The sequence below is a fragment of the Panicum virgatum genome, chromosome 9K (genome assembly GCF_016808335.1).
Source record: "Panicum virgatum strain AP13 chromosome 9K, P.virgatum_v5, whole genome shotgun sequence".
Taxonomy (NCBI): domain Eukaryota; kingdom Viridiplantae; phylum Streptophyta; class Magnoliopsida; order Poales; family Poaceae; genus Panicum; species Panicum virgatum.
Genome location: NC_053144.1, coordinates 18061397 through 18196461, shown reverse-complemented (window position 1 = coordinate 18196461; position 135065 = coordinate 18061397). Strand labels below are relative to the sequence as shown.

Sequence of the window (135065 nt, the reverse complement as noted above, 5' to 3'; positions counted from 1 at the left end):
GCTTGGCAGGTTGCGTCCGCGGGCCGAACAGAAACGCGCGCCCGGGGGCCCCGCTGCGGCGTGCGGATTCTCTCTGGCCTGGCGGATGATGAGACGACCGACGGGCGCGGCGTGTTTCGGTTGACCCGGCGGGTGGCTGTGGCTGGCAACATCTAGTAGTACACCACACTATCATGTACTCCTATTCATTTGGGATTAAAACATCCGGTAAAATTATCATAACTAGACGAACCATTTCAAGATACGCTTCACCATGACCATGAGCCAAATTTAGGATATCAAAGCCATACGTTCCACTTCTCCACGTATTTATTTATTTATGATATTTTGTTTCTTATTTACATTTGAAGAAAAATAATTAAAGCACGCCTTCCACATTGCAAATTTGGTCAAAATCGTCTCTCGGAATTCTCGTTTACCACGGGCGCACCAAAAACATTCTGTTCCCAAAATTGCCAACTAACCCTGACAAGTCGTACAACTGCCTCCCGCAGACAATCCCACCCGGAGACCAGCATCGGGAGCGCGGAGATCTACCGGGCAGTCGGCTGCGCGCGGCCGACCTCGCGGTCACCGCCCCGTGCTCCCACCACTGCCAAATGGACCCAGCGCCCCCGTGGCCCGCCCGTCATGCTGCCACACCCACCGGCAGGGCCTCCCCCCACATCGCCGCCGCTCGGCCCCGCCCCCGCCACGTCACCGCCGGAATAATTAATTTCCGCCCTTTTCCGACCTCGTTCTCTTTCCCAAGCGGCCTTCCGTTTGCTATCTCCTCTTCTTCTCCCCCCCCCCCCTTCTCACTGGTCAACGGCCGGGTGGCAGGCGGCGCCCGTTGGGGGTGGGTCTAGCTCCGTCGATCGCCCCGGAGGAACGCGGCGCGGTGCTGCCTCCGGCGCGCGGGTTTTTCCATGGGGAGGAACGGGAGCGTGAAGCGCTCGGGGTCCACTGGCGGCTCGGGGGCCGCCGCCGCGGGGCCGCCGACGTTCACCGTGAACCCAGGCGACTACCGGCTGATGGAGGAGGTTGGGTACGGCGCGCACGCCGTCGTGTACCGCGCGATCTTCCTGCCCAGGGACGAGGTCGTGGCGGTCAAGTGCCTGGATCTCGATCAGCTGAATAACAACATCGTGAGCACCTGCGACACCCCCCCTTCCCCCTCCTGCAATTCGTCGGGTTTTCGGTTGCGGTCTGGTTGCGGGTGCCATCTGCTGTTTGATCTGGCTGGCGAGAGATCCCTTCGTCGATTTGAGTGGATTTCTTTTTTTAATCCATTTGTTAGCTCTTGGCAATTGCGGTGGAATTGTGATCCGTGTAACGCCCTACCAGATCAATTCGGACCTTGCTTTGACATCATGCTGATAGCAACTTCCTATTTACTGCTTGGTCGGCTACTAGTCGTTGGTTAGTCTGAGTCTCAGCTGAGAAGACCGATTGAGTCATGCATGTACCTGCATTTTAGCTTTTTTAGCGCATTTATTGTTTTACGTGGTATATTTGTGGGTGCTCCTGTTGAGACGGCTAATTAAAATATTTTTGTCTGGACTCTTTTACTTAGCGCGAATATGGGCTTCTGGTGTCTTGGGAGTTGGGAGTCTGAGAAGACGCAGGCCAAAGAGCCATACGAGTTTGGACGTCCTAGACAGACCATAGAGAACTTACGATCTCTCATTTTTTTTGAATTCAGAGTCTCCTTTCCCTAGAAGTTCTTGGCCATTTGTTTTGCTATTCTTCTTCTTTTTTTTTGAGTGGTTGGCTCCATTCTACTAGATTGTTTCTCTAGTTTCTGGTATGTATACATTTTGCACGAGAAGATCATTTCCTGCAATGCGCATTGGAGTACTAGAGTCGGTAAATTTAAGGCAGTAGAGCTAGAGTGCTAGACGGTGATTCTGTTTTCTGTTGACTGTTTACAATTTATTGATGTGATGAACTGATGATATTAAACTAACATGAGCTCATTGTTGATGATGGGTCCTTAATTACTACTACCTCCATTCCAAATTATAGATTGTTTTGGCTTTTCTAGATACATAGTTTTTGCTTTTTTGCTATGCACCTAGATATATGCTATGTTTAGCTTTACAGAAAAAATATCTATCTAGATTTGCCAAAACGACCTACAATTTGAAACGAAGGGATTAGTTGGATGTGTGTTTTTAGTCTAGGACTAGGATTTTTAGTTTTCTTCCATCCAAACCTTCTCAATAGACGGCTGATAATAAAATTTATTTGAAAAAAATTAGTAAAGTATCTCTCAGAAAACACCTTTTCAAGCCATTTTCTTCTATTTTTAGCTATTGGTTCACTAGAAAATTAGATGGACATGTTTCTTTTATTAATACAACCATGCTTTCTTCCCAACATTCCATTGACTAGTGTCCCATGTCTTGGCCTATTGCCTGCACCAATGGGAGCCAGCCACTTAATGGTCTCTGTAGGAAGGATAGAATTGGTGTGATGGATTGATTGTATTAGCCTGAGCCTTGGGGCTGAATATATAGGGGTACATGACTTGGAGGGCAAGAAGCCTCTCCTACAGATCTGGTAGGATACGGATACAATCCTAATCTACCTAATATAGAGATATCCCTAATATACTCTAACATCCCCCCGCAGTCACAGCGGGAGCGTCGCAGACGGTGAGACTGGAGAGAAGTCGATAAACTGACATCCCCCCGCAGTCACAACGGTCAGTGCGCCGCAGATGCTGTGGCTGGAGTGGAAAACCACAAGGTTGCTCAAGCAGATGATAGCCCTTTGTGCCGATGTCGAGGTAGCCGAGCTGAGGACGAGTAGCCATGGTCGATGATGCCGTGCGTAGGGTAGCCGTGGTCGACGTAGCTATGTCGAGGTTGCCGAAGACAAGGGAGCCGCACATGAAACCGCGGGCGCACGAGGAGGCGCCATGGTGGTGGCGTAATGGAGAAGACGCCGGAGACGAAGATGGCGACGCGTCGAGGCAGTCGTAGAGGGAGTGATGCCGAAGTCGATGCAGTCAGGCCATCGGGCGACACATTCCAGAGTTTGCCAGGCTCGGGAACGCATCGGGGACGATGGGCACGCAGCGGTGTTGCCAATACCGGACGTGCAAGGGAGGATGCACAACCAGACGCCGTCGCCGGGGGGACCAGCAGAGAAGGCCTCCATGGCGGTCGCAGGCGCAGAAGAAGGCGAGGTAGAAGATGCCAACGCCTGCTGTTGCTGGAGTAGACGAAGTAGTCGGGGACGAGATGACGATGCTGGCGACGTGGTTGTGCTAGACGAAGCGATGAGGGGAATGATCCGGTTGACGCGGCGGCGGTGCTCGAAGGAGATGGCGAAGAACCCGTACAGCTTGACGAAGACCATGCGCGGGACGCGCAGCGATAAGTCAACGATGAGGTCGTGGACGTAGTCGGCGGCGGTGAGGATGCAACGGCGAAGGAGACCACGGGTGGCGCCGCGGCTGCCCGAAGAGGCGAAGCAGCGGCAGCCCTCCATACTCGGGGAAGAGGCGCGCAGTACGAGGACGGACGTCACGGGAGCCGTGTGGATCACACACATCGGCTGATCAGACCGAGTAGCGTGAGGCGAGACGACGGTGGGCGAAGTCGGTGAAGGCGTCCCGATCGGTGAAGGCGACGACGAGCCGGCGAAGGTCGACATGCGAACGAAGCGGCAAGGAGGGCAGTGCAGATGGGCGTCCCCTAGGGCACCATCCATGTCACCATGTCGCATGTCGAAGACGAAGAAGAGGCCGGTGAAGTCGACGCCGATGTCGAAGTAGAGGCGCGAGGTCGACGGGCGGTGGGCGACTCAATCTCGATCAGTGATCGAGTAAAAATCAGAGAAACTAACCAAAAACGAACCAGCAGCAACTTCTTGTGTAGAATCTCCGGGTGCACAAAGCCGAGACCCACCCAACCCCCTTATCTCTTTCTTGTTTGCCCCCACCACGGTCAACAGGCACAACCAGCATGGTGCGCCATGGTGCGAGACAGCGAGAGACAAAAGCAAGAGCCAAAGGGGTCGGGTGGCCGCTGGCGGTGTGGAAGGCGGGGTGGGGCGGTTCCGTCGGGGGCGGAGGTGGTTCCGCCGGGTCATCCTGGCGCCAGGCGGTGCTGGAGACCGGCAGATCGGAGCCCGTTGGCGGATCCGGCCAGGGGAGGAAGCGGTAGAAGGGGAGGCGCGGCCAGCCGCAGCCGCCACGGCCGCCGACGGACGAAGGCCCGATGGGCGGAGCTGCGTCGACGGTTGTGGAGGATGCCGCCGGATCCAGCGGAGTCCGCCAGGCGAGGACAAACACGGGGCCGAGCTGCCGGCGGCGGATCCTGCCTGGATAGGAGCAAGAGGAGGGAGGCCAAGGCCAGCTCGCGGACGGCGACACCCGGGTGAGTTCTTCACGATCTGCTGCTGCTCGACGACGACTGCCGCAGATCAGATCGATCTGCCGCGACACCTAGAAGACCGGCAGATCCTCGATCTGTCGTGGAGGGGGTGGAGGGCGCGCCCCCCCCGGCGGAGATCGACATCTCGCCGGGGGGGCGCTAGGGGACCGTCGCGGGGGCTTGCTGGTGGCGAGCCAGGGACGGCCGGGGGCGCCTGGAGGACGAGGGTGCCGGGGAGCAGCGGAAAACTAGGGTTTGAGGCCTAGGGTTAGAACCCAAACTCGTGATACCATGTAGGAAGGATAGAATTGGTGTGATGGATTGATTGTATTAGCCTGAGCCTTGGGGCTGAATATATAGGGGTACATGACTTGGAGGGCAAGAAGCCTCTCCTACAGATCTGGTAGGATACGGATACAATCCTAATCTACCTAATATAGAGATATCCCTAATATACTCTAACAGTCTCATTTGAGTAGGAATTTGTCGTAGTTTATACAGTTCATATTTTTTATGTTATCCTCTTTTCTGGCTCATGTTGGTATTCATCTCTGGCAAGTTGCGGGTAGCTCTGAAGTGGCATATAAAACTTTCTCCAATCCACTGTAAAGGGGAAGCCTAATCAGCAGCGCTACTAGCTTTTGGAATGCCAAAGTTGTGAAAGCTGGTCTAAGGCTAAACGATAGTAAATTGTCTTCATCACTTGGTGTCGAAGTCTTATTGGCTGTTATTTCTCTTTTTATTGTGAAAGGAATAAATGGATTTAATTCTTACCGCTGTGTTATTTGTAGGATGAAATACAAAGGGAGGCTCAAATAATGAGCTTGATCGATCATCCTAATGTCATCAGGGCTTACTGCTCATTTGTTGTGGAGCACAGCCTTTGGGTGATAATGCCATTCATGACAGAGGGTTCATGTTTACACTTAATGAAGATTTCATACCAGGATGGTTTCGATGAGCCAGTCATCGGTTCCATCCTAAAGGAAACTCTTAAGGCTCTGGAATACCTTCACAGGCAAGGTCAAATACATCGTGATGTCAAGGTTAGCTTCAGCTGAATATTTTTGTTTAATGGCAGGTGTTTGATGCATTTACTCATTGTTTCCATCTGGCACTGTGCAGGCTGGTAATATCCTTATTGACAGTGCTGGTATAGTGAAGCTTGGAGACTTTGGTGTTTCTGCTTGCATGTTTGATAGAGGTGATAGGCAAAGATCTAGGAATACATTTGTAGGGACACCATGCTGGTAACTGCTTTTAACCAAATTTTTATAAAAATATCTTGTATAGGTTTGTCATGTTTGATATGTTTTTTGGGTTCAACTTTTCTGTCTAGGATGGCTCCAGAAGTGCTCCAGCCTGGCACTGGATATAATTTCAAGTATGTTAACCTGTGTATATATTTTTAATTTATTCTCCTCAACTCATGCCTGGATGGATCATAGAGACCCTACCTCTTTTTTACATTGATGCCAAAAGATCACCATGTATTCCTCATGAATTGCTTAATAGCTGCTCTTCCTCTTGGATTGTTTCTTCTCATATTTTGTATAGAAGAAATCAAATGTTGCTGCTGTGCCAGGCTTTTGTAATTTTGTATGTTAACAAGTCAATATGAATTCACATCCAGTCTCATCTTTGTACAGAGCTGATATATGGTCATTTGGAATCACTGCGCTTGAACTTGCGCATGGCCATGCTCCATTTTCGAAATACCCCCCTATGAAGGTAATGCTTCTGCCTGCCCAGAACATTTTAGTTCTGCTGGTTTGTTGTTGCGTTAATAAATGTTTCAAATACCCTGTGGCATGTTGCAAATTGCAATGTCTTCCACGTGGTCGTAATGTTAGAAATAACCTCTTAGCCCTGTATGACCCAGCTCAATCTTTTCATTTGTGGGATAATTGTGGTAGATGATCCCATGAGATTTAGTCATAGCTGTACTATTAGTTTGGGCTAACCTAGCAACATTGTCAGTCCTATATATTAAATGTGTAATTTGATTGCAGGTTCTTCTCATGACTCTCCAGAATGCACCACCTGGTCTTGACTATGAACGTGATAAAAAATTCTCGAAGGTAGTACAGATCCTTTCAGCTTATTATCAGATATGGGCCAGTTCTATGGTTAACTACCATAGATTGTGTTCTAGTTTTACCTTTCTAAGTAGGTATTTTCAGTTGTGTTCAGTCATTTAAAGAGATGGTTGCCATGTGCTTGGTCAAAGATCAAACAAAGAGGCCAACAGCTGAAAAGTTGCTAAAGCATTCATTTTTTAAAAATGCAAAGCCTCCAGAATTGACCATCAGGAGTATCTTATCTGATTTACCTCCTCTCTGGGACCGTGTAAAGGCTCTCCAGGTATGCTGCCTTACTTTTCATGTTCTTATCATGAAACACCTTCTTCTGGGAAATGTAGCTGAAGTTTGTGTACTTCCAGCTTAAAGATGCAGCACAATTGGCCTTGAAGAAAATGCCTTCTTCTGAACAGGAGGCCCTCTCCCTGGTTTGTGATACGCAATTAACTCGTTATTATATTTGTTCTTTACTCTTATTCATGTTGTAAGATTCATTTCTTTCCCCTAATCACTGTGATGCTTTAAACAGGCCCCATTAGACATTAGAGTTACAACTTGAAAGTTCCACTTTATAAATTTTTATCATAATACAATTATACTTAATAAATAAAGGATTCATCAATTCTACTTTGATAATATAACCTGTGATATCATATCTTGCCTACAAATGTGTAGTGCTGAATAATTGGCCCTACATTATGTTCCATAAATAGTCGTGACTGACATATGTTTGTAGCATTTTTTTTTGCTGTACAATTTAGGTAAATGCTGCAATTAGTTTTATAGGCTGCTTATCATAAAATTGCATGGATTCATACAGAGTGAATACCAACGAGGTGTTAGTGCATGGAATTTTGATATCGAGGATCTCAAGGCTCAAGCATCATTGGTAAACCGAACTCTTCTTATCCAGTTCAAATATCCTTTCTATTCAGCCTTCCATCCATTTGAAATTATCATTAATCTGTCTGAACTCCCAGATTTGTGATGATGAGCCACCTGAAATAAGAGAAGATGAGGACACTGCAAGAAACACTGAAGTTGAAAAGGTCTAGCAGATTTTTATTATTATTGTCTAGGGAAGTTATTTGATAATTATCTTAAGAAATGTTAATATTACTTTCAAGAAAAAAATTCGCAGAATGTTGCAGAGTTTGCATGTGTTCATCTTTGCATTAGACAGGATTTCATATGTAACTGTCACCTGTTGTTCATTCGACAGGATTTATCTTCCAGGAACCATTTGGGGAAGTCATTTGCAAACGATTGCAACTCCAGGTCAAGTCAATCTTTTTTAGCATCTTGTAGTGAATTATAGCTCTGAAGTCCCGCTTGAATTCCATGGAACTAAGTAGGATGCTAGAGACAGGGATGAATCAGTATTATCAATCCTTCTTATTATACTGTTTTAAAGTATAATGTTGTTACTGAACTGTGATCTTTTGTTATATTTCAGGGAGCAAACTTTTGCAACCATTGTAAATTCGCATGGAAACAGACCTATTACAAAAGAAGTCTTTGATTTTGATTTCGATTTTAGTGACGCCAACCCTAAAAGGAGGGCTGATGGATTTGAAAACAACAGAAGAGAGAATGACTCATTGCCCTCAACATCAAAGAGAGATCCAGAGTCAAATCATTGGACAAGTGATGTTGGGCAGCGACAACAGACTTCTGGTGGGAACAATAGCTCAGTAGCTGATGAAAGGGGCCCTGGTTTTGAGAGGTGCATTATCTATTCATTGCTTCTTAATTCTTACTTCCTCTGATCACAAGTATCAATGTGTATAAAATTTTAGATTTTGTGGTCAAAGTTAAGAAATATTAGCTTAGGACGAAGTTAGATGAACTTATATTTTTTATCTATGATTTGGTGTTCTCTGAGCTTTTTGTTCTCTAAGAGCCCACTTAATTTTTTAGTTTTATTCTAGGGTTTTTTGTCTACAGCACACCACCAAAACGTGATTTTGTGGGCAGCAAATCCCACTCTTCAATTTAGTCTGGAGCACACCACCAAAACACAAATTTGTATGCAGCACATCCTTTCTATTAAAAAATACATTTTTTTAACCGGATAGGAGAGAGGGAACGGTAAAAAGACTAAAGTGCCCTTGCTGCGGGTCCCACATGTCATCTCCCTCTCCATCCTCCCTCCCTCCCCTTCCGCCTCGTCATGGCGGCCTCCCGCGGCCGCCCCTTCCGTGTCCGCTGCACCGGGCGGAGGCGTGGCGCCGTGGCCGCAAGCCGCGAGCTCCTCTGCTCCGGCGAGGCACAGCGCTGGTGGTGCTCGAGGCCCGCGCCCCCTCGCCGCGAGGCGGAGCGGCCGCGACAGCGCGCACGCAAGGCGGAGACGGAGCGGCAGCGGCGACCTTGAGCTCGGAGTCCTCGGATCCGCAGGTGGCGCCAAGGCGGAGCAGCGCGGGGGCGAGGGTGCCGGCGGTGGCGCGAGCCCTCCTTCCTCCTCCCTCACCAGATCCAGGCGCCGGCGAGCCCTCCTCCCTCTCTCCCTCGCGCCGCCAGTCCCCTGCTCCCTCCGCCGTCTCCCCCTCCCCGAGGCTTTTCTGGAGCGGCAAGGGGCCTCCTCCCTCCCCCATTGCCAGCCACCGCGCCACGCCCCCGCCCGGTGCCCACGACGACCGCGCCGGCCGTCGCGCGTGCGTCCGCGTGGAGCACGCGACAGGCCGCCCGTCGCGCGGAGCCGGCGACCGCACTGCCGTCCGTGCCCACCCAGCTCCATCCGCCTGCACTCGCTCGTCGCGCGGAGCCCAGGAAGCCCAGCAAGACAGTGGCCTCCATGTGCGCAGTGGCGGCGGTGGTGGCGAGCACGAGCCAGACGACGACGGCGAGCAGCGTGTGGCCATGGCATAGCGCGGGGCAGGGCAGGGTACGGGCTAGCGGCGGCCGCGCAGAAGGGGAGGGAGGGAGGATGGAGAGGGAGATGACACGTGGGACCCGCAGCAAGGGCATTTTAGTCTTTTTACCGTTCCCTCTCACCTATCCAGTTAAAAAATGTATTTTTTAATAGAAAGGACGTGCTGCATACAAATTTGTGTTTTCGTGGTGTGCTCCGGACTAAATTGAAGAGTGGGATGTGCTGCCCACAAAATCACATTTTGGTGGTGTGTTGTAGACAAAAAACCCTTTATTCTACTGCACATAATTCTGGTGACCAAATGTTTATATCTAGGGGTGAGAGCTAGATATTGATTTTAGCGAGTCTATTTATATCTAATTTGTCATTATTTTGTTATTATAATGTGCGTTCTATTCTACGTAAATTTGTGTATTTCTTTGTAAATTCAAGCCTATTTTTATAAATGTGCAGAAGATAAAGTAGAAATCCCAATTAAGTTGTTTAGGTCCTCAATAATTATGGCCTCCTTCCAATGTTATACAGTCGTCTAGTCGAACCTAGTCGTCATGGCACCGATAAGGCGACTAGTCACGACTAGTCGTCGATCAGGTCGATTAGTCGACCCTAGTCGGTCCTAGTCGTCGCTATAGTCGTCCTATATATCCCATGACATATATGTACATGTATATGTACTTATATACTATATAGCAAGCAGGAACACCACAATGATAGTCAGTTTGGTGACACTTACTTGTGAGATTTGATGTTTGAACTGTCCAGAACTCCATATTCTTGTCCCACACAGTACAGGCTAATGGCTAATGGCTAATGGCTAATGGTGCAAGTTATATAGTTAACCTAACCCTAATGGCTAATGGCTAATGGTGCAAGTTATATAGTTAACCTAACCCTAATGGCTAATGGGCCTAATTGAGCCCAGTACAGGCGGCGGGCTGGACCGCTGGAGTGCTGGACATCTTTTGGTTTTGGCCTGATCGTCCAAGTAGCTAGTCGGACGACTAATCGCGATTAGGCGACGATTAGTCGGACGATCAGACATCTGATCGACAAAAGCTAGTCGTTTCACTTATCGAAGCCAGCGAAGCGATAAGGTCGACTAATCGCGATTAGTCGGACGACTGTATAACATGGCTCCTTCCTTTTCCGAGTTAGTTGTTTTTTCTGGATTTAGGACTTCCAGAAAAAAGTGCTTGTTACCATAGCACAAGTGCTTGTTATGCCTCTTGAAGAATTGTAGCATTTTTATTTATGAGGGCTAAAGCATTGGACATGTTTTTTAGAGTGTTGTCATTTTGTTATGCCTGATGCTTAGGTTAATTATTATTATTGTTTGATATCAGGGATGCTGCTGTTCAAATGATATCTGATAAACAAAGAAGTGATATGAGGAAAACAGCAAGCCTTAGTGGTCCACTTTCATTGCCAACTCGTGCTTCTGCAAATAGTCTGTCGGCTCCTATTCGATCTTCAGGAGGTATGACGGTCCATCTGATTATCACGGCACATGTTCATTGTTTTCACTTGTGTACAAAGAAAACATGCACTGGCAGTATGACACTGCTTGTAGGTTGGCGTTTGAACATTGGTTTTTCTTATGCTCATTGTAGTTTCTGTAGAATCACCTGTAGACAAGTCCAAACGAAATGTTGTGGAGATTAAAGGCCGCTTTTCGGTGACATCTGAGAACGTTGATCTTGCAAAGGTAAGTGAATTGGGTGGATACTGGATACAATATTTTAACATGGCTCAATTGAGTTGTATTTCATCGAGAAAATTTGATAAATCTCTACTTTCCAGGTTCAGGACGTTCCAGTCAGCAGTCTCTCCCGCAAGTCCCCAGAGGTGAGGTCATTTTTATTTTGGAATATAGTTACAATTTCGAAATGTCATTCACAAATTCATGGTTATTTTTTTGTTTTTCAGGGTTTACTGCTAAGAAAATCTGCTAGTACTAGTGATTGTTTGGTCAATGCTAAGCCAATGGTATAACCTTTTCTCCCTGTGACCCTGTGATTGATTTTTCTAATTCCTCTGAAATTGCAGTAAAATATTTTCATTTTAGTGGAGAAATGAAAACTACATACATCCAGTTTAGCATATTTTTATACTTTGGAAATCGGATAAAAGCCCTAGAATCACACGTATGAATGGCATTAAATCTTGTACTTGTTGATTATCGCCCTTCTGACACTTCTGTAGGCCGATTGTAAATTTGTTTATTGCCAATTTTGGTACATCATATATGTTGATCGATACTTAAAAGCTCTAGCATTGTTGAGTTCGTTCACTATGCATTAACCATTGTTTTTCTTGCCACTGTCGGTAATTGTTAGCTCCTTATATCAATGAACAATTTCCTAAACCTTCAGAACGCGGGCATTATTGTATGAGGTTTATTGTTATTTCTGTCATTCTATGGGATATTTGTGAACAGAGCAATGTTGGTCATGATGATTGAGTAAAGATACCTGTTTTGTGGAGGGTGACTTCATTTTTTTTAAGAAAAATACAATGCTTTGATGTTTCAGTGTAATAGTTCAGTGTCATCGTCTATATTGATTCCTCACCTGAATAACCTTGGGCAACAGACCATGTTTCAGCAGGTATGAAGGAAGCTTTGATGCCATCGTGCGTTCCTGTTTAAGAATGCACAACACAAAGTTATTTGATAAGATTTTAGCTAACAATTATATATCTTTACATTAGGATCTGATTATGAACCTATTAAGTAGCTTGCAACAAAATGAGAAAGCTGATGGTAAGTGTCATTTCTTTTGTGTCTATTGAAGTTCAATTTATTTCTTTGATCGTGAGTTAAAAACTCTGCTTCAGGATCAGAGCCTGGAATATCTTCTCAAGTCCGAAATATGGAGAGTGATAAAGTGGTAAGCATCAACCTAGTTTATGATTTCAAGCATTGCAAATGAGGTTCCAGTCATAGTGGTTCTTTCAATATTTTGTTAGATATCACCAAAAAATGTCATTTCATTTTTTTTTTTGCAGGCTGAGACAGCTAACTCTGAGAAGGAACGGTCATTACTTGTCAAAATTTCGGAACTACAGTCTAGGTAAGCCAATTTCTGCAAAAGTGATATTACAAAAAAGTTGCATTGTTAAACATAACAGAAACAGTTATAGCAAATTTACAACTCCATATCACAGATTATTAGTTCGTATGGCGCCATTTATGTTCTGTTTTGGCAACCATGGTTTAGCAGCTGAACTTACGGATGCACTTTCACTATCAAACTGAATCGGGTATTTTAGTACATTTTACAAATGCTCACTGTTAATGTTTGTGTTATTTTGCACATTCATACTGCTAACAAGGACCAATTTTGTTTATTCCTACAGTTTTTTTAAGGATGTTTATTTTTTTCTCCATACAGGATGATAATGTTGACTGACGAACTAATTGCCACTAAGCTAAAACATGCACAGGTTAGTATCATTGTCTGGAACTTGTGCTATCATACATGATAAAAATAATCATGATCCTGGCATTTGGATTCTGATTTCTTTTTTGCCCCACTCCATTTTCAGTTGCAGCAAGAGCTAAATGCATTGTACTGCCGAGAAGAAATTGAAGACGTCAGGGATGAGGACAATGAAGAAACATAACATCAGGAGGATCCATGTTGTGCGAATTAGCTGCCCTGGCTTGTTATGTCGAGGCTAAGGGAGTCTTAACAGGAGAAGGAACTTCGTGCCAACAGCGCTTCTGAGTCGCAAATATATGCCTGATCCGGAGACTAGCTCTTACATTACAGCTGCGGCACTTATGGAATTCTTTTCTTTGAAAGTTGTCTGTGCCCTACTGCCCTTGGCCTGCTGCCATCAGTGTGTATATCCATCTTTCTTTCAATTACCTTTAGTTTCCGTTGGTTCAACGGGTTTTTGGTGGTCCCGAGATTGCGATTGCGGCATTGTTGATTCTGCTATACATATCATTGGAGTAGCTGTGATTATGTAGTTCGTAGGTTGGTGGTTGGTTCTCAATGCAGAATAGCGGAGGACTGCATAATAAAATGTATTTTATGTAGCAATAGCTTGTATATTTCTGATTGGTGCATTCGTTGATATTTTCATGCATATTTGCAAACCTCGGAACAGAGTTGTTTGCATATCTAATAATAAAGTACACATTTACTCCGTCGCGCTCACTTATTACGTGCCGCGGCTCTTACAAATCGATTTAGCGGCAGTATTTTTCCAAAACCGGATAGCCTGAATTTCAATAGTGAATTGATGACATTACGTTAAAATGTTACGATATCCATTCAGCACAAAGGACTTCCTCCTGGACCTGCTATTATGGCAACAGTTAACCCCCTAGCACCATGCTGTGTTTCAGCACGTACGCATGCCGATTGCTGCGCGTTGGTACTTGCCCGGACAGAGCCCCAGACTCTTGGTTTGGTTACCGAGTGAAAGAGCACAGATGTTTTCTGACGGTTAACACAGGGAAAACATACAGCAGAAAATTTTGCAATTACAACAACAATCACTGCCTGACAGGGAGAGCAGACTGGCAATGGTACACTACTGTTAGCATCCTACAACAGCTGATCTAGTATTTGGTCTGGTCATCTTCCATGTTTGAGCTGCTACCACCTTCACCAGCCTTGTTGGCGGTGTCACGGCTCTGGCTGCGCATCTTCTCCGAATACTTGGCAAAGGCAGCGGTAAGGGCCGACCTCACATCGGGACCTTTCTTCTTGGATGCCTCTGGTTTCTCTGCTGTGTTTTCTGATCTATCATTCGTCGATGAAGGTTGACCTGATGCTTTCTCTCTGTCAGGAGTATCAGGGACTACAAGGTTTGGGCGGGTGGAAACCCGTTTGAACGGCTCATGGAAAGTATCGTAAAGTCGTTTTACCTACAACAGTTGAACAAATTATATGCACATTAATTAAAGGAAATGGGGTCCGTCATGCTATCAAGCAGAGCAGCAAAGCACTCCAACTAGTGTGTTTGAGTTCCTGTCAAAGGCATACCAAATGTGCACATCGCACAGCAACATTGACAATGAAAGGTAGAAAAGGTAAGTGAATGCAGTACCTTCCGCTCACCAATTCCTGGGCAACGAGCCAGCTCTTCCATAGAAGCATTCATAACTTGTGAGAGTGACTGAAAAAGTGGAAATAAGTTAAGTATAAACACATATTTTCTGCATACTTAGTTGCTACATTACTGCCATATGAAAGTGCAAAAAACATAATACATTGTCAAACAACTATACTGTATATGAAGTGCCAAAGATTCCAGGTCAAAGTGATCCTTTGTCCAACTTACCCCAAAAGATGAACCAAGTGTGACAACATCTGTTTTATTAACATGCCGAATGGATGTAAGTGCATGTGTCAACTGCAAAACAATATCCAAAAAAACGTTTATAAATAATCCATGACAGTTGAAGATCTAATGGTTAATAATATTGCACTACCATCAGACCAAATGGGCAGTAGAGAGAAAGCTTCTATATTGAAACCACTTGCAATGCTAGAAACATGCTATTGAAAATAAACAGCACTAAGGAAGCTGAGGGGGAGGGGCAAGGTGCTTAGGAATCATACATACCCGTGATAGATAGTCATTATCCATGTGCTCACGGATATTGTCAGCTGGCTTGTTTTCGTACACTTTGATAGTCTCCAAGTACCGACCACATTCCTCCAGGCTACGAGAGAACAGTTTGCTCAGACAACTTACTCTTTCGTCTTTACAAGCATATTGTTGCATCATTGATTCATCACGCAATGTTCCAGTACATCACCAGTACATCAATATGTTGTTCTAAAAACTCCCCGATTTGTGTGATGGAGGCCGTTAAATTCATTCTTACATAAATGAAAATAAATGTGTGCAACTGTTTCAAATTTCAATATTGAGATGCTAAATACCACAATACATAAGATGCTAAATTTTCTTGAACAGAACTGTACTTCACTGGCAATACCACAATACATAAGATCCAGTACGAGGTGATCCATCGCAGAACTAAATTCACATTCCGTAGAACTGATACAAAAACACATGATATAGCACAGAGAATATGAACAAGAATATTACTTAATCCAAGCACATTAGGAAGCCACAGAATAATACCTCCAACCGCACAGGAGGGTGCAGTCATGAAGCAATGCTGTTCTTGTAATTTCATGCAGAGGCTTGACTACATCTTCCTATGAATAGTGAGATTGCTAAATTTCTTAAGTTAAGATGTTTTAAAATGCACATCCTATGACAAAGCAAATATATAAGTCAAGAAACTGAGACTTACAACATCAATATGGCACAAGATGACACGCAGCCTGAAATTATTTTGCAGTTCTCTTATCCGATAATACAAGTAATCTAGATGTAGAAGATGGTACCTGATACTGCATCCACATAACAGAAACTGACCAGTAAAAAACACAGAATGACATTAAGGACAACTCTGTAGCACCATCATGTCCTGATAAGCAACACTGAAAATTGCTAAGATACAGTATAGCACAAAGGAATAAAACTGGAGAATTATTCCTACAACAAAGGAATCATCTCACAGTTGTGGGCTTCAGGCAGGAAGAAAAAATGTCTCATGGTAGATGCACAATGAACTAAGCTATATAGTCCAGTTCAGAGTTTCCAAAGTTGAACTGAAGACACAACGAGATGCAGAGAATGAGAAGAACCTCAAGTACAACGCACATGACGATTGACCGAGCACATAGTCCGGCACGACATCGGCAAACGCCCACCTAGCATTCCTGATGTGCTTCAGCAGAGGGTTCCCTCTCTGTGGAACAAGAATGAACAAAGACTCGAAATTTGCCATAGAAGAGGGGTAGGAAGGGGGGGGGGAGATCGAAGTGCCATGGTGCCAGTAATCGCGTCCCAGTACCTGCCTATGACTGACGAGAATTGTGCTCTTGCTCTGGGTCTGGGCTACCGGCGCGGATGAGCTAGCCTGAGGCGGCCTGCGCCAGGAAACCGAACTCATCAGAGTCGAGGCCGGCGTCGCAGGGTTTGAGAACAAGAAAAAGGGGAGGTCAGTACACATACCTCGGGGTGGAGGTGGGCTGGGGAGGCGGCGGGGGAGGCGAGTAGAACTCGGAGGACTTGAGGAAGGAGAACGCCTGCGAGAACGACCCCGACGATGAAGAGGAGGATGGAGCAGCGGGGGCGCCGGTGCTGCTTAGAGGAGGGTTGTAGGAGGGCGGCGTCGAGGAGGAGGAGGATGCGCCAGTGCCGAAGACCTCCTGGTAGGACGGGATCTTGATGAGGTTCTTGCCGGGCTGCCGCTCCGGCGGCCCCTGCTGCCCTCCTCCCCCGTCCATGGCGGCGCGGGAGTCCGAGAGGCGTGTCCGTTCGAGGACAGGGAGTCGCGACCCACGAGCCTGACGACCCTGTCACCGCTCCTGCACCGCACCTGACGAGCGAGTAGCAGGGAGAAGTTCTGCTCTCCTTTGCTCTTTCATGTTTCGGCCAAATCCATGGGCTCTTTCTGGCCTCTAAAGCCCATGGGCTAGATTCATGTACTGTTGTTTGTCGTTTTCTAAAATAAACGAGGTTGTCTATTTGACCCATTGATTTTTTTTGTGAAAGAGCATGTAGCCTAATGGTTATAGAAGCCTCAGTAGCACTCAGGTCTTGAGTTCGACTCCCCGTATAAATGAATATTTTAGAATTTAACGGCATTGTACTTTTAGTGGGAGGCAGGGTTTGTTCTTCAGCTGCATTGCCAGCCACTCACTTGTAGGCACTTTTCACATACACATGCTATGTAAATACTACCCAGTAGCAAATCATACCTGTTCAATCACTCATTTTGCCTGTTTAAATAGCAAAAAAAATAATGAAACGGAATTAAATAGCAAATATGAATAAACAGGTAAGTGTAAACGACGCGGACAAATCCTACAGCTGTAAGAGTCGTATAGCGTCGCGGCAGCTAGCACTAGCGAACAACTCTAGAAGTGAGTAGGGGTACAATCATATAACTATGGTTTTTTTTGTCTACAGCACATCACCAAAACATGATTTTGTAGGCAGCACATCCCACTCTTCAATTTAGTCTGGAGCACACCACCAAAACACAAATTTGTATGCAGCACATTCTTTTTATTAAAAAATACATTTTTTAACCGGATAGGAGAGAGGGAACGGTAAAAAGACTAAAGTGCCCTTGCTGAGGGTCCCACATGTCATCTCCCTCTCCATCCTCCCTCTCTCCCCTTCCGCCTCGTCATGGCGGCCTCCCGCGGCCGCCCCTTCCGTGTCCGCGGCACCAGGCGGAGGCGTGGCGCCGTGGCCGCAAGCCGCGAGCTCCTCTGCTCCGGCGAGGCACAGTGCTGGTGGTGCTCGAGGCCCGCGCCCCTCGCCGCGAGGCGGAGCGGCCGCGGCAGCGCGCACGCAAGGCCGCCGCGCGGCGCGAACACGTGGCCGCCGCGGGACGGCACGAGGCCGGCCGCGCCGAGACGGAGCGGCAGCGGCGACCTCGAGCTCGGAGTCCTCGGATCCGGATTTCCCAGCTGATTGGTTGCAGCGAAGAGAGTGATATTCTTTCTTTAGAAAGAAGATTTCCCAGCTTTATTTCCGACGAAATAAAGCATAAGTTTTGTACAATATTTTATATGAAATTAGGGTGGACCCGCTTCAAATCTTACAGATTTTCTAGAAAGATTCGATAAAAGAAACGCATCATTTACTACAACACCACAGCTTCAGAAACCTAATATGCTCCGGCGGTCCCAGGGGCCGACCACCGTCGCTGGCCCGGACTCCCTTGCTATAATTACAATAACAAGCTAGTGCTAGCACATCGCAACAGAAGTTCTTTTGTGCATTGGCCACCGCTAGAGAGAAGCAAACCAAATATTCGGCGCGTGTGTATTCAAACCAACACTAGAGACCAAACAATTAAAAGAGGAGTTCGGATATCTAGCCGTTCAAATTCGATCGGTTGTGGTTGTTATCTTCTTCTAAATGAGTTGTTAATAGAATTGTCTTAGGTTCCGTTCGTTTGATTTTTTTTACTCTAAGTTTAACCACTGGTCTCATTCAAAAAAATACAAATATTGTCAAATTTAAGTCATTCTTAAAGATCGTGTATTGATAAAGCAACTCACAACAAAAAAATAATATTTTGTACAAATTTTTGAATAAGATAAGTGGTCAAATTTAAAATAAAAAAGTATATAATTTTTGAAACGGAAGGAGTATTGTGTAAAGGTCGCTTGTTGCGCGGAGTCATGTACTTCAGCTTCAGCGGTTGCAGTTGTTTAACAATCAACATTTCCACCACCTTCTCTCGCGGGCCGCGAGCCCCCGCTGCCAGAGAGCACGCCGCACGCGTGCATGAAGACATGGGTGGCAATGGCACGATGGGCGCGTGGGCCTGGGCCAACAACCGGGGCCGGAGCACGACGCAGCGGCGGAGCAGAGGCGTCGTCATCCATCGCCGGCTGCCACACAGGTTTGCAGAGCTCGCACTGTGTCGAACAGTTTTCCAATCAATGGCCCGCGCTTTCAAGCCGCGGTGCAGGAGGTTTCAGGGAGGGGACCCGACCTCGAACTAGTAGGCTTCAGCTAGCTACCTCTCGGGTCGGGTCGGTCGTGCAGAGCTAGTCAAAAGCCGTGCGACGTGCATGGTGTACTGACGCTGCGATGCACGGCGCCACGGCTGGTCCATCCATCGGATCGGCATCGGCTGCTGCCCCCATTCAAATCTTTACTGACCGGCCCACCACTGTAGCTTGGCACTAGCGGCGTACGCAGTCTGAGCGATCAGTGCTGAAACCCCAGAAAGTCTAGGAGGGGACGACGGGACGGGACAGAGCGTGACGACAAGCGTGAGATCCCAAGAGGAAATGGTACGAGACGGCGAGATGATGCGACATGGACGCAAAAGGAAGTGGCCAAAAAATAAAAGGAAGAACATGGAGTGAGCTGTGCAGATAGATGGCCTCTGATTTTGTTTGCTTCTTGTTTTTTTATAAATAAATAAAGGTTAATTGGATTGGTATCATTACAACTTTCATAAATTGTAAATATACTACTACAATTCACCATATTGGAGATATACCATTAGGATACCTCTTTTCCCTCCTGAGGCTTACCCGCAGGGTACAACTCCTTGTATTTTTTCCGTATGGACGTGTATACCCCTCCATCACAATTCATCTGCCCTGTCCCGTCGCCCCCCCTGCGCGAGTCGCGACCCCCCGCCCTCGCCGCCCCCCTGCCCTACCTGAAGCCGAGGCGAACTGATTCCAGGTGCAAGCGCTTGTTGCTCTAGAACAGGAGCAGGAGCTCTCTTAGCCTGGCGACCTCCGACGACGACGAGACCTCCGCGCCCGAGATGTCGACCTTGCAGTAGGCGAGGTTGGGAACGCCACCGCCGTCGACACGGTGCGCAGCCATTCAAGATCGGCGTCCTTCGTTGCTCGAGATCGATCTCTCCGCCGCCGTCTGGTATGAGGCTCGTCGGAGGAAGAAGACTGCGAGCATCTACTGTCGGAATCGGAAGGTCGTCCTTCCTTGCTCGAGATCGATCTCCGCCGCCGTCGGGTATGAGGCTCGTCGGAGGAAGAAGACGGCGAGTGCCTGCAGTCGGAATCGGAAGATCGTCCTTCGTTGCTTGAGATCGATCTCCACCGCTATCGGGTATGAGGCTTTTCGCCCATGCCCGTGTCGGAGGATGCCTTCCGACGTCGGCGACTCGTGTCAGGTGGAGGGCTCTCCGCGGCCTCCAGTGCGGGCACCGGCGCGATCTCCAGGGGGCGGCGGGGCGGAAACCAGGGGGCGGGGGTCGCGACTCACGCAGGGGGGCGACGGGATAGAGCAGATGGATTTTGATGGAGGAGTATACACGTCCATACAGGAAAAATACAAGGAGCTGTACCCTGTGGGTGGGCCTCAGGAGGGGAAAGAGGTATCCTAGTGAATTGTAGTAGTATATTTTCAACTTGTGAAAATTGTAATGATATCAATCCAATATGGTGAATTGTAGTAGTATATTTTCAACTTGTGAAAATTGTAATGATATCAATCCAATATGGTGAATTGTAGTAGTATATTTTCAACTTGTGAAAATTGTAATGATATCAATCCAATCTAATAGAGGGGTAGAAGCTTTGCACGCTGAGTAGCGTATATATTGGAGTCATTCGTGCATCGCCTGTTATTTAGGCTGAGCAACGGTCACATGCTTGCTAGTGCATGCTAGCTTCTGTATTATTTTTTTGTTCGCCCTCTCTTGAAACCTTTCCTCTCTCGCTCGCTTCTTCTCCCTCCCATTGTATGATATAATTTCTGACAATTTTTTTTGCACATTGGTTGGACTCACGTGTTGGGTTCGAGGGAGATGGGATAAATAGTAGGTCCATAAAAAGGGAACGTATCAGGTGCAAACCAACCTCTCCATGCAAACTATAGAAACTTCAATGTGAGTCATTGGGTCAACATCCAAGGGGTATGGGGATTGGGTAATTTTACAATCTGGACCCGCTTTTGGATTGGGTAATCATACTTTTGCAAATCCCTCCTCCCACCTCTCTGCGCCCCTCCCCTTGGATGTTGATCTGATGGCCCATATTGAAGTTTACATAGTTTGAACGGAGAGGTCGGTTTGCACTTGATATGTTCCCCCATAAAAAATGCATATTTGAGAACATTTCTGTCAAAAAGTAATTTCTACTCACCCACCACGCATGCGCCTCAGCCAAGCTAGTCCACACCGTCGTCACCCCCGCGCCACTGTGTTATGCCACGACTGTTGGCGCCTGCGCTCGCGCTCCGCCACTGTTGACGCTTCCTCTTCCATTGCCGTAGTCCGTAGAGCAGTTGGGCACAACTTGTCATGCCTCGCCTCTCGCTGTCTCGCACGCACTCTTCGTCTCCCGCCTCCTAGACCTTTAAACTTCAACCACTTAACTATTTTAGCTCTGTTCCTGTTACAATAGATATGTATCGATCTAATAAGTTATAAGATAGCAGTAGCATCTATCATAGTACATATTTTTTGAAATTGAACTTAAATTTTAAATAATTAATATATATCACACTGCATTTTTATATTAAAAGTTAATTATGTGCGTGTCGCACGTGCATCCATGCTAATTAACCCAATAAATAATGCGTTATGATTTCTGGTGGTTGCAGACACAAGAACACTCGTTATCCAGACATATGGCGAGCGAGTGACGGTAACGCGAGCGACTCGATGGAGGATGGGCACACGTGCGCGCGCGGCAGGGTTCGGCCGGCGCGAGGGCGCCGAGAGGCGGAGAGGGTTTGGGTTTCCCCAGCGAGCGAGCTAGCTCGTGCCGACACGGCACGTGTGCGCGACGACGTACCACTCCGATCACTCCTACCTGTCACGTACGCACACCGGGCGGGTGATCAACAACACAAGTACACAACTACGCGAGCGCGTCCATGTCCAGGAGCCCCTCCATACCCGAGTCGCTGTCTAGCAGCTGCTAGCTGAGCTCTCGCTGCTCATCAAGGCCGCCGTGCTGTATGGCTCTGGCTCGGCCGTCGGCGGCCTGCGAATTGCCATTTGCTGCCCGTACCGCGGCCATGCGTGCCCGGACCTTGTCATGTCAGCTGTCACGAGTCGCGACCAGCGACGCCATGCTTCCACGCTGGCAAAGCATGGCACGTCGATCGCTCACCCACGGATCCAACTCGATGCTCGTCTCAAAGGTAGGCGAGAGCGAGGCGCAGCCCGGCGGGGATCCTCGGCCGTGCCGTGCCGTCCCGTCGGAGTTGGGACGTTGGCGGCACCGCGGCAGCTGCTGGCCTGCTGGGTGGTGTGCGGCCGGCCGGGAAGTCGTCGGGGTCCGTGACGCACCTGTCGCATCACGCCAGGCCTGGGCGTATCCCTGCGGCACAATCATTAGCTTCACATCATGACAGGACCCGGGCTGGCTGCCGCCGGTGGCGGTGGAGGTGGATGGCAGATGTCCGCAGGGCACAGCCGCACAGGCACAGGCAGGCCCTGAAGAAAGCTGCCACCCGATGACGGCAGCCAGCAGCAGGAGGAAAAGCCTCGCACAGTGCTGTACTGAACGCGAATGATGGCCCCCGATAGTTACTCCTCTTGACAGTGTGTCCGCTGTCGTGTAATGGAGAGCCTCCGCGCTTGGCCGCTCGCGTTTCTTGTTCTCCGGGAGTAGTAGCTGAGATCGTGGGTGGTTAATGAAGGATCGTGTCTTATTCAAGAAAAAAATGAAGGACTGTGTAAAATGTTCAGATTTGCAGGTGTCCTTCTACGAATTCACCTGCTGCTGCCTGTCTACAATTTGTTTGAATTCGCATCATTCACCCAGAGTTGCAGTGGCTTTGAATTCGCATCATTCAATCAGGGAACACGATCATGACGGTGTGCTAACCTAAAACCCTGCTTGAGCGAGAGTCAGAGACCCAATCACGCTGTCGGGCTGCTAGCTAACCCAGGCCACCACCGGGTGGCCCATCCCGTCCTGCAAACACAACCACAAGCACAAGCACACGCACAAACACGGGATCCGAGCTTCGCGCGGAGCCACCCTTGTCTTGTCCGCACGTCATGGCAACGGATTCCCCAAAAGCCTAGCATTGGGCTCTCTTTAATCTCCTTTTGCTCTGAGGCCGTGTTTGGTTGCAAAAACCAAAATTTCAAAAAAAAAAAATATTCCGGCACCTGCATGGAGATTTAAATCTAGACGAAATAAAAAACGCATTGCGACTGCTGTCTGTAAATGGTGAGACGAATCTAATGAACCTAATTAGGTTGTAATTAGATGCTAAATTGCTACATTAATGCTACAGTAAATAACCTCTAATGACGGATTAATTAGGCTCATTAGATTCGTCTCGTGATTTACAGACGAGTTCTGTAATTATTTTTGTGATTAGTCTATATTTAATATTTTTTTGTGATTAGTCTATATTTAATATTTTAAATGTAGAAAGGTGTCTTTTCAAAAAATTTATGGGAGGCAACCAAACGGGCCTGAAAAAAACACAGACATATTCGTACATACTACACACAACATTACTACACACCAGATGGACGTAGGCCTTGTTTAGATGCGTAAACTTTTGGGTGTAAAGTACTATATCACTTTTGTTTGTATTTAGTAATTATTATCCTGTCATGGATTAATTATGCATTAATTATGCTCAAAAGATTCGTCTCATAAATTATAGACAAACTATATAATTAGTTATTTTGTTTAGCTACATTTAATACTTTATACATGCATTGAAACATTCGATGTGATAGAAAATCTTGTAAAGTTTTGAAATTTTGATGGCAACTAAACAGAGCCGTAGCCAAAATTGAAAATTCCTTGCGTTTTACGGCACAGACATGCGGGCCGACCTGTCTGATGTGCGGGAGTAAGGTGTGGCGTGGGCGCGTGGCATTTATCTTTCTTCACATCTCCAGATAACGCAGCACACGTTGGAATCCATAGGTCAACTGGGGTGTCGGGCCTATCGCATACCGCAATTCTTTTGAGCCACGCAGATGACATGGCACAACAACCCCTTTTCTCTCTGATGTCTCTCTGAGTACTACGTCCTAGATTTTGTTTTTTTTCCAAGAAAAAAGTTAGATTTATTGCTCGACGCTGCCTGAGCACCGTGCGCCATTACGCGGCCGCACCGATGGAGGACGACGCGCGCGCACCCATCCTGTGTTCGGCCGCGCCACCTCCGCCAACCCCCGTCCAGTTCATCTCCATCCGCGGCAGGCTGGAACAACGAGAGGACACCTGTGCGTGCCGTGCGGCGTCGGCGGCCGCTGCTGGTCATTGTCCTTCCTAATTCGCACACACCTTGGAGCTAGCTGTGCTCTGCTGTGCCGCCGCGCACAATCCTGTGAACGGAATAAATGAAAAAAAAATAGTATCCCTCCAAACGGCATATATATTTATATATAAATAAAACAACAACCAATACGTGCAACAATATAATTATATGTATATGTACTAGAAACCGCAAAGCTAGAGGCACACAAGTACAGTCAGTGCCCAGCACAATCATCGAGCCCGAGCGCTCGCGGACGGCGGGAGCGCGTGTACGCTTCCCCATCATTAGCTCGCACAACCACGCCCCTAATCATCGCTAGCCCCTAGTCGTGCACTCTTGTTTTCCCCCCTTTCGGTCACAATTCTTTTTAGTCTAATTTGGAGGCAAGGGAATCTAAATCCAGGGAAGGAAAACCTCCTATCGAGAACTAATTTTTTATTCAAATAACATCTCCATAGATTGTTCACCCTAGAAAAAGTTAGGAATACCAAAGAAATTTGAGTTTTCAAACGAGCCCTTAAGGTCAAAGGAGAGAGGGTATCCCCTACCTCAGGCTTCATCAGAAGGCATTATTTAGACAAAAAAATGGAAAGGAGCTTCATGGAGGGCGTTTGGTAATAGAGGCAGAAATGGCTCCGGATCTTAAGCAATGTTTTGGAGAAAACACTTCCCGTACCAGTAACCCGTGGCAGCTCGCTCTTGGCGCGGCAGACGCCAACTCCAGAGTCTCGCATCATCTCTGCAAGCTGTCGTCATCATCTCTCCAAATCACTCACATTGTTTAGAACAGGGTATTCTGCTGCTACCTGCTACTACTATAGTAGTAGTTTAACGCTAACCGGAGTCTAAACAAACGCGGACGGACACCTGAAAGCGGCGTGATGGCGAGGCCGCAACCGCAGCCAGCCCGAGACTAATGAAATCGCGGTGGACGACGATAGGTTGGGTGCGGTGCTCGACCCCGGTTCTTTTCCCTCCTTCTGTACCCAATCATGAGAGACCCGATCAGGGAATTTGGAATTAGCGACCGAGCCAGTGTAGCCCACTGCCAGCGGCGGCACACCGCACGGCCGGCGTCGATCTTCCCAAGGCCGCCGCCGGCCGGCGAGGGGAGGGGGCTGGGACGGACTAGACCGCCGCCGGCGGTGGCGGCGGTCCAGGTTTAGCACTCTTGTTTCTTTAGAAGTTCTGGTTATCAAAAGAGAGCAAAATTGTGTAGCACAGGAGTTAGCGCAACAGGCGTAGAGCATCTGGTTTCTTTATATTGCAATCCTCTTCAGAAGTAATCAAATGAAGCTCTCTTGTTTCGAAAAAGAAAGGTTTAGCACTCGACGCGGGCAAGCAAAATGACACAATGACAGGGATTGTTTTTTTAGAATCATACAGTACAACGAAGACGCCCACAACACGCACGTACACTCACACCCTATGAATATACGTACGCAAACCCTACCCCTATGACCACCTCCGAAGGACTGAGCACCGACAGATCTGAAGATTGTTGTTGGTAGCACGCGAAACGTCCAAACTGGAATGGTGGGTTTGGACGTTCCACATCAACGACCGAGGAGCAGGGCAGAGTCCGTTGTTTTGCAGTGCACGTGTCGTGCTCCGGGACCGTGAGCCCAATCACTCAACCAGATTGCAGTTGGCACCTGCTGGGTCTACCGGGTGTACAGTACCATATTTCTTTTTCAAATTTAAACTAGGGCCGTGTTTAGTTGCCTCCCGTAAAGTTTTTGAAAAAAAATCTTTCTACATTTGAAGTACTAATGAGCCTAATTAATTTATCTGTTTACTGTAGCAATTTAGCGTCTAATTACAACTTAATTAGGTTCATTAAATTCGTTTCGCGATTTACAAGCAGCAGTCGTAATGCGTTTTTTATTTCGTCTAGATTTAAGTCTCCATGCATGTGCCGATTTTTTTTTTTGAAATTTTGGAACTAAACACGGCGTAGATCATCGACCTTTATGTAGCGAAAGACTGCCGTCAATCCGACAAGAGTACCCTCATGGTTGTTGGTTTTGTTGGTGAGAATTTGCTGCTCGTGGCGGTCAGGCAGCTGTACCGTACTGAATTGGAGGCCAGAATGCCAATGGACCTCTCAATTCAGATGTCACATGTGCAGTCAGGTTTGAACATAGTGGCAATCGTCTGTACTCTGTAATAGGCAATGGAACTTGTTTGCTTGAGATGAACACTTCCCTTGCTTCTCCGTTCCAATGTTATTTTGAAACGTTTTTTTGGTCCAAGTGAAGAAATTGCCCATCCTACCATAGTAAGTACAGTGTACAGCCCCAAATTTCAGATATGAAGAAAGTCCTACTAGCTAGCACTACCAGATTACAATGTACAACGCACAAGGCCCCCCAAATTTCGGATAAACAGAAAGGATGTACTTAGAATCCATGATCATCAAAAGTAAAAAAGAAAATAGAGAGCAAATTCAAATTGCTCCCAACAGATAAATACTAATTAACAACTAATCACCGGTCCGGTCCTTGTCAGAGCTGGCCTCGCTGCCGCCCCGTCCGTTCGGCGATGCCGCGCTGTCGTCCACCGGCACGACGCCGGCGTCCTTCCGACTCCTGTACTTGATCAGGCCGTAGAGCTTCTTGAACTCCCTGATGGGCGCGTCCTTGGCGAACCCGCCCCCGCCACGGGGCGACGACTGGCCCGCCGCGCTGGCCTCCGACGCCTCCGCGCTGGCGTAGTCGAGGTGCCCGGACCACCTCGAGGAGAGCTTGGGCGGGCGCGCCGCGGCGCCGGCCCGCGGCGGCTGCGGCTGCTGGGGCGGGGGCGGCGGCGCCACTTGCTGCAGGGCGTTGATGACGGTGCGGAGCGCGCGGCTCGGGGACCCGCGGTTGGCGATCATGATCTCGCCGAGCTCGGCGGGGCTGAGGCGGGCGCCGGCGTGGAAGCCTTCCTCCACCTGCGGGTACAGCTTGTGGTCCTTGAGCCCCAGGTAGTTGCTGGCCAGCGCCTTGAAGGCCTCGAAGTCGCACATGGTGAAGTGGATGTGCACGTCCAGGCGCCCCGGCCGCAGCACGGCCGGGTCCACGCCGTCCTTGCCGCCGCTCATGGTGAACACCATGACGCGCTCCTCGCCGCAGCAGGAGGAGAGCCCGTCCATGAAGCTGAGCACCCGCGCCGTCCTGGCCGCCGCCGTCTCCCCGTCGCCGCCGCGGAGGTACCGGTCGAGGTCCTCGACGAGGATGAGCGACCGCGGGGCGGTGTCCAGGAGCAGTGCGCGGAGGTCGTCGCATCCGCCGCGGGACAGGTCGATGTCATAGACGTCGTAGCCGAGGAACCTCGCCATCGCAGCGGCGAAGGTGGACTTGCCGGTGCCGGGCGCGCCGTAGAGCAGGTAGCTCCGGCGCCAGACGCGGCCGAGCCGGTGGTAGTAGGCGCGGCCCTTGAGGAAGCCCTCGAGGTCGGCGCGGACGCGGGCCTTGAGCTCGGGGTCCATGGCCACGGTGTCGAGCGTGGCCGGGTGGGTGAAGGGCGCGGACGCCCACCGCGGCGCGCCCCCGGCGCCGGCGTTGGCGTACAGCCGCAGCTCCCTGCGCCGCGCCTCCATCTCGTCGGCGACGGACTCGACGTGCTGCAGGTAGGGCCGCAGCACGCGGGTGCGGTCGTGGCGGCGCACGCGCAGGACGAGGCGGCCGGCGCCGGCGTTGGTCCAGGCGAGGCGCGCGCCGAGGAAGGCGTCCCGCGCGGCGTGGCCCGGGCCCAGCTGCAGCGCGAAGTCGTTGCTCTTGGCCGCCGACGACAGCACGCAGGCGGCGTCGGCGTCCTCGAGCGACGGCAGCGACGCCACGTACGCCGCCGCCTTCCGGAAGAGCGGGTTCTCCGCGCCGTCCGCGCCGACGCGCGGCACCTCGTAGTACTGGTACGCCTGCGCCCACTCGTCGGCCCACCGCCACGCCCGCCGCAGCGCGTGCGCCGCCGACTTGTACGACAGCACCAGCCGCAGCGCCGCCACCGCCAGGGCGCCGTAGGCCAGCGCCCCGATCACCCCTGCCCAGACGCCGCCGCCGCCGTCCAGCGCCATCGCGGCGCGCCCCGGCTCCCAATCACTAATCCCCCTCGAAGAAGCCGCCGCCGTTGGCGGTTGCTGCCGCCTGCTTTTGATCCGGTCGCGTCGGTTGGTCCGTTGCGGACGGAGAGCAGAGGAGGCGAGACGCGGCTCGAAAGGGTGGGGGAGGAGATCGGATTGTTGGAGGGGTGGGGTTTTAAGGGAGAGCGCCCCTGCCCGAGCCGGCGTCTCTCGAGATGGGGAATTCGCTGCGGTCGGGTGGGATCGGGTGCGGGTGCGGGTGCGGGTGCGGCGTGGCGTGCGCGGGTCAAAGAAGGCGGGTCGTAGACCGCACGGCTCCGGACGCAGCAGGCGGGCGCGGGGCGTAGCCGCGGCGGATTGTTTGCTTGGTTCGCGCGCGGTCTCGGCCGGTATCGCTACCGCCCTAGCGCCACGCCTCTTCCGAGTCGTTTGGACCCGTCGCTCCGGCCGGCGCGGCGTCGCTCGCGTCCAGGCCCAGGAGACGGCGACGTGGTTGGGGGCGCCCGGCGGTGGGCGTGGAGCAACGAGCAGCCGACGCCGAACCGGTCGCACGAGCGGTTGGCGAGTTCCCGTGCCGCCCCGCTACGTGCCGGCGCGGAGAGCTCCGAGCGCCTCCCCGTCGATTTCCTCCAGGACGGCGTTTGCGTGCTGGATGGAGATCGCTGGAGATGGAGAGCTCTTCGAACCTATCCGGTCACCGGCGGTATATGTAGGAGTATATCCTTCGTGCTGCTGCTCGGGGCTCCGGCGGCGCTCCGGACAGACTCAGGCGGACGTGCCGTGCGGGCTACTGGGCTAAGTGTTGAGCTGCTGCTGCTCCAGTGGGGGGAAACCGGAAAAGGCACCGCGTGGCGTGCAGCCGAATCCGGCCGAGCGTTAATTGGAGATCCCCCGGATTAAGAGCTAGGGATACCCCCAAATGACCAAATCAGAGAGTCCGGAGCGGTGACCGGCGCTCCGGCGATCCGATGCGATACGATTCGAATCCGACCGGATGGACAAGTTGGAGACCTGCCCTAACAGTCGTTTTTGGAAAGGCGTCTATGGAGCCGGATGAATGCTGCCGATTCGGACGCGTACCGCACCGTATGCGTGACCTGTCGTGTCAGCCTGTTTCGCACCGTCGCCGCGCGGATCGAATCGACGCGCGTCCAAAAAAATGAGACCACAATGTGATTACTTTCTTGTTTTGGCCAAGTCCACGGCATTGCTTTTATAGGCCAGCGGAACAAGAACCGATTTTCCTATCCGAACTGTTCTACAGCTCGGACTCGGAACAGCACTTCCCTAGTTGTAATCTCCGATGACAACACTAGTGTCATCCACGTCCCTCTTCATCTCTTGCGACCCCGAAGAGTTAAACCTGGCGATCATACGTCACTCACGTCTCTGACTTTCTTCCGCGCAATGTTTAGCGTAAACCGTGACAGAAATGGTCACGATACACTTTTAATTCCCCGCACGTCTCTGTTATGCGTCCTGCAAATGGATCGTTACCGCGTCCTGCAGTGTGCTAGGGCGTGGACCCGACACAAACAAATCGTTAACGTCAACGGCGTAGGCCCTGTTTGGGACCGTGTACGTGGGCCGCCAGAGAATCGGGATTCTCTCCGTGATTTCCGATTACGGATTCTTAGTTCAAAAGGCTGCCGCATGCTGAAGCCGCGATGGAGGTAAGCGCGACGAACGCAGACCGTTTGGCGGGATTTTCTTGCTTCTGGCGTTCTGACGGCTGAGAATCCGTTTATAAGCGGAAACAAATAGGGCCGTAGTAGGCTGGAGCCTGGGGAGACTGCGAACACTGGGCATCGAAGCAGACGTCAACCTCCGGTCTGCAGGCCCTGTTTAGATCCGACCCGTAAACTCCGTAAACTCAAAAAAAACATCACATCGAATGTTTCGACACATGTATTAATTAGCGTCATTAGATTCGTCTCGCGATTTACAAATCATCTGTGCAAAAAGTTTTATAAATAGACTTCATTTAGTACTTCAAATTAATAAGATTACTTTGAAATTTTTTTTGCAGCGGAACTAAACACGGGCTTAGTTTATTTGTGACGACCCCGTCGTCTGTCTTGTCACTGTGCCTCATTGTCGCCCCCATATGCGCAAACAGCTTGGCTAATTAAGGAGCTGTCTGCGGGGGCCAAAGTAAGCCGGTAGTACTCGTGGAAGATTAATTATGTCAACGTGCTGGCAGCAAGATGTCGAGTTTGAAGAAAAAATGGCAGCAGACCACCACATACTAATTACTCCATTGTAGGAACAATTTTTTTTCACGCGCGCGCTCTTTTTTTTTGACCCTTTTTTCGCACAATTATTATTTACAATTTAGTGCATGTTTATTGCAAAATAGAGACAGCCGTCGAAACACGGAAAGCAAAGCCTTCTTTGAACTCGAGTACTTCCTCGCCCACGGCCGACATTCCAACCGCTCGTTCGATTAGACCGGTGCAACAGTCCCGGTGCGTCGCCTGTACAAATATCAAAGGAAACGCATGGCGTACAAGTGACTTTTCTAGTCACGATAAGCGTTTTCCTTTAGTATTTTGTTTTAAAAAAAAATCTACCCGTGCCCCCACCCGGACCCAGGATCTGCAGACTGCAGCTGAGCTCCGGTAACCCAGCACAGCAGCACCACCCGTATCCGCCGAACTCCGAACCCTCCCCCACCACACCGAAACAAGCGTGGTCACGATGCGTGGCCGCCGCCACCTCGACGCGCCGAACAAAGCCGCCAAGCAACGTGCTTCTCCCCGAGCAACCGCGCGCGGCGGCCTGGTGCGAGTTTTTTTTCCCCCTTCTCGGAGGAGACCACGGCGCGTCGCGCTTTCAAGGCGGTCGCGCCTAACTGGTGTTTGGTGCGAGCCGTGGCTGCCTGCCGCGCTCTGGGCGTGTCGATTGCTGCCCGGAGGTCTTCCTGGCTTTTACTCCGTAACTCGCAGCACGACATGGAGCAGCGCAGCGTTGTCCGCTTGCTGCTACGCATCGCCATCAGATCACAGCGCTGCGCGTTGGTCAAGGCGGGACGAGGGGGAGATTATCCATTGTCCTCGTGCGGCTATCTGATGGGCGTCCGGTCCCGGACTCCGGAGAAGTGGGCACGCATCTTCGCCTCGCCGGCCGGCCGGCCGAAGGTGGCGTGGCGTCCTGGTCGCTGGGTTGGTGTGGTGGGTGACACGAGCGCGGCGCGCGGCCGGCGGGGGGTGGGTGGGGGGGGGGGGGGGGGGGGTGGACGGCGCGGCGCGGGCGAAGCAGGGCCCGAAACGTGGGGCGCCCCGAAGAGCCGAACAGAGCCGGGCTGACCCCGCGTCGCGTCCGCGTCCGCGCCCCGCGCCCAGGCGAAGCCTCGCCGCGGCGGCTGCCACGCGCGTCCGGGGGCCGGGCTGCCCGGTCGCTCTCGCCCCCGATGCGCCGGCCCCGCGGGCGAGAGGGACCCGGCGGGGGGTGGACGGCCGAATCGTCGCGGGGCATGTTCGGCTGTTCGTTCGTTCCGTTGTACCACTGCTAGGTGCTAGCTCAGCGACCGAACACCCGGCCGGCACCGTGTCGAAGAACGAACGCTCGGTGATCTTCTTCAGCTCGTAAGGGCTATTCGTGGATGGTTCTAATTGGTCAAAGCAAACGTATGCATAAGAAGCATGCCGCGTGCCTATCGGTCAACACGAACGCATGCCGAGTTTCTCCAACATGCCGCGGCGACAAAAACGGACACCAACCAACTAAAGTTTATTCGAACATTCTTGACTTGTAAGTGCGAAACAAGTTGTTGAACCTTTTTTTTTAAAAAAAAAAGAAATCTTGGCCTTGCTTGCGTAGCCTTGTGAGTCAGTACGCCTCGTGAGTTAGGAGGAGTTGTCGATCTGATAACCTAATTGATGAGCCTCCCGTTTCTTAGGCCAACGGTCCATGTGCAAGAATGCCGCGGAGGGCAGATTTTCTTCCTTCTCTCCTACTCCGGTGTGGTTTGCATCCTCCGAGCAAACTCTTGCTGGGTCTTACAATAAGCTCGCGTCGCCGTCCGATAGCGAAGGCGTGTGAGATATGCTTGCGAGGGCGTCGCATCGCGTCTAACCTGCACCGAGACGTGCGGTCTCTCGCGGAATCGGAATATGATCTGCGCTCGCCGAAGATCCGGCGGCCGCGGCGTCGACGTCGAGGTTTTCAGTACGAAAACGATGAGCAGCTGCCGAGACCTATCGCCACGGCGGCGACGGGCAGTGCCTGAGATTGGACAGGGTAATAAGAATATTCTGGCGTTTTGATTCTGAGATGCACCAGCGATACGATGTGGCGTCCATCATCTATCGTTTACACCAGTAGAAAGAAAGAAAAAAAAAGTGGGTGCGTGACCTAATAAATAAGATGCTTACTTACCGAAAGCCCAACTTGGTGTGGAATATATGCTACCGCTTTATTAGAACACGGGCTTTTCTCTGATGTTGTGCGTGCCATTCTTTTCCTGTTTGCCACCTTGTCGGCTGCAAAAGATTATGCCGTTTCTGCTCTAATACAGCGGCTAATTATATTATCAAAAACCGGTGTTTCTTAACGAGGGAGAGGTTCTGCACCTTCATTTCGTTGCCATATACGGAACACTCCGGTCTGAAAGCGACCCCCCGTGTCTTCGGTTCATGCGAATTCTGCACACTTCATCTGCAGAAAAAGCAACGCTACCACAGTACCATCTACTAGCACCGATCGATTCCATCCGCGCAACGCCGCAACCGTACGCAGGACCACACGTCTGGCCTTTTCTCCCGGCCCGCGGGTGTCTCCAGCAGCACGCAGCGAGCTTTGCAGCTGGAATTGCATTTGGGGCAGGCAGGAAAGCTAGCGTCGGCTGAGCCCGTGCTTTCCCTATAACCCAAGATCTTCGCTCACAGAATGGTGTATATTAATTAATAGCTTCAATCAACACACTTGGCAGGCCGAGCGAGAGCCAAAATGGCCGTCCACTGACGAGCTTTACTTCGGAAAGGTCGAATCGATCGCGTACCCGTGGGCTTGCCCAAGAACAAATTCGCGTTGGCGAACCTAGAAGCCGTCCTATTGAGCCACGCCCACGCACAAAGAAGAAAAGGGCGACAGAAACTGCCCAGGGTCGACGATCTGCTAATAGGAATCATCGACGTCTAATCTGGGAAGCACTCGTTAACGATGAGAGCGTGCTGATGTTTCTGCGGTAATTTTCCTCCAGAAGCAGAGGTTTGGATGAACCCTTAGGTGCTAAGAAATCGGCAGATTTGTTCGTCGAACAGGGGAAGAGAGACCGCTGAAGAAAATGCTGGCCGTGGTGAGCTGGGGGCTGAAGAAATTGTTGGCCATGGAGACTGATTGACTCATACTACAAGTGGTACAAGTCCTCAATTACTTAAGTACATAGCTGGGGAATTAAGCTTCGTAATGAAGAATCGGAATCAGTGGCCGGGCACGGACGAAAAATGTGACCACCCGTAGCGTAGAGAATAATAGGCAAAAATGCTGAGCCACGTGTACCAGGCTTTTTTAAAATAATCATCAACAGAGGCTCGTGGAAGCGCCAGGGGCTGATACCTGATACTGATAGACGCCAGGGGCCACGAGCCCAGTGCAGTAGTATATTCTGAAGAAGCCTTTCACCAGAAGAAGCCTTGTCCGAGGGCGGCTTCAGGCGATCAAGTGATACCAAAGGCATCAGAGAGAAATCCTCGCAGCTAGGAACAAGATCATAACGTCACTGGCAGGCAGACAAACGGTTGGAAAGCTCCATCAAAAGGCAGGCAAGGATAAGCATCCCAAAGCCACAACAAACAGTAGAAAAAGGCTAATTAATCGCATGTGTGTGCTGACTGCTGATTCTTGGATCAGTCCAGGATAAAGCTAGCCGCGTCACGCGTGAGGCCTAACTGCACAATCGCCGCCGCGACGCTGAACAATCTGACGTGACGCTGATGCGCCACGCAACAAAAGGGGGGCGTACTGGCTTGTAAAGCGAGCTCTCCGTGTTGGCGTTGGCCAATCTCACCTTGGCCATGTTTGGATGGTGGGGTAAAGGAGTAAAAGGGGTAAATTTGCTTTCTATTTACCCTTAAAAATCCAAACATATAGGGCAAATGTGCCCCTTTACCCATTTGTCCTCTCTTTATCTCTTTACCCCTTAGAGGGTGTCAAATTAGGGTAAAATTGGGTACATGAGAGGCATTGATTGCTATTTTCAACTACTTTTATCCTCATTTTACCCCTAAATCCAAACATCACATGGGGTAAATTAGTTAGAGGCAAATGTAAGGTGTAAAACATTTATCTTTGGGTAAATCTTTACCCCTAAAATCCAAACAGAGCCCTTGTTTACCTCCTAGTGTTTATCCAGACGCGCGCGCGCCCCCGAATGGCCGGGAGTGGCCGGGAGTGGGTGCGAGAGGGGAGTGGCCGGCCTCTCGACGCGCAAGGGCTAATAAAGCTTGATCTGGGGCAATCTCTGCTCACCTACCGTGATGAAGTCCCCAAGGAGGAAAACTCCAAGAGAGAGTCTTGTGCTGCGTTTCTTTTTGTGTGGCTGCTAGGTTAGTCCAAAAGGCAGAGTTCGTGTGTTCTCACTCTGCTGCCCCTGCACTTTATTTCATTCTCTTTTGTCTCATGAGTGGAACTTTGTTGTCACTGCTGATGGGGAGCATTTGACCTCAATGTTTGCCGGTGGAAACCATTTTTTGGCTTCTGGATAGCAGCCCAGAGCCCAAACTCACAGGCCATGTTAATAATGCATCCGGACCGAAGAAATGAGGCCCAAATGTGTGGCCTGCAGCAGCAGCATATGAGCATTTCTTTTTCTGATGGGCTGAGGCCCAATGGAGAGGACAAACTGTTTCTTCTGCAATGCACTGAAGTGTCTGAACAGTACGTTTTCTTTTTCAGTTTAAATTATAAGTATATTTAAACACCAATTAGAAGTACTAAACATATATTTATTATAAAATTAATTTCATAATTCACGAAGTAATCACGAGACTAATCTATTAAATCTAATTAGTCCATAATTTGATCACTAATTGCTACAGTAATCATCCGCTAATCATGTATTAATTATACTTAATAGATTCTTTTAGAGCCCTAATTGCAACTTATGCAATTAGTTTTACATTGAGTTGGCATCCGAACATTCGAATTGATATCCAAATATTCGATGTGACAGCTATTTAAAAGCCAAACGGGCCTAAATAAAAATAGTAAACAATATTGTATTCTAGATGTTCTAGCAGAAAAAACAGTGAATAGTATGAGAAAGCGACAAGTAAGCATCACTAGAAAGGATGAAATTGCATCAAGGCCGTGTTCAGTTCCAAAGTTCCAAATTCCAAATTTTTTTCCGGCACTTGCATGGAGACTTAAATCTAGACGAAATAAAAAACGCATTGCGACTGCTGTCTGTAAATGGCGAGACGAATCTAATGAACCTAATTAGACTGTAATTAGATGCTAAATTGCTACAGTAATGCTACAGTAAATAACCTCTAATGACGGGCTAATTAGGCTCATTAGATTCGTCTCGCGATTTACAGGCGAGTACTGTAATTATTTTTGTGATTAGTCTATGTTTAGTACTTCAAATATAGAAAGATGGCTTTTCAAAAATTTTACAGGCTGCAACCAAACACGGCCCAATACTCACTAGTTGTCCCCGTAGGACGACCGTACACTGCAATTTATGCAATGGCACGGCGCAACTGCTCATGACACAGAGGGTCCAATAAACGCACATGTGCTCAAAGCCGATTGAAGCCACTTGAGTTGAGGTCACGTTTAGTTCCAAAAAAAATTCATACAGTATCGGTCACATCAATTTTTTGGACAAATGTATGAAGTATTAAATGTAGTTGAAAAAAATAACTAATTACACAGTCTAATTGATTCTTACGAGATAAATAGTTTAAACCTAATTAGTCCATGATTAGACATTAATTGTTAAATAACAACGAAATGTGCTACAATACTAAAACCCAAACAATTTCGCGAACTAAACACAGCCTGAGTCACTTGATCCTTATAGAGTTCTATCACTCACAAATTTGTATTGAGGTGGTTCTTCCATGACTCTCACGAGGTTCAAACAAATTAATATTGGCGATTGCATTGATGTCATCCATTCTAAACGAATTACGTGATATAAAGAAAAAGAAGGTAATTAGCTAGAATACAAATGGGCGTTGTGAAATGGTTTTGAAGCCTGAGTGCTTTCTTCTTTTTTGCAATTTATAACCAAAATATTGTTTTGGTTAATCACATTATTCTTTCCTTATCATCCATCTCAATGATAAAAAATCAAATAAAAATATTATAAAAACATTGGAACAGATAAAACACTAAAATAAGTAGACATTATAAAATCAGCAATAACAAAATCGACTTCAAGTTCCAAATCAGTTGGTAGCTGACAGTCAGCTGAGTCACAGGGATGAACGCCGGACGAAGAGTTAGTTCCCGGCAGACTGATTACAGACAATGTTCTGGTCGCTTATGAGTGCATACATTATCTGAAAAGAAAAAAAAGAAAATCTGGGCTTGTGCTGTGAAGCTTGATATGGCAAAAGCTTATGACAGAGTTGAATGTGCCTATTTTCGGAATATTCTCCATACACTAGGTTTTGACCAGAGCTTTGTGCAGCTTATTATGCAATGTGTGGAGACAGTATCTTTTCGTGTGAGAGTTAATGGGAACTTTTCGGAAACCTTTTGGCCTTCTCGGGGTATTCGGCAGGGAGATCCTCTATCACTGTATCTCTTCCTGTTATGCGCTGAAGGACTTTCTTGTTTACTGAAGAGTTCAGGCCCTCAATTTCTGGCGAGAGGTGCGCGAGTGGGGATACATTCTCCATGGATCTCCCACCTTCTCTTTGCTGATGACTGCCTAATCTTTACGCAGGCTTCAGAGAGGGGTGGGCAGCGCTTGATGGAAATTCTTGATCAGTATCAAATGGGCTCTGGACAGTTGGTTAATATGTCCAAATCAGCAATTTTCTTTAGCAATAACTGTACGGAGATTGACAAAGAGGCTGTTAAGCAGTCCACAACGATACAAAAGGAAGCTCTCTCTGAGAAGTATTTGGGACTCCCTACTGCGGTGGGTAGAAGTACCAAGACAGCATTTGAAGCTATTCTGAGAAATTACGTGGTTTGATGGGAGGTTGGGGAGAGAAACAACTCAGTTGTGAAGCACGGGAAACTCTGATCAAATCTGTAGCCCAAGCTATTCCCACTTACTCTATGAGCTGTTTTGTTCTTGCTCCCTCGACATGCCAGAAAATTACTTCGGCTATCTCTAATTACTGGTGGAGTAGTGATGTTGATCAGAGGGGGATGCACTGGAGGAACTGGCCGGATATGTGTCTACCTAAGACCCAGGGAGGACTGGGCTTCCGGGACATAAAACTTTTCAATATTGCGATGCTAGGCAAGCAAGGCTGGAGGCTGATGACTGCACCTAATTCATTATGTGCTCGTGTGCTTAAGGGCAAATATTACCACGATGGCGACTTCTTGTCAGCAACCAGGAAAAAGAATGCTTCCCATACCTGGCGTGCAATTCTGACGGGAAGGAAAGTTCTACAGATGGGAATGATTAAGCGCATCGGTGACGGGTCTACTACCAACATCTGGCGTGATCAATGGTTACCAGGAGGTGTAACCCTAAAACCTCTATGCCACAAGGAAGGAGCAACGGCGGAACAAGTCAGTGAGCTGCTTAGTTCGGATGGTCACTCGTGGGATGAAACTGCTTTCGAGCAAAACCTGATTCCCTTGGATGCAGCAGCAGCACGTCAGATTCCGCTTGGACGTTTGACGGAGGACTTTTGGGCATGGTCAGGGGAGCGGCACGGTCTCTACTCAGTCAGATCAGGCTATCGGCTGCTGGCAATGGCCGAAGCTCAGAAAAGAGATTTTGACCGAGGAAGGGAATCCCACTCAAACAACTCTGATGATCCCCGATGGAAGAAACTGTGGAAATGTAAAGTTCCTCCAAAGGTGTGTGTGTTCTGGTGGCGCATCATGCATGATTATATTCCCAGCAGAGCTAACCTACATCGGAGACATATTGATCCGCTAAGCATTTGTGATACTTGTGGGGCTTGTGAAGAGACTACGTTTCATGCACTCACGGAGTGCACATATGCAAGGCAATTCTGGCTCAGGCTCCGTGAACTCACTGGTATAAAGCTTCCAAACTTGACACCGGACTCGTGGGCAGTGGAGTTGCTAGCTGATGGAACTTGTGGGCAGAAAGATCGAGCAATCATCTTATGTGGCATGTGGTCGATCTGGCGGTCTAGGAATGACCGTCGCCATGGAAAGATTCTGATTGACATGGGTGCTGCAATCAGTTGGGCTCTTGATGTGTGTTACCACCTGATCTCTGTGACGAAAGATTCTCGAACAACAAATTCTAACCAGCAGATTCAGCGTTGGAAGCGACCTCCGTGTAATACACTCAAGGGGAACGTCGATGGGGCATTTGCTGCAGATAATAATTCAGGGGCAATTGGAGCAGTGGCAAGGGATGATGCCGGGGTGTTTTTGATGGCCGTATCAAGGCGTCTTCCTGCTGTGGCGTCGGCTTTGGCAGCAGAAGCAGAAGCAGAAGCACTACGTACAGGTGCGCACATGATCCATACGGTGACAGGGACCGGTGATTATGGAGACTGACTCGCTAGAACTAGCTGGCCTGTGGAATAACAGGGAGACTCAGAGATCACAGTTTACGCCAATACTCCAGGACATACAAGAGCTGTCATCTTCTTTCTCTTTCTTTAATGTAATTCACGCTAGGCGCTCAGCAAACAAACTAACAAAGCAGCTCATCTCTGTGCTAGCTTTGCTGAGCATAGTGAGTTTGAAGTTTGAAGTTTGGGCAAGTGCCCCCCGAGCTTCCTCTTACAAGTTTTGCAAGATGATTGTAATCACCATGATGAATGAATGAAGAAGCTAATCCCCCCCCCCCAAAAAAAACTGGGAGCATGGTTCTTCCTCCTTATCCCCCCTCCCCCACACACACACACAAAAAAAAATCAGCCCGAGGGCGAGCCTACTGACTGTTTGGCACGCGCACCCCACCACAGGCCAGAGAGCGCACGCTCCCGTCGAAACGAAGCCGGAGAAACCCGTCGGTGCGCTGAATAAATAAATCCTAACTAATCGCCAACCCCCAAATCCCACCACCCTTTCCCCCTTCCCACCGCTGGCGATCTCTCCGCCCCGCACCGCCACGCCATGGAGGTGTTCTACTACCTCGTGTTCGGCGCGCTCGCCGCCGTCGTGGCGGCGCTGGAGCTCGGCAAGTCCGGCAAGGACCGCGTCGCCACCTCCCCGGCCTTCAACTCCTTCAAGAACAACTACATCCTCGTCTACTCCCTCATGATGTGTACGCCCCCATCCTGATTCCTCCCCCTCACCCCATTCCCCTAACCTCGAATCCCCCGTTGCCTCGCGGCGGCGCCTCCTCCCCCATCCAGATCTGGGCTGGGGGCGCAATGCCGGTTGGTTTGTTGGGTTACTGACGCTGTTGCTCCGCGGCGGACGGCGCAGCTGGGGACTGGCTGCAGGGGCCCTACGTGTACTACCTCTACAGCCAGTACGGCTTCGACAAGGGCGACATCGGCCGCCTCTTCATCGCCGGCTTCGGCTCCTCCATGCTCTTCGGCACCATCGTCGGATCCCTCGCAGATAAGCAGTGCGTGCAGCCCCCCCCCCCCCACCCACACACACACACACACACGCCTGATGGATGAACCGCGTCGATTTCGTTGTGTTCCGGTGGGTGCGGTGCTGGGGCTGATGGTTTTTGGGTGGACAGGGGGCGGAAGAGAGCGTGCGTCACCTACTGCATCACCTACATCCTGAGCTGCTTCACCAAGCACTCCCCCGAGTACAAGATCCTGATGGTTGGGCGCGTGCTCGGAGGCATTGCCACGTCGCTGCTCTTCTCGGCGTTCGAGTCGTGGCTCGTCGCGGAGCACAACAAGGTAACTGCGCAGATCCCTCTCTCCGCAGTGACACTAATGCATTGGAGATGGCCTGTGGTTTATTAGCTCCAATCCTAACGAACTCTTCTTTTGCCCTTTTGGTTCTGTCAGTATCTGTTGCTGCTAGTTGGTACATAGGTTGACTGAAGCTAAGAAAATACAAGGTATTAGGGAGGTTGACTGCTGGTACATGATAGCTTATTATAAAATGACTTTTGTGGTATAGAAAATTTAAGACACCTGGATTAAAATGTGGCTACAATGTAGTGAAGTGTAAGTGCATAACATAACACACTTACTGCATTAGGATCCTAGGCTTGTGCTGGCTCATCAGTGATTCACTATATTGCAGGCTTCCTGGCAGCACTCTATTATTTTCTTGTTTGATTTGAAGCCCTTGCTGGCAGATCTGGACTATCTCCCTTGGCTTGACCAGAACAGGCCAGCAATTAAAACTGTGGCTCAGTTCAATTAATTTTTCAGGATAGTGATTGTCCGGTTGTCACTGCTGATAATTAGTCCATTTCTATACGTATACATACAAGCTATATTACCCCGATTCCGACACGCGAGTCGGACACGATACGCGTCGGACACGGCGATTCGTCATTTTTGAAAAAACAGCGACACTGTGATACGTAAGATAAAATAAAATAAAAATAAAAATAATAAAATAGCAATCAACAGCACATAAAGCAAAGTAAAATATGGTTCTAACGTCCAAATTCGAATCTAAGCAAGCAGTCAACCACACGGCAATAGAACACAACAGCAGTACAGCACTACAACGTACATGAGTTCAATCAAAGTTATTATTACAAGCCAAGGTTCTGAATTAAATAAAAGACAGCAATAAGATAACTTCTTCCTCAGAGCTCAGGCTTCTTCAACTGCAATGTCTTCTCCCTCTTCTGCATTCCCATCTTGTACTTGCTCTTCAAAAGATATAGCCTCCATCTCTGGTTCATCAAGTGAGAGGCTAGCAACTTCTAAAAATCCCAACACCAGAAAAGGATTCGAAGCCATCACCTCCTACATCCCATATTCTATTTGCACCAGTTTTGTAGGACTCTGTCCTTCTCGACATCAACCTTAGATTGTTATGGACAAAAACCAAATCCTCAGCTCGCTCAGGTGCTAACTGATTCCTTTTCATGCTGTGGATAAAGTTGTAGGTGCTCCAATTCCTTTCACAGCATGAAGAAGAGGCAGGCTGATTGACAAATTTGATAGCCAAGTTCTGCAGCAAGGGAGTAGACTGACCATAGTTCACCCACCAATTCAAGGGATCAAGGATCCATCTATCATAGATCAAATCATAGTCATTGAATTCTCCTGTGCAAGTGGAAAATCTAGTATACTCTTCCTTGACTCTCTTCAGATCTTCAGCTGCAGGGAATGACTTCTTGAAGCAGCTCATTCTCATTTGTGATATCTCAGCATCTTTGTGTGGACGAACATGACCAACACCTCCATTGATCCACTGCTCACTGTAATACCTTGGATTGAGTGAATGTGCCAAGCAGTGAAGTGGAGTGTTGGCTTTAGCCCAACGGTTAACTAGTATGCTCTGAACAACATCGTAGAAAGTGGACTCTTCGCTTTCCTCCTTATCTTCATGCTGATATATGGTTTTTTTCACCTTCTCAATCATAGAATCCCACATCTCATAAATAAGATGGAGACATGGTGTGTCTGTGTCCGCTACTCGCAGCACTTCATAGATTGGTTCGGTGAAATCAACAATGTACTTCACTTTGCGCCACCAGACTGCACTGAGCACTTTCTCCCTCACAAATTCTGCTGTTCCACGTTCTGGACCATCCCCGTAGCTTTCCCACTTCTCACTAATCACCATCTGTTCAAGGGCCCTCTTGACCATACAAAACCTCTTTAGCTGCACCACAACTGAGGCAAATCTAGTATCTGCAATCGCAAGCAGCTTCAGCTTACTGAACTCATTGAACATAGACAACCTCATTCCATGATTCATGATGAAGTTCTTAATATGATTAGCATCCGCAGCCACTTCACTAATCCAATGACACTCCTGAAAGATAACTTCATCCTCTTCTGTCCGTGGTGTTTTAGGAGCACAAATACTCTTCAGAGCAAGATTGAGAGTGTGGACAACACAAGGAGTCCAGAATATATGATCATATTTCTGCTGAACAATCAATCCAGCACCTTTGCAATTGGATGCATTGTCAGTGATTACCTGGATAACATTTCTTGAGCCCACTTCTTCAATAACAGCAATCAGCTTCTCAGCAATGTATTCCTTTGACTTTATCTCTCCTTCAGCATTGACAGCTCTCAGAAACATAGGACCACCCTCTGAAATTGCAAGGAAGTTGATGAGAAGTCTTCTTCGTGCATCTGACCATCCATCTGAACAAATTGTCACACCCTTTTCAGACCATGTGCTCTTGGTCCTTTACAGTAAGGTCTCAATGTGAGCCCTTTCTTTCTGAAGAAGAGTGGTCCTCAATTTATTGTATCCAGGAGGAACATAGCCTGAAATGCTATGGTTTGCAGCAAAGGTGTATGATTCTTGATAGTGTGGGTTTCTTGTGACATTGAAAGACAAGCCTGCAGAATAAAACATTCTTGCAATTGTAGCATCTAACTGGTTGCGAAGGTCCAAAGCCCAAGCTTTTTCAAGTGCTGTCAAAGGCCCCTTGCGCTTTCTTTTCTCTTGTAGCCCAAGCCCGCTGGATGAACTGGCTGTATGTGGCAAAGACACCTTCTTTGGTTTTCTCCTTTCCAGTTCTGCAGCAGCTCTGTTCACTTCATCTTTCAGTTGAGCAAGTATAGGTACTGTCACCTCTTTACAGAGCCCAATCCCCTGATTACTGATTTTCAGCAAGTGTGCTTTGACTCTGGAGTAGCTACTAGTTGAAATTTGCGAGCAAAATTTGCAACGCCACTTGACATTTCCTCCCGTGGCATCACCCCTATCTAGAATCTCAACATGAGACCACAAAATAGTCTTGAGATCAACCTCGCTGCTTTCAGCTGCTTGAGAACTAGGGGTTGAACTTGAACCACCCGATGCCATTCCTAACTAGAAAAACGAACAAAAAGCATTCAAGATGTGCGCATGGCAATGGCAACTGAGAAGGATTGATGGATCGAATGGGATTCGGAAGAGAATGAGCTCACCTAGCACCGGCGGGCGGCGGCACGTCGATCTGAGGAGGAGAGGCAAGCAGGCAGCGACGGTCGACGGCCGATGGCCGGCGGCCTAAAGAGGCAGCGTGTCGATCTGGGGAGGCGCGGCGAGCTGGCGCCCGGCGGCGCCGGCGTCGATCTGGAGGAGCGACGGCGGCGCGCGGAACAGAGAGGAGGCGGCGGCTCGAGCTCTGGTTCTGGGGGCGTCGGGAAGTAGGGCACGACTAGGGTAAACGAATGAGGTGTGGCTTATTGGGCCGGGCTGTGTCGGGGACGCGTCGACGACGTGTCTAAAACGTGTCGGAAATTGAAAATATATTTTTTAATGTTTAATCCGCCTATACTCCTTCGATACGTGTCGGAGACGTATCGGTGTCGGACACGGTGTCCGACATCGACACGTGACTTCAGTGCCGTGTCCGTGTAACAGAGCATACAAGTATGGAAGTCCATTGTCTGTGCCTCAATGGAATGCATTGTTCTTTTTTGCTTATAATAACATTGCATTTTTTTTAACGATAAGTGAATGATAGCATTATTTTGTCAATACCCACAGAGATATCCCTTTTACTATTGCTGACAATCGGTAAATTTATGCTGTTACTGTACAGAAAGGATTTGATCCACAATGGTTGTCCATAACATTCTCCAAGGCCATCTTTCTTGGCAATGGTCTAGTCGCCATTGTTGCTGGGCTCTTTGCAAATTTTCTTGCTGATAACATGGGTTTTGGCCCTGTGGCTCCATTTGATGCTGCTGCTTGCTTCCTAGCAATAGGAATGGCAATTATCTTATCATCATGGGGTGAGAATTATGGAGATTCATCTGACAGCAAGGACTTGATGACCCAGTTCAAGGTTGCAGCTAAAGCCATTGCTTCAGGTAGTTTTAACCTTCCTAGCATAGAAAGTTGTTTAATAAATTTAGTGAACTTAATATTGACAATGGAAGGAACTCTCATGAAATTTCAGATGAAAAGATTGCATTGCTTGGAGCCATACAGTCCTTGTTTGAGGGTTCAATGTATACTTTTGTTTTCCTGTGGACTCCTGCTTTGAGCCCAAATGATGAAGAAATTCCTCATGGCTTCATATTTGCTACATTCATGCTCTCCTCGATGCTGGGTAGCTCAATTGCTTCTCGTCTATTAGCTCGGAAGATGAAGGTTGAAGGTTATATGCAAATCGTGTTTTCAGCATCAGCCTTTACTCTTTTCCTCCCTGTTGTGACGAATGTAAGTCTTTTGATCGCAATGTTCAGTTTCTTTCTTTCTCCCTCAAGAATTTGGATGTCAATGTTGCCTGTTTATGCTCTACAGTTCCTAGTACCTCCCTCCTCGGAGAAAGGTGGTAGCATTTCATTAGGAGGCTGTCTGCAGCTTCTCGGTTTCTGTACATTTGAGTCATGTGTTGGTATATGTTGGCCATCAATCATGAAGATGAGATCTCAATATATCCCTGAGGAGGCAAGAAGCACAATCATGAACTTTTTCCGTATACCACTCAACCTGTTTGTTTGTGTGGTACTATACAATGTAAGCAACAAACAAACCTCCTTAATTTCCGGATTCGTGTGTTTTGTTTACTAAACTTGGAGGAGCTCAAGGAAGTCATAAACTTGCTCAAACGGAACATGTGGATAAATAAAAGTTTACAAATTTCGTTCTGCAGGTAAATGCATTCCCAATCACTGTCATGTTTGGCATGTGCTCCATTTTCCTTTTCATGGCAGTAATCTTGCAGAGGCGGTTAATGGTTGTCTCTGATCTTCACAAGTCGACAAGTATGTTCACCTCGTTCTATGTTACTACAATAAAGGCCATTTTTTCCACCTCCGAATCAGATGCATGTCTTATTGATTTCTAACCATTGGATAAAATTTTCTAACCATTGGATAAAATTTCTTGCAGAAGCGGTAGAGATGAATGCAGAAGACGAGCCTCTGAACCCTTAGAAAACAGCATGACCACAGAAGCGAATTGAAGATCAACATGGCCCCAATCCTGGACTTCTTCCCACGAGGATGCTGAATAACATCAACATCAGAAGGCTGTAATGGAACTCGGTTTAATGTGTCTGTTAGGATTGGTGCTCGTGCAGTTTCCAGTTTTGTGAGGACAGGGAACATGATGTAGCTGGGTCTTGACTATTGAGCTATACACGGCAGAGTAGAGCTTGGCATAGTCACCCCTTTTTTTTGCTTCTTATGTTTGCTCATAGGTTCGATATTTGTATTCAAAATGCCAAATTATGATGGAGCATGCATCCTCTATTTAGGATGCAAACGCTGAGTAATATAAAAAGGCTGTCGGTAGGCGTTTGACTCCATCTTCTGTCATCTCAAATACTGTGGGTCTGTGGATCTGCGGTTATACTCACTTCCTGTTTTCTGCGGTTATACAGGAGATATGCCGATTGCCTGTTGAATTTTGCAATGTAGCAGAACATTTTCATTCAAGCTGTTGTCATTAAGCGCTGTAATTGGTACGGAGCTTCTGATCTTACTGTCCGATACATTGTCTTGAATTTGTTCCCTCTGACCAGTAATTTCTTTCTTGCTGATGGGTTTGATCAGCGATAATGGTATTGCATGGGGGAAAGAAATAGAAATAAAGGTGCAGAGTGGAGACATTCAGCCTGTACTTCGTACTTCCGTGTTTCTGAATCAAATTGGTTAAATGTTAACCAAATACTCTTTGAAAGAGACTACAGCAGCATATCAGATCTTGTCATCATTTAGTTCAGCTCACAAACTGTTGATCAGATCAAACAAATGTTTTTTCCTTCACATTCACCAAAACAATATATGCAAGTACTGATATCGAACCAGCATACTTTGTTTTGTTAACTTTCAAAGATAGATTACACTAGTGCAAACTCAAGATGTCGATCGTTTATCAATTGACCATTTCATTAAGATCCGGGGACAGAAGAACACACAGAACAGATTGAAGGACCTAGCAATTCATATTTAGCACACTCCAGCTCTTTCTCAACGAAAAGCACGACGGCAAACATTTCCTGAGACTCAAAACTCAAAAGGATCAGCTCTTATTGCTCAGCAACGCCAAGTACAATGCATGTTCTTTCATTGAGCATGGTGTTACATTGCAATGCAGATCAAAAGTTCCCATCCAGACTATGCTCTCAAGTGACTAGCACAGCATGGATTTATCATTCGGACGGAGAAGGTAAAGCACTTCAACGATGGAGTTGCTAGCCTGAAGATCATAACACGAACAAAAAAAAAAAGACTACTTCGAATTTTTTTTGGGACAGATTGTTTCATTGTTCCTACCACAGACGCGATCATATGACAGTAGGCACGTATCGCTTGGCGAGCTGCTTGCCCCCCGTGGCGGCCGCGGCGAGGATCCCACCGAGGGCGCCCGCGACGACGGCGGACCGCGGGCCGTTGGCGGCGCGGAAGAGCGCGCCGGTGCCGAGCCCGGCAGCGACGCTGTTGATCCAATCGTCGCGGTCGCGGGCCGCGACCATGGCGCTCTCAATCCCGGCGTACATGAGCCCGATGACGCCCAGCGTGTTGCCGACGCGGCGACCGGAGCTGCCGCAGGAGTTGAGCACGCGGTTGGCGCGGATCTTGGCGGTCTCCCCGGGCTCGGCGCCCCTGGCGGCGTCGCGCAGGCCCAGGGCGGCGCCGCCGACGGCGCCAGAGAGGTACCCGACCCCCGTGTAGAAGGTGAGGTTCTCGCCCCACGAGCGGCGCTGCACCCGTTCCTCCTCAATGAAGAGGAACTCTGGCGAGGTGGGGAGGTCGTAGAGGGTCCGGTAGCTGTAGGGCATGTTGAGGTCCTGGTACGGGTTGTACAGACGGCGGCCGGCCTCGGAGGATCCGGCGCGGTCGTCGGATCCTGACGGGAACATCCGCGGGTCGGCCATGGCGGCGGTAGGGTGAGGCGGCTAGGGTTTGGTGCGTGGTCGGCGGCGGGAGGCGGGAGGCGGGGGCCGGGAAACAAGGGGAAGGAAGAAAGGTACGGCAAGGGAGCTCGCTTTAGGAGGCAGCCGCCTTTTGCGAAGAGGACCCTCCAGGGAGCGGTATTTTATTGGCAGCATCAGGAACTTTCGGGGCGAGGGATTTTTCTGCTAAGATTTCTCGAATGATTCACCGAAAACAGAGGATCAAATCATGAAATCGGCAGACGGCATATCGACCGCTGATGCTGACAAACAGAAAAAAACCCTAATGTTGTTAATAATTCATTCCGCCTTTTTCATATAGACGAGACGTCGATACGGTTGTCTTGGTTGGGTACTAAGTAGACGTGTTAAAATATAGATAAATTATAAATTTTGGCACTTATTTAGTTGGAATCTAAAAAAATAACAAGTTAACCAAAGCGTTATCCAAATTTGCTAAAGTTTTGATTAAAAAAATAACATGCCTAGACTTTGACATATCTATATTTTAACATCCAACCGAGCAAACCTGTAATATAAGATTAAAAAATATAGAAATAGATAAATAATAATATAGTACCCGTATGCAATTCAAATGCTATTGGAACCTTAGACACAGGAAAATTATTAAACATGTATTTGAATTATTATAAGCATTTAGACTTCATTTTTTTTGCGAGGAAAAGTCATGTAGGCTTCACTTGATGCAAGTGTCATACTTAATTCTAAGTTTGAAGATGTTTGTAAGATTCTATTGTTGTATTTATTTTTTTTCCTTGGTGGACCACACTACCCGTCGCCCGAACACTTTCTTAGAGCAAGTTTAATAAGCTTGGCGATAAGCCAAGCTAACTCATCCACAGATCAATTCTAGAGACGGTTTATACAATAACTTAAGCTGTTCACGTACTCTATTTACTATACTGGACCCACTTGATTGGTGTTTTTTTGTGAGATAAATAGTGGAGGAGCTCGGCGATGGCAGCAGCCACAAACTATCTTCTCTCTTCCCCCTCTCTTTTCTATGTCAGCCTGCTGTGCTGAGCTGTCGGGCGATACGCCCTTTATTGGGCTTGCTCTTAGCAGGCCAGCAGTTCAGCGTGAAATGCATCATCTAGCAGATGAGAACAGCTTCGTCCACCGGCCTTGACATAGAGATCTCAGAAAAAAAAACTTCCTGGGATTGGAAGTTCCGCAGTTAATTTACGTCCTGGGATTCTTCTGCGAAATTATTCCCTCCCGGTCCCGGGCTCCCGAGTCCCGACCTGAGACGGGGGACCTCTGCCTACTCGCATCCACCGCACCGGGCACCGGCCGTGCCTTTCCTCCCGTTCTTTTTTTTTTAAAAAAATAAATTTCGTCCCGTTCTTTGCTTCGGGGCCCGGCAAGCGAACCAACCAACCCACTCAGCCTCCTGCTCCACTCGCACTCGGGGTCGATCGGCGCCTCCGCGTGCCATGGCGGGCGGCGGCAGGGGCGGCACGGGGTGGTCCTCGCTGCCGGCGGACCTGCTGCTCGCCGTCTTCGCGCTCCTCCCCTCCGATGCCGACCGCGTCCGCTTCCGCGCCGTCTGCGCAGCCTGGGCCGCCGCCGCCGCCGCCTGGCGCCCGCGCCCCTGGCTCGTGGGCTCGCGCACCGACCGCTCCGGCCGCGGCGGCGGCGCCGTCTCGTCCTTCTGGCTCTCCCCCGGCGCCGGTCTCCTCCGGCCCTTCGCCGCCGCCGTGCCCGCGGGGCTCGAGTACCTCTCCTCCTCCCGCGGGTACCTCGCGCTCTCCGACCCCAGCGTCAGCCCCAAGGCCGTCGTCCTCGTCAACCCCGTCACCGGCCGGCGCGTCCGCCTCCCGCCCATCGGCTTCTTCAGGAGGTGGCTCGACGTCACCACCGTCGTGCTGTCCGCCGACCCGGGCGCCGCGGCCGAGTGGGCGGCGGTCGCGGTCGGGTTCCCGACGACATCCCTCGCGTACTACAGCTCCGCCGCCGGGGCGTGGGCGCGGCTCGACTTCGCCGCGCCCGGCTACGCCGGCGTCGAGCACTACAACGGGCGGTTCTACGTGGCCTTCGGCTCCCGGATCTGCGCCCTCGAGGCCGACGGGGACGCGCCCGCGGTCATCCCGCTCGAGCGCGTCGACGATGGCGACGGCGCGGACGACGAGCCGGAGCTCCCCGGCGGCAGCGGGAGGCGCGTCTTGGAGACGCACCTGGTGGAGTGCGATGGCCAGCTGTTCCTCGTCTCGGTGCGCGACGACGACATGGGCGGCCTCGCCGTGGACGAAGGGGGCGGCAAGGACGCGCGCGCGGTCGAGGTGCACAGGGTGGAGTGGCTCTGGGACGGGCGGGTGCGGCTGGTGAGTGAGACGGACCTCGGCCCGAACGCGCTGTTCCTGGGCCGGAACCGCGCGTTCGCGCTCTCTGCGGCGGCGTTCCCCGCGTGCCGCGTCAACTGCGTCTACCTCGTCGACCGGCAGGGCCACCCGGACGGGGTCGTCAGGGTGCTGGACCTGGAGAACCAGTGGGCGCGCCGTGAGGAGGCCATCTGCCCCGACGACGCCACGGGAGGATCCGCTTCGCCGGCCGGGTGGGCGCGCCGTGGCTGGTTCTTTCCCGATTACTAGTCAGTCACTGTTGTTGAGTCATTATTAGGTTTTGTCCTGTGGTCATTTTGTCGCTATGCTCTCCAGAAAGATTTGTGGAGGATTGCTCTCTAACCTGTTCCTTTGCAATTACGACTTTATATTTAGTCATCTGTTTGATAGTTGATACCTTGCTTAATTTCTTAGAATATTCTATTTATAGGTCAGAATGGTTCTTGAGGAAAATATGTGGAATTTTACATGTTGGATCATATTGAAGTTAGGGAACCTTCAATCCAACAAGACATGGTTGGATCATACCTTGCTTAATTTCTTAGAATATCGTGGTGAACTTTTGAGGTCGGGGTACTCCCTCTTGTCTTTAAATATTCAAATACTGACATGGTCATCGTTGATAATAAAGTATTATTATTCAACGCATTAAAAGTATAGCAGATATGTTAGTATTCTAAAACTATCGTTGAAGAAAAATCTAACCATACTATTTAAAATCTGATTTAAAATATGTAGAAGATATTGATGGTTAAAACACATTTATACTGTATGGAGAAAGTCTAAACAAGAATACGCGAAGAGGAAGGCTGTTTGCACCGGAGAAGAATCCAACATGACCCCCGTATCAGTCAGTGCTGGGATCTTGGATTGGAGGTGGGCAGGTGGCTGGTGGCATGTGAAGTTATTGAAAAAATGGTTCGGTTGGGGTTAGAAATGCTTTGGTTGGAAGGTAGACGCATGAGTTCAATTGGGTAAACAGGTGAAAGCGGGTGATTTGGCTCTTTGGATTTACTACATTCGACATCTAGAACACAACATTGATTTGAACATTTATCATTCACAAATCACAATGGGTAGACTCTAGTTTTTTTTAACAGTCTAACAACACCCCATAACTTTTGAAAACCAAAGTATTTCACCAAAACGTAATATTTTTTCTAAAACTCGAGAAAGATTTTTTTTCATCCAATCACCCTAGGAATTGCAGAAGGCTCATGAATTCCAATTAAGCGGCACAGTTCATTATCTCGAATAAAAGAACATTCTTAAAGAGAAATGAGATGGAGATGGAGACGAAACTAGAGTAGCGCCATACAAACGGGAATGCCTATCTACGAGTGCCCTGCATCACCTGCGCCTGCGCGCCGGCGTCGTGTCCAACACCGGAGAACGGGGGCAGAACCAAGACAGTATGCGCCAGTTTCCGGCGAGTGGCAGCTTCCGGACAACCTTGTTGTATCGAGGGCGATCGGCCTTGATATCGATGGCGACCATCCCTTCCACCCTCCTCGTCAAGTCGGTGGCGAAGAAGTAGACGCAGCCAGGCCTGACGCTGGGGAAGCCGCTCGCCGGGAGCGCGAACGCGTGGCCCCGCGGCGCCACGAACAAGGCGTAGTCCCCGGTGCCCGCCACCATCGACGCCGCCACTGGCATGCCGCCGCCGCCGCCCGCGTCGAACACGACCCTGGTCACGCTCGCGAGGAACCAGACCCTGTCCCGGTAGACGCGGCCGCCCATGCAGTAGAAGGACAGCCTGATCTCGAGGCGCCGCCACACCTGCACGACCAGGAGGTCGCCGCCGCACTCCACAAGGCGCTCCTGCCACTCCCACTCCCCACCCGGCGGCAGCGGCAGCTGCACGGAGCTTACGACGAGCCTCCGCGCCTCGACGTCGCAGACGGCGATCCTGCCGGGATTCATGACGAGCACGTAGGCTCGCCCCCGGAAGAACTCGAGCCCCCGGTACAGCTGGATCTGCGGCCCACCCTGGCCGTCGTCGTCCGCGTCGAACCGAGCCCACTCGGCGTCGCCGGGGCGGCAGAAGGCGAGCACGTGGCCCATGACGGTGTAGTCGGCGTTCCTGAAGAAGGCGAACGCCATCCACCTGCCGGGCGCGGCGAGGGGATCGTCGGAGAGGAAGACGTCGAACAGCTGGTACCCGGCGTCGAAGGCGGGCAGCGGGACCTCGGCGCGGGAGACGGGGTCCCTGAGGAGGAGGCGCTTGCCTTCGACCACGGCGAGCCAGCCGCGCGACGCGCCCCTGATCGCGCAGGGCGGGGGCCATTCTCCCGCGACGGCGGCGTCGGCGTCCGCGCGGACGGGCCTGATGCGGCGGCGGCGACCCGCGGGACGCACGAGGGCGGCGTGGCCGTCGCCCGAGGGATGCAGGGCGAGCCACGGCCGGGGCACCGGCGCGCCGGCGCCCGCCGCGACGCGCCAGCCGCGGCACACGCGGCGGAAGCGGACGGCGTCGGCGTCGGCGTCGGCGTCGGCAGGGAGGCGGAGGAAGATGTCGCGGAGCAGCCCGCCCTCCAGGGACGCCCAGTCCCTGATCTCCCTCATGGATGCAATGCACACAACAATGGCACGCTGCCACGGTTGGTCAGTTGCATCTCTACTTGATGGATGGATGCGGGTGAACCGCTTGACGGCTTCAGTTTGTTACGCCATGCGCGTGCCTCCGGGCAGTGCGCGCCGCCCGTTTTGCAACAATGCCTGCTGAAGAAAAGAACCTCTTTTCTCCTGCACTGCACTAGAAAAAGTTCAGAGCATAGTGAACGAACGTCCCATGAAATTGGAGATCTCGACGTATTGACCGTCGGCCTTGTTTTGTTTGGGGTGAAAAAATTTTTGTGAATTTTTTTTTGCACTTTTGACTATTAATTTAGAGTATTAAATGAAGTCTAATTACAAAACCGCCTACATGACCCCTGGTAAATTCATGAGACCAATCTAATAAGATCTTTGACCGCACGATTAGAGGATGGTTACTGTAGTACAAATGTAGCAAATTATGGATTAATTACGGGTCTATCTATAGCTAACTCAAGTGATTTGAGGCAGTCCAACACTGAGGTGATTTGTTCCCTTGTTTCACTCGGAAGAGGTGGGAAAAAAACTGAGTGAAACAAAAGACTTTCTCACCTGAAATTTATAACCATCCGATCTGAAATTAACGACAACAAAAATATAAATAAAAAAGTAACATATATATAATAAGACAAAGAAAATAAAGAATGACAAACAAAAAATAAGAAAAATTCAAAAAACAAAATTATTCCTATGGACGACGGAAACTAAAAATTTCAGATGCCAAAATAAAAAAAATTCAAATAAAAAATATTCTGAAAATATTTCTACGGATGAAGAAACTCAAAAACTTTTGGAGGCATAGTGTAATCGCGTCAGATGTCAAAAACAAAAAAAATAAAAAATTGTGTAATCCACTTAGATGCTAAAAACATAAATACAAATTTAAAAAAATATTCTCAAAAATATTTCTATGGATTACAGAAATTTAAAATTTTCGGGGCAGTGTGTAATCCCCACAGATGCCAAAATCAAAATTAACATGGAGGATGAAATTACACCCAAAATGAAGATAAATGACAGTAGTATGAAGACTGTAATTTCTAATGAAGTGAACTGTCATTAAAACATAAAAAGACTGCAATGCTCATGAAAATACTATGTTACTATAAAAGCTATAGTTTCTTGCTCAGAAAGAAGCTGAAAATAGTAAAACACACTATGAAAGTACGAAGAATAGCAGATTGCAAATTCTGATCAAAGATTACAACAACCAAAAATACAAAAAGGACTTTAGATGCTAGAATAGTAAACAGAATACTAAATCCTCATAAGGTGCTGCTAAACTACACCCAAAATGAACATAAATGACAGTACTATGAAGGCTGTAATTTTTAGTAAAGTGTACTGTCACTACACTGTCAATATAAGAAAAATGGACAAAAATGACAAAATAATAAAATACAATGTTGGCTGAAACTAACTGTCCGTATGTTGTCTGTGGTTACCTAAACCAACCGGAATAGCCAATTAATAGTTTGCTCTGGCAGTACTTGGCTGAAACTAGTAATTTCTGGTAATCAATCAAAAATGCAAACTTGCAGACATGATAGAAGCTAACTAAAATGAGCAAGGATAAATGACCAATTCTCCACTGTTCGATTGATGCTAATTCCTGAATTCAGAAGTCTGACAGCCTCAAAACTACAAATCTCTCAAATCAAGCTCTAGTAATCCACGGTGAGCAAGAACAGATGCATACCCAGGCATCCGAGCAGTACTCACATTCTGATAGCATTCCGTACTAGCCTCAGCCTCACATCGGCCAGAACAGCCTAGTACTAACAGGAACGGGGAAAACGACGAGAAATTCCAGGCCGATTTTAACAAAAGCTACATCTGAGCAAGGGGAGGCCAACAAACATGAAAGGACGAGAAATTACAGGCGGGTGAAATCAACAGCTAAATCAAAGACGACCGCAGACAACAAAACAATGATTCGAAAGCTAAATTAACAGAGCAAACAAAAATCGCCTAATGAATAACAACAAAAACACCACTCAGATTACCAAAACTTAGACAAAACGAAGCTAAATTAACGGAGCAAACCAAGCACTACTAAAGAACGCAACAAAATACTGCGAACAAGAAATCAAATGGAAGCAAATCGAATCGAAATAGGGAAACCCTGAAATCGCCTCACCTGGCGGAGCGAGAAAGGGGACAGAGCTCGAAAGGAAGCAGACAGAACGAAATGGAAGCGATAAGAAGAAACGGCAACTCAATATCAGTGCGGCATCCAAAAAAATCCAAAAGTAAAGCTGGCAAAATGGACCCACAGGTCACAGGGATAAAATAAAAGAAACGATGGCCAAAACAAGGGAAGGCACAGATTTGACAAAAGGCGGATCGGACGATAGAGAAAACTGAGTGAGCGAAGGCTTCAAATCACCCAAGTGATACAAAGCTTTTCCTTTAATTACTGTCATTAAATTTGTCGCGAAAAGTTATACACATCTCTGAAAATTTTTTACAAATAGACTACATTTAATACTCCATGCATATAAGATTTTCTTTTCGCGAAATTTTTACTGTAGAAACCAAACATTGCAGAAGCATTAAAAAAATAGAAGAAAGTTAACAAGCCTGAAAAGCACCTACAGAGTACAGTCTTCATTGGATCATGTGATTCTTCAGACTTGTACAGTGTCAAACAAGCTGCTTTAAACTGGCCAATACGTTCCGTACTTGATGTTATGTAGTCGACCTTTTGTTTTTTATTAAAAGTTATCTCTTTGTTCTTGACTAAAATTTGTTTTGGAAAAGTAAACTAGATATCATTGATAGCATTTTGAAACCATTGCTATGTCATGAATATATCCATGCATTCTTTTTTCATGGCACTTAAAATATATCGCATTCTCTGCTTGAATACAAAATTATATAATTTTCAGCTTGTTCGATAATAAGAAATTATATATTTTTTCAGCTTGTTTGATTTTCATTACAAAGTTTGTATCCCCGTGGCATTAGCACGGGCAATATACTAGTTGTTTACAATAGGGTGACTTGCTGAATCAAAGTGGTGTGGCAATAGCATAAAGAGGCACAGCCTTGGTCAATGTCAGGCCAAACTTTTCAGCCATGTCAACCCCACTTCTTTCAACCTCGTCTGGAAGCCTCCATGTGAACTGATTCAACAGCGACGCAAGAACCAGATGCACCATCCTGATTGCCAGCGGCATTCCCGGGCAGATCCGACGGCCACCGCCGAACGGGATGAGATCGAAGTCCCCACCTCTGAGATCAACCGTCCTTCCCAGAAACCTGTCGGGCATGAACTTCTCAGGTTCAGGCCATGTCTCCTTGTCTCTGCCCATTGCCCATACGTTTACGAACACACGAGAGCCCTGAGGAATTGTGTACCCCATTATCTTTGTATCAGCCTGTGTGTGCCGTGGTAGCAACAGCGGAGCAGGAGGATGTAGCCTGAAAGTTTCCTTCACCACAGCTTGAAGATAGGGCAGCCGGCCAATATCAGATTCTTCGATGCTTCCTCTTGAGCCAATAACTGTTGCAAGTTCGTCGCAGGCTTTGGCCATCGAAGCTGGGCTTTGAAGCAACTCCGTCATTGCCCATTCCACTGTGCTAGAGCTTGTGTCACTCCCAGCAGCAAATAGATCCTAAAAAGAGTATACGGAAATCAGTATAAATTTATACACGCACATTACACACTAAACAAGAAGCTGCAGGGGATGTGAATAAATACATTTATGAGTAAGCAAAACTATCTGCAGGGGATGCATAATCGGAGGACACCATGTCATGACCACAACCCCATGTGCTTTTCTAGTTTCTACTAGAGGGAGTAAATGATAGCAGACTTGTACAATGGATATGGGGGATGGAGTGTGTGTTTGTTCAATGAGAGAAAAATACATGTTACTTTAACTGAAATTTAATTCTTAAAACAATGGTCTCTCTTTCAATTCTTGAGATAACATATGGTGGCCGTGTTCAGTTCCCAAAAATTTTTGAACAAAAACTTTTGGACACTTTTTTTAACACTAATTACAAGTATTAAACATAGACTGATTATAAAACTAATTACATGGATGGATATAAAATGGTGAGACGAATCTATTAAACCTAATTAATCCATCATTAGAGGTTGTTTACTGTAGCGCGACATTGTCTAATCATGACATAATTAGACTCATTAGATTCGTCTCGTGATTTTACTGGGGGTTATGGAACATTTTGTCATTAGTTCACGTTCACTATTTTTAATTAGTGTCAAAATATTCGATGTGACAGGTGAAAATTTTTGGGTGGGGACTAAACCGGGCCAGGTGTTAGGGACCAAGCACCAAAAAAACACAGGAAGAAAATGACAAACTGGTCAATTTGCACCAACTCATAACTACCCAATTGCTGGTCCACACTTCTCGTTGGTGATAATGATGTTTACGTCAAAGTAACCAATCTATATAGGTCCCGACTATATCTTTAAAAATTTACTCCCTCCGCCCCGAAAAAGATGTGAATCTCAAATTTCGAGGTTAGATTAGCAGACGTGTGAAATTACGCATGTACCCTTGCTCTCTACCTGAGAACCAGGACAGCAATCATTTCATCGAGACAGTTCTTCTGTGCATCTTGACAATTCTTGATGACAGAGTATACACAGTGCCCTATTCACATTAGCTACGTGGGCCAACAACAGCCGCACAATATACATGCGTGGATGGATCAGGGTGATCTGCCAATTTTTTTATAGCTCACAAAATGCTGATTTTGTACGGAGCAACTCAGATTTTCATTCATTTTGAGACAAGATTTAAACCGTAGAATCACATCTTTTTTGGACGGAGGGAGTAGCATTATCTAGAGAACTTACTATATATGGAAAGGTCGTAAGGAGAAGAAAAGACAGATTGTCTTGCCATCGATTGGCTACCAGAGGATCTGACCGACACACAATACTCTCCGGAAATTAAATTGAGATGGAATTCCTTTGTACTATCCTGCACTACTCTTTCGTGGAAATGAAGTCCTCAGTCCTCATCGCTTCCAGACACTTCCGGACAAAAATTCAGAAAAGTCCAGCCGACCAAACGTGCACACTCCCGCCCCATGCAATGAATATTGAATACTCCTATAGATGAATATGGAGAGAGATCTTTTGAGCTTACCGTGAACAGCGACCGTAGCGTGTCGCGATCCAGCCTCGCCGTGTTGTCGCCGTCCTCCGCGGCGTCGAGCAGCAGGTCGAGGAAGTCGTTCTTCTTGGGCTCGCCGGCCTCGCGGCCGCGCAGCCTCGCGTCGATCTCCTCGTCGAAGGTACGGTGCAGCCGCGCGAACAGCCGCGCCAGCCGCCGCCGCCAGCCCTGCAGGTCGGCCGCCGCGAGCGCCGGGAAGAAGTCCGAGGCGTTGGGGCTCCCCACGGCCTCCATGATGTCCGTCACCACCTCCTGGAACTCCCCGGAACGGCCGTCGTCGTCCAGGCTCGTCAGGTCGCGCGAGAAGATGGTGCGGGAGACGAGGTTCAGGCTCGTCGTGAACGCCACGCGGCCGACGTTGACGGCCTCCCCGCGCCGCGCCAGCCGGCCGACGTGGTCCACGAGCTCCCGCACCTTGTCGCGACGGAGGTGCTGGAGCGCGTCCAGCCGGTGCGGCGCGAACAGCTCGGTGCCCATGATCTTGCGGAGCGCGCGCCACCGCGGCGCGTTGGGCAGCCAGACGGAGGAGTTCCGGGCGTGGTCGCCGGCGGCGTCCGGCACGGACCTGTTGCTGAAGGCGGCGTCGTGCTGCTGCAGGAGCTCCCGGGCGGCGGCCGGGGAGGAGGCCACCACCGTGGTGACCGAGCCCAGGCGGAGGGACATGAGCGGGCCGTGGGCCTTGGCGAGGCTCGCGAGGGAGCGGTGCGGCTGGTTGCCGAGCAGGTGGAGGCTGCCGATGACAGGCAGCGGGCGGGGCCCCGGCGGCAGGCCGCGCCGCCGGCCGTTCCCGAGGAGGCCGAGGAGGTATACGGCGGCGAGGGGGAATAGCAGCCATGCCAGCCACGGGAGCAGCACGGGCGCCATTGCTAACGCGACGGTGGCGTACGTGACGAGCGAGCCAACGAGATGAAAATGGGCTGCGTGCCTGTGATCTTGAGATGTGCGTGATGAGGGCACCCGGCACCATCAACTATATATCTATATATAAAGGAACGGTGTGTGGCTTAATTACCAGCTGACCATTTGGTAGGAGAATTTGTTGGCAATTTGGCTGCGACGCTTGTTAGTTGTTTGACTCTCGAGTGTGTGTACACAGTGTAGGGAGAAACAAAGCAAGTGGTGATGTAGGAGTGGTCACCTTGGCCTTCGCCGATGCTAGCATGGAAAAAATGGGCAAAGCGCAGCTTGCTCTGAAAACAGACCTGCCGTACTACTGCCGACCGAAGGAGTAGTATATTTCTTTACGGCAGCTCCAGTGCTACGCCGATTTCTGCCGACCGAAGAAGTTGAACGAAACTTTGGTTCTTTACCTGCTGTGTACACATCGATCACCTTGGCCTTATATCGATTTGTGGGGCCTGTGTGGTGGTTAAAGAAATAAAAAGAATCAGCATTCTCTCTCCTCCTCTAAGCTGAGTAAGGGATTGCAACCCACTTATTATTTTTTTAGAAATACAGTACAGACGCATACGCTCACAAACACGAATACACACTCATTCTTATGAATACACGCACGCAACTCTACCCCTATGAGCAACTCCGACAAACTGAGCCGGCAAATCCTCGAGATTGACAAAGTTACCACAGGCGCTCCGCTGTTGACGGGAACGTCGCCTACCACTGAAAGCACAAACGCCATTAAATTCTAGAAAATTTGCTTCCACAGGGAGTCGAACCCAGAATCTCAGGTGCTACAGAGGCGGTTACAGTCGCTTTTGCAACCCGCTTATTTTTCTATTGCCCATGGTTCGACTTTTCTGCAGAGGTTGATTGTAAAGATATTTCCTCACCATTGACTGCTGCAGTGTACAAATCGAATGCTACTTCACTCTCTGTTCGATTTGGACAATGCCGGAGCTGCCCTTACAGACATGAAAGAAGGAAAAAATTGTAGCCGCACTGTCTAAATTAAACCGACTTAAGTGTACTAACCATTATCTTAATACTTAATCAAATTAATGTGCACTTAAAACGGTGTAATCTGACAGGCTGTCGGATAAATCCCGATTAAACTACTATACTCCGGGATCACAATTACACTAGTAGACCCGTACGAAGACGAGACAACGAAAGTTTTAAATAGGTTTCCAAATACAATACGGTAGATGCAAACGACGATAAAAGGTGAGCTCCACATCCTGCCCACCGATGTGATGCCAACCTGCCCGACCTTCACGGAGAAGACGGGACCCACTCGACAGTCCACCCAGGAGGAAGTGGTTGTCCAAACTAAGACGCACAGACCTTCTCGAAGTCAGCGGAGACACAACCTACTTACTTAAAGGGGTTACAACAACAACCCTGAGTATACTAATACTCAGCAAGTCTTACCCGACTAGTGGTATATACTTAGCCGACTCCTAGACATGCAAAGCTTTTTGGCTCTGGAGTTATTTTGCTGAACAGCTACTAATAGTGGATCCTTACTTTCAGTATTTTAGCTCAAGTTTATTATACAAATACTGACTAGGTTTGTCTAAACATCTAGAGCACGCATGGTTGATCACATTATCTTTTCAGAGTAACACAGTCATACCTCATATTCTCAACTTTCCATTTGCAATTCAATCATTTACTACGATGTGATAGAGAGATCAAGGTTCTCATATCCGCGAGTCACGGCGAATCGATTCGATTTAACCTTGCAAGGTGGACCTAACCAACACGACACATGTAAACCCCATCGGGCCACACGCATCAATTGTTTCCATCGTTACCACGACATCTGAATCGCACCTGCTAAAACCTAGGTGTTGGGCCCCTCACAGTGAACTCTCTGAGAACCCGAAGGCGGCATCCATCCAACACCCGCCAACTCCCACGCCCAGCGTAGCAGGTAGGGATTCAAAGTATCTTTGTAAAGCAGTACACAACTTACCGGTTTCGACTACCTCCTACTTTCGGCATGTGGTTAGTACTGTTCAATCCTCGATCAGTAGTGCCAACAATGGTACGGTCCTAAATCGACACAGGCGGAGGCTCACTTTCCTTACATTCCATATCCATAACCAAAATTCCTCTCCGCCCAGTCTCCATTTTTCCTTTTGTTTCTCAAGACATAAAGTCATGAGTAACAAGAACCTATAACTCGCGAGTGACAGGAATCACTCGACTTCTGCCGAATCCTGATTAAGCATTACAGTACTAACGACCTGTACACTAGTACAGTGACTGAGGAAACCTAGGGATCATGCATCTAAGGTTTCAATCAACTCTTAGAAACTTAAATGCATAATAAATATATAATAAATATTGAATACTAAAATTAAGGGTTATGCTCTGGGGCTTGCCTTGCAGGTCAGCAGGGTTAGTGATTTCTCCGGGAGCTTGATTAACGGCCTCTTCGGTCTGCTGCTCTCCTGCTGGTGGCTCCTAGACCATCTCAGCAATCAGCTCGTAGGCGACTTCGGTTCCAGCGTCTACGCGAATAAAATATGCAATGCATGAAACTCATGAAATGATGCACTACAATGCAGTACTCATAAATAGAAGCGTAGGCAAGACCAGTAAACAAGACTCTCAAAACTATGGCTCAAAGGAATGGTGTAGTGCTGAGATGGGATTTTGGCTCCAAATTCTCTTTAGCCTGAAGTGTCTCCAACAAGAAAGACTGGGGAGCATTTGAGCAAAACAAGCTCAATTCCAACTAGAAAAATGTAGTTCCAGGCTTTAACTGCTCTTAAACAGGAACCAGCAAAACCATCTAGCAAAAGTAACGAAACTCTCCATTTCATGGTTCTGTAAGATAGAGAATGAAATTACGACGCTAATGCAACTGGTTTTGCCTTTTTAGCATTTTTCTAGGATTTTCTACGAATTTTGGAAGATTTCAGCCATTTACTCAATAAAAGAAAAACCCTAAACCCTAAACTGGCTGACAGCTGGGCCCCACATGGCAGTGGAAGGCCCAGCCCAGCCCTCCTCTGTTTTGCGCCCGCACGCGCCATGGCCATGGCCGGCGGCGCGGCCAGGCACGGCGGCGGCGGTCCCGCCGGCGGCGGCCGACCAGCGGCGCGGCAAGGCCAAGCCGCGGCCAGGGCGGGCCTGCGGAGCCGCAACGCGCGCAGGGCGGGCAGGGCGCCCATAGGGCGGGCGGCGGCGCTTGGCATTCCGGTCGACGCGGCACAGGGCGGCGGAGGAGCGGGGCGCGGCCACGACCAGGGTGGCCGGGCGGTGGTGGGGTGCATGGCAGCGCTGCAGGGCCCCGCGTAGGGGCACTCTGCGACGCACTAGCGGCAGAGGCCGAGTGGCCATGGTGGCGCGACGGCACCCCGACGCCGGCGGTGGGAGATTCAAGCGGGGAAGAGGTCTGGGAGGAGGAGGAGAGTGCGGGGAAGCTCACCACGCGTTTGATTTGGGCGGAGGGAGACCGGAGAGGGAAGTTCGATGTGCGGGGCGGAGCTCGATGGGGATGGCAAGGGCGGCCGGCGGTCTGGAGGCCGATTCGGCTGCAGAGCTGCTCAATCGAGCTCGAGGAGGGGTGGTGGATCTTCGGGGCGAGGCTAGGGAGGTCTGGGCGCGAGGAATCGGTGCGGGACGGTGAGGTTCGACCGGAGGGACGTCGACGGCGAGCTCTGCTCAGCTTGGCTCCGCGCGAGCGCGAGGAAGGAGAAGGGGATGAGGAGGGACAGATGATGGGCGTCGCGAGTGGATAAGGACGCGTCCGCGCGGCGTGCGAGGATCGCCGACGGCCGACGCGTGGAGTCGTCGGCTGTTGGTCGCGGTATGGGCGCCGAGCACAGTGGAGCACAGGGAAGCACAATGTTTTATTTTGACCGTTTTTGACTCGCGTTTGACCATCCGAATCTCAAAATTTGATATAGGGACTTGAAATTTGGCCAAAATAAAAGTTGTAGAGGAAGAGAAGATCTACAACTTTTGGTTTGGGCGACACTTGATTTGGAGCTCAGATTAGCGAGAAAAACGCGGTCGAACACGGCTAAATCAATGTTTACTACACAAACTCGATTAACGCTATTGACGGTGATTAGCCTCAATTAGCGATTAAGCATGATATTAGTGTCAAGATTAACACCGGGGTGTTACAGCCCTTCCCCCTTAAAAGAATCTCGTCCCGAGATTCATGCACGATCGAATATATAAGGCAAGAAGATTCAGATGTGAAGTACCTGGATGAGCGCTTAAAAAGTCCGGATACTTGGAGCTCAGAAATTCCTCCTTCTCCCAAGTAGCTTCATCTTTGGAGTGATTACTCCATTGAACTTTGTAGAATTGGTTGGTTGTGCGATGAGTAACTCGATCCTTGCGATCAATAATCTTGATTGGTTGTTCAGGATAAGTGAGATCAGACTCGAGTTGAATTGAGTCGCTTTCAATAGCTTCAATCAGAACTCTAAGGCACTTTCGGAGTTGTGATACATGAAAGATGTCATGAATTGTAGAGAGATTTGCTGGAAGATCCAACCAGTAAGCCACAGGACCGCATCTTTCCACAATTGGATATGGACCAATGTAGCGGGGAGCTAGCTTTCCTTTTATTCCAAACCTTTGCACGCCTTTCCAAGGTGATACTTTTAAATAGACATGGTCACCGACTTCAAAGGCGAGTGGACTACTCCTTTTATCAGCATAGCTCTTCTGCCGAGACTGCGCGATCTTCAAGTTTGCTTGGATAAGACGGACTTGTTCTTCGGCTTCTTGAACCATGTCGGGTCCAAAGATAGTTTTTTCTCCGGCTTCAGACCAATTCAGAGGTGTTCGACATCGACGACCATATAGTGCTTCAAATGGTGCCATTTTAATGCTTTCTTGATAGCTATTGTTTTAAGAAAATTTAGCTAATGGCAAGCATTCATCCCATTTCTGCGGGTAAGCTAAGACACAGGCACGGAGCATATCTTCTACAATCTGATTTACTCTCTCCATTTGGCCATCTGTTTGAGGATGATATGCTGAACTGTGAATAAGATGGATCCCCAAACAAGCATGCAGTTGCTCCCAAAAGCGAGCAACGAACTGGGTCCCTCGATCTGATATGATGGTCTTTGGCACACCATGTAAACACAGTATGCGATCCATGTATAACTCGGCATACTTCTTTGTTCGATGGATAGTTTTAACTGGAAGAAAATGTGCTGATTTGGTATGGCGGTCTACAATGACCCAGATCGAATCATAGCCCTTATGAGTTCGAGGTAAACCGACTATGAAATCCATGCTGATATCTTCCCATTTCCATTCAGGTATACTTAAAGGCTGTAGAGTTCCAGCCGGCCTGAGATGACTAGCTTTGACTCTCCGGCATATGTCGCATTCTGACACATATTTGGCTATTTCCGTTTTCATCCGGGTCCACCAAAATTGTTGTTTCAGGTCTTGATACATTTTGTTGCTATCAGGATGGATGGATAGTCGTGAGGTATGAGCTTCATCAAGAATCTGCTTTCTGAGCTAAAAATCTTTAGGCACCACTAATCGGCTCTTGAACCATAGTACATTCTCACTATCTTGGTGGAAACAATTTACTTTCGGATCTCCTTCTGATATTCTTCTCTGAATTTCCTTTACTCCTTTATCTTTCTTTTGTGCTTCAATGATTAGATCACGAAGAGTAGGAGTGAGTTCTAGATGGGCCAATGTGCCATGTGGTACAATGCTCAAGTTCAACTTTTCCATTTCAAAGCAGAGAGACTCATTTAATGGTATAGCCGAAAGACAATGACAATGAGCCTTGCGACTTAGTGCATCCACAACTACATTTGCCTTGCCAGGATGATAATGTACTTCGAGCTCATAATCTTTAATCATCTCGAGCCATCGTCTTCGACACATGTTCAGATTAGCTTGAGTGAAAAGATATTTGAGGCTCTTGTGATCTGTATAGATATTGCAGAGTGTACCCAGAAGATAGTGTCGCCAGATCTTCAGAGCATGGACCACAACAGCTAATTCAAGATCATGAGTGGGGTAGTTCTCTTCATGACGCTTGAGTGATCGAGAAGCATAAGCAATCACTCGATTCTCCTGCATCAAGACACAGCCAAGTCCTGTGCCTGAGGCATCACAGTAGACATCGAAAGGTTTTATAGTATCAGATTGAGCCAAGATTGGTGCCGAAGTAAGGAGCATTTTCAATTTTTGGAACGCTTCCTCACATTGATTACTCCAATAGAATTTGACACCCTTTTTCAGAAGTTCAGTCATTGGTTTAGCTATTCTGGAGAATTCCGGAATAAACCGACGATAATAACCAGCTAAACCTAGGAAACTGCGGATTTGAGGAACTGAAGTTGGAGTTTCCCAATCCAGTACATCTTGTACCTTGCTGGGGTCGACAGAAATACCTTCAGCGGATATGACATGGCCTAGAAATGGAACTTCTTTCAGCCAAAAGTCACACTTGCTGAATTTGGCGTATAGCTGGTGCTCTTTGAGACGCTGAAGTACAATATGAAGGTGTTGAGCATGTTCTTCCTCATTCTTGGAGTAAATTAAAATATCATCAATGAATACCACGACGAACTTGTCTAACTCCGGTATGAATATCGAATTCATGAGATACATAAAGTATGCTGGGGCATTGGTTAATCCAAAGGACATAACCAAATATTCATAAAGACCATATCTAGTGGAGAAGGCTGTTTTTGGTATATCTACCTGTAACAGAACTGCCCAAATTAAACCGGCTTAAGTGCACTAACTATCATTTTAAGTATTAAATAAGTTACTGTGCACTTAAAATGGTGTAATCCGGACGTCTGTCGGTTTAAGGATCGAAAAACACTGGAAGTCTCGCACGAAGACGAGCACAGATGATTACAAGCAGATAAAAGTTCTCAAAGTTAATTTACAAAGCGGAGTTATACAAAAAAATTTACGTAAAATATCAGAGTTCAAAATGCAGCGGAAAAATAAATAGAAGTTGAGTTTAGAAAAACGACGATTACTACGATGACGTGAGGACGTCACATCGAGCCCACCGATGTGAATCCTGGTTAGCTCCAGCCAGCAGCAATTACCTGAAAACAGGGTGACAACAAACCCTGAGTATGCTAATACTCAGCAAGGCTTACCCGACTTTGGGTATACTTAGCCCATTAGCTAGACATGCAAAGCTTTTTGGCTCTGGAGTTTGTTTTGCTGAAAGGCTACTACTAATGAATCCTTACTTTCAATATTTTAGCTCAATTTAAGCTTATCAAGTACCAATTAGATTTGCCTGACATCTAGAGCAAGCATGGTTGATCACATCCCTCTTTACATAGTATCATCATCATTCCATTCTTATTCCAATTCTTTACTACGATGTGACAAAGAGATCAAGGCTCTCATAACCGCGAGTCACGGCGAATCGATCCAATTTAACCTTGCAAGGTGGACCTAACCAACACGGCACGTATATGCCCCGTCGGGCTATACACACCAACCCTTCACATATGCACACCGAATAGGCGAACTGCCCTGCGACCCGGGACTGCTAGCCCCACCGATACCAACGAAGGGTCAGCCATGAGTTTGTATACTAGCTCCACTGGTGAAGACAGTATCAAGTCCGCCTACCGGTGCACATATGGTACTGAGCTTACCGGTTTCGACTACCTCCTACTCCCGGCATGCGGTTAGTACTGTTCAATCCTCGATCAACACTGCCAACAACGGAACGGTCCTTAATCGACACAGGCGGAGGCTTACTTTCCATCCATTCCATATCCATAACCAATTCATCTCCGCCCGGTCTCCAGTTTTCCTTTCTTTTCTCAAAGATTCCTTCTTCAGTAACTTTCCATAAGTAACAAGACCTAAAACTCGCGAGTGACAGGAATCACTCGACTTCTACCGGGTCTCTAATTAGCAAAGCATTTCTAACGGTGCCTGTATACTAGTAGAGACTCATAGGTACTTAGGGAGAAACATGCATACTAGGGTTTCATTCAACTCCTAAAAACTTAATGCACAATACTTAAATAAATAACCTTGAATACTTGAAAATAAAGGTTATGCTCCGAGGCTTGCCTGGGATAACACTGAGTCAGTGTTAGCACTAACAAGGCCTTGGGCCCTTCTGACTTTGAGCCGGATCTTCGGTTGCTCCAGCGGGTTCTTTTCTCTTCAGGATGCGTCCAGCCAATACCGTCTTGGGGTTCGGTTCCGTCAGCTCGTGCTTCTCGTCCACGAGTTGTATATCTAGCGTACCTAAATGAGATGCACCAAGGTGGATATTTGAATGCATGGAAATACAGTAGACGCTACAGCAAAAAGAGCAAGCAGGGCAGGCACAAAGTCACGCTTGTATGGGCACGAACATGATGCAATGTGATACGATTAGGAATAAGGACATGACTGGCAATCATTTAGTGAGCAAGCACCGCATACACACTCAAAAGGCAAACTGGGTTGGTGCTACAACACGAGAGTTCATTCAAATATTTAGCCTGAAGTGTTTCCTACTAAAAAGCATTACTAGTTTGCTTAGAAAAGGTTAAGCAAGAATACAAAGCAAGAAAGAACAATTTATTTAACCCACAAGGCATAAAAGTAAAATTAAGTAAAAGCAACCCATGAACTAGTCCTCAAAAGGTTAACAAGACTTACATAGGACTAACACAAATTATTGGAATTAACAAGCAATCATGATTTTCCAGCATTTATTGATAACATGAGGTAATTAAATTTAACCCCAACATGACATACAAGTTAACTTAAATCAAACCATTGCAAGCACTCACCAAATAAGGATTAGCCAAACCTGTCTAGCTAACAAGAGTTAATATACTTCACTCAGAAATGACATAACTTGATGGATTGAACATGCAGAAAGTAATTAACTAGCAACACCTATAAAAGAAAAGAGCATAGCTAGGAACAAATTAAATGCAAGGACCTAACTTACAGATATAATCTAGCAACAAGAATTTATCGGAAAACATGATTTTGATAAAGCACGCCACATAAATTTCCAATATTTACTAACGATCGACAGTATTTATTTTAACCCTAGAAAAGGAATTAAACACTACAGATCCACATACATGCACATAGGCTAAGCACCTGAAACTTTTTTAGTGGACTACACATGCAAGGAGTAAACTACCATAAAATTTTCAGGATTTTTAGACAAACCCAACAACCGATACAAAATAATCTAACTTAAACACAAACCATAAATTTAGCAGGGGTAAAAGTGACATTTCACATGTATGAGTATTTTTCTTATGAAGATCTTGATTTTAGAAACCTAACAAAATTTAGTTTGCATTTTTCTGATTTTTCTATAATTTTTAATTGAATTTAGAAGTTCACAGCAACAATTGATAACAAAACTAAATATTGCAGATGGGTCCCTGGAACTTTTGCAATCAAGCAATCGGGTCCCTGGCCGGCCAAAACAGAGGAGGCGGCGCCGGCCGGTTTCCGGCGACGACGGTCGCCGCCGACAAGGGGAAAGGAGGGGAATAGCTCGGGGAGGTCGAGAAAGACGTTGTGGTGGGTCGAATCGGGTTAGGGACGGCCGGATGCGGCTTGCCCGCGGCGAGCAGGGGCGGACGGTGGCGGTTTACGCTGGCGGCGGTGCTCCGGTGAGCCGGGGAGGGGGCGGCCAGGCTTGTGAGCTTCACTGAGGGGTGGAGAAGGTGGCCGGGTGGTTGGCGCGGTCAAGGGAGAGGCGAGCAGGGAGTTCGACGCGGAGGCGGCCATGGCGGCGGCGGCCATGGTGTGTGGCGGCGGCGCAGTGGTTCCGGCCATCACAGGCCAAGCGGCGGCGCTGTGGAGCGGGGCGAGTACTAGCGCGGCCGGCCGGTATCAACGCGTGTGGAGTCTCGGCCCAGGACCATGCAGAGGTAGCCCATGGCGTGCGACGGCGGCGAGCGCAGCGGTATGGCTGGGAACGTGCGTGGAAACTCGATGAAGACACGAAACGAAGGAGAGCATGAGCTTCACTGAATCACATACCGTCGATTTGAGTGGTCGCTCGAAGAAAATGGGGACCGGAAGTAGGAGATCGACGGCGGGGCAAACCTCGGGCGGAGCGGTAATGGCGGCCGCGGTCTGGAGCTCGATTTCGGCCGGGTTCAGACGCGGCCGATCTCGGGGAAGGGTGGAGGAGGTCCAGGGCGAAGCTAGGGGGTTGGGGTGCACGGAATCGGGCTACGGCGGCAAGGGTTGGCCGGCACGGCGAGCAGCGGCGCACTGCACGGCTCGGCTTTGCTCGTCGTGAGCTCGGGGAAGCGAGGGAAGCAACTGGAATTGGCTATGGATGTCGAGGAGAGCGGCGAAGCTTCGAGGCGCGACGCTCATCGCGATTTCCGACGCGTGGCCACGGACGTCGAGAAGTCGACGACGGCTTCGACGCGGCGTGCTGAGCAGCGAACAGGGGAGGAGGTGAAGTGAGGGCGATTCTGTAAATAGCTCAAAGTTTCAATTTCCAGTTTGTAAATTCAATTTTTCTCCTTGTTCTTAGCCTCAAATGAAAAACTTTTGAATACGAAAGTTGTTCAAAATTTTGAGATCTTCAACTTTTGTTTCAGGCAGTTTTTCATTTGAACAATGGTTTCAAAGATAAAATTTAAAACTCGGGTGCATTTGAAAATGTCCTATTCAAAGCAAAAATTAAAGATTTTCTTTAAATTTCGTGCTGAAACTTGAATTTTGGCCAAAATAAAAGTTGTAGAGAAAAAGAAGGTCTACAACTTTCGTTTTGGGCGAAAATTGATTTGAGGCTCGGATCAAGAAGAAAAACGTAGACGAACACGGCTAAACAATGTTTAACGCGCGGACTCGGTTAACGCTAATGACGGTGATTAGCCTCGATTAGCGATTAAGCACAATGTTAGCGTCAAAATTAACACCGGGGTGTTACACTACCAGTCTAATTTTGATTTGATGATAGCCAGATCGGAGATCTATTTTTAAGAATACTTTAGCTCCGGCTAATTGATCAAAAAGAAGATCAATACGAGGGAGTTGATATTTATTCTTGATGGTGACCGCATTCAGGGGTCGATAATCCACACATAACCTCAACCCTTGGTTTTTCTTCTTTACAAACAGAGCTAGGCATCCCCAAGGTGAAGTACTCGGTCGAATGAAACTTTTATCTAGCAAATCTTGTAACTGGATTTTTAATTCAGCTAACTCACTCGGAGTCATTCTGTAGGGCCTTCGAGATATTGGTGCTGTACCAGGTTGTAATTCAATAACGAACTCAACATCTCGATTTGGAGGCATGCCTAGCAATTCCTCCGGAAACACATCGGAGTATTCACAAACCACAGAAATTTCTTTTAAAAGTTTCCCTTCCAAATGATAGACTATATTTTCTGGGATCTCGTAATGAGAAAGATGAATATTCATAGGACCATATATAGAAAAGTTTAACTGAATGATGTGAGAAGTGGTATCAATGATAGCACCGTGCTTGTTCATCCAACTCATTCCAAGTATGACATCTATCCCTTGACTTGGAAGGACAATAGGAGTGATCGGAAAAAATTTCCCACCTAAGTTAAGAGTCACATTCCGAACTACCCTGCCGGTATTTAACCGTGTGCCCGGTGTCTGAATAATGTAAGGTCTTTCTAGGTATGTTACTCGCAATTGATGTCGAGCCACACATGCTTCACTGATAAAGGTATGGGATGCTCCGGAATCAAATAACACAGTAGCAGGGCAGTGCTTAATGGAAAACATTCCAACCATCACTTGAGTACCCTCAGGAACATCCTCTAGTGTAGTGTAGTTCGCACGTCCGGTTTTAGCAGGTACGATCTTCTTCTTCTGATCTTGCTGACTGGAACCTTGACCCAATGCGGGAGTCTTGTAGTTACTTTGCCGAGGTGGCATAGGGCAGTCACGTGCGAAGTGCTCCAAATTACCACAGTTGTAACAGGGGTAGTTGTTGGGGCGTGTAACTTGTGGCACTAGAGGCCGCTGCCCCTGCTGCGGTGGTAGAAGACGTGGTGCCCATTGCGGCTGTTGTTGTGGTGGCCTAGCGACCCAACGACCTTGCTGCGGAGGGCAGCTTGGAGCCTGCTGAGTCTCAGTCTGAACCCACTTGTACCTCTGGGGTGCATGGCTGGAGGATCCCACAGGTGCCTTTCTTTTCTTGTCAGCCTTGTGTGCTAGCGTGGCATCTTGCTGAATGATGGCCTTATTAACTAGCTCAGTGAAATTGTCACAAGTAGTGAGAGCTAGCTTATCCTGAAACTTTGTATTGAGTCCCCTCCTGAAGCAATCTTGCTTCTTTTCATCAGTATCCACATGATAACCACCATATTGAGCTAACTGATTGAAAGTTTGGGCATATTGAAGAACAGTTTGACTTCCCTGCTTCAGTGCTAAGAATTCTGCCATTTTCCTCCTCATCAAGCTAGTAGGGATATGGTGGGCTTTAAAAGCTGCCACGAACTCATTCCAAGTAGGACACGTACTAGCGGGGAGTAGAGCCTTGTGATTAACCCACCATACCTTCGCTGGACCTCTCAGCTGTTGTGCTGCAAAGGCGGCCTTGTCCACTTCTGTGCAATTGAGGATACTGAACTTGTCCTCAATGGTGCGAATCCAGGCATCGGCTTCAAAGGGATAATCTGCCTTGTGGAACAGAGGTGGTTGGGTGGCTAGAAAACCGACATAGTCAGTTTCTGCTGGTGGTTCTTGTCGGCCTCTGTCAGCATTACTTTGCACCAGTCGTCTCAACAATTCGGTCTGCTCATTGCGGTCGACGATAAGAGCTGCAATAGCCTGAGCTAAGGTGGAAGGTGGCGGTGGTTGTGCTCCTTGACCCCCATTTCCACAGTTAGCAGCATTGTTATTGCCCATCTACAAAAGCATCATCCCTTGGTTAGCCATTTCGCTATCGGGACTAATCCATGCAATTAAAGAATGTGCATAATTAATATGAACACACAGCATGAATCGCTCCCTTCACGATATGGTTCACCAAGAGAACAAAATGGCTTGCTTCAGTTGAAACCGCATCTAATCGGATTGAACAGCAGGTTGGTAGTTCGACTGGCTACAACGTTGCAGTCTTAAGGTTGCACAACTATTAACTACGAAGCGGTCAAGATAATTTTTTTGATGAGGCGCAACCGCAAACAACAAGGTGATCAACCAACTCGAATATGCAAGATGCATGCACGTTCTATCGTTCTCACCCAAACAATTACCAATTATGGTATACGAAGACGACTAGTGGCACAATTACGTACTCTCCCTATATATATACTAGTCGTTCCTACGATCAAGGATTTCATAACGCGCTCAACGTGGTTAGTTTACCTGCAGCAGAACACAATAGACAGATATATAACCACTTCTAGACCATCGTGCCAGCACTCACGAACGGCCCCCATGTGTCCTACGCCACACGGGTAACGCATATGCAGTTTCCCACAAATTCACACGTACATTACCATCCACTACAGAGATGGCACCTAAACGTTCGACGCTGAATGGGCAGCGCTGCATACATTACTGAGGCAACATATTCACTTCCCGTACAAATCGCCTTACGGGACACACAAGGGTAAACGTGTCCCAAGGTACACAGTTATGACCAACTATATAACGAGTCTTCATCTCATAACATTGCCTTACGAGATGGCCGTGATCACAATCACACGGTAAGAAATCTGCACTCCATATCAGGCGGCAGATAGCGACAGACTCGTTTGAATTGAGTCATATCACCTCCTCGTATGCTCAACATACGGGACCCGCGCACGTATGAAACACGTGGGCTATTCTAAGGACTACCAAGAATGCTTACCTTGCTTACCTCAGCGTAGATGCGTCGTTACAGAATAACCATTGTGCACAAAAGTAAGGTTTAACGAGAAGTAAATGCTGAAAGTGCTAGAATAAAATAGATACTTAGTTGCCACCTAACTTATAACACATAATTAGGGCATACGAACTATCTATTCTATTCCTTAACGCATCTAGCATCAACTTTTCGAAAAGCCCGAAAATTTTGCAAAACTAGAGTTGCTTAACTTAATTAAGCACGCAAGTAATCACCCCCAGTGCAATTTAGCTCTGATGCCAGCTGTAGCAGCACCGTCTAAATTAAATCGGCTTAAGTGTACTAACCATCATCTTAATACTTAATCAAGTTACTGTGCACTTAAAACAGTGTAATCTGACAGGCTGTCGGGTAAATCCCGATTAAACTACTGTACTCCAGGATCACAATTGCACTAGTAGACCCGTACGAAGACGAGTACAGGTGATACAAGCATACAACAAAACCAAATTAATTTACAACACTGAGTTTTACTGATAAGTTTGATATATCAAATACAGTATTTTTAAATGTACAGCAGAAGTTTTAAACGGGTTTCCAAATACAATACGGTAGATGCAAACGACGATAAAAGGTGAGCTCCACATTCTGCCCACCGATGTGATGCCGACCTGCCCGACCTTCACGGAGAAGACGGGACCCACTCGACAGTCCACCCAGGAGGAAGTGGTTGTCCAAACTAGGACGCACAGACCTCCTTGAAGTCAGCGGAGACACAACCTGCTCAAAGGGGTTACAACAACAACCCTGAGTATACTAATACTCAGTAAGTCTTACCTGACTAGTGGTATATACTTAGCCGACTCCTAGACATGCAAAGCTTTTTGGCTCTGGAGTTATTTTGCTGAAAAGCTACTAATAGTGGATCCTTACTTTCAGTATTTTAGCTCAAGTTTATTATACAAATACTGACTAGGTTTGCCTAAACATCTAGAGCACGCATGGTTGATCACATTATCTTTTCAGAGTAACACAGTCATACCTCATATTCTCAACTTTCCATTTGCAATTCAATCATTTACTACGATGTGATAGAGAGATCAAGGTTCTCATATCCGCGAGTCATGGCGAATCGATTCGATTTAACCTTGCAAGGTGGACCTAACCAACACGACACATGTAAACCCCATCGGGCCACACGCATAAATTGTTTCCATCGTTACCACGACATCTGAATTGCGCCTGCTAAAACCCAGGTGTTGGGCCCCTCACGGTGAACTCTCTGAGAACCCGAAGGCGGCATCCATCCAACACCCGCCAACTCCCACGCCCAGCGTAGCAGGTAGGGATTCAAAGTATCGTTGTAAAGCGGTACAAAGCTTACCGGTTTCGACTACCTCCTACTTCTGGTATGTGCTTAGTACTGTTCAATCCTCGATCAGTAGTGCCAACAATGGTACGGTCCTCAATCGACACAAACGGAGGCTCACTTTCCTTACATTTCATATCCATAACCAAAATTCCTCTCCGCCCGGTCTCCATTTTTTCTTTCTTTTCTCAAGCCATAAAGCCATGAGTAACAAGAACCTATAACTCGCGAGTGACAAGAATCACTCGACTTCTACCGAATCCTGATTAAGCATTGCAGCACTAACGACCTGTACACTAGTAGAGTGACTAAGGAAACCTAGGGATCATGCATCTAAGGTTTCAATCAACTCCTAGAAACATAAATGCACAATAAATATATAATAAATATTGAATACTAAAATTAAGGGTTATGCTCCGGGGCTTACCTTGCAGGTCAGCAGGGTAAGTGATTTCTCCGGGAGCTTGATTAACGGCCTCTTCGGTCTGCTGCTCTCCTGCTGGTGACTCCTGGATCGTCTCGGCAATCAGCTCATAGGCGACTTCGGTTCCAGCGTCTACGAGAATAAAATATGCCATGCATGAAACTCATGAAATGATGCACTACAATGCAGTACTCATAAATAGAAGCGTAGGCAAGACCAGTAAACAGGACTCTCAAAACTATGGCTCAAAGGAATGGTGTAGTACTGAGATGGGATTTTGGCTCCAAATTCTCTTTAGCCTGAAGTGTCTCCAACAAGAAAGACTGGGGTGCATTTGAGCAAAACAAGCTCAATTCTAACTAGAAAAATGTAGTTCCAGGCTTTAACTGCTCTTAAACAGGAACCAGCAAAACCATCTAGCAAAAGTAACGAAACTCTCCATTTCATGGTTCTATCAGATAGAGCATCAAATTACGAAGCTAATGCAACTAGTTTTTCCTTTTTAGCATTTTTCTAGGATTTTCTACGAATTTTGGAAGATTTCAGCCATTTACTCAAAAAAAGAAAAACCCTAAACCCTAAACTGGCTGACAGCTGGGCCCCACATGGCAGTGGAAGGCCTAGCCTAGCCCTCCTCTGTTTTGCGCCTGCACACGCCATGGCCATGGCCGGCGGCGCGGAGAGGCAAAGCGGCGGCGCTCCCGCCGGCGGCGGCCGGCTAGCGGCGCGACAAGGCCAAGCCGCGGCCAGGGCGGGCCTGCGGAGCCGCTGCGCGCGCAGGGCGGCCATTGGCGCGCGCAGGGTGGGCAGGGCGCCCATAGGGCGGGCGGCGGCGCGCAAGTGCAGGGCGGCGACGCTTGGCATTCCGGCCAGCGTGGCACAGGGTGGCGGAGGAGTGGGGCGCGGCCGCGACCAGGGTGGCCGGGCGGCGGTGGGGCGCACGGCAGCGCTGCAGGGGCGCTCCGCGACGCGCAAGCGGCGGAGGCCGAGCGGCCACGGCGGCGCGACGGCACCCCGACGCCAGCGGTGGGGATTCAAGCGGGGAAGAGGTCTGGGCGGAGAAGGAGAGCGCGAGGAAGCTCACCACGCGTTCAATTTGGGCGGAGGGAGACCGGAGAGGGAAGTTCGACGTGTGGGGCGGAGCTCCATGGGGATGGCAATGGCGGCCGGCGGTCTGGAGGCCGATTCGGCCAGGGAGCGGCTCAATCGAGCTAGAGGAGGGGTGGTGGATCTTCGGGATGAGGCTAGGGAGGTCGGGGCGCAAGGAATCGGGGTGGGACGGCGAGGTTCGGCCGAAGGGACATCGACGGCGAGCTTTGCTCGGCTTGGCTCCTCGCGAGCGCGAGGAAGGAGAAGGGGATGAGGATGAACGGATGATGGGCGTCGCGAGCGGATAAGGACGCGTCTGCACGGCGTGCGAGGATCACCGACGGCCGACGCGTGGAGTCGCCGGCGGTCGGTCGCGGTATGGGCGCCGAGCACAATGGAGCACAGGGTTTGATTTTGACCGTTTTGACTCGCGTTTGACCATTTGAATCTCAAAATTTGATATAGGGACTTGAAATTTTGCCAAAATAAAAGTTGTAGAGGAAGAGAAGATCTACAACTTTTGTTTTGGGCGATAGTTGATTTGGAGCTCAGATTAGCGAGAAAAACGCGGTCGAACATGGCTAACTCAATATTTACCACGCAAACTCGATTAACGCTAATGACGGTGATTAGCCTCAATTAGCCATTAAGCACGATATTAGCGTCAAGATTAACACCAGGGTGTTACATCGGCTGACTATATGTCGTTGGGCTAGTTCTTGTAGTTCGAGGCGGGGAGGGGAAGGTTTGGTGCGTGTGGTCCGACGGGGCTTCTACGTGCCGTGTTGGTTAGGTCCACCTTATAAGGTTAAATCGAATCGATTCGCCGTCAGTCGCTCTCGGATATGAGCACCTTGATCGCAACACCGCATCGTAGTAATATGATATGGAACATGGATTATTCATTTATGATGTTAGTTATATTGAATTATAGTATATTTGCTCTACCAGGTGTGCTCTAATTGATTTAGGCAAATATTAGATTATAGTTAATCTATATAGAACCTGGAGCTAAAATATTGAAAATAAGGATCCACTTTTAGATACTTTTCCACAAAACAAACCACTAGCTAAATGCCTTACATGTCTAGATATGTGGGCTAAGTATACCCAATAGTCGGGTAAGTCTTGCTGAGTATTAGTTGCTCAGGTTTTTTTTACCCTATTTCAGGTATAGGAGCTATCTAGATTTCACATCGGTGGGCTCGATGTGATGTCTTGTCTTCACGTCTCGGTAGTTCTCGACTTATTTAGTTTGTTTTATCTATTATTTAATAAAAATGCTCTGCAAGTCAGATTCTCTTCCGCTGCTATTTTTTTGTAAATTTTAAATTTCAAACTGTTTTGTAAAAGTCTTAATATTATTTACTATTTTTGTAAGATTTTATCATGTTGGTACCGTCTGCGCTCGCCGCCGTGCGAGACTTCTGGTGTGTTTCGATTGGCCTGTAGGTTGGAAACAGCCTGTCAAGTTACATTTAATTAAGCTAATGCGCCTAATGCGTTTAAATGATGGCGATTACGCTTAATTAATCGTTTTAACTCGGTGGGTGTGTCACACATATGTACTCTGAAATAAAGCATACTGATTGCATGACCTTGAGTCGCAATGATGATGGTGTTTAGCAAGGTTGGGACAGTTTTGGCATGACATAGTTCATGAGAAGTTTGCGTCCGAAGCAAGCGAAAGAACCTGACTCAGGCCCTGTTTAGTTCCCTTCAAAATTTCAAAACTTTATAAGATTCACATCACATCGAATGTTTTAACGCATGCATGAAGTATTAAATGTAGCTAAATAAAATAACTAATTACACAGTTAGATTGTAATTTGCGAGACGAATCTTTTGAGCCTAGTTAACCCATGGCGGGACAATAATTATCAAATACAAACGAAAGTGCTACAGTGTTTTACACCCAAATCTTTACGCAACTAAACAAGGCCTCAGGAAGAGCTGGAGTTCTGCAATGAACTTTAGCATCTTGTTTTATTCGGCGAGAATTTAGTTTTAGTCCTTTTTTTGTTTTTCCCTTTTAATTCCACCATGTCAGTGTGCGTTGTGATTCCATTCAACATCCCTTAAGTAAACAACGCCCTGAACCATTTGCTAATGCTTTGTTTGAACTAGCAAGTACCTTCAACACAAATGGATATTTGCAGGGTTTTTTACCATGATTCAGTTTTTTGTTTATTTTATGTTGTACTTAGATGCAGACTGCAGAATGTGTGGGCATAAGGGTGCTAACCGGAAAAGTGTCGCTGCTTTTCAATATTTAAGAAGTAATGTTACGTTGAATGTGATTGTATAAGCTATTTTATATTACCAAAAGTATATTTTCTTTTGCAAATTCAGATCAAGATTAATAAACATTGTTTTTTCTGGTGTTATTTGAAAGAAAAAAGCGAAAGAACTTGTAACCACTAGTTACAAGAGTATCTGTAGCTATGTTTTGAAAAAAAAAATATTCGACTGGCTTCAGCTCTGCCCCGTTGATCCAACGCGATTACACGAACACGGAACGGGGCTGGCTAATCCGCGAGTGCTCGCTCGCACAACAATTGGCGATCGATTTCCGACCATCCCGTGACTTTCCTTTTTTTTTTGGAAAGATTTTCTTTCCGTAACTTTCCACTTTTGGAAAACTATATCTTATATACATAATTTTTGTACATAATATTTTTAGAGCAAAAATTTATGCATATAGTTTTCTGAAAATAGCTTTTGACACCTGACTTTTGAAGACAAATTTGTAATAACAACCTTTTCAAGATACAACTTTTACACATTTTTTTCTAAACAAATTTATCACTACAACTTCTTTGATATAATTTCTCTGTTCAACATAATCGAAAACTTGTAGACACAACTTACTTGGGATAACTTGTATGGATAAGTATTTTTGAACAAGTTCTCAGACATATAAAATTAATTATAGCACAAAATGAAAGAGGTCGGTATGTATGGTTAAATATAGGAAAGGGTAAATAGAAGGGGCAAAAAGGAACGTTCAGCTTTAGATCCATGCTAATAATTTTAACTACCTATGTGCTAAATGATTCTAACCACCCACGTACTAATGAAGGATTCATAATAATCACTACTTGAAACGTTCAGCTTACCATGATTAGCTAGAACCAGTTGCATCTTATTCAAGTTCCATCACGTGTATTAGCTATATGTGCTACAAAATAGGTAGCGTGTCAGCTGTCAGAAATGTTGCAAGCGATCGCATATGTGGAACCGAGAGGCGTGAGCGCCTAGACAAATTGGAAAAGGAAGATGGGTCTGACCACTGGCTCGTTTTTTTTTTTTTGAACTCCCTCGTTTTACGTTTGAAACAAGCGTCCGAGTGCAGAATTGGAATCGCGACACGGAACACAAGAAAGGAAGAGGAGACGAACCGGTGCAGTCGCTCGGCCACAGTGTTAAGTGATTGGGCGCACAGGCCGAGCACGTGGACCAGCTAACAGTTAACGGGCGCCGGCCGAAGCCACACAACACAAGCGGGCCCGATAACACTTGTTGGGCTTGAAACATGTCACAGGAGGACCCGATTCAATATTTACACATACGTAGAATCGATCGCAGCCATCCAATGACGATCCGACGCTCCGTAACGGTGACAGACGCGAATAAAATAGGTCAGTTATAAATCTGTTTTTTTTATTCCTTCTCCTCTGGTTCCCGTAATCCCGTTCACCTCCCGTGCCGCCCTCCCTCCTCCCCTGCGGGCTGCGGGCCTGCGGCACGACTGGGCGAGCGCCGCCGCCCTTCGCGAGGTCTTCGCCGGGCACTTCGCCGGCGACGAGCATCCATAAGGTACGTCAGCCCCTTCCCTTACCTTGCCTTCCTGCCGTGCGAAACCGAGCATCCCAAACCCTAATGTAAGCGTATTGGTATTTGGTACTCGGACCCAGCCCAATTACATGTATGTATCTATGGATTAGTTGGCAGTATTTGGACTGGTTTTTAGTTTTTAAGCTGCTAAGTTTTGACTATGAACGCAGCCTCGAAAATAAATTAATAATGTTTTGACATAGAGTTGAGTTGATGCTTTGTGGACTTGGACAGAGTAAGCATAGTTTACACTTGACAATTAGTGCTTGAAGCAGAAGGGGCTTACATTTTCTATAATTGGGTCTTGGTTCCACGATTGTTAGAAAAACAAATTCAAGTAGTAATACTTAGTTTTGCTATCCTTCCTGGGCAGGAAGTGCAAAAGCATAGTTTTTGAAACATTCATGCAGTTATGTTTTGTTGGATGAGAGTAGTTTTTTTTCCTTACTATGTTTGTTGGATTGGATTGGATGTTTTTCTTCTTGTTTAAGAAGGCGGTACTTTCTTGTTGGGCGTTTTAATCAGAATGCGTGTTGCAATGTATGAGTCACTTACTCACTTAAAACAAAAAAAAACTTTCTCTTGCAGGTGATCAGCTGTGACATGGTCAGGAAGCCTTCAGCTCGTCTCGTGTTCTTTTTCCATATATGATGTCCTTCCTTATGAAGGGCACAAATATTATAAGATTATTGAAGTGGCCATTGAGAAGAGAACCGGCACTTTCAACACATCTGCTTGCTGAAATTCCACCTGAAGTAGAATTATCGGACTACCGGAGACTGCCAAGCTCTTATTGTGACAGCCCAACAGGAGTTCTCCATGGGGAGGACTTAAAGGCTGAGTTGATTCCTGACTTGGATATTTTCTTTGAGAGGCTGTATGAATATTTCTGTGCAAAGGGTTTAAGATGCATCATCACCAAATGGATAATCGAGATCCTTAATGTTACATTTATGGTATGCGCGATTGGTTTTTTCTTCTTGTTTGTTGATTGGGATGCCCTTGCCCATTTGAAATGTGGAGTGGAAGCACTTGAGATAGGGGAGAAACCATGTGACCTAATGAATGTCATCAAGAATGACCCACTAATTCCGTTCACATATGTGAAGATGATCACTATCGGATCAATGGTTATATTGACGACTTATGGAATTATTAACTTTGTCAAGTTCTTTGTAAAATTGAGAAGTACACTCGATGTTCGTGACTTCTACTATAACAGGTAATATTTCAATTTCATGTGCCCACTTCCACACATTGGTAAACATTTCTTTGAGAAAATAATTGACTTATCATTTTGTTTTCATTACTTCTTTGTGCAGACTTAAGGTCACAGATCTGGAGATTCAAACTATATCATGGCCCAAAGTAGTTGAGAAGGTTGTCCTCCTCCAGAAGTCACAACAACTTTGTGTTGTTAAGGATCTTTCAGAGCATGATATCATCATGAGAATAATGCGCAAAGAGAACTACTTGATTGGGATGGTTAATAAAGGCGTCTTTGCATTTTCTCTTTCCTGTTGGCTGCCTGGAGTTGGTCCAGCAGTCAGCTCCCGTTTCCATGGAAGGAAAAGCCATCTGATGCTTCCAAAGGCGCTAGAGTGGACATTAAATTGGTGCATCTTTCAGAGCATGTTTGATAGGTAAGGAAGTTTGTTCCTTCTTCTGGCGCCCATCAAACTTTGGCTAGTGTTTGTTTTCGGAAATTGTTTGTTAAGCAGTGCAACTCAGGTTTTTGAGAACGAGTAAGAGTTGTGACATGAAAAAAGAACTAATATGCCATGGATATGTATGTACAAGTGCCAAATTGACGTTATTTTACTGGCAACATCAATAATGGAATGCTATTTCCATGCAAGTACACCAGTCCTAGTAGATTTTGTCATACATTTTAAACTATTGACAAATTGAGGCCTTATGACACTTTAACACCATTTATGATATATGATAATAGAATGTCTGTGACTCCGTGTCCCCTTCCATGTGGCCCTCAGTTTATGTGCATTGCAGGGAGAATAGTGTTTACCTGAAATTTTAGAGATGACAGATGAAGAAAACCTTGCTGCTCATTTATTGTATTTCGTAGCTGCAAATAGTCTCAGAAACAACTATTACTACCTGAAATGTATGGTGTTCCTGTTTCCGTTCTTATCCATGAAGCACCTTTCTCATAACTGTTCCTTTAAAATTTTCTCTTCCTGTATAGTTTTCAACATTATTTGTTGATTCTATTATTTTTAAAAGTTATCTTACTTTCTGTAACCTTTTATACATTGGCTAATGGCTATTGATCCTCCTTCAACACAAACATCATGGCATCTTCTTTTGCAGTAAATTTTGCGTCAGAAAAGACTTCCTAGCAAGCCCATCTGTTTTGAAAAAGCGACTTGTAATTATGGGCATTGCAATGCTTTTCCTGTCGCCCTGCCTTGTCATCTTCCCATTGGTATATATGTTTCTGAGACATGCTGAAGAATTCTACAATCACCCCAGTACAGCATCATCTCGAAGATGGTCGAATTTATCAAGATGGATTCTGCGTGAGTACAATGAGGTAGAAATAAGTTTCTTTTTTGTGGGGGATGAGCCCCCAACAAAACTCATAGATCATATTTAGTTAATTTTGTTCTTTTCCAATTTGTCCCTAATGCCACTACTAACTATTTCAGGTTGAGCATTTCTTCAGACACAGGATGAACAATTGCACTCTTCATTCTTTGAATTACTTAAAACAGTTTCCAACTCCATTAATATCTATTGTTGCAAAATTTGTTTCGTTTGTATCCGGTGGCTTGGCAGGAATCCTTCTCATCCTTGGCATCCTGGGCGAATCTATCCTTGAGGGCCATGTAAGTTTTTTTTTACTGCATCCTTTGTGTCACACAATCGATACCTTCTACCTTTAAATTCTCATTTCTTTATGGGTTATGATTTATGAAGGTTTTCGGACGTAATCTTTTCTGGTATACTGTTATTTTTGGAACCATTGCAACTGTAAGTCGGAAAGTTGTGGCAGATGAGCTTCAAGTGATTGACCCAGAAGGAGCTATGACCCTTGTTGTCCAACATACACATTACATGCCAAAAAGATGGCGTGGTAAAGAGAGCAGTGAACTTGTGCGGAAAGAATTTGAAACTCTGTTTCAGGTAATTCACTTCCCTGAGTTTTTACAGTCGAATCATAAATAACTTGATTCATTTCATTGTAGTTCCTGTGTCATTCTAGCATATTTAGTTCTTATATCCTTTTTCCATGAGTGAGTGAGTGGGAAGGGAGGATGCCAGGTCCGGTACCAGTGGCTGGTGCAGCTCTGCCTCTATGGCTGGGGACAGCGGTGGTGATTTGTCTGAGAAGCATGGTGGAGTAGCTGGCTTGTTAGCAGGAGGGAGGGAGGCAGCTGCTGCAAGATAGACAGGGAGAGTGCATAGAGAGATCAGAACTAGTAGATAAGTACTATTGTACTACGGGTATGGGGGTTCGGTTGGGCCAATCCCCCTTTTCCTTCTTTTTTTCCCCCAGTTTTGATGTTTGATGATTGGTATAGCATTTATCTTGAAAAAAAAGAAAGAAAAGGGATTGGTTCATGTTGCCTCGCCCCACAAGAGCCTAGGCATCGTGATGGGTAATGCCTACTTTTGGGTATTGGGATCCATACTTGGGAATTGGAAGGGGTTCAGTACTCTCAGCGGTCGATTTTTTTTAATAAGAACTCAATAAGTTAATGCCAAATTGGGTACTTTGCATTTATAGGCAATGGACTATTGTTTTTTTGGTTTATCAGATCCTGGGTATGATTTACAATATTTGTTTTAGAACTGTAGCTTATTGCTTGTTAACTGATATTGCAGTATACCATAACAATGCTTTTGGAAGAGATGGCCTCGATTTTCATCACTCCTTACTTGCTAATATTTGTGCTACCAAAGGTATGTTTTGAGCAAGATCAACGGAAGTTTGTTTCTAGATTATGTTGTATAATGATTTACCTTTTTCCCCATCTACAGCGCGTCAATGATATTTTGTGCTTCATTTCGGAATTTACAGTTTATGTAGATGGAGTGGGAGATGTATGCAGGTTTGTGTCTGTATTGTGCTAAGTGCTATTACTTATTATGATCTACTAATGTTGCTACTCTGCATGGTTCCTAACTTCCTTCTATTTTTCTCAATAGCTTAAGTTTGTTTGACTTCCAAAGACATGGAAATAGAAACTATGGTTCACCACTTGATTCAGTAAAAGATATGAGGAGCTCTCAAGGGAAAATGGAGAAATCATTATTAAGGTACACTTCATTTCAATACCATATAATATATATGGCATAACATTTTACCTGGTAGTTTGTTTCTTTTTTGGGGTCATCGTCGCAGATAAGGCTTGTGAAAACTATAAGTTCATGAATAAATTGGATTTGGCATTGGTTTATTTTTTTCTAAAAAAGTGACATGAAACATATGTAGGAGGAATTACATACATTAATTAGTAAAGCAGGCTCAGTTCATTCTTTGATGTATTTGTATATGTAGTGGACTTGTGGCACTGAGGATACTTAACATCTGTCACTACTCACTAGTTTTGTCTTCAAAGAGTTGTATGATTTTCTTCATTACTGAGATGTGAAATGTTCTTATTTATGTAGTGACCAAGTTTTCCTTTCTGCTCCAATCCATTACAAGTACAAATAAATTCCAATCCTTGTAATCTCATTGACAATTTGACACAGATCTAAGAAAAACTGGCATTAAAATTATTTCGAAGGATAAAATGTAGCATAAATTATTTTTGATGAACGTTGGCCTTAAGTGGCTATGTTATTTTATTTTGCAGTTTCCAAAGCGCATATACATCATGGCAGCCAAGTCCATATGGCAAGCAGTTTTTGTGCAATCTTCAGAGATTCAAGGAAATGCAAATTCGTAAATATACTTTTCAAGCAATGGAAGAATCACAACTTGTGTCGAGTAGTAGAGGTCAAAGTTGTAGCAACATTTTCCATCGGCTGCTTTCCAGAGATGTTTTTCCAGGCAATGGGATTATTTATAAGTTTAGTCCATTAGGGCTGCTTGACACAGATCAAAGAGCTTATCCATACATTCTGGACTGGTATTACACGTGTCACTCTGAACACTCAGGCAGAGATGCAGAATCATCTAACCACCCCGATGAACCAGGGGAGGATATATGGCCACCTCTGAGCAAGCCATTTACTGAGATTGAAGAGGAGGAAATCTGGGATTCTAATATATATGAAAGAGCTCTAAGACACTTGGAGGCATCAACATCAAGCGCGTTCTTTCAGCGTGCCATCTTCAAGCACCAGGGCAGGGAACAAAATTCTACAAGCTGCACTTGGTGGGCCCAGGCCTCTGCACGCCAGACGTATCCACAAGACAGTTCTATTGAGACTCCTCATGACAGCTTTATTGAGCCTCCAGACTTTGCAAATCACTACACATCTGGCCACGGTTCCAGCCAGCACAGCGATTGGGCACTGAACAATGCACATCCTACTGGTCCAGAAGACAGTTTCCGTGAGCCTCCGAACTTTGGAAATCATTATCGGTCTGGCTATCATTCAAGCTATCACAGCAGCGACGTGTCGGAGGGAACCAAAGAGCTAGAACAAAGAGATTACAGAACTAACAGTAGCTGGACAAACCCCCAGGCCCTGTCCAAGACAAGGTACATGGATGATGACCCCGACCTAGAGGAGGGCCTGAGTTTCCCATTTTGCTGATGTCCCACAGAACAATGCTGGAAGCAAAAGAGGAAGCTGATGGCCATGGTGTAGCCAGTATTTGTAGCTCTATGCCAGCCAGCCTCCATGTACGGATTATACCTTGATGAGGCCAGTGACCCGGTTTAGCTCGAAGAAAAACACAAAAAAAATATATATATATTCTAGGGGCGCGATCGGTGATCTTAAATTGCCATAGAAACAAATGATGTAGTATAAGTTAGTTTTGTGTGAGCCAGCAAGGCCAACAAATTCTTTTGTACAGATGAACTACATACCTAGTATAGTCATGACCGCCCCTTCAGATGGAGAGGGTAAACATTCTTTTTGATAGAAAACCGAAGTGTTTCAATGGCTCAGTCAGGTATTTACTGCACATGGTACTGAAGATCCATGAATCTGGAGAGCACTACATATTTCATACAAATGACATGCATGCTCTGTTCCTGAAACAAACGGAGGATGTTTCATACATAGCACCCTCGGAAGGAATACATGGCATATAAATAATGCAAACCCTAAAATCTAACGCTTGTTTACATGACCTGCCATGTGCATGAACATCTATGCATGCGCATCAAACTATTCTTTCGTTCGACGTGGTGGTGAAGCAAAGAGGCCCAGAGTTTTCCTCCTTTTTTTTTATGGGAAGAGGCCCAAGTTCAGAAAAAGAAGATGCAAATAAACAGCGCCCATCTGACTCGGCCCATGTTTGATGCGCTGCCAGTGCCAGTTGAGGTCCCTGGGCCTTGGTGGTGCCTCCTTCCTTTTCCCTTCCCCGCATTCGCCGCGACACGACGGCGGCGGCGCTGCGCGGCCGCCGGCGATCGTCCCATTCGCACCCATTTCTGCATTCCCCTCTTCCCTTGGTACGAGTAGTTACGCCCGCACCCTATCCTTCAGATGGCCGGTGCGGGCGACGCTGCCAAGGAATATGTCGCCGGATCCGTCGCCGGCATCGCCCAGGTCGTAGTGGGCCACCCGTTCGACACCGTCAAGGTGTATTTCTTTCTCTCATCTCATCGTTTCCGCTATTGCCTTCGCGTGCGTCGTTCTCCGCAATTTTTGTCTTGCTCTTGGTCAACCTGTCGGTTTCAGTGTTTCTTGCGATGCTATGCCCCTACAATAGCTGTTTGATGAAATGCTTGCAAGGTTCCATTCATCCGAAATGCTTTGGGAGAGGTGGGTTGCGATGACCTTGTATATGGCGTCAAGGTTCTCGATAGTGCTGCATTCGCCCTTTATCAGTTGTTTGATTAAGCTTACTTCAACTTACACAATCAGCAGCATAATGTGCATGCTATGGTTTGTCAGTACTCAGTAGAACATTTTAGCAAACGTGTGCCGCTCTTTAGGGCCCATGCAGATCATGCACAGAAGAGCAGTAGGAGCTAGGGGCACCTGCAATACTAGGGCCTGTTGACTATGCTTAGGGACCTTTAGATATGAACTTAGATTGATATGCTAGGTACCATGCTTCTAGGAACAGTGGTGCCTACCCACTTAAACTGTGGTGTCTCTCAAAATTTCTATTTACTCTGGTCTGTCTGGCCTTATTTAGATGGTATTTACCCTTGATTGAGGATTTGCCACAAAACAAGGCATCACTCCCCATAGAAAGCCCTATTGGGCTTTGATGGTCCACAGTTCGAGGCGTTTGTGGCATTGTAAAATGAGTTCATAAACACAAATCTGTAGTACATTGGGAAAGCCAGCTGGCGATGGATTTTGTTTGTTAAGTCTGTGCCTGTTGAACAATTCCTTGATATACCAGTGTAATACAATGCATACAAGCTACCAGCCAAAGCTCTTCATTCTGGATGAAATATATGATTATCATTAATATAAATTTGGTTCATGTCAATTTAAGATTTTCTTGTTAATCTGGTCCATGCCGGTTAAGATTTATTTGTTCACTGATAGGTCAAACTGCAAGCTCACAATACCACAGCTTATGGAAAGGTGTACAAGAATGCGTTCCACTGCACTAGTAGAATACTGCTTGAGGAAGGAGTAAGCTCCTTCTTTAATATTGCTTGGTCTTGTGTCACCATCCTTCTACTTAAAGGCAAGGGATCAAGTTTGCCGTGGCTGTTTTCCTTGGAGTTCATGTCAGTCCCAGTATTAGAACCTGCACGTGTTAAATTTAGGATTGATATACATTATCATAACATTTTGTAAGGACGGAATTTTATAAGGTTTGTTCATCCACTAACTGTACTTCTTTGCTGGCTTTTTCTCTTGCAGATTAGAGGGTTGTACAAAGGTGCATCATCTTCATTTATTGGTATAGCAGTTGAAAGCTCTCTTTTCTTCGGCACATATTCCCAAGCCAAACAATTATTACAGGTATTTAAATGATATTCCCAACTAAAAGAATTAAGCATATAACTGTGAGCAAGCAGGAAGATTGCAAATCTTGAGTCAAGCCCTAGCATTAGTTTTAGTATAGCTTTCTTAAATTGTTTCTTTCAGAGAAACTATGAGGATGGTAGGCCGCATCTACGGGTAATCATTCCTTCTGCTGCATGTAGTGGGGCCCTGATTAGCTTCATCCTCACTCCGACTGAGCTGACCAAGGTCAGTGTTGCGTCTAAATTTCCTCTTTTCTCTAATTGATGTAAGGACTTAGGATGGTTCAGGTGGCATTTAATGATGTGATGTCAAGACCTTCTTCAGTGCAGAATGCAAGTTCAAGGGAAGGATGTAATGCATGGTGCTAGGTACTCCAGCCCTCTAGATTGTGCTGTGAAAACATTGGAAAGTGAAGGGGTGAGATCAACTTGCCTCCTGCTTCTATTCGATAGCTTAACTGTTGCCAGACTAATTATCTGTTGTTGTGTTGCAGCTTAGGGGTTTGTTCCGTGGTGGTCTGGCAACATTGTTTAGAGAGGCAATTGGCAATGCTGTCTTTTTTTGCGGTTATGAGTACAGCCGATACTGGATGCACAAATATTTGGATTCTCCTCGGTTTTCCAGTAGCAGTCATTTTGTTCTGGCAAAAGATATTGGGATAGGGGTCATCAGTGGTGGCATTAGTGGAATGGCAGTAAGTATTTTGCATTGTTTAAATTCTTTGTAATGCACCTTTTTACACCCTCATTGTGACGAGTATTTCCTATCTGTAGTTCTGGACAGCTACCCTACCTCTGGATGTTGCAAAAACCATCATACAGACCAATCCGGACCCTCATTCGAGCCGAAACCCCTTTCGAATTTTAAGCATGGTAGTGCTCTTACTATGCCTCACAATGTTGCGCTTTAATCAGCTAGTGTCTTGTCCTGATGGTGGCAGGCACAACCAACATGTTTGAAATGTGACAGGTTTATAGGAGAGCTGGGATGGGTGGCTGTTATGCTGGCCTTGGACCGACACTAGCAAGAGCTTTCCCTGCCAACGCAGCGGCAATTGTTGCTTGGGAGTACAGTGCTAAGTTTCTTGGTATAAAGCGAGTATAGTATTAAGGTACTACTATATGAACATGAAATCTTATCTCAAGAGTTAACCTTCTTTCAGCTAGTTTTTCTGTGTTTTGTTTCAATGTCTGTATTTGCTAGAAGATGTCATCTGCTGGGCCTTTGTCTCTGCCAGTAGACTAGTAATATATGTTGCGGGTTTTTCTTGCTATTCCAGATACTCTGCACTTGTCCCGGAATTGGACTGGGAAATACACTGAATGAAGCATTTCTTTTGGTTCATGGCGTGGATGTTTTTTCCCCGCCACAATGAAAAAGAGGAAGGCTATGCTAAGAACTCTGTAAACTTGGTCGCATCTCTACCAATTCTCTGTTTTTTTAGTAACCTACCGATTCTCTGTTGAGTTTCCATTAAAAAAAACTGGAAATGTTAGTCCATGTAAATGAGGCAGGTTAAGGTAATCGCTGAGGTGTACCATGATGGCTGAACACAAACCTACTTGAGTTGATAATATGGACTTGATTGTCACCAGAAAGTGGAAACGAAGGGTGGCAAGGTGCCTATGTGCTCTGGCTACTGTTTTCCTGTTCTGCATAAGCTATGTTTGTGGATTTTAGGGGTGAGCTGATTCTACCATATTTTGTAAAAGCTATGGGTGTTTAGCATCAGAATGTCTTTTTTATTATTTTACTAGATTTGATCTGTGGATAAAGCTTGTTTTGTTTGTAATTCCATTAAATATTCTAAGTGTCTGGTATATCAGAAACTACACTGCAAAGTCGCGGTATATTTAATAAGTTGAGGATTACCTGAATCTGACTTGCAAGGAAAGTATTTAGTGTATCACCCTTCTTGGTGGAATGTGAAATACCCCCTTGTCTTTGATTTCTCAACTTCACAGGTAATAAATGAAATCAAGGGGATAAGGAGGAAAGGGGAGAGCGGGTTATCCCCTTTCTTTCGGGGAGGAGAGGAATAAAGGTGGTTTAGACAACATTACAAGGAAAAGGAAAGTGAATTAGGAAAGATGGTCAGTTTGAGTGTCTCTAATTGGTAGCGTATCCAGAGCAAAGCTAACATTTGGAAGTCATTTAGTCAGCTGCTCAGCTCCGGCAGTTTGAGTGCACATCAGTTGACTTGCTAGATAGAGGAGCAGAGGACAATCAGGCATTCAGCCGATCATCGAGAATTTTCCTGTTTTCAGCTTCATTTTATCTAGTGACAACCATTTACGGCTTTGGAGTTGTTTCACTGGTGCCACGTTACGGCACGGTAGCAGCTAGAAAAATAAACCTTTTCCGGCACGAGCGAGCAACAGTCTACCGACTAAACGAAGCAAACCAGACGCCACGGCAATGTATATATATTTATGCACACACGCTGCTCCAAAACGACCACTAGGCAGGCGATTGCCTCCTTGCCAAATGGCCGTGCGGTTTCATCCGTTACCCGTTACCAGTTCTAAAATACTCGGGGTGCGTGCACCGCGAAACCACCCAACCTCCCCGTTAAAACTCGCTTGTCCCCGGCATCCAGAGATCCAGTACTCCACCGGCGATCACGTAAATCACGTTCCGATGATGGACTCGAACAACGCCGCCGCCACCATTCTTCCCACCCACGCCGCCGACGACAAGCTCCAGCGCCGCCGGCACCGGCGCCGGCGCTGCTGCTGCGTCTGCCTCCTCGTGTCCCTGGGCGCGGCCGCGCTCCTGGGCGTCACGCTGCTGGTCCTCTTCCTCACGGTGCTCCGCGTGCGCGACCCCACCACGCGGCTCGTCTCCTCGCGGGTCATCGGCTTCGCGCCGGGCCCCGACCTCCAGTTCAACCTCACCATGCTGCTCACCGTGGGCGTGCACAACCCCAACCGGGCGTCCTTCTCGTACGAGTCCGGGAGCGCCGAGCTCTGGTACCGCGGCGTCCGGGTGGGCGTCGCCGGCGTCGATCCCGGGCGCATCCCCAGCAGGGGCGACGGCACCATGGAGCTGGAGATGACGGTGCTCTCCAGCAGCTTCGGCGCCGAGCTGGCGCAGCTGGTCCGGGACATGGAGGCCGGCGCGGTGCCGCTGGACGCCAGTGCGAGGGTGCCCGGGAAGGTTGGGCTCTTGGGCGGGGTGCTCAAGCTGCGCGTCGTCGCCTACTCCGACTGCCACGTCATCTTCGGCGTCCCGGAGATGAAGGTCCGGAGCCAGGTGTGCCACGACCACACCAAGCTCTGATCGGATCCGCCGGAGCCAGGCTGCTTGGCGTGCAGAGTCTTCGATTGGTGGCGCGAGCCACATGCACATAGCACTTACTTTTTTGCGGGTCGTGGAAAAGGCGCAAGTACTGTCACTGCTAAAGAAACATATAAACTGCCTTCGTTTATAGATGTGTATGCGATGGTTTACAATTTGAGTGATCAAATTTTCTTTTTGATATTGTTCGATTAATCTCCTTCCCAAACCGGTTAATCCTAAATTGCTAGGGATTGAAGTTTCGTTTGGATAAACTTATTTCCTCCCAATCCATGTTGATTGGGTGGCAAGGTTTTACAACGTTATTTAGGTTTAAAGCAGGCATGGAAAATGAAACGCAACATGTATTGAAATGGAAATGGACCTACATTTTGTTGTTTGGAAGAAAGTTATATGGACTAGGCTTGCGTTTGGGATCAGGGACGGAATACTACTTTAAAGTAGACGCAGGACTAATTGATCAGTTTTCTAAGTACATTTCTATTCGAAATTTCGAACCAGAAGGGAACGTCAAAACTAGCAGCAGCTTAGTCAGCAGCATCAACGTCTCGAAGCATTGCACATGAAGTGATCTGAACACCACATGCAAGTTTGAAACGACAAATTACGACATGCACTGAAGTTACAAATATTCACATGTTACACAGGATTACAGACGAATAATGTACATGGGCATACATATCCGTGCCTAGCAAGGCAGCAGTACTCATCTAGCTACTAAGCTACAGCTATAGCCAAAAACAGAACACCTAGCAATAGACCCAGAATTAGATGTCACCTTCACAACAACGCTGACCACGGTGGCTACAACTGGCCTATGCGATCCTGGTGGCAAATGGCAAAGACAGTCACAACAACATGCGTCACAAACTTGAGAATTAACAGTGCACATGCAAATAACCGATGACTGAATGCAGGTGCATTAAAACTTAAAAATGCCTAATTCAGACATTTCACACAGGTTTACCTGAAGCATTTGCATGAGTTTTGGGTTCTGCTCCAAAAGTTGGCAGAGCTTCTCTCGATCGCTAAGTAGACTCTGAAAAGTTAAAGTTACGACTTTCAGTCACCCTGAAATCAAGTTCTCACCAAATGTAGCTTCGCAAATAAAAATATACCTGAATGGCTTCCGGAGATGAAAAGAACTGGTTTAAGTTGATCCCTGAGTCTTGCTGCTGTTGAGAGAAACTATCACCTTGCACATTCTGGTTCTGAAGTTGTGATTGTTCCCCAGCTTGCCTCAGACCTTGCACAGATTCCTGCTGGCTCTGATGATACAATTGTAGCTGAGGAATGGGTAGCTGGTTAGGAAACTGCAATGGAACTTGCGGCAAGATAGCACTCTGTGGATATGATAGAGGCTGATCTTGCTGTGGCAGTTGCATAGCGCCAAGTTGTTGGAGTGTCTGAGAAGGATGTGGCTGCTGCGGTGGTGGTGGGGGTGGAGGTGGCCGTGGTTGTACTGAGGAGACAGAAGGCTGAGAATTAGAAATATTTTGTTGAAGAGCAGATGAGAGTTGAACTTGTGGAAGAGGCGTGCCGAAAAATGAAGTAGGCATGGAAGGCCTACCCATCAGAAACTGTGAAGCAAATGAAGGCAACATATTCGATGCAAGCATGCTGCCAGATACAGAGTTCATGCCTAAATTTGAATCACTTGTAATAGAAGCAGTTGGTGAAGGCTGGATAACACTGCCTTGGTTATACAGTGCTGCAGGAGAGCTAGAGCTCATCGTGGCATGTTGAGTAGCCACAGCTGAATAAGGTTGAGGTGGCATCGGTCGAGCAGATAGACCAGAGCTGAAGGTCTCCAAAGGGATCCTATTTACTGGAAATGTGTTCCATAAAAGTTTGGCGTCTGCATTGGGGTAAATCATTCAATGATGAACCACCAGCACCTGGAAGCATATATTGAGTTTGACCCTACAAAAGGAAATTCACATTTTAGAAACTATGTAACAGAAAAAATAAAAAAGCAGCAGCATAACTAAAGATTTCTTATCTTCAATTACCTGAAGGCCTGTGAAAAGCACTAGTCATACTAGTGTCAAACGATTGTGTAGGATAACCAGAAGCATTAGGTGTTGGTCGATCTCTAGAACTATAGGAAGATGACTGCCTATTAACTAAATCGGAATTTGTGAGGGCATGGATGAAATTGGGAGGTGGCATGGGTGGCAGAGGTGGATGGTTATTGGAATGTCTATGCTCGGGCCCATGGGATCCGCTTGACAGAGAAGTGTCAGAAAACTTCTGTGGACTTCTTTTCTCATATCTACTGCGAGATGATTGTTGCCGATTGCTTGTGCAGACGATCTACCCGATACACTAATAGGAGAAACATGATCACGGAAAGAATTCTTCTCTGGGCTAGGAACTGAATATTTTCGTTCCGAAGGATTATTAGCTTCTGAAAGCATTGCTGTCTGAGAAGAAAGGTCAACACCAGGACTTTCATCATCCTTTTGGAGTGATGTGGCCCTCTGAGAAAAGGGAATTCTTTCATTTTCCTGATTTTCTGTCTCCTCAACAATGGGACCTGGAGAATTTTCCCCAATTATGACAGGTGGTGATTGGAGACTATCATCTGGTTGAGGGAAAGGAAGTTTATCATCTGAACCAGATTCCTCATCAAAGACAATTTCAATTTCCTGATCATCATCAAGATCAGCCTTGGGCTGACGTGTATTCTCCGGCTTAGCACGGAGATTGTCATCTAAACTCGTCTGACTTTTACTTGAGGTGCATCTCCAGTTGAGGCAGGCACAGGATTTGACGTTCCCTCTGCCTTGCCATAAATTCATCAACATGAATGGATGGAGGCCTTCCACTAAGTGCTCCACGTGGAGTAGAGTTAACAATATTGATGCGCTACTTGCACCATCTATGTTTCTCTCTCTTGCAACATAGTCATCTACATGCATTGATGGTGGTCTGCTTGTGTTTGGTTTCCGCTGACGGAAAGTGTCTCTGCGTGTATGCCCTGAAGAAGCATTGGTTGTATTAAAACCTCGCGAGAACTGTCCAGTTGGCTCAGGTAATTGACTGTCCCTTGCACGCCTACTTCCATTCTCTCCCAATGACAATTTCCTCCTGGCAGATTGACCAGGCATTAGCTGTCTATCAGAAGAATCAGGCAACTCCCAAACCAGTCTCTTTGCAAATTCACCCTCTTGGCAGTCAACAGGCTCTTCTGAATCAACAATAACCTTCCAAGCATTGGAAAAGAGGAAAGGAGATTCACCATTTACTGGTACATCGACTAGAGATGGCATTAGATGAGCTGTCATCACAACGGAGCGAGCAACTTTGGACGATGAGTCTGTGCCTTCTTCAAGAACCATCTGAACTGAATCTGTGCATAGCCCAGAATTCTCAAGAATTGAGCATAGTAATTTGATCGAATTCAATACCTGAGAAGTAACATCAATATTAGAAATAGGGCGGCAAAGCAAAATACTCAACATAACAACATTGTAATATACCTGGGGTAAAAGGGACTTTCCAATAGAAGTCTTCGAATTTTCAAGGCCCTGGCATATCTTCTCTTCAAATGTCTTCAAGAATGATGCAATCTCATTCAGACTCTCACCAGATGATTCCAAGGAATCACTAGGATCAGAAGGGATCCCAAATAGATACCTCAATATTAACAGACCCTCAAGACTAAAAACAACAGAAGATTATCAGCTATGCATCTATAGTTTCCAGATATGGTAATGCATCGACAAGTCATAATGTACAGATATGAATAACACTAATCGCCAGCCAATAAGATTTGCTTTGGTATGAACCCTGACTATGGAAAAAGAAATCAACTAGCTAAACAAATAGCAAATCTGAACCGGCATGGAGAATTAGCTAAATCTCTGTCACAAACCACACCGAGAGCATCAGTCTAGGGTGGATATATGTAGACAGGGACAACACTGTATGGGCCAACATGGGCCTTAACAAAGTTAACATTGGAATCAACAAGGAAGTTGTTTAAAGATCTTAAATAGGTATCACTGTATAGCAATTACATCTTCAGGCCACAAATCATAGGCAATTGAAACTAAAATAGGTGCTACTTCTTCCCTATCCTGTGCACAAATCACAGGCAATTGAATGGATCTCTGAGAACCTTTCCAGTGAACATTGCAAATGTTGAAGCAAATAAAGTCAAAGCAGAAAACCTAAAGTGAACATTACTGTACAATGAAATAGACAAACATCACGCATCTTTCCACTAGCAGGACTCACAATGGGTTCAGGACTGAGGGCATGGTGATGGACCAGAAACAGCAACAAACTAAAAAAATGAATTATCTTTTGTGAGCTGGATAATTTCTACCAACAGTGGGTAGAGAATTCACAAGAAATAAATGGAAGAACAAGAAACCAATAAAATGGAATGGAGAAGGTGAAAAAGAAACAGATCCAAAATGCCGCAGGTATATCATACATGCACAACATGGCATTGTTATACCCGGCAGATCATGATCCCAAGTGAACGGTCCTCTTACCCATATGTATTGATAATAGGATCACCCACAGTGGATTGTTGTGTCTGGAGATCACGCTTGTCTCTCCATACATGCATGACCCAGTGCCACGGCACAAGGTTAACACCACATCCACATTTATTTAGAAATTAGCATATGTTGACAACCATAACAGCTAGCAAAAAAGGCAAGTGCTTAAAAAATTGGCACATACATTGAGCATTGACTGCAAATAGTGGCTCTACACATTACTTCTGCAGAGTAGATGATATTGAAGCATTCAAAAGCAGAAAAGGCAGCAATGCTTACTTTTCACCATACTGGCTGAGGGCGATAGCACCAAGTGTCAAGGAATAAATTGTTTCTACTAATAATCTGTTGGTTGATCAGAACCAATATTTTTTATGAGTTTCTTCCAGCACTTGAACAATGAGGAAAAGCAACTCCAATTATCGACAGTTGACGAGTTACGATTAGCGTCATTCTCATCTTTTTCAATAACATCTTGGTTGGAAGTATGGATTTGTGAGAAGATCAGAGTAACTGCATTTCTAAAGGTATAAGAAGAAGCCAATTCCTTGAATGCCAGGGAACATGCTAACATTTCCCGTCCAACAGGCAAAACCTGGGATATATCATTACATGATAAATATTATGAGCAAACACAGAAATATAGAAATAATATAAACAGAGATTTAAGAGTGATATCAAAAAATTTAATAAATATACAACTCAATAATGGTTTATCGAATTTTGAGTGCCACATTATACAATTTATTTAAGAAGTAGCATCTACGAAAACCAGTGATGAAAATTGGGAAACATGTCAGGTGGAAACAAGCTAACAAGTTTCAGATATACTAAAAAAACATCTCTGTTATAGGGAAGAGCAAGTTCTACATCCACATAACACTTGAGAACAAACATAACCCATCTCATTGGCCATCTGCAAGATACCCACAAAAAAAAGGCGAATCCCAAGTGTAGTAGTGCAAAGCTACTATTGTTCCATGTTTATATTGTCACACCTATTATTTATGTTTTTCCCACATCTAGCCTAGCGCCGAGTTTTCTTTAGATTTTTTCTTCCCACATATATAATATCACACATGTGCAATTTCCAATTGTTAGCTTTTCCCCACCTATTATTTTCCCACAGGATTAAGGATATCATGTTATAAACTAAATAATTAAATAAGATATTATTAAGACCCATGCATCAAAACCCATGTTTCCACAAGAATAGACTAATAATAAACAAATCAAAAGAAATGTACCTGGCAGAACATCAAGAGGTGATGCATGATAGAAGAGCACTCATGAACAGATTCCTCACTCAGGGGCCTATGTGGATGAAAAATCATTAATTTTAGTACATAAATAGATAAATATTCCTAGATGAATAACAATGGTGTAGTTGTGTGTTTACTCTTCAGTAACAGCCTTCTCGTTATTAGATGGGTCAATACTAAAGATATATGCAAGAGATTTAAATAAAGGAATCCTCCATTTGAGCATTAGATCATTCGTGGAGCTGGAGGACACTCTTCCAAAGTCATATCATCCAAAAACATACACTGCTACAATTCTGTAATAACTTTCTAAGAATCCTTGCGACTCCCATCTTCCAAAGCAATGCCTGGATCAAGAGAAATGAGAATATGAGCTAGGATGAAAGAGGAACAGCTTCCAAGAATCATATATGGCAAGAACCTCTCACCTTGCCATTGGGATGCTCAGCTAATTTCACAATAAACTGAAGCAACTGATGCACCTGAAATGCATAAAGAACCTTCAGGTTTGCCAACGCTGAATGCTGACATAATAAATGATAACAGGACTGAATTTGAGGATTGAGGAACCAAAAAAAGGCTTCTTCAACCAACTATGATGCCAAGAAAGTAACTCAGTGTTATGTGCTCAATTGTTATACAGGTATGCAAATAGAACTGTTCTGAAGTTTGGTTCATGACTGATTAGCAAAGACAATTATAGACACAACTAGAAATGTCCTATACAGTACAAAAACAGGAACTTCAGCAATGCAGACAGGAGGTTCCTGCAAGAAGCTTGCAAGTTTTCAGCACACCGCAGCATCACCAGTTTGTGTGTTAAATATTCGATGCAAGCATGCTGCCAGATACAGAGTTCATGCCTAAATTTGAATCACTTGTAATAGAAGCAGTTGGTGAAGGCTGGATAACACTGCCTTGGTTATACAGTGCTGCAGGAGAGCTAGAGCTCATCGTGGCATGTTGAGTAGCCACAGCTGAATAAGGTTGAGGTGGCATCGGTCGAGCAGATAGACCAGAGCTGAAGGTCTCCAAAGGGATCCTATTTACTGGAAATGTGTTCCATAAAAGTTTGGCGTCTGCATTGGGTAAATCATTCAATGATGAACCACCAGCACCTGGAAGCATATATTGAGTTTGACCCTACAAAAGGAAATTCACATTTTAGAAACTATGTAACAGAAAAAATAAAAAAGCAGCAGCATAACTAAAGATTTCTTATCTTCAATTACCTGAAGGCCTGTGAAAGCACTAGTCATACTAGTGTCAAACGATTGTGTAGGATAACCAGAAGCATTAGGTGTTGGTCGATCTCTAGAACTATAGGAAGATGACTGCCTATTAACTAAATCGGAATTTTGTGAGGGCATGGATGAAATTGGAGGTGGCATGGGTGGCAGAGGTGGATGGTTATTGGAATGTCTATGCTCGTGCCCATGGGATCCGCTTGACAGAGAAGTGTCAGAAAACTTCTGTGGACTTCTTTTCTCATATCTACTGCGAGATGATTGTTGCCGAGTTGCTTGTGCAGACGATCTACCCGATACACTAATAGGAGAAACATGATCACGGAAAGAATTCTTCTCTGGGCTAGGAACTGAATATTTTCGTTCCGAAGGATTATTAGCTTCTGAAAGCATTGCTGTCTGAGAAGAAAGGTCAACACCAGGACTTTCATCATCCTTTTGGAGTGATGTGGCCCTCTGAGAAAAGGGAATTCTTTCATTTTCCTGATTTTCTGTCTCCTCAACAATGGGACCTGGAGAATTTTCCCCAATTATGACAGGTGGTGATTGGAGACTATCATCTGGTTGAGGGAAAGGAAGTTTATCATCTGAACCAGATTCCTCATCAAAGACAATTTCAATTTCCTGATCATCATCAAGATCAGCCTTGGGCTGACGTGTATTCTCCGGCTTAGCACGGAGATTGTCATCTAAACTCGTCTGACTTTTTACTTGAGGTGCATCTCCAGTTGAGGCAGGCACAGGATTTTGACGTTCCCTCTGCCTTGCCATAAATTCATCAACATGAATGGATGGAGGCCTTCCACTAAGTGCTCCACGTGGAGTAGAGTTAACAATATTTGATGCGCTACTTGCACCATCTATGTTTCTCTCTCTTGCAACATAGTCATCTACATGCATTGATGGTGGTCTGCTTGTGTTTGGTTTCCGCTGACGGAAAGTGTCTCTGCGTGTATGCCCTGAAGAAGCATTGGTTGTATTAAAACCTCGCGAGAACTGTCCAGTTGGCTCAGGTAATTGACTGTCCCTTGCACGCCTACTTCCATTCTCTCCCAATGACAATTTCCTCCTGGCAGATTGACCAGGCATTAGCTGTCTATCAGAAGAATCAGGCAACTCCCAAACCAGTCTCTTTGCAAATTCACCCTCTTGGCAGTCAACAGGCTCTTCTGAATCAACAATAACCTTCCAAGCATTGGAAAAGAGGAAAGGAGATTCACCATTTACTGGTACATCGACTAGAGATGGCATTAGATGAGCTGTCATCACAACGGAGCGAGCAACTTTGGACGATGAGTCTGTGCCTTCTTCAAGAACCATCTGAACTGAATCTGTGCATAGCCCAGAATTCTCAAGAATTGAGCATAGTAATTTGATCGAATTCAATACCTGAGAAGTAACATCAATATTAGAAATAGGGCGGCAAAGCAAAATACTCAACATAACAACATTGTAATATACCTGGGGTAAAAGGGACTTTCCAATAGAAGTCTTCGAATTTTCAAGGCCCTGGCATATCTTCTCTTCAAATGTCTTCAAGAATGATGCAATCTCATTCAGACTCTCACCAGATGATTCCAAGGAATCACTAGGATCAGAAGGGATCCCAAATAGATACCTCAATATTAACAGACCCTCAAGACTAAAAACAACAGAAAGATTATCAGCTAATGCATCTATAGTTCCAGATATGGTAATGCATCGACAAGTCATAATGTACAGATATGAATAACACTAATCGCCAGCCAATAAGATTTGCTTTGGTATGAACCCTGACTATGGAAAAGAAATCAACTAGCTAAACAAATAGCAAAATCTGAACCGGCATGGAGAATTAGCTAAATCTCTGTCACAAACCACACCGAGAGCATCAGTCTAGGGTGGATATATGTAGACAGGGACAACACTGTATGGGCCAACATGGGCCTTAACAAAGTTAACATTGGAATCAACAAGGAAGTTGTTTAAAGATCTTAAATAGGTATCACTGTATAGCAATTACATCTTCAGGCCACAAATCATAGGCAATTGAAACTAAAATAGGTGCTACTTCTTCCCTATCCTGTGCACAAATCACAGGCAATTGAATGGATCTCTGAGAACCTTTCCAGTGAACATTGCAAATGTTGAAGCAAATAAAGTCAAAGCAGAAAACCTAAAGTGAACATTACTGTACAATGAAATAGACAAACATCACGCATCTTTCCACTAGCAGGACTCACAATGGGTTCAGGACTGAGGGCATGGTGATGGACCAGAAACAGCAACAAAACTAAAAAAATGAATTATCTTTTGTGAGCTGGATAATTTCTACCAACAGTGGGTAGAGAATTCACAAGAAATAAATGGAAGAACAAGAAACCAATAAAATGGAATGGAGAAGGTGAAAAAGAAACAGATCCAAAATGCCGCAGGTATATCATACATGCACAACATGGCATTGTTATACCCGGCAGATCATGATCCCAAGTGAACGGTCCTCTTACCCATATGTATTGATAATAGGATCACCCACAGTGGATTGTTGTGTCTGGAGATCACGCTTGTCTCTCCATACATGCATGACCCAGTGCCACGGCACAAGGTTAACACCACATCCACATTTATTTAGAAATTAGCATATGTTGACAACCATAACAGCTAGCAAAAAAGGCAAGTGCTTAAAAAATTGGCACATACATTGAGCATTGACTGCAAATAGTGGCTCTACACATTACTTCTGCAGAGTAGATGATATTGAAGCATTCAAAAGCAAGAAAAGGCAGCAATGCTTACTTTTCACCATACTGGCTGAGGGCGATAGCACCAAGTGTCAAGGAATAAATTGTTTCTACTAAATAATCTGTTGGTTGATCAGAACCAATATTTTTTATGAGTTTCTTCCAGCACTTGAACAATGAGGAAAAGCAACTCCAATTATCGACAGTTGACGAGTTACGATTAGCGTCATTCTCATCTTTTTCAATAACATCTTGGTTGGAAGTATGGATTTGTGAGAAGATCAGAGTAACTGCATTTCTAAAGGTATAAGAAGAAGCCAATTCCTTGAATGCCAGGGAACATGCTAACATTTCCCGTCCAACAGGCAAAACCTGGGATATTATATCATTACATGATAAATATTATGAGCAAACACAGAAATATATAGAAATAAATATAAACAGAGATTTAAGAGTGATATCAAAAAAATTTAATAAATATACAACTCAATAATGGTTTATCGAATTTTGAGTGCCACATTATACAATTTATTTAAGAAGTAGCATCTACGAAAACCAGTGATGAAAACATTGGGAAACATGTCAGGTGGAAACAAGCTAACAAGTTTCAGATATACTAAAAAAACATCTCTGTTATAGGGAAGAGCAAGTTCTACATCCACATAACACTTGAGAACAAACATAACCCATCTCATTGGCCATCTGCAAGATACCCACAAAAAGAAAGGCGAATCCCAAGTGTAGTAGTGCAAAGCTACTATTGTTCCATGTTTATATTGTCACACCTATTATTTATGTTTTTCCCACATCTAGCCTAGCGCCGAGTTTTCTTTAGATTTTTTCTTAACTTCCACATATATAATATCACACATGTGCAATTTCCAATTGTTAGCTTTTCCCCACCTATTATTTTCCCACAGGATTAAGGATATCATGTTATAAACTAAATAATTAAATAAGATATTATTAAGACCCATGCATCAAAACCCATGTTTCCACAAGAATAGACTAATAATAAACAAATCAAAAGAAATGTACCTGGCAGAACATCAAGAGGTGATGCATGATAGAAGAGCACTCATGAACAGATTCCTCACTCAGGGGCCTATGTGGATGAAAAATCATTAATTTTAGTACATAAATAGATAAATATTCCTAGATGAATAACAATGGTGTAGTTGTGTGTTTACTCTTCAGTAACAGCCTTCTCGTTATTAGATGGGTCAATACTAAAGATATATGCAAGAGATTTAAATAAAGGAATCCTCCATTTGAGCATTAGATCATTCGTGGAGCTGGAGGACACTCTTCCAAAAGTCATATCATCCAAAAAACATACACTGCTACAATTCTGTAATAACTTTCTAAGAATCCTTGCGACTCCCATCTTCCAAAGCAATGCCTGGATCAAGAGAAATGAGAATATGAGCTAGGATGAAAGAGGAACAGCTTCCAAGAATCATATATGGCAAGAACCTCTCACCTTGCCATTGGGATGCTCAGCTAATTTCACAATAAACTGAAGCAACTGATGCACCTGAAATGCATAAAGAACCTTCAGGTTTGCCAACGCTGAATGCTGACATAATAAATGATAACAGGACTGAATTTGAGGATTGAGGAACCAAAAAAAGGCTTCTTCAACCAACTATGATGCCAAGAAAGTAACTCAGTGTTATGTGCTCAATTGTTATACAGGTATGCAAATAGAACTGTTCTGAAGTTTGGTTCATGACTGATTAGCAAAGACAATTATAGACACAACTAGAAATGTCCTATACAGTACAAAAACAGGAACTTCAGCAATGCAGACAGGAGGTTCCTGCAAGAAGCTTGCAAGTTTTCAGCACACCGCAGCATCACCAGTTTGTGTGTGGCAAACATCAAGATCTATTGGAGGCTATTCCAGTGGAACTGATTGTTAAACTTCCAACAAAGAGAGAGAGAGAGAGAGAGAGAGAGAGAGAGAGAGAGAGAGAGAGAGAGAGAGAGAGAGAGAGAGAGAGAGAGAGACCAGAACAAGGCTTTGGATTTTACCCCTCTTCCAGGAACTAATTTCAGATGGAACTCAGAAGATTCCACAATCTCTCTTGTGGATGATACCTTTAAGTGTGTTGTATATAACAAAAACTGCTTCAACTTGCTAAAACAGACAGGGAAACAAAATCGGACCCAAAAAATAATTGCCTTTTAAGAAGCTGGTCAGACAAGGGATTGCATTTCTCATGAGGTAAGTACTAATTCAACCCCAAGAGTTCGAACAGTAATGCCTTTATAATCATCAAAACAAAGTGAGCATACAGCCATACATATTATGCAAGTATAATCGCAGCACATTCCCATACCTTAAATATATCTCTCTCTGACAGGGAAGTTTCGTTAACTTTATCATCTAACCATATAAATATCGGGCGAAGAAGAACCACTGCACACTCAATCTTTTCTGAGGCAACACGAACAATGAAAATACGAAGCATATCTTGTATCACCATTAAGGCCTATAAGATATAACAGTATATGTAAGAAGTGATCAAGAGAAAGGTAGTTAGCTTTGGAGTGATAAGCAAACGAAATAAAGCCAGTACGTACCGAGGTAGCAAAGTTATCAATGATATGAGAAAATCTATCAAGCTGTGGCGTCAGCCTCACAAGCAATATGTCTATATGTTCAGGATGCAGATACCAGTTCACCTCTTTTTCCACTTGAGGCCCTAGAACTGTACTAGTACTCAAAGATCTAATGGCACTCAGTGAAGGAAGTTCAACTTGCCATAGCCATATGCCTTCATCTGGGAACATATCACCCTTACAGTGCACACAAGGTATTAGGACAGGAGGAAAAAAAATTATAAAGATGGCATCAATACTATTTGAGATATGAAACAGGATTAATAGTGTCATCTTAATGGCCATTTGGTTTGAGCATATGTGACACAATATTGGTTGAAGTTTACAAGGGATGATGTGGTGACGGAGCAAACAATTCATCCATAAACAAGTAGCTTTGGATCGTAGTTAGGATTCGGAGGTCCATTTGTTGCCCCATCCTCGAAGCATATACATTATACGAGTCCGGGAGGTACATAAGTAGCCAAAATGCTTACCAGAAGACAAAGCAGACTAAAAGCAGCCTTTGGACCTAATGGTACGGATGCATTAGTAGCCTCGACATTTTCAAGAAGGAAATGAAACAGACCAGGTGCCCAATTATACAACGGCCAGCAAGCAAGTGCTGACGTAATAAGATGGCAAACAACACCAAAACCAACGGCAAAAGTAGGAGACATGAAGGATAAATCTGCAGCACACGCTGCTAGTCTTGGGCTGCATGAACAAAGTTGCAGACATGTGTTAGAAAAAGGGGGAGATTGAGAGGGGAGTGTAGGGGGTATAAAATATATGTGGTACGCAACAACCTAACTTCTCGATGTAACTGCAGAAGAGAATTAAGAAGTTTTTTGTTACGATATTGTTCTTTTGTTTCCTGCAAAGAAGAATAACCCAAGCCCATAAGAATTAGAAGCTTTGAGACAATTGATGTGCTCAGCTTTGAGACAATTGATGTGCTCATAAACAGAGGACTGAACATTGACCATGTCACAATGAATAGGAAGCGCTGCTTACACGTAATATATGAAGTAGATTTATCAACAAGACAAGTGAGGGAATCATGAGGTCAACAATAGCTTGCTCATGAGTTCGATCTAGAAGTAATTCCGTGGTAGAACTCAGTTCAGCCCCTTCATCAACAAGGTAATCTGAAGGAAGAATAATCATGAAGTTTTAGCACATGAAGGTTCATGAATAAAAGAATCTAAAGTTATACCAATATCACAAATTCCACCTCACAAGAGAAAAATATAAAGTAAGGTGCTCACCATAACTATTTGACAAGCGCTCAAGCATAGACTTGCAGTTCATCAGGACTATGTATATAACAGTAATGGCACCTTCTTCAAAAAGGGACGATGCCACGGCCTTCACAGACAGCAAAATGGTAGGCATGTCAAACTATTAAGTCATGAACAAACGGGTGTTCCATTAGCATCAATCTCTTACCTTATCATCCGAAATAAATGCCAAGATACGGAAAGCTGTTGTTAATTGGACCACAGAAGTGCTGCACAGGGCCACTCCATCGAAATACTTGTCCGCAACAAGTTTACCAAGAAGATTATCAATGACCTGACCATCTGAGCTACTATTTGAATCTGCAACTACATTTTCGACATCCATTGAGTCTGACACAAGCACATTTCCAGAAGAAAGATGAGCATCTCCACCAGATGCGAGAATTGCAGAATAACGAAGAAGCCCACATGCACCATTTCTCTGATAAACAACACCAGCATCTATCCATTCAAGCAACCTTGTTGGTGCATCTTTCCTATTTGAACCTGGAGAAGATGAATGCAGAGCCTTGTGCAGATCAACAGCAAATCCAATCCATGACTTAAGTGATGAAGAAGTTGAGTCTGCAACCAAAACTTCAAGAATTTCTGCAGCCGAATGGAAGATTGCAAGACCCAAAGGCGATCCTCCTAAGATCAGACAGAAAGGCATGTAAGCTCACAAATACTTTACAAAATCTAAGAAATGGAAGGACTCAAAAGAACATAATGATCATCTCAACCATTCTTAGCCATGACTGAATCAAGATCCTCGTATGAAGAGAGAGATCTCAATAGAACTGATATTGCCTGCAACAGGAATATTGACATCACTCAACAATTCAAATAATTTTCATAAGAGAATAGTAGAGGTAATCAAACATGTACCTCAGGAAAGTACCCAAGAGCTAATAATGCTTGCCGACCAGAATCAGATCTGCATCACAATGTAAATCTATGTGGTCATATGGAGTCATGGAAAGATCTACAAAAGAAGATACTGGAAACAAGAACCTATCCCTTTCTACAAGCACAACCCTTCGTGCTGAGAATTTAACTAGGTATCTTCAATTTCAGATATAAGAATTATAGCTAAGATATAAAAGTTACAGGCATTTTACTAAACCACTGAGAGGACATCATTGAATGACTGGACAAAGATCCAGATAATATTAGTGTTGTCTCTATCATCGATTACTGAGAATGGAACAGATAATTTTGCCTGAAGAAAAAACATCTTATGATCATGGTACTGGACTTAATCTCAATTTGCAGCTTCTCATCATTCTTTTACACAACTATTCATACGCACAAGTAAATTCATCGATCAAACACTTTCATCAATACTGACCTTGAAATGGCACAAAGTTCCCAAAGAACCCACAAAAGTTCATCAGAATTCGGAGGAACTGAGAGTATCCTGTTTGCAGCACTTCCCTACAGAGAGCAATTCGACTATCATTAGAAGCAAGAAAGTATATAGCTCAAACGTGATCAATTAATTGCATGTAAATTATGTTCCTGCAGCAACAGAAGCTTGACATAATATAACTACAAGTAGATGTAACGGCATTCATAGTGTGGACGAAATGGCACATAGTATGATGGAAATGATTTCACAAAAACATGTGAAAACACAACACGGTGCACAGGTATTGATGTCTAGCCCAAGGGCCTCATCAACACTGAGGCGTGATTATGGTAGGAGTGGCAGATACCATGCACAGGGAAGGATAGGGAGATGTGAAGAAGGTTACTACTACTAGAAATAGCTTATTTTGTACCCTTATTTCACAATGCCATGAGGCATCCTATTTAGAAGAGGAGTTCACTAATAACAAGACCATTAGAATACGCACTCTTTGAAATGAACTGTTTAATATTATCTGTTTTCTTTGAGCACAAATGTCAAGTTGCCAGCCCTGACCTGTAGGGCATGCCCCACATGACACCATTTCTTTTATAATTTGCATTCATATAGTCAGTCTATTCAGTGTGTCAAGTATGTAGGAGAAAAAGCTCATGATAAAACATTACAAATTGAATAAGTGTGATGCAACTGCACAAACCACTTTAAGATGTAATTCCGTGATTATCCCAACTTCTTGTGGACGGCAGAAGAACCCTTTTGATAAAAGAACAAAAGCCTGTCTAAGAGTTATGCATTCTGCTTTATTCATATTTTCCACATCTTGAAGAGAAAGAACAGTAAGCTCAGTCGCTTCAGGTTGACTGAGCAAGAACGATAACCCTGGGAACAGAAAAGAGTAAGTTGTCACAGTTTCAGGAAAATCAAGATTAAGATTATTCCAGTTCAAGAAATGTAAAATTGCACCAAACCTGAACGAGAAAACAGGAGGGAGAGGATAATAGATTCAATTGATGATGCTATCCCCATCAAAATTTCAGCAGCAGGACCACTTGCTAAATGCAGTATAGGCGATGACAATAAGGCTGCTGACAGAGGGAAAAAACTTCTTTCCTGCTTACAAAGAGTACAGAAATAAAGAAATTGTATCTCAAGTCATAAATTTAGCTGTAAAGCTTCTGTGAAGACTGATAATCAACAGATTGCAGAATGCATTGCAATTTTCATTTAAGCGGCTAAGTTAAATTATTGGGGAAATTGTCTACATGACACTAAATAAATATCAACCGGTTGGTGAAAAAAAAATCTTGTCCTACAGATAAAAAAAAAGGAGTGTCCAACAGACAAGACAGCTGGCAAAAGTTTACCTACTTTAAAGATGAAGACTGGTATGACTATCAGCTCCATCATAAATATTAAAATGAGAATGCAGAGCTAGTAAAAAAATGAGAATGCAGAGGATGGGTCAAAGCCCATTCTTTTGAAAATATGCAATCCTACCAAGGACCAATATAGGCCAACAAAAAACCGCATTAATATACGATGAGTACAGCAGTATATAGTTCAGCACTAGTGAAAATGCAACAGCAAAATAGAATAGTGTCATACACAAGAGAGCTGCATATGATTGACTTCTGAAAGAATAAATCCGGGTAAAACACCCAATCAAAGAAATAACAAAGTGCACCACAAACGGAAAAGAAAAATAACCACGAGTACTTCCAGCATTTAACTCAAACCAATGCTAGCTGTGTCAGCCCTTTGGCTGCGGCCAGCCCAATAATAGAGCGGTTAGAGTTGAGCTAGTAAGGTTTGGACTCTAATTCCTATAACCGACATGAAATGTTGAGAGCACACAGTGTTCGTAGCCCATCGAAACAGCAGTAAGATGAGGGAGAACACCCTTATCCTTGGTCCTAAGCCCTATATTCAACTTAAAAACTGTCTAATGTAGGATAACGGATCAATAGATAGACTATATATAAAACCATAGAAGATAATGCAAATTGACCACAAGCATTAACCCAACTTCGATCAAGATTAGCAGAGCAAATAGGTACATAATGTGTAGAATTACCTGGATAAGAGATAACAAGTATGGATCAGTATCATACTGCAAAAAACTGTACTTAGAAGAAGTTATAAGATCAATCGTTGCTTTGTATGAAAGTAAGCCTTCCAAATGTTCAGACTTAAATATTCTTCTAGCAGAAGCCACTGGTGAGGGATCTTCGATAGGGCCACAGAAAATTATCAATTTCTGCATCAGCATTTGTCAACATAAAGTCATGGCTAACCCACATCACTTTGAAGGAGAATGACAATGTGTATACAACTGCAATAAGTATTTGCCTGTAAAAAGACAAACTTAATCTTACCGACATTTCAGCAAGTTCAACACTAGCAGAAATAAGAAATGGAACTCCATCTGTGGAAAGTTTATCAGCCGGAAGATCGGAAATCACTTTGACCACTGCAGACTGCCAAACAACCAAAAGCTTCTTATCATCTACATATAATACACTAAGATTGAATGTAAAGGTCAGTTGAATGGGGGATTCAGGCATAGGAATTCTTCGTACCTCATATTTAGATAGTATCTCATAAAAACGCAAGCGCTGTAGAACATATGTAGCTAGAGAGGCGATATCATGCCTTTCTTTTTCCAGTAGAAGCTTCAACAAAGAGCAATAGCCATCGCTGCTGCCACCAGGTATACTGTTGTGATCAGTTCGCGGCCACCATCCCAGGAAAGCTTCACATCCAAAAGCATGCCGAGTAGCATGCTCAACAATACCTAGGAGAAGCAATGTGGTAGCTGCAGATTTTGGTGTCTTCCAACATAGCAGATTAATGATTTGCCCCATCCCACCACTACTAATAAAATAAAAACAACTCTCCTTTGAGGAGCATAGTAGGAGAACCAAACTCAAAGACAGCACCAACCATTTGTTCTGAAATTAAATTAGCATGAGATAAATAAATGTTGAAAAAATATTTAACGGATATGTAGAAAATCAAGGTAAACATGATATAAACTACCTGAGAACGGCATTGCAGATCAAGTAAAGAAAAATCCTTGTAATATGGGAAACATTGGTTAAACAGCTCAACTAGAATCTTGGTCGTAGGCAATTCCTCATCTACTCCAAATTCAAAGCCATTATCATTGCTGTCAACAACAGCATGGACATTTTTCCAAATTTCAGAGAGCTCATTGCAAGCTTCAGTGAGAATTTTGTTAATTTCCTGAGAATCAGAATCACTCTTGGTGAAGGCATTTGCCAAGTCTTGATTCCAAGTATGTAGGATATGGTTTGTACTAGCAGTCACATATTTGGAAATAGCTGAGATAACTGCACTTCTTAGGTTAGGAATAAGATTTTCCACAGCAGACATTTGGTACATTTTAAGAGTCAAATGTAAAACTTTCTTCGCTTCAATTGATAGGTCAACATCGGTGGCTTGAAAACTCAATGGTTTCAATGAAGATAATGATTCTTCAAATGACAATTTGGATGAATATAGTGCGGGTGGGAGGTCCTCAAGCTTTCCCTCCGATGGAGAGCTAACAATATTTGCAAGAGAATGGTCCAGACCCAGTTCTATGTTGAATTGACCAAGATCTTCAGCGGTATTACCGTAGATTACAAGAGTGAGGCTGCGATAAGTTCCACGCAGTACTAAATGGTTTGTCACAATAGCCTGCAAGATAAGGAAAACAAAGAAATTTATAAGCAGCTAAAGAAGAATCATGTCCCACAATATCAGGAAAAGGAAATAACAGCACAAGCAGATGTGACAGATACTACCAAGAAAATGACTGCAACTCGATTTACATGACCAGCAGGAAATTTAAAACAAGACAGTCTAAATTGGGTAAAGAACACCAGAGGTCTTTAAACATGTTTGGCTTATTTTTTTATGTCCTAACGTAAACTGTCACCGCAGATAACAAAACTTGTTTTTGACTGGAGGGCTCAATAAGATAGAGAAGTTAAAGGACCAGTGACCCATAACTTAGTTTGGGCCAAGTTCTTCTTATTATCCATGATTACCGCCGAGTAGAAAGCATGGAACTGCTGCTGATTTAGACTGCTTGGATTCATTTTTTTTTAAAAAAAACTAAGCAAAGAGTTGAAATACCAACTATCAAATTTTCTTTATTAGGATCAGATCAGGATCCTGAAATCTGGTTTTTTAAGACAAAACAAGTTTCACCACATGTTTTTTCACAAAAGAACATAAAAAATCAAAAGAACAAGTTCAGAAAAAACAATGACTTGTATAATAGAATCTCAACTGACAACTTAAAACCATTTAAACACATTAATTAAACAGTTTCTAAAGAATCTTTAAAATCCTTCATCCAAATAAACATGCATTCAGGGACTAAATTAGGTTGTTTAAGAGGTCTTTAACAATCATCTAAATTGTCTTGGAATACATAAATAGAAATGTTCTTTAGGCTCAGATTCTTCTTCACCCTGGCCCTAGACTCTTGTCGGGCTGCATGGGAGAAGAGCTCCTGACCAGTCAACCAAGTGCAGGCGTCCTACCCTACCCTAACATCTTGGATCCTTACCCAGCCAAGGACTACGACAATCCTTAGACCTTACTAAGTTGAATCCTTGAACATTTTGTCGAGCAAAACAAAGGCAGTAAGAAGATATTGGAAGAAAAAACAACAAAGAAACAAAAAGCTCCAGTTGGGAGAACATGACAAAATAGAAACTAAGAATAATATATCATACCTCAACTTCTAGCACATTGGATGAAGAATGTGAATATAAGAAAGGCTGGCAAAGGCGCCTAAACCGAGACTCCCCATCGCAGTGAACAAACACTTCCAAAGCAAATGAAGGTGGTGATGTAGCACTGGATATAATAACATTAACAGTAGTCAGAGAGCCTGGCTCATCATCAAACGTAGGCAAAAGGCAGTGTGTATAAATTGTGTGTGCATGCTCCTTGCACAGGTGAACAATCAGTCAGTTATACTTGGAATTTCACACTGAAGAAAACTGGAATCTCACTCTTAATGACACTCTTAAGAAACAAAAGCATCAATCGCTAACAGTAAGCTATATCAGAAAAACAATCAAATCTTAAAAGAAAAAAATAAGTGTATAAAGGAGATCGCCTCAGGCTTAATGAACTGAACAAGTGAGCAGATGCTGTAATTTACCATAACTACATCTAGAAACAGCAAAATGAGAAGTTTGTATGGGGAAAAGGTTAAGCTGTCCTTGGCTTATAAAGTCCTGTCTAAGTGTTCCTTAGGCTTATTCATATACCGCCAACATGACTACTATCAAGGATTATTGTCGATACACATATTACTATAGGTTACCCTGCGAAATCAAAAAACTAACTAAAAACCTTTGCAAACTCTTTGAAAATCATGTGCATTATTTTTTTGAAAAAAAAAACCCTGAAAATTGTCAGCTACAAAGCACGGACCATATAACATGGAAAATCTCAAAAACATAATCTCATTTGCAAGATACAAAAATGACAAATTGCCAGTGTGAAAGGAAAAGTCGTAACATACATTTGGAACCATTACATATCAATATTTCCATATCTCATTTGCTCAATACTAAATTAGACAATCATTTGATTTGAGAACATTGTAACTTCTAAATTGTATCTTAAATAGTTCTCAAAATTATGTGCTTTCCATAGAACATATCCCCTGTTAATGTTAGTGCTAGGACTATAGTTTTAACTATCTACCATTGTTACTATCAGAAGGTTTCAGAACTGTAAGATATTGTATAACAGAACTTGTATTCGATTCAAGTCTGATGCAGCCACTGTTGCTGTCAGAAGGTTTCAGAACTGTAAGAGAGATATTTACACACGATCTAACAAAATAAAATCATTCCAACACTTGTATCTTTTTCAACTTTTACTCATGATTAAAAGCACTTGACAAATAATTTACTGATTTTGTTGTAATCTTCTCTTACAGTATAGAAGCAAACGGAACGCTATTATCAAACACCTAGATAGTTGGGAAAGGGTGATATTAAAGCTTCAAGGATAAAAATGGACACGCAAAGGCATGTCAGTCCAACTTGTAACTAACATATTTACTGTGTGTAGAGTCATCCTCAAGAAAATGCAGTCACCTATACATAACTGTTTGCACTTAACACATAAAGATTATCAGATGTTACAAAGTAATCCTTGCTTTTGATAAATTACAACAGAAAAATAAGTTAAACAGGGCACTCCTCTGCAGGACACATTCAATCACAAGTAACTTTTACATTGGAGACATATTTTTGTGCTGATTATAAGAAGATGATAAATACAAGGATGCCGTAAGCACAAACACCAATATTCAAAAGAAATGGCTCTTACCCGACAAGGGAAATATTTGGCGTAGAAGGAGATGCATTCTGCTCAAGAAACTCACATGCAGTGATCACAACTGGTTCAGAAAACAGCACCTGCATGAAGTAAAAAAGTGCACTCAGGATAAGAAATAAATATGAAGTTGAAAGAGTATCCACCCCTATGTTTGAAGATTTGTTAGTTGCAATCACATTAGATTCTTGGCTGAGAGGAAAATGTCCCAAGGTGGGCACTTTTGGGAGTTTGAATACCAGCTGCTACTCCCTCATATCCTAACATTGCATTCCTAGCTTAGTAGAAAATGTCCCAAGGAAAGGTTCTAATAAGATACAGACGATCATATCAAACAGGGACAAGAAATAGTTGCTCCAGTGTTCTGGTTCTCAGTGTGAGGAAATGAGCAACTCGAGTGTATTCCCTGCCCAATGGAACCTCTCACGGGCTGGTGGTGATTGGCGTGCGCTCTCAGTCAGCCAACCAAGGTTCGAGATTTGCATCCTCTTAATATCAAAGTGGGGGTTGGTCTGCCTGCCCTTCCCGTCAAGTTTTTCTGGTTCTCATTTGCATTGAATCCACTTAAAGAATGGTACGGTATGTCTAACTATGTTTCAATTAGGTGACACCAACTTCACTGCGCTGCTTCCCACACAAATGTGAAGCCATGGTGGTGCAGAGCCAATGTCATGACTCCTGAACTTCTGGAATGAAATAGGTTGGTTCTCCCCAGGGAATAACTACTAACTGTGTTCTGTGAGACCTAAACTTATCTAGCAAGATTAGGTCAATAAATCTCATGGGACCGCTTCACACTGTGAATAGAATTTGTGTACACAACTGCTGCATTAAAACCAAATCTCTCCAATTACCTCTTATGCTCGGCCTCGCCTCACTCTATGCAAGTGGTGCGCCAATGCACCAATCAAACCTAGCAGTCTATAAACAAAGAGAGCGTCTGCTCACCCAGCGGTAGCTTGGTCGCAGATTCCAGAGCGGATTAACAAAAGGGGGAAGAAACGGGGTTGGGAATCGTACCTCGTCGACGTACTCATCTAGCTGGGAGTGGAGGATCGTCTGCGCGAACAGCACGACCGGCTCCGGTCGGCCCATCGCCGCGAATCGATTAATCCCAGATGGGCCGACTTGGAGTCGCCGTTAGCCACGCCTGCGCGAGCCAAAGCAGGCAGAGCCCCTAAAACCCTAGCTCCCGCCGGAGCGCGAGAGGCGAGGAGAGGGGACGTCGAGCGTCCGCGGGTGGAGTCCGCAGCGTAGCGAGCCCGGGCGGGGTACAGGCTCCAGCCTCCAGCTAGCCCTCCTCAGTGACGAAGTCGGCCGCGGCGGCGCGGGGCCTGTAGCAGAGGAGGGTTTGGTTCAGCCGTTCAGGGGCCAAAGAGCGAGGCAACGAAGGGGACGGTCCTTTTCCTTTCCCCCTTTTTTTTCTCTGTTTTTTTTTGGAAAGGATCTTTTCTCTGTTTTACCGTCGTCGTCGAGAGACGGTAACTTGTCGGTCTGCCTTTTTTTTTCTTGCAATCGAAAACCGTCCGTGTCAACTCTCCGCTACCCTTCTCATACACATCATAGTGAACACTACGAATGTAACATGGAAGATCATATTACCTTTTATATATCTTATTTTTATTTGGTGAAATATCTATTTTTATCCTCAAAGTCTCGATCAAGGCTCAGTTTTGTTTCTAAACTATTAAAATGGTCAATATAATTTCTCAACTTTTTCAAACTAGTCAATTTTATCCTTCTCACGTTTCGCCATGTTGGCGCATTGACAAGGCGTCTAGCCAGCTAGTACTCCTAAAGTTGCTTAAAAGAGCCCTTTTACCCTTCTTGTTTTTCATATTAGACTCAAAATGGCAGTATGTTGTATCTCATTTCTCCCTCTCTATGGTGGTTGAGGAATTATATTAGAGGGTGGATGAGCTAAAGGCTGGAAATGAATTCAAGTTATACTCAACTAATAAGTTTTATTTCGTTTTTTAATAGATTTTGATTGTATATCGTGGAGCTGCACCGAGAGGCGTATGTGCACAGTGATATAGGGAGACAGAAATGATATTTTACAAGCCTAGTTGACTAGAAGCTGACATGGTATGCCAACGTGGCAAGATATGTCAGCAAAAGGATAAAATTGGTCTATTTGAGAAAGTTTAAGGACTAAGTTGACTATTTTAATAGCTCAGAAACTAAAAATAAATATTTGCCAATAGTTCTAGGACGAAAATGACTATTCTTCATTATTTTTATCCATCTCTATCCCATCACCTATAGTTTCAACGGCATCCTTCACATCTTGCATAACCATTAAATCAATACCTTATGTACTATGTACTATAAGAAACATAAATCAACATGGAGCTTTTTGAATTGTCATCAAAGCGAAGGAAAATAATCAAAGAAGCAAAACTCTACATCGTATGAGAAAGAAAGAAAGAACTCAAATAACTCTACATCTGATGTGGCAACTTAATGAACCGATGCAACTAATGAAGAAAGCGAACTCTAGACGAGAGAGAAGAATCGACCCATATTTGGGAGTTGAATCATGAGCAATAAAATAAGAAGTAGAATGCTCTGCTGTACTCGTGGACTGTAGATGAGAGAGAAGAATCAACTCATATTTGAGAGTCGAATCATGAGCAATAATAGTGCCTTGCTACTCTGCTTGTGAGGGAAAGCGCCGAAGCGGTGATCAGAAGAAAGGAGGATATTGTTTTTTAGACTAGATTCACTAATAGCAGTTTGTAATTGAGAGCTTATTAAAAAATAATTTTAAGATGCTTATATTAAATAAGAATTTTAAGATGAAAATCAAACCACGATAATTTTTTTAACGGAAGTCTGGTTAGCGTGTGGCGTGAGCAATAAACGGCCCACGTGGACAGAGCCAGAGACCTGTGACTCTGCGAGGGAGAGGGGAGGACCCAAGTACTCGAAGGCTCGGCGAGCTCCGACGCCGTGGAACTGGAGTGGAGGGCAAACCGCAGGAGCTGGACTTGGCGCCCAGGAGCGACAGGATCGGCCTAGGATGTGGTGCGCGTCGTGCCTGGCGTCCGCCTGCGCGGGCTGCGCCTGCAACCTCTGCACGTCGGCGGCGTCGGCCGTGACCCGCCGCTCCGCGCGCATCGCCTACTGCGGCCTCTTCGCCGCCTCCCTCATCCTCTCCTTCCTGCTCCGCCAGTTCGCCACGCCTCTCCTGCAGCACATCCCATGTACGTGCCGCCGCCGCCCCCCCCCCCCCCCCACCCCCCCCCCCCCCGCTACTCATCGCCCAGCAAACCCCTCCCATCCTTCAGCCCTGATTCCTCCTCGCTTCAAGGCTATGGCTGTTGTTTCTTCCCCCTATTGCTAGGATAGATCGATCTGTTTGGAGTTCCTAGCTGCAATTTTTGTGGTACTACTAGGTAATTGCGATGTAGCGTGCAAGATTGACCTTTCTCTCTGTGTGGTTGGGAGCTAGTTGGGGAATTCGCCCCCGGATGCGTGCTAGATAGTCCCTGCTCTGGCTTATCCATTTTGTGTCTCTCCAACTCCACATACACGGTATCAATTTTAGTTTGATTTTGGTGAATCCAGGCGCCCTTGGCATGAATTTCCCTGTCTGGTGAGTCGGATAATTTCATTCGCTTTGTGTGTAAATATTTACTCTCTTGGATATATTTTTTTTAAAGTTCTCTGACGGATATTTAGAATTGGCTACATTTCTCCACATCCCTCGACGCTCAAGAGGGAGAAAAGTATTAATGTATTATAGAGCATCCATTTGGTACCCAGGATAAAATACAGGTATGCAGAATAACATGAATCATGACAAATTGAATAAGATAGAGGCGGTCTTTGAATTCTACTATTGTTGTCACTCGCAGCAGAGGTTGAGCCCATAGTGCTGCCTAGGACATGCATTTCATTGTGCCAGTGCATATTTGCTGCTATACTGGTAGAGCATAATTGCTGGTATACTGGTAGTGAGCTATTATTTCAAACGGTACACTTCTTTGTTTTGGACTTTTGATCCACTAAATCTTTGAGATTATGATAAATCAAACGAAACATTAATTGATTTCATGGCATATAGTAAGTCAGGAATTTACTATATTGCAGGGATAAATGCATTTGACCAGACACCACCAGACGAATGGTTTCAAATGAATGCTGTTCTTCGCGTAAGCCTGGGTAACTTCTTGTTTTTTGCAATATTTGCCATCATGATGATTGGTATAAAAGACCAGAATGATCGGCGAGATGCATGGCACCATGGTGGCTGGATTGCAAAGATTGCTGTCTGGGCTGTTCTCATTGTTCTTATGTTCTGTGTTCCGAACATTGTAATTAATATTTACGGTAAGCTTGTTTTCCTGATCATTCGTATTACACTGTCTTCAGAAATAACTATGTAAGATGACCATAGAGCACTCACAAAAATTCAAGTGCACTGCAAATGTGCATATGGTAACATGTTTGAGATACAAGGTCCACATGACAGTGTGTGCAGATCTTTAACATTATCTCTTTTCTTGATAAATCTACTGTTTGTCATATTTTGGCTTGAAAACATTGTATAATCATGTATTACATTGAGGGTTTGCTCATTAGTTTCTTTTCCCTCTTGTCTTTGATCTTATCTCCCAAGTTAGAGAATTTCTGATGGCTGCAGCTAATTTATAGTTTGCACTAGATATACCTCTAACTGCCATTGTTTGTTGAGTTTCACTAATTTTGAAATTGGTAATTGCAGAGGTACTATCAAAGTTTGGGTCTGGTTTGTTTCTTCTAGTACAGGTTCTGATGCTTTTAGACTTCACAAATAATTGGAATGACTCATGGGTTGAGAAAGATGAGCAGAAGTGGTAAGTGCGCTAAACACAAAAATACAAGATAGTGATGCTTGAACCCAGTTTATCATGTGATATTGATTATGCCATCTTATTTGACATTTCAGGGAAATAGCTTTACTGGTAGTGACTGTGGTTTGCTATCTCTCTACATTTGCCTTCTCTGGTGTGCTTTTCATGTGGTTTAATCCCTCTGGTCATGACTGTGGTCTCAACGTGTTCTTTATTGTCACGACTCTTATTCTTGCCTTTGCCTTTGCAATAGTTGCTTTGCACCCCCAGGTAACATACCACCTCAAATTTCAAACTACTTCAAGTTATTAACCTCAAATTTTAAATCTTGGAACTTTCCCTATGAATATGCAAAACAAATATAGCAAGAATATTTATGTGTGGTTCTGAGATAGTCATTGGTAAGTATTTGAGCAAGGAAATCTGAATACATTTGATTGCCTTCATGATCCAAATTTCTAATGCAACAGTTTATACAGTTCTCTGCTATTACCTGATAGAATTTGCTGTTAGGTGTAATGGAATACCGATTCCCTTTCCAGGTCAATGGAAGCATTATGCCTGCTTCTGTCATTTCTGTCTACTGTGCATACCTGTGTTACACTAGTCTCTCAAGTGAACCAGACGACTACAAATGCAATGGGCTTCACAGGCATTCTAAGCAGGTTTCATTGAGCGCTCTTATACTCGGGATGCTCACTACCGTGCTATCTGTTGTGTACTCTGCTGTCCGTGCTGGATCTTCCACTACATTCCTCTCACCACCATCGTCTCCTAGATCTGGTAAGAATATGCCAATTAAACTCCTGCGCAGCCTCATTCTTTGTTGACTACCATGGTAATTAAAAACACATGCAGGAGACAAAAACCCTTTACTCGGTGACGAGGAGACAGGCAAAGGCAACGATAAAGAAAGCGAGCCGCGCCCTGTGAGCTATTCCTACACCTTCTTCCACCTCATCTTCGCCCTTGCAAGCATGTACTCAGCCATGCTTTTGACTGGCTGGACGAGTGCGGCGTCGGAGAAGTCAGAGCTAATGGATGTTGGATGGACAACCGTCTGGGTGCGCATCTGCACTGAGTGGGTCACCGCCGCTTTATACATCTGGACCCTCATTGCCCCGCTGCTCTTCCCGGACCGTGATTTCTCCTAGGCACCTGTGACCATGAGTTCCGCATTTGTGAATTGGCTGTGATTGTGAATATAAATAAGCAGAATTTGGAAGTAGAATGAGTAGCATCTGATGTTATCTGGCCTGCAAGCGGTAGCATTTCGTATCTGTTTGTGTGGCTACAAACCTATGTGGCTATATCTATGCCAAAGTAGTTGGTTGTGGTATTGAATCATATATAGTTGTATGCTAAGTTGTGACAATTACTAGTGGTTACAGTAAAGTGATTAACAATGGAGTAGCATCTGGTGTATGTGTGCCTGCGGCTCGTTTTGTGTTTACTGAGCTATGCATGGATGTTTTGCAATTGCATTTTTGGGATGAATAGAAACTACCGTGGCAGTCCATGCTCCAACCGGCAGCTCTGCTGCACTGCGGTAGGCCAGCTCGGCTGCCCAGTTTGGGGACGATGCCATCTGCTCACCTGCGAGGCTGCGACCTCCCACTACCACTGCATGGTCACACATTCCAGCATATTGATGAGGACAAAAAAAAAGTCCAGTTTCCAGACATTACTTGAAAACAAATATGTCCATTGTTGTACACAAGTACTACGGTATCCACATGATTCTATAGTACAGCTCAGTAACATTGCAAGCCACCTGCATGGTAAAATTTGCTATGGCTCAGGCAGCTGAACCATGACGGGTTAGATTTCACCTGACTGAAAAGCGCCAGTGAAAGCAGCCAAACTTTTCCTGGTCCCTACTTGAACCATCAAGAAGGCTAAAACTAGGCAACATCAGGAGCTGCTGCTGAAATCAGCTATTAATCAGTGCTACAATTTGACTCCCATCACCTGTCATAACCGCTGGAACTAGATACACCAAAGCTAACCGTGTCATAGGCTCATAGCTCTGCAATAGCTTCGAAGGCCTGCACCATCAGTTCTGATTGCGCTCACACTTCCTCTTCTTTTTCATCTTGTACTTCTGCAACACTTCGGAACGCTGGACAGGTGAGGCGGCTAGCAACCACTTGCTAAAATTAAGGTCATCCATGCCCATGAAAGATGCAACGCAGCTAAATTCTTTCCTTTTCTGCTCCAGCGAATCATATTTCACCACCTTTCTGTTCTCCAGAGAAGAAGATTTCGCCTTAACAGTGTGCTTTGTTTCATGCTTACTTTGCAGCTCCTCTGAGGAGCTCTGAACAGTCTCCTCTGTTCCATCCTCGTCTCCATTCTTTTTTCCCATGTTCACAACATCCTCATTGCGGTGGGCATAAACTATCCCTGTTAAACAGGCCAAATTTGTTAGGAGTACTTCCAAAATACAAAATGGATAAGTGACAGAAGGGAGGGAAGATAGATTAAAGCAGTCAGCCTATCAAAGCAACTCTCAGTTAAATAAATTTTAAAAATCCAGAAACTTAATGTTCTGAAAATCATGAGCATGGTACACGATGTTCTAAAGATCTACAGTGTACACATGTTTACAGGTAGTAGATGATCCACCAGGAAGTCGAAGGGTCAAAATAATTTTTGTAGGTTTACTTTTAAGCAAGAAAACCACAACTGCTCAGTTTCAGGCTACAGAAGAATAGCCTAATATTACAAAGACACCATCACCAGTTTTCAAATGCAAAGAGTTCTATATTTTAGCATAGGAAATTCAAACTACCTGAATGTATGGACTGTGACTGAACAAGCTCAAAATCTCCTAAGAGTAGAAAACGAGAGATTGAACAGCACATGCAGAATATTGGTTACAGATAAACCCTTATGGGAACAGAATGGTACACTATTTCAAAATCTTTTGAGAAAGTATTTCAAAAGTCTAGATCGCATGTAGAATAAATGATTAGTTTTCGATATCAGCCTTTGTAGTTAACAACAGGAGTAATAACTACTCCCTCCGTTCCAAATTATAAGTTGTTTTGGATTTTCTAGATACGTAGGAAAAACTATGTATCTAGAAAAGCCAAAACGACCTATAATTTGGAATGGAGGGAGTACACCTTAGTCATTTGGTCCATAAATCTTTTATGCAGTATATTATACAGTAAAAATAAAGTAATTTTAATCAGAGAAAAAACATACCAAGATCAACCAAATTCTGATTGTCAGTATCTGTTGCTACTGTGGAAGACTTATTCTGATTGTCAGTATCTGTTGCTGCTGTGGAAGACTTTCTGTTCTCTTGTGAACCAAATAAATCAGTATCAACTATTTCTCTTATTCCTGTTGCTTCAGTTTCACTACCCTTGCCATGTTCCCCATGCATCTCGATAATCTCACTAGTAAAAAGCTTATCTGACAAGTCACGGAACAGATTGCAGATCCCAAAGAGCTCACCTCGAAATTTCTTGTCATCCTATATCAAAATTATCCAAATTAGATATCCAAAAAAAGATACCAAGTATATAGTGAGTAATCTGTTATAGTGTTATTCTTACAACTGCCAAAAGTCCAATTTTGAAGTAAACTATTGTGCACTCGTGAATACACCTACTTTGTCATGCCTATGACAGCTAATACAGCTCGAACTGAATTTCTTAAGGAAAATATATGCTGATGTGTTTAAAAAATACGCATAGGAAGATCGATGGGTTGTTACATGTTTTGAGTTTTCTCAAATGCCATGTAACAATGAAAGTAACACACAACTCTAGACCTTTGTTTGGAAAGTGTGGAAAATGCTTATGGAACTGAAACCAAATGCGTTAGGTAACTTGGGCAAACACAGATGTAGCAGAAAACAAAAGGAGCATATTTTGTTCCTTTTTGGTGTAGGAGACAAGCTGCACGCCGTGTAAAATGGATTAAAATTCTAATTCATGATTACACCAACCCAAGAGAGCTGAGCAAATAAACCCCATCATCGTTTGTTCCAAACCAACTCAAATTTGTACCAACACCAATGCTTCATGTAAAACACTTCATGTTCTCCATTCAATCTTATAAAAAGACTTCAATGGCGAGTATTTACCTGCACACCTTCAAAGTAACGTTTCTCTATATTTCCTGAGACTGCAATGTTGGAAAGCTGCTGTTTATATATTTGTCGAGAATAAACAAGCTCTTCAAGTGAACCAGCACCAAGTAGGCGGAATACTGTAACATGACGTCTCTGTCCATACCGAAATGATCTGTCTTGTGCTTGCAAGTCTTGGGCAGGGTTCCAACTTGGATCAAATATCACCACACGGTTAGCACTGACAAGGTTTACACCTAAATTACCTGCCCGAGTGGATATAAGGAAAACCTGTATAAAAGAAATTACCACTTGATTGGACTATCCACTTCCAAAATTTATTAGATACAAGTACCAAAATTCACCTGTTTGCTAGGGCTTCTGTTGAACTCATCCACTAGCGATTGGCGCGCATTCATGGGAGTTGTTCCATCAAAGCGTGAAAAGCAATAACCCTTTCTTATGAGAAACTTCTCTAGTATGTCAAGCATCCTGTACGCAAACAGAAAGAAATGGAATCCATTAACTAAAAATACAATGATGCTACAAGTAGGACATTTCTAATTCAGCCCCTCCCCCTTCTCTCTTCCTCTTCTGCATGCACGAACAAGTGGCATATCTAAAGTGTGTGTATATAAAGATAGTAGCAACAGTAACCAAGTTACACCCACATTCACGAATAATTTGCAACATTGACTTAATGACTTCAGCTACGCATATTTTGATCGCTACTAATTTTTTAAATATCTTTTAGGTAACATGAAAAAGGGTAGTCACAAGGTAGAAAAGTTTTATATCCAATCACACCCTAACATCATTGTCAAATGTACAAATCTAAACCACAGCTCTAATTGAGATAGTTTTGGCATAGATAGTCATTATTGAGTTGCATGCACCGACCAGTTCAACCCAAAAGCTTAAGCTGATGGGGAGAGGTGAGCAATTCACTTATATTCCAACACTCCCCCTCACGTGGAGGCTCCCTCAGACCTCAGACGTGGAATAGGAACGAGCAACAATTATTTTATTTAATTGCGCTAACCAGGATTCGAACTCGAGACCTCTGGCTCTGATACCATATTGAGTTGCATGCACCGACCAGTTCAACCCAAAAGCTTAAGCTGATGGGGAGAGGTGAGCAATTCACTTATATTCCAACAGTCATAGAGAACCTAAATACATAAGATTCTTGTGCTCTAACCAAAGCACTCCTACTGTGGCAAATGAAGTGACTTATTTTTATTGCAAAATTTAACACTAATCGGGAAGTACGGAAAAGTCCTTTTCAACAGTGAAAGAAAGATATTTTTATGCATTATATCATTTTAACAATCGAATATGGCTCAAATGTAAGAGATCTTCTGAAATATGTTTCTCCTACTTTATGTGGATCTGACAAACAAAACTAAGTCAAAAGTCAAAACATAGATGAATTTTTCGAATGGTGGAACATGACCCATGTACCAGAACAATTGGCAATATGTCTTTTTACTCGTAATTGAAGAAGTAAGCAACATTAACTTGTGGCATAGAAGTAACAACTAAATCATTTCGCAAATTAATGACTAAATATTGAAATATCTCAAAAGTGATGGGACTAAGGTGTATGGCAATATAGCTTTGGCATTATATCAGCTAATGCATAAATGAACAACAACCTGACAGAATAACTGAAAAGAAGAATCTTGTCACCCTGCTGAGTCCACAATGACAGAAGCCTTTCTAGTGCACGCATCTTTCCACAATGTTCTGAATCACTGAGACCCATGAAATTTTCACTTTTGGCACTGCCACCAACTAAGTCAATATCTGTACCGAAGACAGCAGCTGCAAGCTCAGCATCTTTCTTTTGCTTTTCAACCTCATCCTTTGGATTAGGCTTTATCAGCTCCAAGTGATTACTAATCTACAGTGCAGGAAGATATATAAGAATTTCTTTAAAAAATGTCAAAATTAATAAATAGGTTTTGTTCTTGTTCCTGCTGTTGTCTAAAATAATACAGAATAGGACATAACCTGCTGAAGCTTGACGAGGCAAGGAAGGACAAGACAGAAGGGGCACATAGCACAACCATCCGGGCTGTCTCTGTGGAGATAAGACCATATAATACCATTTGGCTCTGTTTTCTTGCAGCATTCAACCTGAGGCAAAGGACTTCCACAGCTACAGCGGAGATCCTTATTTATAAGGATCTGTATGTCAGGTTGTTGCAGCATTCTTCTATAAGCACGCTTTTGAACGGCACTCATTTTGCAGAAAACAATATTATCCTCCTTCCCAAGCATAAGATGCCCAATTGTCTCCTCCTTTGTCCTTCTCAACAAGAATTTCTTGAGAACGGAAACAAGGTGTTTCTTGCGCGTATGAGCAACTTGAACAAATCTCTCAGGGGCACTTAACCTCTGACCCTGTTTTAGAGGCTCATCATAGTAGGCTCGAAAGTGTTCTCGATCCCCTAAGCAGCCAGGCACAACCCAGTCAAACAGATTAAATAGTTCCATGATCTTATTCTGCATTATGGTCCCTGTGAGACCAAACCGCTTTGGAGTTGTTATTCCCAAGCACGCTGTATATAACTTGGATTTTTCATTCTTGAGACGGTGCGCCTCATCAACAACCACAAGTTCCCATGGGATACCACATAAAATCTTGTCATGAATTCTGAAAGTGTCAAAACTGGTAATTAGTACCTCCAGTCCTTGAGTTTCAACTTTTTCAAGAACCAACTCACGATTTGGACCGTGATAGACAGCAACAGAGAATTCTGCCCACTCAGAAAATTCGTTTTCCCAGTTCCGAATCACTGAAGTAGGGCAGAGGACGAGTACAGGACCAGTCTTCTTTCCTTTGTCTGTTGATTGCTCATGACCATTACCTTTGCCAATTACAGATGACAAAAAAGCAATAGTTTGAATGGTCTTTCCCAAACCCCTAAATCATAAGAGGAATAATGTTAAAAAGAATGAACAAGAAGTACAGTTATAGGAATAATGATTGTCACTACATCAACACTGTACATATATGCAGATCATAGCCATTTAATAAGCCAAGCTGCATTATTGGATCCCCACCATCTAATATGGCTGAATAAGTGCTTATGTAAAAGAACACTCCTGGTCGATCTTCAGGGTTATTTAAGAACGAAAAGAGAATCATATGTGATCTGTCTACTTAAAAAAGATCTTATGCAATTCCGAAGCCTCACATGTCATCTCCAAGCACACCACCATGATTGTTTCTATACAAATTGTATAAGAATCTCACACCGTCCCTCTGATGCGCAAGTAGCCTACAATTTATTGATGGGGGCACCTACAATGAGACAAAACAGAAGTGCAGAGAGTAAATGTGATGAATAATGATAACAATCAGGGGCTCGGACAGAGATAAATGCACAGAAAGCATTTTTGTCCACGATGATCACAATAAAATACTGGATGAAAAATAACAGGATTTTTTTGGGTTAAATTTTATCAGAGACTAATCCTATAGAGGACAAAGAATCAAAGATGTAAAACCATTCACGGATAAATCCAAGAGAAAAAAAAGGTATAATGTTTGCAAACAATACATTTAAGAACATAGTTTTCAATGCAATAAAAGCACAGCTTGCACATGAGAAAATCGCATTTATGTTGTATGTTTGTAGCTGGTACTTCTATGTGGAGTATTGCACACGGTGCTATTGAACAACCTTCTTTTGCCAATGCCTTGACCATCCTTGAGTTTTTCCCATGAGCAATTTTTTGAGCGGATAGGGCTAGCACAATGCAAAACCAAAGCTAGTCCAGAAAAATGGATTGTGCAAGTATTCACGATGTTTCTTGAAGAGCAGACCTCAGCCTTAAAGAGGTGAACTAAAGGAGTATACGAAAGAAACAATAGCAGTGCAGAAGAATCATATATAAATCAAAAGGAGACTACTATTTTTCCATCAAAGACAACTTGTTAGCCCCTTCAATACAGAGTAAGCTTCTCCGCAATTGTTAAAGAACATTTTTTTTCCTCCGCAATTGCCCATTTATACTATTGATTGAAACTGGACTACTTCGCGTGTAATTCCTGCTTTCCAAACAAGCCCAACGAATCTATTGCCACCAAAGAGAGGCAAGCGCTACTGCGCTAGTACGGTACCTGGACGACAGGGCGCTCTCCGGGCGGCGAGAGCACAAGCGGCTCGTATGGTCCGCGGGACTCGAGGGCCGCCGCTGGTGGCGGAGGCGGGCGGGGGCGGATAATGGGGCGAGTTCCTCTCTCGTCCTCCTCCTCCTCCGACGACGGCGGCGGTTCGTCGTCCTCCCGCGGCTTCTCGATCGGGGGCCTGGGAGCGGGTGGAAGCTGTGCGATCCTGGAGGAAAAGGAGGAGGATGAGGCGGCGGCGGCCTCGAGGCGGAGGAGTTGCTGCGAAAGGGAAGTCTTGGGGGGCCTGCGCGGAAGGAGAGCGGGACGAGGCGGCGAGCGGGGCTGGGATTGTGGTTGGGAGGAGGAATAGGAGCAGGCGTGGAGGGTCTCCTTGAGGCGGTGAAGCGACATGGGCGGAGGCGGTGGTTCCCCGGCGAATTCCTGCGGTGGAAGGGCACCGGGGCGGAGGCGGCAATTGGGGAAGCCGGAAGGGGAGTTGGCCGCCGCCGCCTCCTTCAAACGGTCAAGCGGAGATTGGATTACTGGAGTTGGAGCAAAGATTTTGAAATACTGGTAATTAGATCATAAAACAAGGCGAGACCCGATTGGAACAAACGGAGAACTTTCCTCCAAAACGAGGAGGGAAAGGACTTCTCTTGATTTATGCACAAAATTGATAATTGGCCCTAATTGATGGAAATATTTGAACGGCATACCATCTTTGTACACATTGAACAACTAATGTATTTTTTTTGGCGAGTAAAAACAACTGACAATTACAAACTTACCGAAGGGAATCTTACCTAGTGTTATGAACCGCAGACTAAGCACTAGTCGTTGTGTGCTTTGCTCTATGCGGTGTGGTTTGGTTACATAATTTATTGGGTTTGTGGAAATTATCAAATCTAAGCACAATGAAACAGTAAGGAACCTGGACGTGGGAAAATCGTTTACAAAAACTGCATCTCATTCTTTTAATGCTAGCTATCAAAGCGCTTCTTGGTATGTCTTGTAATTTAGAACGGTGGGATATGAGTGAACGAGTGGAAGTGACCGGGCATGTCATTTCCCCGGTAGCCGGCGACATTACTAACCTTGCTCTAACATTGCTCGTCGACAAAAGTTTAAATTGCCTTTTACGCGTGTACTGGACGGGGCTAGACCGTGGAGCTCGTTGACGAGGAATCGAGGATTTCCCCGACGGCCGGTGGAGCTTGGCCGGCTACGAGTCGTTTGGGCACCCCACAATCACTTCCGGACACGAGTCGGGGTACGCGATCCGAGCCCGAGCGCGCGACCCGACCTCGACCTGACTTCCGCCCCGCAGGCGCAGCCGCGCAGGGGAGCGCCGGGAGCCGAAGAAAAGGCGACCCCGTGCCTGCCAACCATCCCCGCCCGCCCCCAGGCCCCAGCGCACGCGAGCCCGCCCGCCTCTCGCCGCCGCTCCACGCGACCCCGGCCCGCGCTCGCCGCCGCTCCAATGCCCGCCCAGAAGCGCCCGTCCGCGCCCTCCCCCTCCGCGGCCGCTGGCGCCGGCTCGCCCCCTCCCGCGTCCTCCCCACCGCCGCCCGCGGCCGAGCCCGCGGAGAAGAAGCCCAAGCTGGAGGAGAACGGCGCCGAGGCCAACGGAAACGCCAACGGTGAGCGTGCCCCCCGCCCCGCCCCGCCCTCTCCGCTCGCCGACGGCGTCCTTCCTCCTCGATCTCGGCGCGCTGACGCTGGTTTCCCTCTCGTCCCCGTGGTGTTTGTTGTCGCTGTGGTCACAGATTCCGGCGCGAAGGCGGCGGCGGCGGCGTCGGAGTCGGAGTCGGAGGACGCGGACGCCGTGAACCAGGAGTACGTGCTCGCCCGCCCGTCCGCCCACCACCCTCGTTGCTTGCCTTTTGCCGTTTTTTTCCTTTCACTGTGGCCCGTCGTCGTCGTCGTTCCCTTCCTGATGCGTGCTCCAGATGCGGCGCGGCGAAGTGGCGACTCGCGCGCGCGTTCGCCTCGTTGTCGCTGGCCCGTTCCCCTGCTCTCGAGCGCGAGAGCCCGCCGTTCTTTCTTTGCCTGGTCGACCATGGCTGGCCGCGGAGTTTCTGGTGCCTGGTCGGCCGAGGAGAGGCACCGAGCTCATAGTTTTTCTGCTTGTGAGATTCGGCGTCCTCACTCCTCAGTGATTTCTGTTGGTGGCAACACCAACGCGTAGCAGATACAAGCGCCTAGCTGTAGTCATAATCTGATCGAAAGGGCCAGGCTAAGGCTACCTGAGGGGCTATGAAGTAGTTGTTCTTCGTGAGAAGTGCTAGAGCTCTCAATCCGGCAGTCCAACATGTGGCACACTGTTAATATTCCTATTCATGATATTTCTACAGTAAAGAAATGAAGTGAATTCTTTGGTGATTAGATTCTGAGGATAAAAACAAATTAAACCATTTCCGATTGGTTTGTAGCACTAATGTTCATCCTGGTGTGTGTTGGTTGTTGACTCGTTTTGCAGCTAGGATAATCCCTAGTTGCATTGCATATGCCTGTTTTTTCTTGTCAGCAATATCATAGTGCAAGTTTTTGACTTACGCATGGGTGTTGAGATTGACCAATGTTGTTTGTCTCAGGAGTTCAGCTGGTAAATGCTATGATATGTTTGTCTAATGCTGCTCACAATTTCTAGCAACGCTGCTAACTATTAGTCTGTGCAGCTGTTTATATTAAGTCACCTTTACACCCACGAACGTAATGACAGGAACATGTTTCACGCCTCAGTTATGAATATAATATGTCAGGATACATTGGTCCTGAACATACAGCTCATTTGTTCACTCTGCCTATTTTGCAAATTGCACCATTAGCACCAGACTATATTTTGCTTGGTATGTACGAGAGTAATCTAGTGTGTACCTTAAGTTTTGCTGCTTTATATAATTTTATTACAGGATATCATTTATTTTCTCTTTGTTTCCCACCCATATTTTTTGAAGAAATATTTCCCAACCATTTTAGAGAGTTGACATCATGCCCTGACACCTGCAGGTTTATTCCAGTGAAATTGGCAGACATACGCAAAGAAGTGCAGTGTCCCATATGCTTAGGTAATTGCAAGCATGCAGACAAACTTGTAACCTTTTGTATCACACAAGGCTGCCATTTCATATGGCTAGATTTTTAAGATTGTGCGATGTCAAATATGCAATATTGATATTTCAGTATTTTGAAATCCACCTGCACTTTCAATTGTAGAGAATTCCTTGTGTTGTAAAGTATAAGAATTCTCTTATGCCATATGTTAGGAGCTAGAGCTGAAACATGCTGCTATTTTAGTCATGCTTAATTAAAATTAAAATTCATCTTCATTCCGGCAATAATGAATGATCTGAGTGAAGCGCTTTAGGTCGTCCTTTTAATTTTTTCTTGCTTTCTTAGTCCATGTCTATGTTTTTAAAAGAAATATACTGCTTTTATATATGAGCTATTGAGATATCCTGTTTTGTGAATTGCATTTGTAGATATCCTGTTTTGTGAATTGCATTTGTATTGCCATCCACACATGTTGGCCTGAACAGTAGATTTAATTTACTGGTTGTGGAACCTCCTGTGCTAGGCATTATCCGGAAGACTAGAACAGTTATGGAGTGCCTGCATCGGTTCTGCAGGGAATGCATTGACAAATCCATGCGACTTGGGTAAGATATGATACATTACGTATGATTGTTGTTGCATTGTTTTGGCTTTTGAACCAGACTTACCACTCTTGTCTGTTGTTCTTTATTGATCTATGTTATATCAAATGCATGACTGCATGATTGTTTGCATGTACATCACATATGTTGTCAGCCCATGATTAGTATGACAATATTGTTATTAACCTTTCCCTCTGCTATATAGAAATAACGAGTGCCCAGCATGCCGCACACACTGTGCAAGTCGGCGCTCTTTGAGAGATGATCCCAACTATGATGCCCTGATTGCAGCTCTGTACCCAGATATTGACAAATATGAAGAAGAGGTATTGAAATACTTGTTATTTGCTTATTCATATTAGAGATTCATCCTAGTATTTATGCATTGTCCCATGTGTAGGAACTAGCCTTCAACAAAGAGGAGAATGATCGCAATAAACAGGTTCTCTTTTCCATAATTCCATCTATTTTTCTTATACAGATTTATATCCACGGTCACGTGAACTTGTTATGGTGTTTCACATAAATTATTCCTCCATAATTTTTTGTCTGCAATCTGTGAACCCACGTACTACAGATATGCTGTGATGAGATTCACTTGCTACTTCTCATAAGATAACTTCAGGGGGAAAAACAGACAAAAATAAAGTAGAACAACTTTCCAACTTCATGGTAGTATTTGAAACTGTACACCATGTGCTCTGTTCCAATGAATAGAAACTCAAGTACACCAGTAGTGGGGTCATGGAATTACAAATGCATACTGCTGTGGCCACAAAGTGCATATAAAAAGATATTAAAAAGCCTCGGTTCTTCAAGAACCCAGGAACCTTATTTTGATGCCTGCATGATGCAAATTCTGTCAAGAGCAACTGCATCATATATTGAAGTCTGACATCTATAAATATCTGAATAGCCAGAATACATATTGCGTACAGTTTATTTCCAATTTAACATGAACTAACAATTGATTGATTAATGTACATGTGAAGATTCAAGCATCCATTGCCGAGGCTTTTCGGAAACAATCTGAAGTTATTGGGCGGAAGTCTACTGCCAAAGCTACAGCTGCCGCGTTTGTAAGAAGATCACGCCGCAACATTCGGGCCAATGGGCATAGTACCTATTTCTGTGGTAGAGGAAGAGCCAGTTCCGATGATGTTGCACTGGCCTGTTCTGATGATGAAGAGGATGGAAACGGTCAAAACTTGGGTAAAGAGGAGTCCTCTGCTGAGGAGAGTTCCCCAGAGAAAAAGCAGAAACGACCGCCGAAATGGCCAACACCACGTTCTTCACCTGCCCGAGCAGCATGCAGTGAAGAGGCTGCTTCTGATGATAAGGATGATGTAGGAATCTCTAGAGAAAATTTTAGCACATCTCCTTTGCGAGCATGGGGAAAGAATGGTACTCGCAGTCAGACTCGATACAGTAGCTTTAGTGGTTCAAATGGCAGGGTGGTCAAGGGTGGGCGCATGATCAAGTTGGTTGAGTGTCTGCGAAATTCTGATGACAATGATAGCGAGGTGAACATAAAACATGCTCTTGATATATATTCTTACCCAACTGAGCATCTCATTAGTTGCTGATTTATTTGACAGCGTGACATACATCTTTGTTTGCTTCCACTGGATGGACAAACTACACCAAATCTAGAGAAGCCATATCTGTGTTGCGGCCCAACTCTCTCCATCAAACAGCTTTGTCAGGTCAGTCCTTAATGAAGCATGTTGTCAGTGATCCATTATCAGAACTATTCCAAAACTTAAAGATAGCTGTTTATGCTTATATGTAGTTTGTCGCCAGTCAGACATCTCACAAGGATGATGAAGTTGAGATCTATGCACGGAAGCCTTCTTACAGCAACCTTGTCAGCACTAATACATCCGATTTTGATAAGGCAAGGCTTGTAGGGGAGGAGCGCCTTTCAGAATTGCGATCCTCATTCACATTTCCCAATGGTGTTCTGGTGAGATCAGACGCTCAACTATCTTATTAACCTTTTTTTTGTGTAAGGGACGATTATCTCATCAACCTTGATGTACATATATATCATGTTTGAGCTTTTGTTTTTTGTTTTGATAATTGTTTTACTCTTTGAACATTGTGATTCAGGAGCTGGTCTATGCCATCAAAGTCGCAAACTAGACATTGAATAAAGTGGGCCAATTGGTTCAAATTGAAGGATTTTGTTTATAGATATCAGGATATGACCCTTTTGGTGACTCAGGGCTTCTGTATACGATTGAGGACTCAAAAAACCTTGTGAGGATAGTTGGTGTATAATTGCCTTGTGAGATGTGAGATAAATGTGTGTAAGTTGTCAATTAGTAGTTTTCAGATGAGTCAGGTTCAATTGCATAGTTGATTTGTTTCAACTTGTGGGGTTAATATTCTTTCATGCAGCCGGCAGCCTGTCCGTACTGCTAACGGCTCCCTGAGATGTAACAGAAATTAGTTTTTGTATTTCTTTTATGAAAAATGGGCAAGCTGTGTTGTATTAAATTCCTTATTACTCAGGTCATTTTGGCTTTTCTAAATATATATAGTTTTTACTACATATCCAAACATAGTGTACGTCTAGATACATAGCAAAACCCATGTATCTAACAACCAAAAAGTCAAAACGACCTAGGTATATATTGGTGTTTCTGTATTGATGTGTGACTGAGGTGGAAATGTCTCTCCTTTGCAAATGTTAATGGACTCAATTCATGGCTGCCCCAGAGCCTCCAAGGGTTGTTGGGTGGTGGGAGGGTCAACAAGCGTAACACTAAGATGGTAACCAACAGTCTCAGTGTTGGGATCTTAGCTTCTTAGACGCCCAGACAGGGAGCATGAATAGTATGAAGATGGCAATGAAAGCAGGTGCTCAATTCTCCAATAATAACTAGAAAATTCAACCCTTTACACTGTGGAGAGAGGGGGCTATTTATACCCTTAGCCTTCAGCCGGGTTTCCCTAAACTGCCTCCTTCCAACTCATTTCCAGCTCACTTACAACCGGTTTCAGGGTAAAATCACAAAGTTGGAGGTGTACAACTCCGACCTTCTCACGTATTCAGGTGTACAAATTCGACCTTCTCACGTATTCACGTTTTACACGCATGCCTGCACCAGGCGAAGGTTCTCATTTCCTTCGGGGAGCTCCGGGGGTCACAGCCATGAAGGTTCCATCAACGAGCGATCAACCGTCACCTTCGTTCCCGAAGTTGATCCATTTACCCGAATGTCATGGTCTTCGAACTTGTGCTTCTGAGCAACCATTCGTCACCTTTGGCCGGACGAAGGCGATATCCTTCGTCACCGAAGGTCTTGGTCTTTGCGCTTGCGCTTCTGGGCAACCGTCCGTCACCTTCGGCCCGACGAAGGCGATATCCTTCGTCTCCGAAGGTCATGGTCTTTGAGCTTGCATTTCTGAGTGTCCATCCGACACCTTCGGGTATGCTTGGCTTTCTCTCGTTGGGGCCCTGCAAACGAGTTAGGGAGCATTTCCGAGGGTGAGGGCCTGACCCGAAGGTCCAATCCCCAACAGTAGTCCCTCGAGGGCGAGGTCCGAAGCCAACGGTCCGAACCCGCGTTGAAAAACAAGATTGCATGTAACCTTCGGGAAGCTCCCGAGGAAAAACGTCTCCCGAACCGTCGGCTGCAACGGTCAGTTTTGGTGGTGTACGTGTCGGGCTCCTATTGCGCCGCTTGGGCGGCCGACTCCTCGATTTTACCGTTGGTACTGTTGCTTTCCCTCGCCTATATAAGCGGAGGGGGGGTAAATTTTGTGCCCTCTCGAGCTTTGCTTACCTTCGGCGCTTTCCACTATAAAGCGTTTCTTTCGAAGGTTCCGCTTTCGTGCGTGATCAAGCTGCTCGTTTTTCTCGGTGTAAGTGGATTTGTGGTTCATGGCTCGTACTAAGCAAACGGCGAGGTTGATCGAAGGTTCGTTTGAACCCTTTTTCCTGATTTGCCTTTCTTCGTTTTTGTGTAGATGTGTCATTCATTAAGAGGGCGGTTCTTCGTGCAGACTTTGGTCCAACTCCTGAGGGAGAGACGGGTGCTTCACAGCCGCATCAGCAGCAGCAGTCCAGCGACGTTTCGGAACTAATGGCTCCGGAGAAACGTAAGACTTTGCTTTTCGAGCCATCTGTCGTTTCTCAGAGCACGATAGACTTCTACGTTTCGAAAGGCTATTTCGCTGAAGGGGTTTGTCGTCCTCCAGGAGCGGAAGTGATTCCTGTACCGGAGACCGGCGAGGTTGTGGTTTTTAAGTATTTTTTTACTGCGGGGCTTAGACTTCCGATGGATTCACTTGTGCCGAAGCTTTTGGAGCCATTCAATGTGAAGCTGCACCACTTCACTCCGAACGGGATTGTTGCCTTGGCCAAGTTTTTGTGGGTGGTGCGGACCTTCGGAGGAGAAGTGTCCGTGGATGCCTTTTGTAGGCTTTTTCAGCTGCATTGCCAGCCTCGCAAGGTTTATGTAGATGATGAGGCTGAGCTTAGCGAGGTTCAGAACGGCTGTTACACCTTCGTTCCTCTCAAGCCGAACAAGAGGACTGGCCTAGAGAAGGTTATGCTTTCGACGGCTTATAAGAACAAGTGGGAGGGGAACTGGTTGGGATACTGGTTTTACGCCAAGATTGGTTTTCCTGATCCCGAAGGTTCTGACGAGAAGTATCTGTTGGCTTCAGACATCGAGATGTTCGAGCACATCTATCAGCCTACCTTCAGCAAGCGTGGGCCGGGTTTCAAGTCATGCCTGGAGGCTTTCATGACGGCTTGCCAAATTTGTGGCGGTAGGGATGTGGTGGAGGAGTTTTTGGCTGCGAAGGTTTGGCCTTTGTCTGCTGGCTGGTCTCCGTTGAGGTTCGAGCGTAAGCGTTTTGCTGGCTTGAAGTATGACGTGACGTCTCCGGTTTTTTGGCTTCGGAGACCCGAAGGTTGCAGTGACGAAGTTATAGTGGCTGAGCTGGAGCGGCAAGCTGCGGAGATATTGGGCCCCTGGAACAGGAAGGAGTATGGCTCTTTGGTGGAAGTTTGCGGGGGGAACCTTCGGTTGAACCGTTGTTTGGCTGAGATGGGCGTTGCCTATGAGCCTCGGCTGGTGCCGGCGAGCGCCATTCCGAGAATGACGCCACCCGGGAACGTTGGTTCGGAGGTTCCCGGGTCGAAGTCTAAAGGTAAGGCTAAGGTGGAGGAGGTGGGGAGTTCTGTGGCTGTTGGCCCTGTTTTAAAAAACGTTTTAAAACTACGTTTAATCTTGATTAAACTCTAAACTTTGGCCTAGCGTTGCGTTTAATCACAGTGTCGTTTAATCACAAAAGACGTTTAATCACAAAAATCTCTAAACCATAGACTAGCGTTCACCTAGCGTCTAGCATTTTTTAAAACCTTGGCTGTTGGCATGCGGGGGCGCGGGCGTGGCCGGAAACCTTCGAGCACGAAGGTTGCTATTGCGAGGGCTGAGAGCGCCAAGAGGAAGGCGCAAGATGAGGAGGTTTCTTCAGGCGACAGCGGTACGCCCTCATTTATGGAAGAGCTCATGGGGACAGTGGGCGGGGAGATTGTAGTTGCCGAAGGGAGGCTTTTTAGATCCTGTTATGATCTTAGCGATGAGTACGGAACCATGCTTTTCGGTTCCGGCCGTCGGGTTGAGGTGGCGAGGATTCAAGAGGTGAAGGCTGCGTTGTTTGAGCAGTTCTGGGAGCCTTCTGGCAAGGTCGCCGTTCGGACTCTGGCAGCCGCAGCTGCTGAGGTAGGGTTGGTTCCAGCAACCTTTCGTTTTTCTTCTGTTTGTTTTTGATTGGTTTCGTCTATTTGGTGCAGGGGGCGACTCCTAACCAGCCTTCGGAGGACAATCGAATGTCCGAGGATCGGAGGTCTCCTTCGGGGAATGACGCCGGTGGTTCGTCGGGGGCTCAGGTCTAGAGATTAGTTTGTAGTTTACTTTGGTAGTTTTTGAAAAAACGTCTCCCCCCCTTTCTTGCACGATGTTGTCTTCGAAGGGTTTTGTTCTTTACATTGCTGGGTAAATTGAATGATGTGTGCCGAGGGTTAGGGTGGAAAGACGTCTCCCCCCTTTCTGGCATCCATCCTTCGATGCTTCCTTAGTTATTTTGGGTTCAGACCTTTTGAAAGGTCGAAACCACTTGGCGTTTTTGTGATTGTTTCCGTTTTTGCCGAAGATTTTTTGGTTCGTACCTTTTGAAAGGTCGAAGCCCCTTGGCGTTTTTGCACTTTTTGTGCGTTTTTTGCCGAATGTTTTTTGGTTCGAACCTTTTGAAAGGTCGAAGCCCCTTGGCGTTTTTGCACTTGTGCGTTTTTTGCCGAAGGTTTTTTGGTTCGGACCTTTTAAAGATCGAAGCCCCTTAGCGTTTTTGCACTTGTTGTGCGTTTGTTGACGAAGGTTTTTTTGGTTTGGACCTTTTAAAAGGTCGATGCCCCATGGCGTTTTTGCACTTTTTGTGCGTTTGTTGCCGAATGTTTTTTGGTTCGGACCTTTTAAAAGGTCGAAGCCCCTTGGCGTTTTTGCACTTTTTGTGCGTTTTTTGCCGAATGTTTTTTGGTTCGAACCTTTTGAAAGGTCGAAGCCCCTTGGCGTTTTTGCACTTGTGCGTTTTTTGCCGAAGGTTTTTTGGTTCGGACCTTTTAAAGATCGAAGCCCCTTAGCGTTTTTGCACTTTTTGTGCGTTTGTTGACGAAGGTTTTTTTGGTTTGGACCTTTTAAAAGGTCGAAGCCCCTTGGCGTTTTTGCACTTTTTGTGCGTTTTTTGCCGAAGGTTTTTTGGTTTGGAC

The 135065-nt window shown here is 45.6% G+C and overlaps 15 protein-coding genes across 23 annotated transcripts; 8 read left to right on the top strand and 7 right to left on the bottom strand.

Moving 5' to 3' along the window:
* Positions 1-747: 747 nt before the first annotated feature.
* On the top strand, positions 748-13475 carry LOC120648418 (serine/threonine-protein kinase BLUS1-like). Of its 3 annotated transcripts, XR_005664941.1 has the most exons (23): positions 753-1127; positions 5159-5413; positions 5493-5617; positions 5707-5751; positions 6017-6098; positions 6380-6448; positions 6561-6731; positions 6811-6876; positions 7269-7337; positions 7429-7497; positions 7671-7726; positions 7905-8174; positions 10664-10797; positions 10931-11025; positions 11121-11165; positions 11247-11306; positions 11852-11926; positions 12030-12081; positions 12156-12208; positions 12327-12391; positions 12486-12581; positions 12713-12764; positions 12867-13475. XR_005664941.1 is itself a non-coding variant. In XM_039925196.1 (22 exons), exons 1-22 carry the CDS (start codon positions 909-911, stop codon positions 12942-12944), a joined length of 2196 nt encoding a protein of 731 aa, XP_039781130.1. In that variant the 5' UTR covers positions 748-908; the 3' UTR covers positions 12945-13475. The 3 variants fall into 3 exon arrangements, 2 of the variants coding, with proteins under 2 accessions (XP_039781130.1, XP_039781129.1); XM_039925196.1 differs by lacking the exon at positions 12486-12581 and having other exon boundaries at positions 748-1127; positions 10940-11025; XM_039925195.1 differs by lacking the exon at positions 12486-12581 and having other exon boundaries at positions 748-1127; positions 12867-13398.
* Positions 13476-13738: 263 nt separating this feature from the next.
* Positions 13739-16752, bottom strand: LOC120648419 (DNA excision repair protein ERCC-1-like). The gene is made up of 9 exons (XM_039925197.1): positions 16374-16752; positions 16213-16288; positions 16004-16107; positions 15607-15706; positions 15432-15508; positions 14904-15003; positions 14619-14690; positions 14385-14453; positions 13739-14202 (listed from the first exon to the last, which is right to left on the bottom strand). The coding sequence occupies exons 1-9, from the start codon at positions 16646-16648 to the stop codon at positions 13894-13896; spliced, it is 1182 nt and encodes a 393-aa protein (XP_039781131.1). The 5' UTR covers positions 16649-16752; the 3' UTR covers positions 13739-13893.
* Positions 16753-26273: 9521 nt separating this feature from the next.
* On the bottom strand, positions 26274-28350 carry LOC120648417 (AAA-ATPase At2g46620-like). The gene has a single exon (XM_039925194.1). The coding sequence runs from the start codon at positions 28168-28170 to the stop codon at positions 26599-26601; it is 1572 nt and encodes a 523-aa protein (XP_039781128.1). The 5' UTR covers positions 28171-28350; the 3' UTR covers positions 26274-26598.
* A 10858-nt stretch (positions 28351-39208) lies between these two features.
* LOC120648413 (molybdate-anion transporter-like) lies at positions 39209-45673 on the top strand. The gene is made up of 8 exons (XM_039925189.1): positions 39209-39571; positions 39736-39880; positions 40004-40172; positions 43958-44228; positions 44318-44580; positions 44665-44880; positions 45017-45128; positions 45256-45673. Exons 1-8 carry the CDS (start codon positions 39421-39423, stop codon positions 45297-45299), a joined length of 1371 nt encoding a protein of 456 aa, XP_039781123.1. The 5' UTR covers positions 39209-39420; the 3' UTR covers positions 45300-45673.
* Positions 40711-43042, bottom strand: LOC120648414. Its single transcript, XM_039925190.1, has one exon. It carries the CDS (start codon positions 42496-42498, stop codon positions 41152-41154), a length of 1347 nt encoding a protein of 448 aa, XP_039781124.1. The 5' UTR covers positions 42499-43042; the 3' UTR covers positions 40711-41151.
* Positions 45674-46291: 618 nt separating the features above from the next.
* Positions 46292-47499, bottom strand: LOC120648416 (mitochondrial import inner membrane translocase subunit TIM23-2-like). Its single transcript, XM_039925193.1, has one exon. It carries the CDS (start codon positions 47243-47245, stop codon positions 46655-46657), a length of 591 nt encoding a protein of 196 aa, XP_039781127.1. The 5' UTR covers positions 47246-47499; the 3' UTR covers positions 46292-46654.
* Positions 47500-48651: 1152 nt separating this feature from the next.
* LOC120648415 lies at positions 48652-50153 on the top strand. Its single transcript, XM_039925192.1, has one exon. It carries the CDS (start codon positions 48721-48723, stop codon positions 49873-49875), a length of 1155 nt encoding a protein of 384 aa, XP_039781126.1. The 5' UTR covers positions 48652-48720; the 3' UTR covers positions 49876-50153.
* Positions 50154-55070: 4917 nt separating this feature from the next.
* LOC120648412 (geraniol 8-hydroxylase-like) lies at positions 55071-58597 on the bottom strand. Its single transcript, XM_039925188.1, has 2 exons — positions 57354-58597; positions 55071-55841 (listed from the first exon to the last, which is right to left on the bottom strand). The coding sequence occupies exons 1-2, from the start codon at positions 58242-58244 to the stop codon at positions 55236-55238; spliced, it is 1497 nt and encodes a 498-aa protein (XP_039781122.1). The 5' UTR covers positions 58245-58597; the 3' UTR covers positions 55071-55235.
* A 20032-nt stretch (positions 58598-78629) lies between these two features.
* Positions 78630-84912, top strand: LOC120648409 (autophagy-related protein 9-like). 2 transcript variants are annotated; one of them, XM_039925184.1, is made up of 10 exons: positions 78630-78782; positions 79389-80022; positions 80123-80443; positions 81132-81354; positions 81470-81649; positions 81741-81947; positions 82650-82727; positions 82806-82876; positions 82974-83084; positions 83603-84912. In XM_039925184.1, exons 2-10 carry the CDS (start codon positions 79448-79450, stop codon positions 84534-84536), a joined length of 2700 nt encoding a protein of 899 aa, XP_039781118.1. In that variant the 5' UTR covers positions 78630-78782; positions 79389-79447; the 3' UTR covers positions 84537-84912. The 2 variants fall into 2 exon arrangements, with proteins under 2 accessions (XP_039781118.1, XP_039781119.1); XM_039925185.1 differs by having other exon boundaries at positions 78631-78782; positions 83627-84912.
* A 337-nt stretch (positions 84913-85249) lies between these two features.
* On the top strand, positions 85250-88723 carry LOC120648410 (mitochondrial arginine transporter BAC1-like). Of its 2 annotated transcripts, XM_039925186.1 has the most exons (9): positions 85251-85535; positions 86460-86549; positions 86784-86885; positions 87012-87116; positions 87216-87308; positions 87385-87585; positions 87665-87763; positions 87861-88002; positions 88171-88723. In XM_039925186.1, the coding sequence occupies exons 1-8, from the start codon at positions 85440-85442 to the stop codon at positions 87993-87995; spliced, it is 921 nt and encodes a 306-aa protein (XP_039781120.1). In that variant the 5' UTR covers positions 85251-85439; the 3' UTR covers positions 87996-88002; positions 88171-88723. The 2 variants fall into 2 exon arrangements, with proteins under 2 accessions (XP_039781121.1, XP_039781120.1); XM_039925187.1 differs by lacking the exon at positions 86460-86549 and having other exon boundaries at positions 85250-85535.
* An 811-nt stretch (positions 88724-89534) lies between these two features.
* LOC120647787 lies at positions 89535-90295 on the top strand. Its single transcript, XM_039924628.1, has one exon. It carries the CDS (start codon positions 89535-89537, stop codon positions 90171-90173), a length of 639 nt encoding a protein of 212 aa, XP_039780562.1. The 3' UTR covers positions 90174-90295.
* A 480-nt stretch (positions 90296-90775) lies between these two features.
* On the bottom strand, positions 90776-112955 carry LOC120648408 (protein virilizer homolog). The gene is made up of 30 exons (XM_039925183.1): positions 112595-112955; positions 111569-111657; positions 109951-110074; positions 108239-108901; positions 107779-108150; positions 107575-107676; positions 107274-107456; positions 106168-106309; positions 105897-106078; positions 105179-105264; positions 104716-104764; positions 104571-104637; positions 103997-104478; positions 103816-103915; positions 103562-103695; positions 103354-103421; positions 103042-103261; positions 102527-102742; positions 102283-102435; positions 101421-101474; positions 101128-101339; positions 100976-101042; positions 99993-100309; positions 98679-98859; positions 97203-98606; positions 96883-97113; positions 93986-93990; positions 91310-91883; positions 91159-91230; positions 90776-91016 (listed from the first exon to the last, which is right to left on the bottom strand). The coding sequence occupies exons 1-30, from the start codon at positions 112667-112669 to the stop codon at positions 90996-90998; spliced, it is 6645 nt and encodes a 2214-aa protein (XP_039781117.1). The 5' UTR covers positions 112670-112955; the 3' UTR covers positions 90776-90995.
* Positions 112956-114446: 1491 nt separating this feature from the next.
* LOC120648407 (probable serine incorporator) lies at positions 114447-117831 on the top strand. 3 transcript variants are annotated; one of them, XM_039925180.1, is made up of 6 exons: positions 114447-114783; positions 115673-115912; positions 116307-116418; positions 116511-116685; positions 116958-117198; positions 117274-117831. In XM_039925180.1, exons 1-6 carry the CDS (start codon positions 114600-114602, stop codon positions 117567-117569), a joined length of 1248 nt encoding a protein of 415 aa, XP_039781114.1. In that variant the 5' UTR covers positions 114447-114599; the 3' UTR covers positions 117570-117831. The 3 variants fall into 3 exon arrangements, with proteins under 3 accessions (XP_039781114.1, XP_039781116.1, XP_039781115.1); XM_039925182.1 differs by lacking the exon at positions 114447-114783 and adding an exon at positions 114976-115175; XM_039925181.1 differs by lacking the exon at positions 114447-114783 and adding an exon at positions 115225-115556 and having other exon boundaries at positions 117274-117712.
* Positions 117832-118067: 236 nt separating this feature from the next.
* Positions 118068-125256, bottom strand: LOC120648406 (switch 2). 2 transcript variants are annotated; one of them, XM_039925178.1, is made up of 9 exons: positions 124638-125219; positions 123709-123815; positions 122519-123434; positions 122161-122408; positions 120868-120994; positions 120518-120793; positions 119698-119902; positions 119629-119658; positions 118068-118821 (listed from the first exon to the last, which is right to left on the bottom strand). In XM_039925178.1, the coding sequence occupies exons 1-9, from the start codon at positions 125034-125036 to the stop codon at positions 118472-118474; spliced, it is 2658 nt and encodes an 885-aa protein (XP_039781112.1). In that variant the 5' UTR covers positions 125037-125219; the 3' UTR covers positions 118068-118471. The 2 variants fall into 2 exon arrangements, with proteins under 2 accessions (XP_039781112.1, XP_039781111.1); XM_039925177.1 differs by having other exon boundaries at positions 119629-119902; positions 124638-125256.
* A 715-nt stretch (positions 125257-125971) lies between these two features.
* On the top strand, positions 125972-130837 carry LOC120648404 (putative E3 ubiquitin-protein ligase RING1a). Of its 2 annotated transcripts, none has more exons than XM_039925174.1 (10): positions 125972-126265; positions 126392-126461; positions 127635-127693; positions 128203-128284; positions 128487-128607; positions 128682-128723; positions 129274-129804; positions 129880-129987; positions 130074-130247; positions 130394-130837. In XM_039925174.1, exons 1-10 carry the CDS (start codon positions 126106-126108, stop codon positions 130424-130426), a joined length of 1380 nt encoding a protein of 459 aa, XP_039781108.1. In that variant the 5' UTR covers positions 125972-126105; the 3' UTR covers positions 130427-130837. The 2 variants fall into 2 exon arrangements, with proteins under 2 accessions (XP_039781108.1, XP_039781109.1); XM_039925175.1 differs by having other exon boundaries at positions 130074-130289; positions 130394-130793.
* The last annotated feature ends 4228 nt before the right edge of the window (positions 130838-135065 follow it).

Excerpts from the sequence above, each read along its gene's own strand:
- LOC120648419 (XM_039925197.1), bottom strand. The coding sequence starts at position 16,648 with ATGGACGGGGGAGGAGGGCAGCAGGGGCCGCCGGAGCGGCAGCCCGGC. Across the intron at positions 16,289-16,373 it reads CAGCCCACCTCCACCCCGAG|GCCGCCTCAGGCTAGCTCAT; the intron begins GTATGTGTACTG and ends TTCCTGGCGCAG. Across the intron at positions 15,509-15,606 it reads TCTTGTGCCATATTGATGTT|GAAGATGTAGTCAAGCCTCT; the intron begins GTAAGTCTCAGT and ends CACTATTCATAG.
- LOC120648404 (XM_039925174.1), top strand. The coding sequence starts at position 126,106 with ATGCCCGCCCAGAAGCGCCCGTCCGCGCCCTCCCCCTCCGCGGCCGCT. Across the intron at positions 127,694-128,202 it reads GCAGTGTCCCATATGCTTAG|GCATTATCCGGAAGACTAGA; the intron begins GTAATTGCAAGC and ends CTCCTGTGCTAG. Across the intron at positions 130,248-130,393 it reads CATTTCCCAATGGTGTTCTG|GAGCTGGTCTATGCCATCAA; the intron begins GTGAGATCAGAC and ends ATTGTGATTCAG.
- LOC120648406 (XM_039925177.1), bottom strand. The coding sequence starts at position 125,036 with ATGTCGCTTCACCGCCTCAAGGAGACCCTCCACGCCTGCTCCTATTCC. Across the intron at positions 123,435-123,708 it reads GGTGTGCTTGGAGATGACAT|GGGTTTGGGAAAGACCATTC; the intron begins GTGAGGCTTCGG and ends CTTATGATTTAG. Across the intron at positions 119,903-120,517 it reads GTTACTTTGAAGGTGTGCAG|GATGACAAGAAATTTCGAGG; the intron begins GTAAATACTCGC and ends ATTTTGATATAG.
- LOC120648418 (XM_039925195.1), top strand. The coding sequence starts at position 909 with ATGGGGAGGAACGGGAGCGTGAAGCGCTCGGGGTCCACTGGCGGCTCG. Across the intron at positions 7,338-7,428 it reads TCAAGGCTCAAGCATCATTG|ATTTGTGATGATGAGCCACC; the intron begins GTAAACCGAACT and ends CTGAACTCCCAG. Across the intron at positions 11,927-12,029 it reads AACAGACCATGTTTCAGCAG|GATCTGATTATGAACCTATT; the intron begins GTATGAAGGAAG and ends TCTTTACATTAG.
- LOC120648410 (XM_039925186.1), top strand. The coding sequence starts at position 85,440 with ATGGCCGGTGCGGGCGACGCTGCCAAGGAATATGTCGCCGGATCCGTC. Across the intron at positions 85,536-86,459 it reads ACCCGTTCGACACCGTCAAG|GTCAAACTGCAAGCTCACAA; the intron begins GTGTATTTCTTT and ends GTTCACTGATAG. Across the intron at positions 86,886-87,011 it reads AAGCCAAACAATTATTACAG|AGAAACTATGAGGATGGTAG; the intron begins GTATTTAAATGA and ends TGTTTCTTTCAG.
- LOC120648417 (XM_039925194.1), bottom strand. The coding sequence starts at position 28,170 with ATGGCGCTGGACGGCGGCGGCGGCGTCTGGGCAGGGGTGATCGGGGCG.
- LOC120647787 (XM_039924628.1), top strand. The coding sequence starts at position 89,535 with ATGGACTCGAACAACGCCGCCGCCACCATTCTTCCCACCCACGCCGCC.
- LOC120648412 (XM_039925188.1), bottom strand. The coding sequence starts at position 58,244 with ATGGCGCCCGTGCTGCTCCCGTGGCTGGCATGGCTGCTATTCCCCCTC. Across the intron at positions 55,842-57,353 it reads CGCTACGGTCGCTGTTCACG|GATCTATTTGCTGCTGGGAG; the intron begins GTAAGCTCAAAA and ends TACTCTTTTTAG.
- LOC120648407 (XM_039925180.1), top strand. The coding sequence starts at position 114,600 with ATGTGGTGCGCGTCGTGCCTGGCGTCCGCCTGCGCGGGCTGCGCCTGC. Across the intron at positions 115,913-116,306 it reads CATTGTAATTAATATTTACG|AGGTACTATCAAAGTTTGGG; the intron begins GTAAGCTTGTTT and ends TGGTAATTGCAG. Across the intron at positions 116,419-116,510 it reads GAGAAAGATGAGCAGAAGTG|GGAAATAGCTTTACTGGTAG; the intron begins GTAAGTGCGCTA and ends TTGACATTTCAG.
- LOC120648415 (XM_039925192.1), top strand. The coding sequence starts at position 48,721 with ATGGCGGGCGGCGGCAGGGGCGGCACGGGGTGGTCCTCGCTGCCGGCG.
- LOC120648409 (XM_039925184.1), top strand. The coding sequence starts at position 79,448 with ATGATGTCCTTCCTTATGAAGGGCACAAATATTATAAGATTATTGAAG. Across the intron at positions 81,948-82,649 it reads AATTTGAAACTCTGTTTCAG|TATACCATAACAATGCTTTT; the intron begins GTAATTCACTTC and ends CTGATATTGCAG. Across the intron at positions 83,085-83,602 it reads ATGGAGAAATCATTATTAAG|TGGCTATGTTATTTTATTTT; the intron begins GTACACTTCATT and ends GTTGGCCTTAAG.
- LOC120648413 (XM_039925189.1), top strand. The coding sequence starts at position 39,421 with ATGGAGGTGTTCTACTACCTCGTGTTCGGCGCGCTCGCCGCCGTCGTG. Across the intron at positions 39,881-40,003 it reads GGATCCCTCGCAGATAAGCA|GGGGCGGAAGAGAGCGTGCG; the intron begins GTGCGTGCAGCC and ends TTGGGTGGACAG. Across the intron at positions 44,229-44,317 it reads AGCTAAAGCCATTGCTTCAG|ATGAAAAGATTGCATTGCTT; the intron begins GTAGTTTTAACC and ends ATGAAATTTCAG.
- LOC120648414 (XM_039925190.1), bottom strand. The coding sequence starts at position 42,498 with ATGTTTCTGAGAGCTGTCAATGCTGAAGGAGAGATAAAGTCAAAGGAA.
- LOC120648416 (XM_039925193.1), bottom strand. The coding sequence starts at position 47,245 with ATGGCCGACCCGCGGATGTTCCCGTCAGGATCCGACGACCGCGCCGGA.
- LOC120648408 (XM_039925183.1), bottom strand. The coding sequence starts at position 112,669 with ATGGGCCGACCGGAGCCGGTCGTGCTGTTCGCGCAGACGATCCTCCAC. Across the intron at positions 110,075-111,568 it reads CCAAATATTTCCCTTGTCGG|TGCTACATCACCACCTTCAT; the intron begins GTAAGAGCCATT and ends TATTATATCCAG. Across the intron at positions 104,765-105,178 it reads GAACTTTGTGCCATTTCAAG|ATCTGATTCTGGTCGGCAAG; the intron begins GTCAGTATTGAT and ends ATTGTGATGCAG.